The sequence below is a fragment of the Impatiens glandulifera genome, chromosome 2 (genome assembly GCF_907164915.1).
Source record: "Impatiens glandulifera chromosome 2, dImpGla2.1, whole genome shotgun sequence".
NCBI classification, from domain to species: domain Eukaryota; kingdom Viridiplantae; phylum Streptophyta; class Magnoliopsida; order Ericales; family Balsaminaceae; genus Impatiens; species Impatiens glandulifera.
Window position 1 is genome coordinate 53,596,342 of NC_061863.1, and position 144,179 is coordinate 53,740,520.

Sequence of the window (144,179 nt, forward strand, 5' to 3'; positions counted from 1 at the left end):
AACTGAAGAGATTGATGAATACTATCTATTCTCATTTTAATTTCTTTCAACCCCTTAATTTTATTTAAAAAGAAAGAAATAATAAAAAAACAAGAAAGGAGAAACAAATTCCAAACAATTAAAATATCTAAATGATTAAGTTGAGTCTCAGACTAGACTTAACTTCTTTGAAAAAGATGAGATGATGAAATAAATTTAGATCAATATAATAATTTAAATATAAATTACTAAAGATTTAAATGATCATATGGTCCGACTATATATCGGATACCCACGAGCATCAGGTACGGGTATTCATTGTCATCCTTAGCTGTGACGGTTAGGCTAGACTCGACTAATGAAATCTGAGGGCTTAAAAAAGTTTGAGGAGGATCGAGATTATGCTAGGAAATCATACGAGATCAGTGGTTGTGGTGATTTGTGTTGGAATTAAGCTAATTTCATTAATGAATGGAAATAAGATTGTGAATAAATAAAATTAAATAAAATTCACACAAATTCAACCGTTTTAATCCAAATTATAACTAAATATTAATTATTTAATTAATATTTAATGTCTAATTAGAAAAATTAAAATTTAATGTTAGGATAAACATTCAACTTTAATTAGCCAATTGAAACCCTAAACCCTTCCAATTTCTAAGGCACCTGGTTAGCACCCACGGAGTTGAAGGAGTTGAAAGATCAACTAGAAGACTATTTGAGCAAGGGTTTTATTCGCCCAAGTGTGTCTCCATGGGGAGCACCAGTGTCGTTTTTCTCGTGCAGTCGAGAAGTGTTTTCTTTATCTTTGGTCGTCGTGAACACTGTCATCGAGTTGTTCACACGAGAAATTTTTTATTTTAAGGATCAAGCTACTGCAATTCCTCAGGTGGATTGTAGTACGAGGTTCCTTCATTTGAAGAAACCCTACTCGATTTGCTCGTGTAGTCGAGAGACATTTTCTTTATCTTTGGTCATCGTGAACACCGTCATCGGATTGTTCACACGAGAAATTTGTTCTTTAAGGTTAAAGCTACTGCAATTCTTCAGGTGGATTGAAGTACGAGGTTCCTTCATTTAAAGAAACCTTGCTCGATTTGCTCGGGCAGTCGAGAGGCATTTTCTTTATCTTTGGTCGTCGTGAACACTATCATCGGGTTGTTCACACGTGAAATTTGTTCTTTTAGGTTCAAGCTATTGCAATTCCTCAGGTAGATTATAGTATGAGGTTCCTTCATTTGAAGAAACCATGCTCGATTTGCTCGTGCAGTCGAGAGGCATTTTCTTTATCTTTGGTCGTCGTGAACATCGTCATCGGGTTGTTCACACGATAAATTTATTCTTTAAGGTTCAAGCTACTGCAATTCAATCCTATGAAAGAAAAGGATTGTGTTGCTTCGTTGAAAAATACCCCTGGAAGGGTATATGGTTCTAGAAGGTTTCAACGTACGACTATTTTGTCGACCGATGAATATCAAATATTACACTCTGAGTCGTAGAGTTTCTTGATAAGGACATACGACGGAGGTTTGTTAACTGATGCTTAAACCGACGGCCTATAGGCATTATCATCGTGTTTCCCTTGTTTTGTAGGTTATTGCTCGTAAAATTACTTGACGATAATTCATACGAGATTGGCTATAAAAAAATTGGCTCAATGACCGTCTATTGTTAGAACTGATCATGACAAGATGCTTTCTTCCCATAATTCTTAGTTAAACTTTGATACGAAACTTGTTCTAATGTCTGATTCTCTCTTACAGGTGCCCCACGAGGATCGTTGCACTGTTCATGCCTCTGGTTGCTTCGAATGTGTAAAAGCTAGACAAAAAAATCTATGAAGGACATTCACTATCAGGTTGTATCTTTCTTTTTTCTTTCATTCATTTAGCTCGGGTTTAAAATGTGTTGCCTATTGTTCAGGCTTGGACACACGTTTTATGAAAACAAGAGATCTTTTTCCAAATTCTGTCCAAGAGGGGCATTCTGTAGACACCCCATTTTTACACCCTAGACGCTTGAAAAAAATAAAAAACGTGGCGACGGGTCCACTCGAGTCAACCCACTAGCCAACGAGTCAACCCGGGTCAATGAAGGGGTCAAACACATGTCAAGGATAAGAAAAAAAGGGGGTTGACTAGTCTTCTCTAGTGGAAAACCGGGATTATTTGAAAAAAAAGTGGGTTATTTGAAAAGAAAAATGATTATTTGAAAAAAAGAAAGAAAACCAAGAGTCTTAGGTGTGAAATCCCATTGAGTTTTCATTGGAATCTTAGACTTCATGAATTTATCCCAGCTTCAATACTGGATGAAATTCAATGATCTTGGATGTTATGAAAAGGAAAATGAAACCTCTTTCATATTGTGTAGCCCTATATCTCGTTGGTTCCCTCTACCTAGACGAAATCTGGTCATGAGTGGAAGGTGTTAATGAAAGGTTTAAATCAAACACCCTTTCACTTAAAAATCGTAACTTGAACTATGGTTGATGGTTTTGGGTGATTCAAGTTGGGTTGGAAAGCTGTCTCACGTGTCTTTCCAATGACACCGGCCCCTAACCATAACTTGAAATTTAAGGCCCTCTCCCGATCAGTACAAGAGAAGAAATGATACAAGTGCAAAGCCTAGGAGCTAACTGGAGCTATTCCACAATTCTAAAATTCATATCTTTTGAAACAATGATCCATATTAAGTTTATGAACTACCATTGGAAATCTCTTCAAATTTTCTTTCCAAAGACACCAAGTAGCTCTCCCAGTTCACCCTGTAGCTCAGTCCAGGTGTCTTATAGTGAAGGTGATGCATGAACTGACACGTTTCAGAGCAGGTATTCACTTGACCAACATGGAACGTAGTGAAAAAGGGATAACATGAGAATGTAGTTAAGAGCCCTACCTTTCCAATGGTACCAATCTCATTATGAGGGATGCCTTCTGCATAAAGTTATAGGCTAGCAAAGCTACGAATGTGGAAACTGTGGGATTAAAAAATGTGAAATGGAAGGGTGACTTTGAAAAATCTTAACGTTTTCTAATAAGGTCCATTTGGGTTGATTAAAAAGAAGACTCATGATCGAGATGTCAAGAATCTACCATAAAGGTTTCACGATTTTTGGAGCAGAAACGAGGTCTGGGGGATTTATTTGAGAAGATGGTGCAAGCTAATAAGGATATATATATATATATTTTCTGATCATTCCCTTGATTTTATTTCCTAATTCCAATTTAACCCCTGAAACAAAAATGAAAGGGATGGAGAGAGTTTTCAGTTTGAAGGCAATTCATTTCATTTGAAGGAGATCAGTTTTTTTTTTTCAGTTCTTCATTAAGACAAAAGAGGGGAGCGATTACTGAATCGAGGGAGAAGGGATATCAATTCTGGGGAGCTAGCTAGGGAGGAGCATCGTTCAATCGGAGAAGGAGACCGAAGAACCATCTATTGTCCAATCGGAGAAGAAGGCCGAAGAACCTGCTATTGTCCTGCAGTTGAAGACGATCATACGAGAAAGACAACGACAGTTCCAGAATCCGAGAGCTCGCCTTGAAAAAGACGTGAAGTGAAGGACAACAGAAGGTTTCGGTTGAAGCTTCTGCAACTCCGATTGATCTAGTTTCTTCTTCCCGTTTCGTTTTCTTGCTGTTCAGGTAACACTTCGAACCTATGTAGATGTTCTTTCTTTAATTGAGGCATTGGTTCTGTACACCGATGACATTCACGTATTAGATGTCCAACTGCATTTTCTTCCATTATTGATTTTTGGTTTAGTTTTACTTGTTCTTCGTATTTCTGCAGTTATGTTTTCATTTCTGCTGTTGGCTGGACATTTAGGTTGATATGTATTGGTTTAGGATTAGTTTAGGTTTGGATTAGAGCAGAATTTCTCTCTTGTTTTAGAAAAGAATGAGTTTGTTTTGTTGAACAGGGGTGGGACAGCGCGTAGAGATTCAGACTCAAACCTCGCCAGCCAACAGTTTTGTAAGGCAACTCCACAAGGGGCAACCGCAAATGGAACTGCATCGTACGTAAACTTGTACCCAATCCAGTCCTCCTGATCATGGTTACAGCGATCACAATCTTTTTCCTTGGCTTGGTCATCATTGTGGTTTATTTCCTATTCAGATCAATCTATCCGAATGATGAACAAGTAAACGGTGACAACGAAGAAGAAGACGACGGTCATCCTCCTCCTCCGGTCATCCTCCTCCTCCTCTTCCCGTTGCCGCCCTAGCGATTCCACCTCCTTAATTCATTTTCTCAATGGTTAGAAATCTTCTCTTGAAATAAATTACAGAAATATATATAAAATGTTGTACAAATAAATAAAACAAATAAAATATATGAAGAACGAAATCACCGATTGAGATGTTGATTCGAAGCATGTGTTAGACACATTTCACTTAAAACAGTTTCATCGTCTCCTGTTTGTGTTGGAGCTTATCGTAGATGGCTGTCTCTCAGGGTACAACGAATCCAGTAATGATTCTGCACTGAAATCACTACTTGTCGAGCTTGTTCATTGTACCTGAACTATCACCGGGTTTCAACGGAAATATCGAGGGAAAAACTCGAAGAACACTCACAAAACAAGAAAAGACTTTTGGAATTCTAGAGTGAGAAAGAATGAAATAATGAAGTGAATTTTAGATTAGAGATGAGAAATTTTATATTGTTGAAAAGTTAAACCATTAAATAAAATCACCATTTGATCCAACGGTTGACATTGTTTGCCTCTTCATTACCTTAAAGTTTTTCTCTTCATTATAGAGTAATTGTTTGTCAAAATAATTAAGTCATTTACAATTCAATACTAACGTTACATGGTTTTCCAATTTATTAATAATAATATTAATTATCATAACAAATAATAATAATAACAAACTCATGTAAGTTACACTACAAATTAACAAAATTTTGTTAATTGGTCATCAAGGTATTTTAGATCAATTAATTTAAATTAATTGATTTAAATTATACATTTGGATCAAATTTCACTCTTTAATTCACGTTTGAATTTCATGTGAATTTGATTTTATTTTATTACCCACATTCTAATTTTCATTCATTAATAGAATTTATAGAATTAGTTTAAAAATTCCAACAATCCCCCATATTAATAGAAATTGAAAGATTAACCCGGTGAAAGGTTCAACAATTGAATTTTACATAGGATAGGTAGGTGTAACCCTTTGAACCTTCCCTTGTGAAAATATATAACTTTACTAGTTGATTAGTAGACTCGATGTCCTTGAACTATTTTTTGCCTTTTGTGTAAACGATTACACAATTTCATATAGAATTATCCCTGATACATGTCAAGCTTTCATGGTTGTGTCCGTTTTGGCCATGGAACACGCGCCTGGTTCTGTGAGAGGGTCTAGAATTGAGTCGTGCAATTCTTTCGAAGCGGCCCCACTTCTCTCTCACATAGGTGATCTCTTTGTTTACAAAGAATCATTAAAAGCGATATGCTTATCCTCGTCAAAATATATATATATTTTCGTTATAGGATTAATCTTCAACACTAATTTTCCAAGTCAGTACAATTAGGTTGTCCCATTGAACCTAGTTCTTGGGATCTCCAGTCTGCATATGTTGTGTTTTTCTTCATACCAACTTATAGTAGGCTGATGTCTTAAAAGACTTTCAAACAAACTCTCTATTCAATAATTTTATTAGTGGATCCACAATGTTATCTTTGACTTACATAGTCAAATTTGATAACTCCATTAAAGAGTATAGTCTAATGACATTATATCTAAGACGTGTATGTCTAGACTTGTCACTAACTCTAAGCTTGTCCATTTTTTAATTACTATCACAATAATTAGAAATTTATGTTGGTACATTCTTAGTTAACCTTGGAACATCTTCTAATAAGAAGCATAGTCATTCGTACATGCTTATCATTTATTTTTTTTATAAAAATATTGTTTACTTGGCTAACTAGTAGACAAAATGTTTTTGAACTATTCTTCCTTCGTGTAAACGATTATATATTTTACATAAAAATATTTTATTTTTCGACATAAGTCAAAAATATAGATTATAACGTTTAATCTATCCATCATAAGTTTCTTAGAAGATTTCCATACGTAGATTGCACTTCTAAGTGTAAACATATTCACTTTAAGACGTAAAGTCTTTCATTTAATAATATTAATATATCATTTGATAATAACATGATATTTCATTTAGTGCAATTCATATCCTTTATGGATTTAATCATTTTTATCGTAATTTTCAACGATAAAAATATCGTACAAAAGACACGTAATGAAATAATTTTCATTGTCTTCATGATATATATAATTGTCACATCCACTTTTTAATAAAAGTATGATCAAATTTTCATATCATTATTATAAAATTTGTTATAAGTCATATCAAGACATTATAAACTTTCTTTTTCATTTATTTCATAAAATCCTTTTGAAGACATTGGTTCTTCAAAGTTTTATGAAAATAATGTCAAAATATGACACGTTTCTTGATTTCAAAATCCTCAAATCTTAAATATCGATTTGAACACCAACTCAGCAAATATAAACAAAACATTTTCTTGTTATTTTATTTCTTTTTATAAAGTTGCGCAACTTTATCTTTTATAAAAAACATATTTTTCTAACAACAAATTATTTTTACATTTATCATAATGTACACAATTATTTCTGTGTTATAATCAATAAAAATATTTTCCCTCACATTCGTGTTGGTATCCTTTTTAAATCACACACATTTGTATGATTTAAATCGATGATTTTCTAATCAAGAAATTGTCACACAGTTCTTTTACGGATTTCTTTTGTTATACTTATCCTACAATGAATAAGATAACTATATCATAAATATTTAATTGAATAAAATATAATTTCTAGACCAAAAAATTAGAATGTTTATTCATATATAAATCATTCTTCACATAATCTCTACATAAGAAATTAAAAATATTTAATCAATTAAAATATTTATTTCAACACTTAATTTCTATAAAAGAAATTAGAATATTTAATCAAATAAATATTCACCATATCACATTATTTCTACAAAAGAAATCATAATGTTTCAAGCATCTTTGACCGAAGTCGCTTAAACATTTATTTCCGGTTGCACGTTTGCATCCCATAATATCAGCACGTTTGCCACATTATTCTCAAATCAAACAAGACTTTGCATGTAATTATTTGATTTTAAAATTATCAAATTAAGTAAGTCTTAATGATGCAATTAATTGAACAATGTATATCAAATTAATATATTATATTAAACCAAAATTAATATATCCATATATATGATATTATATATTATTGCTTCTTTCATTTTAGTTACCATGATGACAAAACAACTATAATATATATAGTCAAAAACATAGAAACGTAATAATATGTCATATATATTATTAAACAAATATATACAACTTCATTTATCATTAAAAATACCGTTTAAAAAATACATTATAATTAATTAGAATATTAATTATTACACTTAATTAGAATGTTGATCAAACTAACTAATTATATAAATAAATATTCATATCATCAATTATTCGTTTCTTAATTAATTAGGTGACCTTTAACATTCTATAACAAATCTTTGTCAATCAAATAACACATGATTTTTGACAAATTTCAAAATTATCTATTAAAATAAAAATAGATAGAAAATATATCTTAATTTATATATATATATATATAAATTTCTAGATAATCATTATGAATAACATGAATCATCATATTATTAGCTAATATGCATGATTTATATTAATAATCAATTAGCACATAATCAAATTAAATATAACTACAAATATAATTCATATCTTAATCGAAGCACTTACATTGTCATATTTTGAACAATAATCGACGTTAAACGACTATGCATGCTCAAAATAAATCTGAGTAGATTGTTCTCATCAAGACAATTTTTGCGAAGACAATTTCAACTAACATAGTTGTGTCTCTTTAAATGCATGATTAGAATAAAATCTAAAACAAATAACTTATTTAATCTCATTATACACATGACCTTCATTTTCTGTCATTATGAATCACATAATTTATATAAAAAAAATCATTAGGATACTCAATTCATTTCATAATTTCTACATAATAAATTATAATGATTTCAACCTTCATGATTCATATTATATATTTATATATATATTTTATAAAAATCATTATGAACCCATTAATCTCATAATTTTTACACAATAAAATTATAATAATTTTCACATCAAAACTCAGGTCTGATTTCTACAAAGAAATCATTGACAATCTCATTCATTTCATAATTTCTACACAAGAAATTGGAATGGTTTTTAACATCAATGACCATAGTCATTTTAGTAAATCTGATTTCTACAAAAAGAAATCAAATCATCTCATCAGCTGGATTCGAACACGGGACGCACCATTGCGTTTGAACTTTGAACCACTGCACCAATACGCCATTTCATTGTTGTATCACTTTTATGACCTTTTGTCTTCTTTCTAGAGACAACTTATACTTCATATTTGACTAGACTCTGTCAACCAATGAATATATACACATTTAAAACGATAACTTATTACCAAAATAAAATGTAATATATAAAACAATGTATAAATAAAGATATCATCTCTTTATTTATTAAATCATCCTACCATATTCTTATTATTTATATTGCTTAATTAAAAAGAATGTATATATTATAATTAATTATTTTAAAACTGAAACCATATGTTTCAATTATAATTAATTTTAACACCGTAAATTTTATAAAAATTGAAAGCTAACATATTAGTTACTTTCTTATTTTCATTCATTATTATTAATAATTTTAATAACCAAACAAATCTTTAAATAAGACTAGAACAAAATAAATTATTGTGTTCTAATTTATTTTCTGTATAACATTTGTATAATGAATATACAAATTAATGCTTCTTGAGAAAATGTTCATATCAAAATATATTAGCTTATAAAACTAAGCTTTAACAACATAAGAACATATGTGTTAATAATCAAACATATTTATATGCAATAAAGACTTATCTTTATTTGTTGATTCCTTAAGATGAATCTTTTTCATTTTTTCGAAATGAACATCATCTCTTTTGCAACACCGCGACTCGTATTTCTGAAACATCAAAAACAAAAAAATATTCGTTGGCGCAAACTCTTAAATAACTTAGCACAAGGGAACTGTTTTAAGATTGTTAGAAATCTTGTCTTGAAATAAATTACAGAAATATATATAAAATGTTGTACAAATAAATGAAACAAATAAAATATATGAAGAACGAAATCACCGATTGAGATGTTGATTCGAAGCATGTGTTAGACACATTTCACTTAAAACAGTTCCATCATCTCCCGTTTGTGTTGGAGCTTATCGTAGATGGCTGTCTCCCAGGGTACAACGAATTCAGTAGTGATTCTGCACTGAAATCACTACTTGTCGAGCTTGATCAGTGTACCTGAACTATCACCGGGTTTCAACGAAAATATCGAGCAAAGAACTCGAAGAACACTCACAAAACAAGAAGAAGACTTTTGGAATTCTAGAGTGAGAAAGAATGAAATAATGAAGTGAATTTTAGATTAGAGATGAGAGATTTTATATTGTTGAAAAGTTAAACCATTAAATAAAATCACCATTTGATCCAACGGTTGGCATTGTTTGCCTCTTCATTACCTTAACGTTTTTCTCTTCATTATAGAGTAATTGTTTGTCAAAATAATTAAGGCATTTACAATTCAATACTAACGTTACATGGTTTTCCAATTTGTTAATAATAATATTAATAATCATAACAAATAATAATAATAACAAACTCATGTAAGTTACACTACAAATTAACAACATTTTGTTAATTGGTTATCAAGGCATTTTAGATCAATTAATTTAAATTAATTGATTTAAATTATACATTTTGATCAAATTTCACTCTTTAATTCACGTTTGAATTTCATGTGAATTTGATTTGATTTTATTACCCACATTCTAATTTTCATTCATTAATGAAATTTATAGAATTAGTTTAAAATTTTCAACAAATTTCTCGATAGTATGTATGTTTTCTCATATTTGTAACGGTGTTTAAAGGTTTAATTTCTCATTCTGTATTAAAAAAAGTATGAATAATACTTTTAGGGCTTTGTTTCATGCAACTTATTATCTAAGGGTTATAAAAAAAATATTATCACCAATTTTAATTTTTTAGATACATTTAATTTTATAACTAGTGATCTAGTTGGACATAGTCTCAAAAGTTAAATTTTTTACCATTTATATTCATTATTGGAATTCCTTTAGAAGGTTGTTACTCATCGATGATAATTTCATGAAAATAGTACCATATAAATGTGAGTGAAAAGTTGATCAGTTTAAAACCACCTGATTTTGTTTTAATTAAATGGTCATGTAATTGAGAAAAAAAATAAAAAAAAAAATTTCTTTATGAACCGGATCTTAGATACTAAAGATACTGATGTAATTTATATGTAGACTTGTTAGTTGTTTCTTATTGACCACTTTGAAATTTTAAACTAAGTTTTAATACATCTTAATTTGTTTAAGAGAGAATATTTTAAGATAAATTTAATTTATTATTTAATAAAGACCAAGTTTTGATTAATATGCATGTTTACGTTAATGAACAAGTTCATGGTTAAATTATACTAAGCAGTCAGCATCAGTTTTGATTAATATGTATGTTTACATTAATTAACAAGTTCATGGTTAAATTATACTAAGAAGTCAACATCATTATTTATTCTTTTATTTTTAATTTAGTATTTTTTTTTTACAAATATTGTTTCATCTTTAACTTATTTTAATAATATTGTGTTTCGTTTTTTAAGTTTTCCTTTTCAATCAAAAACAAGGTTTGTGATTAAAGTGAGTTTCAAAGGAACATTACGAATAAAATCGAGTGGATAAAGGTAGATTTTACCCCATTTTTTATGAATTAGATTAGGGCGGAAAATGAGTCGAGCCGAACTCAAACTAGCTCGAATTCGACTCGAACGAGTTTATAAATTTGAGCTCAAGCTCGACTATTTATCTAGCAAACTCGACTCGACTCGACTCGAAAAGTTTCAAACTCGAACTCAAACCAATTTTATTATCAAAATTAAATATCAAACTTTCTTACCTATTCAACATTTAAAACATTATATTTCAAAATGAAATTATGAAACAATATTAATGACTATTCAAAATTTCAAAACATTATAGTCCAAACATTAAAACACCGTTAATAGTAAAAATTTTAAAACATCAAATTTTAAAATTAAAGTTCAAAACTATATAAATTATTTATTAATCTTTTCAAAATAAAAATCTCATTTTCAATGTCATGACTCATGGCATGGGATAATTTGACTCAAATTTCTATATTTGTGAAAACAATTTTTTTGTGTGCATATTTTCAAGAAATTGTCATAGATGATTGAGAACCCCTCTTAAAGAATTTCAATAATGATGAATATAAACGGTAAAAAATTTAACTCTTGAGACTAGAGTTAGGCATCGTACATAAACGTTCGTTTTCGACTCGAGCAAGTCGTGTTAGACTCTCAATCGTGTCGTGTTGTGTCGTGTCTAAATTTTATGTGTGTCGTATCGTGTCTTGACCCACTCAAAATATTATGATTCACAGACTCTTTCGTGTCGTGTTATTCGTGTCCACGAGTTTATTCGTGTCGTACTAACTCATGTTTAAATTTGTGTTTCGTGTTATCCGACTAGATTTTGTTATCGTGTCAACACAATCGTGTCTTGACACTCATATTAATTATTTATTTATTTATATATTAAATTATATTGTTAGTAAAATTTATAAAATATTATTATATTATCAAAATTAAATTATTATCATATATTTTGTTTGAATGTTTTAATAATAATTAAAATTTTAAAAATAATATGTAAATTAATAAAAGTAATATGTGAGATAATTATTATTAGACTCAATTTTCTATGTATATAATTTATTTAATATTTATATTTTAATATTTTAGTATATTTAATTTTAATTATATATATTACATTTATAAAATTAAATAATTTATAAATTTAATGAAAATGTAAATATATTTAAAGAGATGTGACCATTTGATAATGTTAATGTAAAAGTGGGTAGTTTGAGAAAGAAAATGGGAAAGAAAATGGGAAAGGTAGGTAAAATTTATAAATATATATTATTATATTATTAAAATTAAAATTATTATCATATATTTATTATTTAATGTATTAATAATAATTAAAATTATAAATAATTAAAAAAAATAAATAATTAATAAAATGATATCGAAGAGAATTATTAATAGACTCACTTTTTTATTCATATAATTTATTTTTTATTTATATTTTATTTTAATTTATATTATTATTATTATTAATAGACTCACATTTTTATTCATATAATTTATTTTTTATTTTAATTTATATTATTTAAGTTAATATTATATTTTAGTGTGTTTAATTTTAATTATAAATATTACATTTATGAAATTAAATAATTTATTAATTGAATAAAAATGTAATAGGTTTAGAGAATGTTAATGTGGGTAGCTTAGGTCATTTGACTAATTGTGTTTATGTCGTTTCGTGTGTATACTCGTGCTCGTGTCGTGTCTATACTCGTGTTGTCTCCGTGTCGACTCGTAACTGTATTTCGATCGTATAAACTCATAATCGTGTCGTCTCGTGCTTGTATCGTGTCAACCCAAAACCTGAGTAAGATAATATTGTGTCATTCTGTGCAAATATTGTGTTGGTTCGTATTTAGCTAACTCATTGCCCAGCTCTAGTCATAGTCATGACTCATGGCATGGGATAATTTGACTCAATTTTCTATATTTGTGAAAACATTTTTTTTTCTTCATATTTTCAAAAAATTGCCTTAGATGAATGAGAACCCCTCTTAAAGAATTCCAGTAATGATGAATATAAATGGTAAAAAAAATTCAGTTTTTTTTAGATGAATATAAATGGTAAAATACCTTATATATATTCATCATTCAGTTTTTTTTAGTTCTGGATGGAGACAAAAGAGGGGAGCGATTACTGAATCGAGGGAGAAGGGATATCAATTCTGGGGAGCTAGCTAGGGAGGAGCATCGTTCAATCGGAGAAGAAGACCGAAGAACCTGCTATTGTCCAATCGGAGAAGAAGACCGAAGAACGTGCTATTGTCCTGCAGTTGAAGACGATCATACGAGAAAGACAAAGACAGTTCCAGAATCCGAGAGTTCGCCTTGAAAAAGACGTGAAGTGAAGAACAACAGAAGGTTTCGACTGAAGCTTCTGCAACTCCGATTGATCTAGTTTCTTCTTCCCGTTTTGTTTTCTTATTGTTCAGGTAACACTTTGAACCTATGTAGATGTTTGTTCTTTCTTTAATTCGTGTTAGATTTTCAATTGTGTCGTGTCGTGTTGAAACTCATTTTCGTCTATATCAACGAGCTTTTACGTGACGTGCTAACTTGTGTGTCGTGTTGTGCCGACTAAAGCTTCACATCGGTCATCGTGTCGTGTCGAAACCCGTTTTCATACGTGTCTAGCCGTGCTTTGATTTACTTGAAATATTATGGCTCACGGGTCCATTCGTACCTTGATCCACCCGTAGAAAGGTGCGGTTTCACTTTCCACTTTCAACGTTCGGTTGGACCTAGGATGAAACCATTTTGTCATCTAGATGTAAAGAAAGACCCAATGGGAGCCTGGGTTGGCTCCGTTCTCAACTGCCCATATCCCACGTCTCTTCTAGTCTAGAGATTCTTCTAAAATTAAAAATAAGAAGATATTTTATTTTTTAAAATAATTTTTCATAAAAAAAATACATATAATGACAATGGGCTTGTGCAAGTCTGAACTTAACCATTATTTAATTTCTATTCTAAACAGGCCTAAAGTGTTTCTTTTAATTTGTAAAATAAATAATAAAATAACACGTTAAATTGGGCTTTAGGCTATTCATAAGGCCTAGTTCGGTTTATGGATTCTATTTTATATTAAATCTTTTAAAAGAAAATGGGTCTCCCCAAGTCGAATTTATTAAAATTATATAAATAATGAGCTTTCGATTTGTATTTGGTTTTAAATAAATAAATTGAATTATGCCCTCTTCTTTTAAAAACACCAATAATAAATCTGAAGGTTGGACACGCATCTCCTTTTTAGTCTGGTCTGGCCCATTCTTAAAATAAAAACTCACATACAGGTATGGTTCGATCTTGCAATCTAAGAAAACAAATATAACTTTTTAACCAGGCTAATAACACTTTATATTTTTAATTCAACCCAAAATTTGATAAACGCGTGACATTTTAACTATATAAGTTCAACTTTTTAACTAACTAATCTCTCTCTATATATATATATAATGATGCTTAATTTTTAAAGTGTCCGAATTGTCGGGTCGAGAGTTGTGGTTAATTTGAATATATGTGAGAGTAAATGGATACTTGGGTCGGATTGTGGGTTGACTCGCCCATAAACTTAAAACGGCTAAAAATAAAATAAAAAATGTTATTGGTATGGTTCGATCTTGCAACCTAACAAAATAAGTACAACCTTTTAACCAACTATGCTAATAACACTTTATATTTTTAATTTAACCCAACATTTGATAAACGCGTGACATTTTAACAATATAAGTTCAACTTTTTAACTAACTAATCTTTATATATATAATGATGCTTAATTTTTAAAGTGTCCGGATTGCCGGGTCGAGAGCTGTGGTTAATTTGGATATATGTGAGAGTAAATTGATACTTGTGTCGGATTGTGGGTTGACCCGCCCATAAAAATTTTACCATAATATTTTTTTCACGATTTTTTATATTATTACTCGTACAAATGCACGGGATACATGCTAGTTGTTTTTTATTTTATTGTCGCAATTTATCGTTATCTTATTACTATTATTATAATTATAATTATTATTATTCTTATTTTGGAATTTGTGGTAAAAAAAAATAAAAGATATAAAAAAACAACATTACAAGAGAAAGAGGCAGACTTATCTCACCAAAGTGGGAAAGAAGCTGTGAGGCAGCCATGAATTCGTTATTTTTTTTTTTGTTTGGCTCGATTTTTTATCATAAATTATGTGGCATAGTTATAAATTATACCTAATATCTTTTCTTTAATTACTATTACTATTTTTGTATAAGAAAGAAATATATATATATATATATATATTAAAAATTAATAAATGCTTAAATAATTATTAAATTTAAGAAATTTTATATGAAAAGTCATTTTTCTTTTAATTAATTTTTTAAAGTTTATTAATAAAAAGAGAAATATTATTTTTGAATTTTATAAAAAAAAAAATTTAAAATTCTTTTAGTTTACAAAATATGTAACATCATACACAAAATTATAAATAAAACTCATCAATAACAAGTAATCTAATGATTAATTTGGTTATCTTACACACTCGAGACTATAATTTGAATCCTTACAAATACCAATTTAAGTGAATTATATGTGTAATAATAATAGACGTGATTAGGGTGTGGTTTGTTGTGGGATAAGAAGCCAATAAAAAATATCGTGAGGTCACGAGATTAAAGTTTGTTCCTACTTTTGAATCATTTTGTTACTAAAACTGAAGAAGGAAACACAGTACAAAATGCTTGGCAATCCTTGGTAGAGGTTTATTCATTCGTGCTAAATCTGGTAGATGAACAAATATGTGGTCTTGGAGGAAATCTTAAACAAAAGTTTTTCTCTCGCATCTTGGTCACTTTTATTTGGAACCTGGTGAAAAAGAAGTGAACACGAAAGGTCAATGTAATTGAGCTCGAACAAAGTGTTCAAAACCTTTTCTTTTGGGTGAAGAATGAAGCTTCGTCTTTGTTTTTCTTCGAACCCCCAATCCACTCTCACTTGCCGCTACTAATAGGGTCTCGGTTGATTTCCTTTCCTTTAGCTACTCAAATGTTTCGGTTCGCTATGTTTACAAAGTCCAAAATGAGCAGACTACCTACGGAGCTTGAATACTCATGAGATTAGAGTTCAAATGAGATTGGTAGTTTATTTTCTGAGGGATAATGGACGTGTGAAAATATGATTGGGGTGTGATTTTCCGAGGGATAAGAGGCTGATAGAAAAAGATCGCGAGGTCACGAGATTACAAGTCGATTGAAATTGGTGGTTGATTTATTGAGGGATAAGAGGCCAGTAGCAAAAGGTTGTGAGGTCACGAGATTAAAGATCGATTGAAATTAGTGGTTGGTTTGGCGATGAATACAAGGTTAGTAATATTATGAAAATTGTTAGTTTTCCTAGGTATTAAAGAGGCGTGTGAAAGTGTGATTGTGATTGGTGGTTGGTTTGACTAAAGATAGGCATGTGAAATTAATGAGGTCACAAGATGAGATGTCAATTGGAATTGGTGGTTGGTTTGTCGAGAAATAAAAGACCAATAATAAAGGATCGTAAGGTCACGAGATGAAAGGTCGATTGAGATGGGTGGTTGGTTTACCGAGGGATAAGAGAGGTGTTTGAAAGTGTGATTATGATTGGTGGTTGGTTTGGCAAGAGATAGAAATGTGAAAGTATTAAGGTCAAAAGATGAGATGTCAATTGGAATTGGTGGTTGGTTTGTTGAGGAATAAGAGACCAATAACAAAGGATCGTAAGATCACGAGATGAAATATCGATTGAGATGGGTGGTTGATTTACCGAGGGATAAGAGATGTGTGTAAAATTATGATTGTGATTGGTGATTGGTTTGGAAAGAGATAGGCATGTGAAAGTAAAGATGTCAATTGGAATGTGTAGGTTGTTTGTCGAAGGATAATAGTCTGGTAACAAATGGTCATAAGGTCGTGAGATAAAATATCGTTTGTGATTGGTGGTTGGTTTGCTAATAGGGATAAGAGTCCAGTAAAATTGAGATTGGTGGTTAGTTTACTGAGACGGATAAGAGACCGATAACAAATGATCGTAAGCTCACGAGATTAGAAGTCTCGATTGAGGTTGGTGGTTAAAAATATATGTAAATGAGAAGTTGATTTGACCGAAGTGTGATTACTTGTAGTAAAATAAATAATAAAAATATTATGTCATGACATATGTTATAGAACATAATTAGAAATATGTGTTGAATTTCTTACCAATTTTGATACTCATATTAATATTAATGTAACAATGAGCTTCAATGACAATTCATACAGATTAACTTGCTTGATTATACAAATGTTATACTTAATATTATAAAGATATATAATGTGGAGTGTCTTCTGAAAAAAAAATGTTCATCCTTTTATGGATTAGATTTGCTATTCACAATTCAAGATTTCATTAGTTCTTTTTTGGAGGTTAGTATCTTAGTCATTCCCAGCAAATTTGTAATATATTTGTAATTTTTTTTTATATATATAAACTTTCTCACTTAACCACTAGCATTCCAAAACTTGTGTAACATTGTGAATGTTTCTAAAACAGACACATCAAGTTATAGTTGGTTTTCCGAAACCAAACAATATGAGAAATATCATTATAAATGTTGTGTATTATATTTTGGTTAGAAAATTTTCATTCTTGTTTCATTTTATATCAAAATTAAGTTTCGGTCAGACAATAAACTATTTAAAGTACTCTCGTCTTAAACTCAAATTAATGTTACAAAATATTTTTATTATAAATAATATGAATTTGTTTTATATCATTTTCATGATTGTACACTATCATTTTAGATTGAAATTGTTGTGCACTATTCTTTTAAATAAAATTTTATAAACCAATATCAACTTTTTATTTAAAAGAATGTAACCAATTATATCTTAAACTTATATACAAGACCAAGCAAGTTTTTTTCTTAAAAAAAATATAAATTCAGAACTGGGATTTCTTAAACTTATTTTTTGTTTTCTTATAATAGGTGGGCCGAACTCAGTTCAAATCCGATCCTAGCTCAATCTTTTCAGACCAGGAGAGAGTTTGACGCCCAAATTGAAAGAAAAGAAAGTAATGGGTCAATTTAAATATTTTTGAAGAGCTTCATTTAAATCGAGAAACGATGCGATCAGGTAAGATCATTTAAATAGCATAAAAACCATATGATCATTTAAATCTTTAGTAATTTATATTTAAATTTTTATATTGATCTAAATTTATTTGATCATCTCATCTTTTGCAAAGAAGTTAAGTCTAGTCTGAGACTCAACTTAATCATTTAGATATTTAATTGTTTGGAATTTGTTTCTCCTTTCTTGTTTTTTTATTATTTCTTTCTTTTTAAATAAAATTAAGGGGTTGAAAGAAATTAAAATGAGAATAGACAGTATTCATCAATCTCTTCAGTTTATTCTCATTTTCATTGCAAGAGAAAAAAGAAGGACAAAAGGAAGAGGAAGACAACCGGTTGAAACATCAAGTTGGTATGAAAATAAAAATCATGATTGAAATAATTAGAATTTGATACCGTTTGTAATCTTTGAAATATGTTTGATGACTACTAATTAGGTTCTTTAGGGTCGTTTAATTGTCATCTTTTAATCATAGCTAAGATTTGTCTAGCTTTGATTCTTGACCTTCTCATTTTTTGAATTTTAATGAAATGATTTTAAATATTTTCCTAAAAACAAATTAAGGAGTTAGACTTAAAAAAACACTAAATAAAATAAAAACATTTTTTTAAACGACTCTTCATTCATTTCTTTCCTCGCGTAAAAACAAAATTTTATTTTATTTTAAAATGATAATTGACAAACAAATTTAAATTTAAGTCCACAACATATATAAAACAAATATATAATATTATTATAAAATCTTACCAAAATAAAAGTAAATAAAATATCTCTGTATATCTTTAGTGGCCATTTCAAAATTTATATACACAATCTCCTCAAACACATATATATATATATATATATATATATATATATATATATATATATATTCTCATGAAAAAAAAATATATATTCTGGTTATCAAAATTTACTTACATAATTTGTTTGCATTTTTATTTGAATTTTCAATTGTATTAATTATTTATTTTCACTTAGTTATTATATCTCTTAACATCTACAAAAACAGACAACTTTTAAAATTGATTCTCATAAAAAAAAAATATATAAATCTCATTTATCTACTAAAATGACCAACTTTTCAAATTTGATTACCTTCACTATTGAAAACAATTTTGATTCTTCTAACAATAACTTTTTTTTTCTATTATTTCCGCTAAAATGATCCGCCAATTTTGAACTAGTTCAAATGTTTTGAGTTAAATAGAAAATTTCACATCAAACAAGACCGAAATATTTTAGTTTAGAAGCTAAATATTTATTTAAATTTGCACACAAATATACAACAATCCCACAATCTCCTCAAATACATATAATTCACTCAAATTTATACTTACATGTATTCACTCAAATTCAAAAAACAATATTTTTTTTTTCATATTATTTTCACCATTATATATCTGATCTATAAAACAGGAAAAACTGGCAAGGCAATGGCCCTTCTCAGCTTAATTTTATTTTATCCCCGGGCCTGGTGACGTTGGGCCTTCCGATCCTCTGGGCTGATCAGAGCTGGGATTCTGGCTCAGCTGGACCTCCTTGACCAGACTGACTCGGTTAACCTTCGGGTTAACTCGGTTTAAAGCCTATTTAATTAATTTATTTTTTCTGCCAAATAAACACGTCATGTTAGTTTTATAACATATTTATTTTATTTGTTTTAAATTTTAAAACATATAGAGATCTCTTTTATTAGTCTGGTATTTTGGTTACTTTGATATCTTCCAAATTAATTCTTAATTAATTACAAGAATATTTACTTAATAAATATTTTTTATCATATAACTATTAATCTATTTAAATTATACAATAAATACTTTAAAATAAAAGGTAAAAGTTATAACAAAAACAATATTTTTAAAAGTCAAACTTTTATGCAAGTTTAGTTTTTAATTTTTAAAAGATGTATTTTAAAAATAAATAAATAGAAAATATTTTGATAGTCTTTCAAAGTTTTTATATATTTTTATTTGAATTTTTATTAAGTATAATACTATTATATTAATTTATTTTATTTTTATTATCTATGAAATGTTATAGTTCTTTTTTCTTTTACAGGTTGCCCAATGGGCTACAGATGGGTTGGGTCGGAACCGGCCCATTGGATCTTTCTTGAGCCTTGGAGGGTCTTAATTTTTTTATTTGATTGTCGCAATTTATAATTATTATCGTTATCTTATTATTATTATTATTATTATTATTATTATTATTTTGGAATATGTGGTAAAAAGTAAAATAAAGATTACTCCTAATTTAGAAAAGAACTTAGTATTAATTAATATGCGCGGTAATTAAATTAATATTTTGAAATCGAATCCAAATACTTTATTTCCTTTCTCATTCATTAGTAGGAAACTCAAGCATCCCCTTAATTACCAAATCAATTGACATACAAAGTATATAGCATGCATCCCTACAATGTATTTAACACGTCTCTCCAAACATTGTCTTCTCTTCCAACAAACAAAACACAAGTTTTATTCAATTAATAATACAAAAGATTAGTCTTAGAAAAAAATTAAATGATTGTATCTAAACAAAGTAATTAATCATTTTTTAATTAAGTGACATTTTTTTATGTATTATTCAAAACTTGGTTGAAAATCGTGTACTAATCATATTCAAAAACAAGTTTTATAATATTTGTTCGTCATTTTAATCGAAAGTATTCTATTTGTCATAATAGAATTGTTAAAATAATGAAACATACACAATTCAATTTGTGCATGAACAATCAAGGTTCCTCCATAATGATTTTTTTTTTTTTTTCAATTTGCAGTTTTACACTATAAAATTTAAGGAGGTGTGTTTGAAGGAATAGAGACAACAATCAGACACCCCCAATGGGCTAGACATCCCCAACATCTCCACGCACCATTTATAAGAACTACTTTTAGCTACATTCATCCCTTCTTTTATTTACTATTTTTTTTTTTCATTTGTATGATTTTCTTAAACAATTAAATTTTTTTATTTATTTTAAGACAAATTATAATGTTTGAAGTAAAAGGGTCAATTTAAATAAACAAGAAGAATTTCATGATCATTTAAATATTTAATTAGTAATTTATATTTAAATTTTTATATTGATCTAAATTTATTTTATCATCCCATCTTTTGCAAAGAAGTAAGTCTAGTCGGAGACTCGACTCATCTATTTAGAAATTTTAATTGTTTGGAATTTGTTTCTCCTTCCTTGTTTCTTTATTATTTAAATTATATTTTCTTTTTCAAATAAAATGAATGATTGACTTTAAACAAAATTAAATTAAGTTACCAAATTTAAAAAAAAAATTAAAAAATATTAAAAACGTTTTCTTTAAACGAATCGTCATTCATTTATTTTTTCACGTAAATTTTTTATATATTAAAAAACGTAAATATTAAAAAAAAATTATATATATATATATATATATATATATATAACTTTTCTGAAATATAAAATCCAATACATTTTTTTAAAACAATTTCCTAGTTTTCATCGACACATACTTATCATGTGGGAAAATGATCATTCTCTTACTTATTATTATATAAACAAATAAAAAAAGATTAGTTAAAGTTATATATTTTTTATCTAGTTTATTTATTTACAAAATTTGAGTTTTATTAAAAAAATAATTTAAAATTTAATTAACTTGAAATTCAATTAATACGACACCATTTCTAAATTAATTATTTATTTAATTCTGTCAACGAGCCCATATAAAAATGGGTAAAAAAATAAATTTGTTAACTTAAAATTATTTTAGAATTATAAAAAATGGATTTAAATGTTCAATTATGCTAAAATCTATGTGTTCTCTGGAACCAATTATCTCTTTTAGATTTTACCGTGCATATTAACATTTTATTTTATTTTTTATTTTATTATTTTTTTTTTTTTATAATCAGATTAGGTTGGGGAGATAATGACAGCCAAAGATCAGTCCAAAATTTTCGGCAAGACAAGTTAAAAGAAAGAAGACCAAGTCAGCCGCAGGTGTCTTTGTACAGGAAAAAAAACTTTTAGGACCTCATTTGGAAATCTGGAAAATAAAATTTCAAGCAGTTCCTCCTCCAAAAACTTTAGAGTCAAAATAAACGAATATAGCGCAACTCTTCTCAAACAGACGATGCATTGAGAAAATCAAGGAGGAGAAGCATGGAAGAATGTTATTTGAAATTTTCGCTTTGAGTAGATAGTGTGGCTCGGTTGAGTTCATCATGGCACTTCCACGAGCATTCTCGGGTTGTAGCGGTTGAGTGATGGCTTGAGGCCAGTATCAAAATATTCCTCGTTGAGTTAGGAACAATTTGGTAGCTCATGGGCCAATTTTGGTGGATCATACGTTCAAGAATCATCGTTAGAACCAATAATGCTCGAGTGAACCTCAATTGCACCACTTTTGGATTCAAGCGCGAACTGGAACCGTTTGGGACAATCATTTTAACTTTTGTTTAAGCAATTCAGGATTGTAGGTAAGCTCATAGTGGTCATTTTGGTAGATCATAGTTAAAATTTGGTGAAGCATAGCTCCAGTAATTTCCTTAGGAAAGTGTAGTGACCAGACAACTATTTTCTTTAAAACTGAAGAATAATACAATATTGTGATCATTTGAGAAAAAACAAAAATACTTAGCATAATTTAAATAAAAAAAAATGGGAGTGTTGCTATAAGGATTCAATACTACCCAATATGAAAGAAAAAATTGGAATTTTATTAAACTGCTTTATTAACTCTATTATATATATATGGGAAGAATATCAATTTTATTTATAAAGTTGGAAGGAGGTGTCAAATTTATTTACAAAGTTGTAAAATTCTATATATATATATACAAACTTGTCAAAATGTGTCAAAATTATTTGTTATAACGGAATATTTCAAACGGAGTTAATTTTTTATCCACGTGGATATTTATTTTATATTTTGTTAATGCAATTTTATATATATAGTTAATGCAACTTTCCCTGCATAATGGGTTTATCAAACACTGTACGTACACTTACACAAGAATGACATCTTCAACATTTGATGCAATTGGTCCTATAATCTCCACTGTTCCAGCATCACACAAGGACCTACCTAAAAGAACAACTTAATTAGAAGATAAATTATCTAGCACAGAGAATGCTATTATATATCATTATTAATTTGGTAAATTAACTAAATGTTATCAACTAAGTTAAGTTTTCTTGAATTGAATTTATGAAGTTAAACTATCATACATACATACAGATTCCATGATAATTTATTCAAGCTAATATTCAACCGGTAAGTGGAAAGATGTGTGCAGATTTTTGAGGATAAAAAATAATTATTGGCTGACTGCCCTTGCCGCACAAAAAAAAGAATAGTTAATTAACTGACATGATATCAAATCAATAGAATCACAGTTCTCATCAGATACATTAAACTGAATGCGCATACAAAATTTTTTAATATTATTAGTGTCATACGCGGACCATAAAAATTTGTTAGTTAATTGATGAGTTTGTTTTCCGGAATACATGATCGATCTTTTCACCTGGCAAATACTAGTATAATCACAATTTCAATATAAAGGTGTGTGGATATAAGTGAAAGGGTGTTGTTCTCTTTCACTATTTTGCTTCTTAGAGATTTTATATCATTTCTTAATGACAATATTATGTGCACATTCACAACACCAATATCTATCTTGGTACGTCTCACTTATTAAAAGTTGTATTTTTTAACTATATATTCTTTCCTTATCTAGGCAAGTCAAATTTCTGGGTTTCGAGAATTTGTACCGCACCCGAATTTGCTTCGAAAAAAACAAGTACTTAAATTATTTGAAATGTCGGTTCGGAACCATTGGATACACGGACCTGATTTTTTATTTTTTTATTTTTTTTACTTATTTAACTAATTTTAACCTATTAATATATTTTTAGTGTTTACATATGTTTTAAACATAATTTAGATTAAATTAAACAAAATTTTAATATTTTAAAATATTCGATGATACATTAAAAAAAATAATTCATGTATTAAACTTAAAAAAAATCATTTAATAAAAAATTATAAATTTTGATATTAAATAAAATAAAATATACAGTCATATATTATATAATATATAAACAAATAATATTTTAAAAAATATATATTAAAAAGGTCTTCTTCCTCATCTCTTCTCTAACGGACCAGCAGTAGCCGATAGGTAGGAACCGAATGACAAACCGTGAGAACTAATTATTATTTTTTAATTATCCAAATTGGTACTCTGAACCGAACTCAAAACCAATTGATTCCGACCTGAAATTATTCGAAACTGAAAATCAAACTAATTACCCGAACCTGAACTGAACCATTCGATTCCTTCGGGTAACATTGCCATGACTAAGGATTATGATACATTGGAACATAAATATGTCTAAAACGTCCAAACCAATTTTAACAAATTAGAACACGAAAACAATACTTAATTTCAAAAAATATGTCTAAAACGTCTTTAAATATCATTTCATTTAAAAACCGTGACAAATTAATTAAAAAAATGAAAATAATACTTTAAAATAAGACACACATTTTTGTTTGTTTGGAAAAAAACCTCAAATAACTAAAATTTTGATAGTTAAAGCCATTTATGATATAATTCAAAGTTTGAGCCTCGTTGAATGAAAACGAGCTAAATTCGAGTCTAATTGAGTCATTTTTTTTCTTTATATTATATTTTTAATGATTTCTCATAAGTTATTAATAATTTATTACATTAAGCAATTATTTTTATTACATTTAAATGGTCTAAAATAATTGTTTTTTTTTTACCGTGAAACCACAAGCTTCAATCTCGTTGCATTAGAAAGCCTACCTCCATATTCAAATATTATAAAAATGTAAATATGAGTTGCTTTAATCTACAAATAAAAGACATTAAATGGCAAATTAGAAGTCTAATTATTAGGAATACAATTTTGACCCCACAATAAGATCATGCTTAATGGAATACATCCTTCTTATTTTTGTCACAATTAATTAAAATATTGGTTATTAAAATAAATTATATTAATTGTTTTTATAGTTTAAATGATTGTGAATCTATAAGTACAAACACCTAATCTTTTTTTTATGGTGGCCGACTATAGTTTAGTTATCCAATATTTGTAATGAGAATGGTTATTTATAACATATTTGTAATGTAATAATTTATTACATTACAACTAATTCGAAATGTTTATTTAATTTAGGATTTTAATGTTAATTCTCAATTTTAACTAAATTGAGAAGCCTAATTAATGACACTCTTTTTTTTTTTCCACAACTTTTACAGTTTTAAGATTTTTCCGACCATTTTCAGTGATTGTTTCCATTTGGCTTCTCACTTTCAACAAATATCAGATAAAAATAATTAGGAAACTAAATATTTTTTTCTTATTTTAAGACCTCCACTTTTTGTGGACTGAGATATTCAACCTATAAAATTCTCAGGATCCTGTAAGGTAATCCAAATCCCCTGTTCTCCCTATAATCACAGTGTGTAAATTTGTGATCACCAATCTGTGTTGAGCTTAAATCTACTCTCGCCGTTTTGATTGAGGTGTTTGTCTAGGGTTTCATTTTATATATATTAAAGTTCCTGTTTTTTTCTTTTCTCGTTTATATGGGCAATGGAGATTTTGTATTGTCTGACAGTAGAATTACGGAAAGCTTGGAGGTTACTTAGGTATTCAGTGTCACCAAAACCCAAGAACAACCACTTCTTGTAAATCATTTCCTATTGTATTTAATCACTTCCTTCTGAATCTGCTATTTCAAATAACCTACTGTAATGAATATAATGATTCGTGTTTGTATTCATCTATTTCTTATAAAGTTTGGGTTGAGTTTGAATGCTTGCTAAGATCAAATACCCGAGTTTCATTTGTTGGAACAAACATTTCTGGGGAATATTATAATTAATTAATAAATGTAGATCTCAAGGTAATAATTGAACTTAATCAAATTGTTGTGTGACTCATTTCAATTTTAATGAAGGTGAACATCATGATGTTTGCTTCCCAAAGTGTCTTAAATTGCTTGGTATATATCAGGACAAATAGCGGAACATGAGTGTTATGGCACATGGCTGGCTGGGGTTCAAGAGACAAGGCTAGATTAGCCCTCAAAAGATTGCATCCAGCCTCTAAACAAGATGAGAACTCCTTGGTGCTGACTGTAGTAGGTCAAAATAATGAAGATATTCTTGATACTGAGCCTCTTCCAATTTCTAAGGAATATCCACAGATTAGTGGACCTAAAAGGTCATTTGCGAGGTGAATGTTGTTCTTTGCCTGTATTCTTACAGTACTAGTGTTTCTATTTGGTGTTCATAATATGCTTCCAATTTCTGACTTTTTGCATACTATATAAGAACATATGTTTGCTTTTAGCATATGCTTGGAAGAACAGTTCCTTACTAGCTATTAACTGTTGACAATTCTATGTCCTTGGTTGTTCATCTGTTATGTTTATTTTTTGGGTAAATTAGGATGATGTCAGTAAACTGAGGAGTTCCATTTTACTAACCTATGACAATTCTATTTCCTTGTTTCTTAATCTGTTAACTGTAATGGCTGTTGTACATTTTCTTTTTTGTGTTTTTAATAGCATCCATCTTGAGTCATGGTAAGTACGAAGGCTTGAACGCTTCCCGGTAGAGTTATCAGCTTTTGGAATCTGTGGCAAAACTAAACTTCTGAAGATTGATGTCTGTTTTGCGCTTTATACTTTTACATAGACTACCACCATACCATTCATAATGTCACATGTTTTATATCCTAGTCACTTTACCAGTTCTCAGTTTCCAGTTTCAGACATTAGTATTTTCTTCTTGCAGGCTTGACAACCGAATAATGAAGGCTATAAGAAGCTTGAAGGAGCAAGGTGGTTCTAATAAGACTACAATAGCAACTTTCATAGAGGTACAGTACATGAAGGTTTTATTATGAAGAATCAAGAATTTCTCTTTATTCTTATAATAGATGGACATGAGAAACACTTTTCTTTGGGGGGTTGGGTTTTCGAAGTAATGAGTTTGTCACAACACATTATTCATGACTTTATTTGATACATCACTGTTTCATGTGCAAGTACATGTATGATGCAGCAATATTGTTTGAAAAATTATTTGGACAGGTAGAATAATGTGTAAGTATTCACAAACTAATGTACATATGCAAACAGATACTAAGCATAGAAAGGCAGTAGTCTGAATACTTAAAAAAAGTGTATAATTGATTGGCTGACCTTCAGCTTATTCTCAATGACCCGATTCCCTAACAGGTAATATGTTTTTGACTCAATGCATATTGTGTATAGTCGACGGATAGGCTGCATTTAATATATTGACAGACAGGCCTTGAACCCCCCAGATTACTAGTTTCTTAAGTAAGAAATTCTCCACCATTTTGATGAACTCAACCACTGAAACTCTATGACATCCTCCTACATCCCTATTTCGTATTTTGTTTTATGCTTTATTATGTGCAAACGGGCAATGCTTTTTCCTTATTCTTGCTTCCAAAATCTTGAATTATAGTTCTTTGTTCATTCAAGTTGTTGGATAATATTCAGCAATTGTTTTGCCACTGATCTTGCAACCACCTTACATCAAGATTAGAGCTTGGTTGATGGAAAAGTGGATTAATTGAGTTAAATGGCCCAAATATCATTTGTATTTAATTTTTTTTAATTATATAATAAATAAATAAAGGGTGTTTTGGTTGACGAAGTGATTGCTGATGGGTAAGGTGTTATTTAGATTAAATCCGTGAACCCTTCATCAAACAAGTCCTAACCGTTTGATCTTTTTTTTCATTTGGTCTTCAAAGTGTGTGTCTTTTTGTTGGGAGAATATTTTTCCATTATTTTTTCTGTCTGTTTCATCAGGAGCAATATTGGTCACCTCCAAACTTTAAACGGTTGTTATCAGCAAAATTGAAGTATTTGACTGCAATTGGGAAACTGATAAAGGTAAGCCTCAAATGAAGAAGATAACATTGTTAGGATAAAATGGGAATTGCTAGTTGCTTTGATGATAATTGTCTTGCAGATGAAACGCAAGTACAGAATTGCGCCATCCTTTGACAGCAGCAGAAGAAGCTCATCACCACCACCATCACCACAAACCATGGTGGTCCATGAAGGATGTTCAAAATTGGACAAAGATGAAATGATCCTACTTGAACTCCCTAGGGATCAAGTAGAACTAAGTAAACTGTATGGTAATATACTATTGTGATTATGTATGTGGTATATCTTGTGAATTAACTTTATTCTCTTACTCAAAAAACTGCACATATCTTTCCCACTTACTGGTTCAATATCAGCTTGAATAATTATCATGGAGCCTGTATGACAGTTTAAAACCATAAATTTCAATTCAAGAAAACCTAACTAGTTGATAAATTTTAGTTACAAGTTGTCAAATTAGTGTTCCCTGTGCTAGATGATTTATCTTATAATTTGTTTTTCTAGGTCCATATTAGATGTCGGGACAGTGGAGATTATAGGACCAATTGCATCAAATGCTGAAGATGTCATTCTCGTGTAAGTGGTTTGGGCTTATAATATTAGATGACAGGGATTGACATGTATTACTTAAGACCGTTGATAAATCCATTTTTTTTTTTTTTAAGTTAGCTGGAATATGAGACTTTATCTCTTACTGATATATACGGATTATAGGGGAAACTAATGACTACTAAAAGGCATTTTCTTCTAAAAAGTTTCTTTATTTGATTTATAGTTTCCAAAACATATCCAAAACCGTATCGGGATTAGTCAACGATACTTATTTTGCTGTATGCGACACCCGTTTATCCGTATCGTATCCGATACTCCAAAAAAAATAGAAGTATCCGTGCTACATAGATTTTATATTATAATTTGATCTATATTACAGGTATTCAGCAATACTTAGTTCTTCACCTGCTAATAGAATCAGTTTGAAACCGGTAATGTTTTAACACATTGCATGTTCAATGCTTAGTTCCATATTGGTATATTTTGTTCCAAATCTCCCATTTCTTCTCGTAAATTGTCATATAGAACCTAGTTGCTAAGCTTTGTTTTATGAATCAGATAAAGTATGTAGCTGAATATGATTAAAATACCTAGAAATATTGGATGCATAAACAACATTTCAGAATCTCAAAGATATGTAGAAAAACACACCAATGATAAACTATCTAGAGAAGAAAATAAAAACATATTTTAATATTTATATCATAGATTACATCAATAGCTTGGGGTCCTTCATTAGCCGGAGTTTGGAGAACCACGCTTTGAAAGCTAAAGAAAGGTAAGTGGGATATGTTGCTCCCTTTGTAAGAGCTATAAATAAAGGGAATTGGGATGTCAGAATTTTTTTAATCTAAACATTACAGAAATGATTATAACCTAATAATCCTATTCCTTTACAATGTAAAGAAGTAATTAGCCATGTTTATAAAATCTAATGTTAACCACATTAAACATGAAAATTATTACAAGAAGAATATTTTAAATATAACAAGGAAAATACTTTTACCTATTCCAATAATTTCATACTAGTTAGTTATTTTTTTTTTTTTTTTTTGTGTCTTTCACTTGGTTAGATTTCATTATATAATATGCTTGTAAGATAAACAGAATGAGTCTCTAATAAAGCTTATAAACTGCTTTCAACTTCATTTGAAAATATTTATACTACTTCCATATTTCTAAATATCTCAGGAGCCTGCAAAATGTAATTTCTCCTGCTCTAAACTGTGATGCCTTATTTTCATGGAACCTTGGATGATAATTAATGAGCTTCAAACTTGCTTTGCAGTCCCCTCCATGTTTGCCCGATTTATCATCTAGTGAGAACATAGACGTTGTTCTGGCTTCAATAAAATTAGGGAAGTACACCAAGGTAATGCATTCTCTTGTGGAGCTAGATCCTTTGTTGTATTTTCAGAAACCAGACCACATAATAATCTTCCTTTTGCTGGAGTGGTTTCACGATCTATTTTCTCCCGAAATCTCTGAGAAATGTGACAGAATTCTTAATTAAGATGCTCATTGAGAAGTATGGTTGCAAAGTAAAGTGCATGACAAATATTTGTATGCAATGTACAGAATTGTTTTAATAGAATTATGATAAACATCAAGCAAGAGGAAAAAGAAATATTATAGTACTGATTCATCCTTCTATCTTCACGATAGTTAGATGATGAAAATCGTAGTACTTGAGCCGCCGAATGATCAGATGCGCGCTGCTCATATGGTGTCTATAGCAAAAGGAAAAAGAATTATGTTCATATGTTGGATGAGATGGGTGGAGACATTTTTATTGTTATTAATTATTGGACTATCAATGAAGATTTTAATTAAGTTCCTGTAATTATGTACTGTCTATTTTAAAATCAATTGCCGCTTTAATTAATTTATGGTACAGTTAAAAAAGTATACAAAAATAATTGAATTTTAAAAATATTAATAATATAAGAATGTGAGAAGGACAAATAAATAATACATGCATGCATCTTATAATTAAGGTTTTGAAAGCATGAATTTATTAAATATTATTATTATTATTTTTGAAAGTGGCCGAAGAACAAATAAAAAAAAAAAACTGACAAACAACATGCATGGGTACAGAATTTGTGTTTTTTTCTCAAATGATCCCAATATAAATTATTGATATTTGGTAGAAAATAAAAAATAATAATTAAAAAAATAAATAGTATTTTTGGTGAATAAATTAAGCGGTATAATAGAGAAGAGGGACAAAAAATAGAATGAAAAACAAACGAGACCTAACTTATAAAATTTTTCTATATATATATATATGTTGAAAGTGAGGAGAGAGAGAAAGAAAGAGAGAGAGTGAAATTGGATTTGTTTGAAAATGAATCCACAAGGTCTTTCTCACCACCAGCTTGTGATCTTCATATGTATTTTTTTGGGTATTGTCATGTTCCTGCTGATACTGATTCTACCAGCCGTGTACAGATTCTGCAGCAGTCGAGATGGTCAAGGTATCCCCTGATCTTCCGTCTTCACCGTCTCTGCACCCGGCGGCGTAGGGGCGTTTGTTAGTATTAATATTGTCCGTAGTAGTAGTACGGTAGTTGTGTGTGTTTGTTAATTTGTAGTAGACTTAACATTAATGAATTTCTTGAGCTAGCTAGCTAGCTAGGTTGATGAAGAAGAGGAATAATGTAATGAATGATTTATGGGTTGAATGAGAATGAATTTCTTGGTCTCGTTTCTTATAACAGGGTTAATTAATTAGGCGGCCGTTTTGACTGTCTAGCTAGCTAGGGTTTTAATTAATTATGAGAAATCTTCTGAGATCCTTAATTTGTTGAACTTCTGGTCTATCATCGATTGTGCTTGCCGCCGTTGTTGAGATCGAAGCTCGTATATATATATATATATATGATCACTTTTCTCCGCTTCTGGTCTGGTCTGGTCGATCTGGTATTAATTTGTTGAACTTGATCTTCAGCCGCCATCCATCGTCCCCCAACACCTCTCTCTCTCTCTCTCTCTCTCTCCAAAAGATATGGTATCGATCTGATCTGTTCATCTGTAATTCTGTAACACACAAGAGCGACATTCGATCGATCGATTACTCAATCTCACGCATTTGAGCGAATATTCTACGGTCAGCCCGAACCCCATCCTGCTAGCTATTTGGTAATTGGGGAATTAGAAAGATATCCTTATTTGCTGTGATCGATCAATACGATACATGTCTACTTACTTTTCAAGGTTTTCTTTATCAAATTTTATTTTTAATTAAGATTTTCAAGTAATTCATGTCCGTCCATATAAAATTAATTATATTTTCAAGATTTAATTTTATAAATGTTGTCTTATAAATTTTCGAGATTGAAGAAATGGGTCTCGTTTCAAAGGTGGAAGAATCGAGAGAAGAGATTCATTGATTGTTACCCGCAGGATGTTGCTCAAGAACCAAGGCAGGAATTGATGAACTAATTAATTAATTAATGGATCAAGTTCTTAAACTAATTAATTAGGAATGTTTCGGAGACCACCTGATTATTCTAATAATCTAATCAGAAGAAAGAAGAAGATCACGTCCCAATAGAGTTGACTCATGAATGATGTATGTACATGACTGAGGAGAGAGTGATGAATAAATAGCCAATTACTAATTAATTAAGATTTTTCATTTTAAATTCTACCCAATTAATTAGAGAATGTAAGTAATTGGATCACTAGCTAATTGTCCTTAATTTAATTAATAATTAGGCTCATATATCATAATCTCTTCTTTACAAATTCGAGTCTCAATCCAATTATATATGCCCTTCATTTCTTCACCTCTTTATTTCTTTGACATATTAAAATTGGTCAAATGTTAATTTGTTTGAAGTAGAACCTGTTTCTTTGTTTGATTGTGACCCGACACAGCTAGAGAATATATATATATATATATATGACATAAGCAAATGTTTTGGTGTCTTAATTAAGAATGTTGCATATATAAAAAATCATATAAAAAATATTTATTTAGCATTACTTATATTCCTTTTACATTTAGTGGTAAGTATATTTATTTTTTTTTAGCATTGGTCTGAGTAATGTTTCTTTTCAAAATCATATAAAAAATATTTTCAATATACATCTAACCATATTTTTATTATAGATAGATTTTTTTTAGGCCGACAAGGGTTTATTTGATGGAGGTATGTGTGTGCAAATTTGAGTGAATTATATGTGTTGAGAGGATAGTGTGATGATTGTATATTTTTTTACAAATGATAATTTTTTTTTAATTTTTTTTTAATTTTAAGTTAAAGTTTCGCTCGAAACAAATTCTTTTAATGATTAAACTTATAATAATTCGAATCATATTTAATACAATTCAAAATCTGAGCCCCAAATAAAAAACAATATAAATTAAAAAATTAAATAACAATTTAACTAATTTTATTTTTAAATAGTGAGAAAAACCAAAAAATACAAAATAATTTATAAAATTGTTTGTAAATCCGTCTTTTATTATATTGTTATGCAAAAAAAAGAAAAAGAAGGGGTTATATTGATTAAACTAATTTATAATTAACAAATAGCCTAATAAATTAAATATTTATTTTAATCTCAAGTATATTCTTTCAATATAAAAAAAAAATATGAAATATATATTCATAGCATTAATATCGTAAATTCCTAATAATCAATATATTTTCTATCAAATCAAATTTGTAAATCCTAATCCATTTTTATAAACCTAGATCAAACTAGCTTGCTTCAAAATAGACATTATTGAATTTAAAAATTATTAATAATAATATAAAAGAAAAAAAAAGATAAAGTTTCAGTTTCAAGCTAAAGAGCTCTTTGAGAAAATGACTAGCTAGAGGATACAAATAGAGAGAAAATTCCTAAAATAAAATTATTATTATTTTTTTCAAAGTGGATAGAATTTTATTAGGTCAGGAATTGTAAATGTAAACGTGAATATTTATTTAATAAAAATATACTGTTTTTTCAAAAGTTGATTATTTAAATAATTATGTGAAGAAATTAAAAAAAAATGTTAGATCTTAAAAAAGTTTGTTAGCATCTTAAAAATAATTAAGTTAATTAACTACTAAGTTTGTTTTAGAACTGTTTTATCAAATTTAACTCAATTAAGAGTTAAATAACCGAGTCTCTGACTTTGTTTTTCACAACTAATTCATCTTCATTTAGCTTGTTTTGAAAAACTCATCTAATTCCAATAACCGATTGAATCATCCGGTCTTAGAATTAGATGCCACACTTTACTTCTTTTAAATTGATTCAGCTCTTCTTGCTCTTCTTGCATAGCATTGATGGATGAAGCAATGTTTAATCTATTTTTCTAGGCTCAATTTGAGAAATAAAAGCAGAGTTTGCAAATTCATCCATTAAATGGTAAATGGTCTTACGATTTCGTAAAGTGTTTATTAATAATTGACCTGTTTTGAGTATAACATGATGTGTTAATGGTTTCTGTCCAAAGTATTTGAGAAATGCTGGAATTTGTTAGCATATATTTCATTGCTTCTTTCAGTGTTCTATTCCTCCTTTCAGCACCATCATTTTAATGTGGAGTTCTAGAATTATGTTGGTGAATTCAGTTCTTATATCACTTCTAATCTTTATTAATATATATAATTTTTCAAATTTTAAATATAAATTTAAGGAAGAGGAAATGAGGCCAATTGAAACGTTGAGTCAGCAATTGCATTTATTTATACACTTTTTTATTTTCCTTAATGAGAGACGTTTAATTATAAAAAATTAAGGCGTGACATAATTTGTTTAATGAAAAATAGAAACTTAAAATATATAAAAAATAATAGTAAAAAAGAAGAAAAAGAAAAGGAGAATCAAAACAAATAATTGAAACTAAACTTAACATTTTTCTTATCCTTTTAATTTTGTGACCTACTAAATATATGTTTTTGTGTGGATGGATAAATATAGATTATAACATAAACATGGTACGTAGCTTAATTGATAAAATGATCTTATATAAAAGATTAAAAGGTAATAATAATAATAATAATAATAATAACGTTATGATTTAAATGACAGTTTTGATTTAAACGAATGTCAGGTAAAAAAAATATCATTTTAATCATTCTAAAAATTTAAGAAAAATTAAAGAAAAGTAAATTTAAAAATAAAAATAACTTATCTCTCCCGGTCCCAATCAAAATGACAAAAGGTGGGGGTTAGAGTAGTAAAATTAAAAAGATGCTCTCTCCAATTTGTATTAAATTATTGAAGTCTATAAATGTAAAAAATAGTTCAAAATGTTATAAAAGAATATAATGTCCATTTAAAGATATGAAATAATAGAGGTCTAACTTATATATACACCCTTGTACTATATTAGTGTTTTGAATTTGCCTCATGTTTTTTTGCTATAGACCATTTCATGCTAATATTTTTGATTGAAAATGTGGATAACTAATTAAAAACACTACATATTTTAAGGGATATAAAAATATAATAGTTTAAGGGCCTATTTAAAAAAATATAATAGCTTAGAGATAGTTAAAGTAAAAGTCTTTCAATTACATAAAATTGCATAATTATCACAATTTTAGGTCATTAAATTAAGAGGAAATCAATAGAGATTACATTCTAACCCAATAATCATTCCCCTTCAATTCAATTTATGGTGTTCTAAGTGAGAATTGATTATGTAATTTTTATCGTTTAAGAACCTACTTAAATTACCTTAGTGTTAGCTCTTATATATATGAATTGAGAAAATTGATTTCAATACTTAAATATTTTTTTTTTCTAATTAAATCCAAAGTACTGTTCCGTTGGTCTCCCATGCAACCATGGAGAATGTTTTAATTAGGCCTTGTTTGATGCTTATCCATGTTATTTGGGTTTGTTTCAATGATAATATTGGATGAAAAACTATATTATTTGAGTTTTTAATGGTTTGAATTTTAATTTTAAATTTTATAAAAATAAAATAAGAAAATTTTAATATTTGTTTTGATAAATTAAACTATTTTCATTACAAAGTGTCTGTCTGTCTTGCATATTGTAGATTTCGAAGAATTTTAATTTTATTTTTGAGAGAGATTTTTAATTATGAATATAGATTAATTTGATTAAGAAAGAATTATAAAGAAGACTTTCATGTTAATTATCATCATTTCTTCTTCTTAAATATAAAGAATAAAATCATGTTAATTATCTTTTATTCATTCACATAATATTCTCATTTCTTTTGTAAATTTGACTAATCTCTGTTTCATTCAATGTAATTATTTTTATCATGCACTTTTAATGTTATTTATGTCCGAACAATATGGTTGATATTTTTTTTTGTTTAAGAGCGATGTAATTTTAATTATTTTTAAAACAATATAAAGATATTTAACATTAAAAAAAATAATAAATAACAACTTGTAATTGGTTACTTATACTCTTTCACATTTAGTGGTAAGTAAATTTATTTTTGTAGCGTTGGTCTGAGTACTGTTCCTTTTCATGAGTTTGATTTTGTGTTTTGCTCGTTACGTCATCGTACTTAATCGGCGGAATTAATCGGACTCTGAAATAAAACCAGAACTAAGCATTATAAAAAAAAAATAATAATAATGTATAGTAATAAATACACTTGATGAATATATATATGGCTTTAAGTAGGTCATTCTCAGAACAAAAAAGAAGAAGTTAAAGTTGCATTAATTACTATATATGATAGAGTTAATAAAAGCAATTTAATAAAATTCCAATTTTTTTTTTTTTTTTTTGAATTGGGGTAGTAATGAATCGATCCTTGTTAGCAACTGTACTCCCATTCTTTTTTCTGATAATATAACCATTCTAACTTATTTATATTGTTATTCAATTGACATTTATTAATTTATAAAAAATTATAAATAACTTGTTACTTATTTGTATTGTTATTCAATTGCAATTTAATTATTAGTTTAACGGGACAAATCTTGCCATAAGGACTTGTTTGTATTGTTATTTTAGACAGTGAATTCCCTACCTTCAAATTAGCTTCCCGCTTTGTAAAACAATTCCCACCTCACAATCTTTCCTTAGTTTAACTTGAACCTCTAAGGGTTGCATCTTGGGACAAGTTTTTTACAAAGTTGTTGGTGAGTTTTGTGGGATTCTCTGTAATTATATTATACATATTCTAAGTTAGTGAAGGTATAAAAATCAAATCTTAGCTAGCTATAGCTTAAAGAGTTACTTACCATTTTATCAAACTTTGTTTGGCCAGGTAGAAGAATGATGTTGAAGAAGCTGAAATGATCATCTCCGTTCTTCATTTTTCTTGTTATATATAGAGAGAAAGGGTGATGAATCAATTCCATTTTCTTATATATGTTAATTTTTTGTTTAAAAATTCATAGGTCAATCAATATTGGAATAAAGTGAATCCATTTTAATTTAATCATCTTAATTTCCAAACTAATAATGAGTGTTGGGCAATATTATCTATCATTCACAAAAAATCACAATACAATTAATTAATAAAAACAGAGCATCTTCTTTGTCTTCAAAAGCTTTTGTTTCTCTTTAACAAGAACATGGAAAATGAAGACCAATGAATGTAGCTGTTTTATTCACAAAATAGGCACTGCCTAATGCATATTTAGCCGCAGGGGAATCTGTCTTAATTTGGAAATTAAGTTAGTGGTGGGGGACCTTCTCTCTTAAATAAATAAAATTGAATATAGTGTCAATATAAATAACAATTTAAATTTCTTAACAAATACAATAAAAAGTACATTTTTTATTTATATTTTTTTTTTCATAATCAAAATAGTTAGCCTAGTTAGTGTGAAATAAAAATAAGAAAAGTTTTTTTTGTTAGAAAAATATATAATTTCTTTGTCCAGAAGTTATAATTTTTTAATAAATTTATTCTTTTAGGTGTGAAAGAAGAATTACTTAAACAATATAATTGTGGTATTTAAATGTCTTTTCCTATATTTTATATAATGGAATAAATATACTAAAAGTTATGACTATTTAATTTTTTATATTTTATAAATTATAAATTGTTTTAATTAAAATAATGAATTAATGATGGTAAACATGTCGCTATACCTGTCATTTTCTTCTTTATAGCTTTAACCTCTACCTACCTCTGTCAATAATTTAAATTTTTATCTCAATCACAAAATAATTAACCCGTACAAATATATATATATATATATATATATATATATATATATCCACTTGATCATCTTAATTAAAATAGTTAAAAAGAGAGGTTAAGATAATCCACTCGACATTATCATGGTTGTCATTTAAGACGTTAAAAGAGTTGGTTAGCATCTTAAAAAGAAGTTAATTAACTATTAAGTTTGTTTTAGAATTGTTTTTATCAAATTTAACTCAATTAAGAGTTAAATGACTTATTAGACTAAGATCTAAGATAATGACTTATAGAGAAGGGAGATGAATGAGGAGTTTGTATATATATATAGATAGAAATTCCTTGTTTTTATTATTTGTACCGTGAATGACCATACCTATGTAATCAATTTTATTAATATTCAAATTTATTGTACATATATACAAACAAATGAAAATTAAGGAATAGATGATAGTTTTGGAAATACCTATTTTAGGAATGTGGGAACATGGGTTCTCTTCTGAAAATTATCATTCTTAAAGAATTAGATACATGTATGGGAGGATATTTCAGTAAATCACCATCGACCATTATTTTCAAGAATCCATCAAGAAAAGTGATTATTTTCAATACCCTTGACCATGCACTAACCTAATAAGGATTAGTAGAATAGAGAAAAGTGAAGCATTCTATCAAAAAATATTCATTGACGGTTAATTTCATCACAAAAACTCGAATCATTCTACACTTATAAGTTATTTAAAACCTTAACTTTAAGTTCCCCTCAATAGAAGAAGTGATTTGATCCATGTAAGATTTACATATCATTGTTTTCATATGTGAGTTGGTTCATAATATAAATTAAGATGTCAATGGTAATAATTTCATATGTTTTCCACTATAATTATAAAATATTTTTGGTATTGAATTAATTTGTAAACACTGTTCTTCACTATCAGAGTTCTCATAAGGATTAAAATAAAGAAAGTATATATCTAGTTAATTATTATTTAGATCCTATAATTAATGTCATTTATTATCTCCATTTTAATACATTGCATCAAAACAACTACCATAGCTATATCTTCACATACTCATGATCAACTAAATTCACAACTTTCTCAATTAGATTAAACGATTATCATCAATTAGATTAAACAATGAATGATTCAAGATTGAAGCAATCATTTGGTATTGAATTATATATATATATATATGATCAATCATCAAGATGTTTTCAACATCATTCCTTTGTATACGCTTAACTGGGCAGCATCTAGTTGCATTATTATATATTTTTTTTTGGTTTCACTTGGTTAAATTTCATTATATAGCATCCTTGTAAGACAAACAGATTGATTCTCTAATAAAACTTCTAAACTATGCTTTCAACTTAATATGAAAATATTTATATTACTTTCATACTTTTAAATAGCTCAGGAGGCTTGAAAATGTGAATTCTTTTACTCTAAACTACGATGTCTTACTCATGGAGCCTTGGATGATAATTAATGTACTTTAAACTTGTTTGCAGTCCCCTCCATGTTTTCCCAATTTATCGTCAAGTGAGAACATAGATGTTTTGGCTTCAATAAAACTAGGGAAGTACAACAAGGTAATACATTCTCTTGTTCTTGTATTGTATTCGAGGTACATTCAAAACATATAAAGTAAACTGATAAAAAATAAACTTAAGACTGAAAAGTGATATTGCTTGATTAGAAAAATGAGAATCATATGTTATAATCTTCTTGTCACTTACTAATGCAATGCATAAATTATAATGAAACAACGTTAATACCTACAGGAACTCAATCTGGAGCCTAAGAAGAAACCTAAAAACTTTTATGACATTTTAAAGAGGAGCAGCTGATTTTTTATTGGAATGAAGAAACGAGTAGCTAGGGAGAGTAACCATGTTTTCTTAATAAAATAAAATAAAATAAAATAAAAGGTTTACTTACTTGTTTGTTTAAGGATCTCAAATTCATTTTATTGTTGTGTTATAAAATGGGTGTAACTTATGGTGTGTTATAAGCTTGCAATGAAATAAAATAGAAATGTGTAATTTATGGGGTGTTATAAATGAAGATTATTGTTGTTTGTGTTATAGTTTTATATGTTTCTCTTCTTATACAAACCTTATTATAAGGTTCCAATTTGTGTGAATCTATGGTAGTAGTTAATATTTTCTCTAGGATGAAAGTTCATCACACCAGTCTATAAAGAAGAAGATGTTCTCCCTCCGAATTCTCATTTTGATAGATCATATAATAGCTTGAGCGATTCTAGATCTCCTAGAACCAGAAAGGGAGGATAACTAAAATACTGATTTTATTTCACTTATCAAGAGGATCGGTGAACAAACATAACCATTCAATGTGTGTTAGCCTATTCAAAGAATTAAACACTACTTATAGAATCATATTGGGGCCACACATCTAATTAATAAATTGGCTTCTATTAAATATATCGAGTTGTTATTCATTATTACATAGAGAAACCTAATAATAAAACTTTTTTGGTTTATGTTATGGCTCAAATAGTGTACTTACCAAACAAAATTTGAATTAAGAGCTTAAAAGTTCATGATAGGCTATTTGATAGGACAAATGCCTAACATAATGTCCAAAAGGCCTTAACATATTTTGGGTTTTTATTTGTTTCCAAAAGATGAATTCTTTTTATTTGGGGGCAGTGGGTCACCCAGACTACACGCCCTTGGGGTTGTTAGTGTTAGGGACTTTAGAGAGTAGTCCATCATGTAGACATGAAGAACGTGGATCCGCCATTGATAAAGAGGCTCTACAAACCGACAAAGGAAGCACGGTCACGTGCATTTCGACGTACCATTGTTGAGTGGGTGTGTTATGTGATATTGAGCGATTTCAATATAAAGGTGTGTGGATATAAGTGAAAGAGTGTTGTTCTCTTTCATTATTTTGCTTCTTAGAGTTTTAATATCATTTCCTAATGACAATATTATGTGTACATTCACAACATCAATATCTATCTTGGTACATCTCAATGATTATAGAATTGTTCTTAAAAGTTGTATTTTTTAACTATATATTCTATCCTTATCTAGGCAAGTCAAATTTCTGGGTTTCGAGAATTTGTACCGCACCCGAATTTGTTTCGAAAAAAATAAGTACTTAAATTACTTGAAATGTCGGTTCGGAACCAATGGATACACGGACCTGATTTTTTATTTTTTTATTTTTTTTACTTATTTAACTAATTTTAACCTATTAATATATTTTTAGTGTTTACATATGTTTTAAACATAATTTAGATTAAATTAAACAAAATTTTAATATTTTAAAATATTCGATGATACATTAAAAAAAAAATTCATGTATTAAACTTTAAAAAAAATATTTAATAAAAAATTATAAATTTTGATATTTAATAAAATAAAATATACAGTCATATATTATATAATATATAAACAAATAATATTTTAAAAAATATATATTAAAAAGGTCTTCTTTCTCATCTCTTCTCTAACGGACCAGCAGTAGCCGATAGGTAGGAACCGAATGACAAACCGTGAGAACTAATTATTATTTTTTAATTATCCTAATTGGTACTCTGAACCGAACTCGAAACCGATTGGTTCCGGCCTGAAATTATTCGAAACTAAAAATCAAACTAATTGCCCGAACCTGAACTGAACCATTCGGTTCCTTCAGGTAACATTGCCATGACTAAGAATTATGATACATTGGTTGCCCAATTAAGTAAATTATAGTTTTTTTTTTCTTTTTCTGGTGGACTATATATTCGGTTCAAAAGAACCTACAACGTTTAATCATCATGGTCGATCAATGCGTTTATTGTACAACAACACAACGCTATTATTACTATGATACGAGAGATCTCTTTAGAAAATCGGTAGACACGGTCGGTGAACTCATTTAACTTCTTAAATATTTTGAGCTAATTAGGGTTAAATTTTATGTTAGGCAAGTTCGTTGGTAAATATTTTTTTGTTTATGTTTTTATTGTTGTTCTCAAATAATTAATCTTGTTGTGTTTTTTTAGTAATAAAATGAATACTCTGTGTTTGTTTTTTTTTTAGTCGTTATATTTAAATATATAATATTATATACGAAGTTATTTTAGCACAAAAATATATAACTCATAAAAATTAGTTTTGAATTTGCTTTTCAAGTCAAGATTAATTAGCACATTACAAATAAAAAAGAAATCTCCATATGCCCATGTATGGAAAATCAAGAGAGCAAATAACAAATTTTAATCTATTTTTAATAATAATAATAATAAATTTAAGGCTAAGTTTATCTATAGGGAGCAAAATATTTTGGCATAGTGGATAGTTTTCCGACAAAGACATTGTAAAAATTGTGAGAAGTGATTTTTCTTAATGATATTTATATTTAACTTGTATTTAAGAAAATAATGATGCACTTTGAAGCTCTAAATTCAAATTTTATTTATGGCAACATTATTTGAGGCACAACATATATAACTAATGTCCCCAAGTAGGTCGTTATATCTATTTTTTACTCTTGGGTTATTTTTAGTGCGACTAACATGATCTTCTTTTAAATCGGAGCATTTTAGTCAAATTGAATTTAAAGTATTTAACTTTTTAGGTGAGTTTAGTTTGAATAAAAAGTTTTCAGAGACCTTTGACAAATAATTATTCTCACAAGGATAAGAATTCCAAGTACAATATGCTCATTTTGCTTCGTGTCTATCCTTCTCATTTTAACTTTTTAGGTGAGTTTGGTGGATGAATGATTTAGTGAAACGTCACATTCAATATTCTCATATTTGTCTCTGAAGAGACATGCCCACATGCTACAATGTTCTTGTGTGAAACTCTAGAAGTACCATTTGGTTAAAGTTTTATTAAATTCGGAGATGTCTAGTATATATACCTATTCTTTTAAAGTGCATAAACTTGGACTCTAAAAAAACTCCAAATGACTTCACATCAATTTCTCCATTTTAGGACCACATTTATAGTAATCCTCAATATTGACGTCCAATGGATTTTGTCCTCAACTTTGGCCTTATAGTTTGTTTGTTTTTTTGCTTCAATCTATTTTATGTTCTTCCTTATTTTTGAATGGTGATTAATTAGGATGTTAGGCATTTCAATTGTTAAAATTGATTGATTATGATTGTTTATAATTATATATTTGCCCTTACAACCTTCTTTTTTTTTAAGTTAATATTTTTCAAATGGTTATCATCTGTCTAAATCTCATCTTAATTCATTCACCTTAATTTTATAATATTTTTTTTTACTATTAAATTCATTTTCTATTACTTTATTTTAAAAAAAGTTCAATAAATCAATAACATTATTGTTAATCTTATTACAAAAACAAATTAATGGAAAAAACCAAAAAAAAAGTAGAAGCTAAAAGAAAAAAAAATATTTATTTTATAAATATAAATATTATTAAAAAAATTAAAACAAAAATATTTTCAATACTTAAATAAATATTGATCATATTTAATGCAAACCGCGAAAACAAGCTGTCCTCCCATCCCTCCTCTGCTTATACAGCAATAATAATGGAAGTATCAGATTACCAGCAAAGCAGTCGGGAGAGAGAGGGAGAGATTATAGTAGTTTATGCCTTTGTTTGATTCGAGAACTGAACGAACGTTCATCTTCCTCAGCGGTTTGAAGATGGGAAAGAGCCGAGTGATGTTGCCGGTGACCGAAGTTGACTTGGCGGAAGTCAAGTATGAATCCGCAGGTTTTCAAGGTCCTTTCCCTTCTCCAGATCATCAAGTTTATTAATTAGATTTCATGTTTTAATGGCCGTCTATTAATTGCAGCTCCACATTTGACTGGAACCACTCTGAAGTTGTTCGTAAGGTTGATTGAAATGCCAGTTATTGGTCATCTAATCATATGGCATATGAAGAAGCAAAATAGAATTGATCAGGTGACTGATTATACTTATTTTAGGGGGTCCCCGTCTTCATGAAACAAGGAGAATTCTACATTTTTGTATCTATATATCTGAATAATACACTACTTTTTACATTTGACAGATATTGAACAAAAGTGTTGTACCGGAGACACCTATGTATAAACCTGAATTTCCTCCTCAAGGTTAGTTTATCTTATAAAAATATATCACTATTTGATAGCTGAAATACTAGTTCAAATTAAATGGAGACATAGAACTCATTATGTTATTCTTCGTGATTTGACTTCAGAACCAGAGCCTAGTGTTATTGCTCTAGAAGAAGATGGGAAGCCTGAAGACCGAGTTGGATTAGGCTTCAAGTGTCTCAAACATTATGATGCTGCTAGCTGTTGGGTGGATCAAACCAATACATCTTTCCGTTACTGGACTATACGCGACTATGCATATGCTTATAGGTCTAAGTTTACTACTCCATCTATGGTAATTCACCAACATGATAACAGTTTAATTCCAAGGTCATTTTTGCTAGAGGAATCTCATTATGGTAGTATATATAGGTTGCTGAGCGTATCATATCAGTAATGGAGGAGATTGCCAACAATATGCCTCCAATGCCCATGTTGATATCTTTTGATCCTGAAGATGTAAGGAAGCAAGCAGCTGCTTCTACACAAAGGTTTGAGGAAGGTATGTCAAATGCTTGCATTTAATTGCATTACAATATTCAGCTTGCTTTCATTTATTTTTGTCTAAATTTCATATTATTGTGTTCTTTTGTTATGAAAAATTTAAGATGTTTCTTAAATTAGATATTATCCTTGATCACTCTAGAGCATGGGTTCTTTGCTAGAAAAGAAAAAAAGTTAGATGTTTCCTAATATTGAGTAGTTAATATTATGCAGGAAATCCAATATCAATCTTGGATGGAATTTTCATGACCATTAAGGATGATATAGATTGTTTACCTCATCCATCAAAGGGTAATGCTTACATATTTGATTGCTCATTTGTATTGTGTTGTCATTAATATCTTCTTAACCATGTCCATTGTCATCAATTAGGTGGCACAACATGGTATCATGAAGTGCGTCCTGTTAAAAAGGATGCAGTTTCTGTTTCAAAATTGCGCAGCTGTGGTGTTGTTTTTGTGGGGAAAGGAAACATGCATGAACTAGGTTTAGGAACAACTGGGAATAATTCAAATCATGGGTAAGCCTATGTCACGTTAGCTATACATACGAGCACTTAACTAGGTTTAGGAACAATTAGGAGTATTTCAAATCAGGGGTAAGCCAATATCACATTAGCTATACATACAAGCGATGAATTGGTTGTCCCACATTCATGTTGAGTTATGCAACAAGGTATAATAAGCACAAAATGAATATCACTATGATCATTCATACTAACCCTTAACCTTCTGTCAAATGTCATTCTGATGCATGGGTTTTTGTTTGTGCATAACAGAATATAGAAGAGAGTTGAATTGATAATATGGAGAGAAGATATACACTAATACTGAATCATAATATACTGAATAGGGAGTCCATCTTCCTATATATGACCTAGACTACTGCTAGGTCACTAACAACTTCTCTACACAGTCTACTTGTTATCCTATAAGGTGGTTATTGTAGTTTATAGGTCATTTGGGTACATCTCGTGATCTGCTCATCATGACAGTTCCTTCTCTTTTTCTCGTTATATGTATTCTGATCAATTGTAAAGTTTAATTTACTATAATATGATAATGTGGTAATGACAGAACCGTTAGAAATCCGCATGCTCCAGAGAGGTATACAGGTGGATCGTCTTCAGGTCCTGCAGCAATTGTTGCTGCGGGCATTTGTTCAGCTGCACTAGGAACAGATGCAGGAGGTGAAATAAACACATATCATGTCTAATTATGGCCTTTATTTTTCTTTGAAATCATTGACTAACTCCCATTAATTAACGCAAAAGACAGGTTCTGTTCGTATACCTGCTTCTCTATGTGGTGTGGTGGGATTGAAGACTACTTATGGACGGACAGACATGACTGGGTAAATACTTTGAAATGTACAGTGATTTTACTATTTTCAGGTGAAACGGAAAGCAAACTCTTGTGAATTAACTTTATTCTCTTGCTAAAAAAACTGCACATATCTTTCCCACTTACTGGTTCAATATCAGCTTGAATAATTATCATGGAACCTGTATGACAGTTTAAAATTATAAATTTCAATTCAAGAAAACCTAACTAGTTGATAACTTTTAGTTACAAGTTGTCAAATAGTGTTCCCTGTGCTAGATGATTTATCTTATAATTTGTTCTTCTAGGTCCATATTAGATGTCGGGACAGTGGAGATTATAGGACCAATTGCATCAAATGTTGAAGATGTCATTCTCGTGTAAGTGGTTTGGGCTTATTATATTAGATGACAGGGATTGACATGTATTACTTAAGACTGTTGATAAATCCATTTTTTCTTAAGTTAGCTGGAATATGAGACTTTATCTCTTACTGATATATATTGATTATAGAAGAAACTGATGACTGTTGATAAAAGGCATTTTTTTCTAAAAAGTTTCTTTATTTGATTTATAGTTTCCAAAACCGTATCGAATTGGTCAACCCTACAAAAAGTCAACGATACTTATTTTGCTGGATCCGATACCCGTTTTGCCGTATCGTATCCGATACTCCAAAAATAAATTAGAAGTATCCGTGCTACATAGATTTTATATTATAAGTTGATCTATATTACAGGTATTCAGCAATACTTGGTTCTTCACCTGCTAATAGAATCAGTTTGAAACCGGTAATGTTTTAACACATTGCATGTTCAATGCTTAGTTCCATATTGGTATATTTTGTTCCAAATCTCCGATTTCTTCTCGTAAATTGTCATATAGAACCTACTTGCTAAGCTTTGTTATATGAATCAGATAAAGTATGTAGCTGAATATGATTAAAATACCTAGAAATATTGGATGCATAAACAACATTTCAGAATCTCAAAGATTTGTACAAAAACACACCAATGATAAACTATCTAGAGAAGAAGATAAAAACATATTTTAATATTTATATCATAGATTACATCAATAGCTTGGGGTCCTTCATTAGCCATAGTTTGGAGAACAACGCTTTGAAAACTAAAGAAAGGTAAGTGGGATATGTGCTCCCTTTGTAAGTGCTATAAATAAAGGGAATTGGGATATCAGAATTTTTTAATCTAAACATTACAGAAATGATTATAACCTAACAATCCTATTCCTTTACAAAAGAAGTAATTAGCCATGTTTATAAAATCTAATGTTAACCACAGAAAACATGAAAAATATTACAAGAAGAATATTTTAAATATAACAAGGAAAATACTTTTACCTATTCCAATAATTTCATACTAGTTATTTATTCTTTTTTGTGGCTTTCACTTGGTTAGATTTCATTATATAATATGCTTGTAAGATAAACAGAATGAGTCTCTAGTAAAGCTTATAAACTGCTTTCAACTTCATTTGAAAATATTTATACTACTTCCATATTTCTAAATATCTCAGGAGCCTGCAAAATGTAAATTCTCTTGCTCTAAACTGTGATGCCTTACTTTCATGGAACCTTGGATGATAATTAATGAGCTTCAAACTTGCTTTGCAGTCCCCTCCATGTTTGCCTGATTTATCATCTAGTGAGAACATAGACGTTCTAGCTTCAATAAAATTAGGGAAGTACACCAAGGTAATACATTCTCTTGTGGAGCTAGATCCTTTGTTGTATTTTCAGAAACCAGACCACATAATAATCTTCCTTTTGCTGCAGTGGTTTAACGATGTATTTTCTTCTGAAATCTCTGAGAAATGTGACAGAGTTCTTAAGGTGCTTATTGAGAAGTATGGTTGCAAAGTAAGTGCATGACAAATATTTGTATGCAATGTACAAATTCTTTGAATAAAATTATGATAAACATCTTTTGTTCTTACAATAAACATTTAGCCAAAAGAAAAAGAATTATTATAGTACTGACTCACCTTCTATCTTCATGGTTAGACGAGTGAAGTTGTAGTACCTGAGATGAAAGAGATGCTCATTGCCCATATGGTGTCTACTGGCTCTGAATATCTTGGTTCCCACATTCCCCATTGCAAGGATGGGTACACTTCTTTCCTTCCTATTGTCTCTGTATTATCTGATAGTTGCTGATTTTTTGTTATGTCTAAGGAGTTAAAAGACACAAATTTTATGACCTCCTTTTGATACTCTTCAATAAGATTCACAAAGCCACTCTTTCTTCTAAACTTATTTGTTGCACTTATATAAGTGCGTAACTAATTTCCTGAACCATACCATTTAGTATCAATTGTAAACTGTCCATAATTTCTTCTCGTGTAGGAATGGTGTGAAACTTAATTATGATAGTCGCACTAATATGGCCATTTTCCAGTCATTGACAGCTTCAGACTATGTTGTTGCCCAACGTATGAGGTGAGTAAGATAGTGTATAAGCATACTACATCTAAATTACTATGTAAATTGATGAGAGAACAAACAATACATCAAAACCTAATGTAAACTATGCTACATGACCAGTCAGTGCATACGTTAAAGATCAAATATAAACTTTAAAAGAGTAGTTTCTGGTCTGCAATATTATTGAATCTTGATGCCCTTGTCCTTGCTACTTTATTTTCATACATCTTTGTCCCAATTCTGGACATTCCTGATAAAGGTGGATGATGTGCTTGTTAGAAGTTTCCAGCTTCACTCTACATGGAAACAGAATAAAATTATACAGATATATGCATGTCTTTCAACAACAGAATAAAATTATACAGATATATGCATGTCTTTCAACAACAACAATGTATCAGCTTTGTTTACTTCTGTTTCCTGTAGAATTTTGGGGTGAAGATGATCTTTTTCATATATTTGGATTGATTTTTCTATTACAAAGGATGCTACAGCTTATAAGCAATATTAGAAGACTCAAAATAAATGATAAAACAACCAATTAGATAAACATAAATAAGCTTTGTTGGGAGGACACAAAGGATGCTGCAGTTTTTCTCGATTACTTCTCACTTCTGTTTCTGTTATGACAGGCGAAGGCTGATGTACTATTACACAGAGATATTCAACAAAGTGGATGTCATTGTGACCCCAACAACTGGGTATGAGAGAGTCACCTTCTTTTTGGATTTGCCAGTATGAGAATCTATACATTGGATTTTGATTTGTTTTTACATTTTCTAAATATCGATTCTATCTGGAAGTTTTAGTCACTTGAAAAATACCTTGATTTTTATGTTAACAGTATGCATGTGCACGTATTGGATGACCAATTTCCATATTTGGGGAAGAGATTATTTAATCTCATGATATCTTCTTTTTAAATGATCATGAGATCTTCACGAGGTCACAGGTAGATTGCAATTCATGATAACTTTTATTAAAAATTATCTGTCTTCTTAATTCAGTATGACGGCGCCAGTAATACCACCTGATGCTCTTAAATTTGGAGAGTCTGATTTGAAGGTCACAGGTAAATTGATGTAGCTTTTGACTTGCATTGCAATATGATTCTGTTATAATTATTTGTCCTCTGTAAGCATCTATTTAAAAGGTAAAATACCAAGTTTTAAAAAGGCTGGCTCAAAATTGAAATAGAGTATTTGTAATCTTTTCATTTTCTTTTATTTAGGACCTCACTCCTCCTCCTTTACTATTGCTTTAGATGAAAGCATATATTCAAGAGGTTATTTATTATTTTAATAATTCAAGAGCGTAATAATAATATTTATATAACAACCCTCATCACACGTTACTGTTTTATTTATTTGCATCCTTTATGCTTTCTGGCTTTTTCTTAATGTTTTCTCCAATTTTCAGGTAATCTTATGCGATATGTTATATCAGCAAATCTTCTTGGATTTCCAGCAATATCTGTCCCTGTAAGTTGCATTTTTTAAACTCCATCCTAGAATAAGAATGACATGTTTAGATTAACTCAGCATTTTCAATTCTTGTAGATGTTGAAAGTAAACATATACTAAAATCTTCTTCAACCAAATAATGTTGTTTTTCTCATATTTATGTTTTTGACCTAAAAACACCTTATCGTGTTTAAAGGTTGGATATGACAAGCAAGGACTGCCAATAGGTCTACAATTCATAGGTCGCCCTTGGGCCGAAGCTACAATTCTGCGTTTGGCTGCTGCAGTTGAGGTACTACTGTTCCTACATTTAACCAAATTCACAACCAATTCATCCAAAATTCTCCCCATAATCCAGTTATTCTTCAAATCACCAGTATCAAATAATATTATTTTAACAATGCTATGTTAATTAAACACTTGTTACTTTTAGGCTTGATTAGAAAAATGGGAATATATGCTATAATCTTCTTCTCTTACTAATGCAATGTATATATGCATAATGAAACGCCTTTAATATGTTTAGGAACTCAATCTGGAGCCTAAGAAGAAACCTAAAATCTTTTATGACATTTTAAAGAAGACCAGCTGATTTCTTAATGGAATGAAGAAATGGGTAAAAAGAGTAACCAATAATGCAATTTCTCTATATAATATATAAAGGCTTACAGTAATTTGTTGAAGGCCTCAAATTCATTTCATCAAATGCACAGCTAGACCAGGTAAAATCCTTGGTATTTTTATGTGTGTGTAATAAATGAAATAAAATACAAATGTGTGTAATTTATGGGTGTATTATAAATTAAATAAAATACAAATGAAGATTATTGTTGTGTTATTGTGTAAACATGAAACTTGATAAGTCTGTGTTAATGTTTTTTTTCTTTTGAAAATAATGAATTCTTTTTTATTATACAATAAGAATGAAACAATTGTTAAATGGGATGAAATTATTTATATTTTATATTGGGCAATAATATTCAATATTTATTAAGATCTATCCACCATCAAACATTTTTATGTGTCAAGGTCTCCTCTAGCTTAATTCTAGATTTTATTTACATTCTTGAATTTATGTGATCTAATTTTATTTATTGTTTCCGGTATGGACATTTTTCAAAAGAAATATATTTTATTTTTCTATTCATTTTCTTCTTAGTTCTTACTATGGATGATAATGGGTATAATATGTATATGTAATATATTGAAAATTTATATTATTATAAAAAAATTATTAATATTTAGAGTAAAAGCTAGGTAAAATAGAGAATACAAATATATCACTGCCTAATTGAAAGATTATAATTGACCTCCTTCTTACCCATAAACATCATTCTTTTTGTAGACAGTAAAAATTAATATATTATTTAATGTGAAAAAAGGTGTAGAACTAAATTATTTATAAAAATAAATTTTGATTTAAAAATAATAATAATAATAAATTTGATATTTAAACAAAATAAATAATTCACACGCAGAGTGAGAGAATGTAGGTCAAAACCTAGCCATGGCATGAGCAGTTGCGAAAGTGATGAGTATTCTCTCCATGGCTTTCAAACTCTCGTTGCAAACGCTTCACATGGCTGATACTACCCGCCTTCTTATGCTTTACCTCTTATACTTCACCAATTTTCATATCGAACCCTAATTCCCTCCAAACCTCTGTCTCTCTCCTTCCTCCTTGTGATCTCTTCACTGGCGCCATGGATCTTCGATCCGAATCGTCGATCCATCTACGATGATAGACCTGCCCCTTCCACCGAAACTCTTGGAACTGTCTTCGAAACCAAAGAGATGGTATGGATCGGATCAATTCGTGGAAATGGGTCCCCGATAACTGTGAATTGCATCGCCATCGATCCGTTCCGGTTCTTGAGCTTGATGAAGAACAGGAATATTGGATTTATTGGGGATTCGTTGAATGAGAATTTCTGGTCTCGTTTCACTGTATTCTTAGGGTTTGCTGATTCCGGTGCCAGAAATGGAAGAGAAAAGGGGCATGGAGAGGGGGTTATTTTCCTAAATATAATGTTACTGTGGCCTATCATCGTGGCAGTTTTGCTCGCAAAATACGAGTAAGGATTCATTCAAACGAGGTTCTTAGCGGCTATTGACATCAATATATGGCTTGATGTAATATATATCTTAGTTTCTGATATATTCTTCCATCTGATCTGACTAAGGGTGTCGTGACTGATGATATGAAGGTGGCAGCCGAAAAAGTCTACAGTTGATGATGAAGATGGTGGATTGAAGGGGATATATCGTGTAGATGTCGATATTCCGGCAAATGATTGGGCCAATGTAGCTGATTTCTATGATGTCCTAGTTTTCAATATGGCCTTGTAAATATATTACTCTAATCGATCTTGTGCTTTCAAGTAATAATATGAAGCTAATTGCATTTGTTTTTCCTTAACTTCAACACTTAGGGGCTTCATCAAGCCCCTTCTAATTACTGTCATATAGTGTTGTTCATCATGAGATTCTTAACTGGTGGAATAAACCTAGCCTAGCCCTGTGTTTTGCATATAGTTCAAAAAAATGAGAACTTATATTGATTGGAAATGGGTTTGGATAAACCTGGGTTGCATTGAAGCAATTCTTTGCATGACCTTTTGTTAGGCCTTGGTTTGATCTAAGTTTATTTGAAAATTCAAGTGGTTATTTCAAACTAACATTGTTTAATGTTATGGAAGTGGGGGATAAACCCTGGTTTTAAAGAAATAAAATACATTGTTTGATGTAGGTTATTTTGATAACAGCACATTGAGGTATAAATAGTTAAATACATAATGGGAAAATAAAAAGGTATTTGGCTGATGAGTAGATTGTTCATTTATAGTGGGTTACTTGAAATTAATCTCCAATAACCTATCATCAACAAGACCTTAGTCTGGATTTGGGCTAGATTAAATGTGATAAACCCGGATGCCAAATGGAGAATCCCATCCTGATCCAAGTGAGAACCAAACCTGAATAGGTGTTTCCAAACCGAGGGTTTAGGCAAAAGTCTGTTCATACTTGATATTTCTTTCATTCATATGTATAAAGTAACAAAAAAAATGGTTAATTTTCTAAATAGGTGGAACCATGATAAATTCCCAAAAGAGACTCCTCTTGTCTTCTACAGCAGAGGAAGACCATGAATCCGCCATTGCAGATGTAGATGGGGTGAAAGTTGTACTAGAAAATATGGTTTCTTATGTGGAAAATAATTTTCAAAGGAAGAAGGTAATCAAATTATGGCGATTGCAATCACCTAGACATTTCCATGGTGGCAATTGGAACGAAAATGGTAGCTGCCTGTTCAGTAAACCTCTAGAGGAACCACAGGTTATTAGCTTCTGTTGTGCTTATTTCATAAGTAAATGATGAACTAGAAGGTTGATTTTGGTTTTGAAGCCTAGACAGCTTGATTTGTGGTTGATTCCAGAAACAGTGATGGAGTGAACAAAGAAGCAAGAGAAATGAATAGGTTAATTGAGGTGGCTCTACACAAGAGCGACATTCGATTACTCAATCTCACGCATTTGAGCGAATATAGAGCAGATGCCCATCCTGCTATTTGTTGGGGAAGAAAGATGCGGTTGCAGAATGGGGACAAGATTGCATGCATTGGTGTTTACCCGGTTTTGCCCGATACATGGGTCGATATCCTTGCACAGATCATTCAATATGAGTTGGGGAACCCAATGATTTTTATTTTATTTTTTCGAGAAGGAACAATTGTCGAATGGATGTAACATTTTATTTTCTATTGTAGCTGGATGCAATTTTCTTAGCGTTCCATTGTTATACTTATAATTAATATATATCTCTAAACTTGCCATACTTTGTTATTTCAATAAGTTTTGAACAAATTTCTCTTAGCATTTTCCTATTGACTTTCTTGAATATAGACACTAGCCTGCATTCAGATTTTTGTAAGGATGGGATATTATTGAGTTGACCAAAACCTTGTTAATCAATCCTTCAACTTATGTTAGATATTCAAATCAACCCATCTACTTAATTTAATGGATGTCAGCTTGCGTGGCATGTTGGATAAGGAAAAGTGTTTTCACAACTACTTGAGTATGATTAGAGATAAAAGCTTAAATTTCTATAGACATCAATTCTTTGACTGCATTTCATAATAAATGTTGTGAATATTTAGATGTTTTATTTTGTTCTATTTATCAAAATGTGGTTGAATTGCTATTCTCGTGCATCATTTGGAATCGAGTTAAACACATTTGGAATCGAGTTAACGAACTTAATGTGATTGGGGGAATGAGAATGAATGGATTGTAAAATAGATTAAGGTTAAGTGTTTCTTCTAAGATATCGATAATAAAGAAATATTCAATGTTCTCTAGTACCTACAAATAAAAAAAATACGGGAATACAACTTGAAAGGATATAACCAATGTGTCATGAAACCAAGGAACATCTAGGGAAAGGAGTTCCAAAAACGTTTTAAAACATGTAGAGAATGTAGTAAAAAGAACAAACGAGTGTTTGTTTGATTGATGGTTCAAAAGATTGATGCTTTGAAATAACATTTCATTTTTATACTTCATCGTTTAACCTCTGACTTCGCTATTTTCTTAAAATAAATAAAAAAATACTTGCACTGTATGTTGAGCCCTCTCTTCAACTTGAATATATTTTGTCAATTGGACCCTTTATGTTTATCATAATCCCAAATATTACAATTTCTGAATAAAATATTTATACCAATACAACAAAATATTACACTATAAATCCACAAAATAATCTAAAAATATCAATTTCAAAGCTTTGACCATTTTTAAATGGGATAATAATGCTGGAAAAAGAACAGTTTTAATTTAAACTAGGCTCAAATAATGTATTTTTCTTGCCTATTGAGAATGGTAACATAGCTAGAAAAGGGTCTCATGTATACTACTAGTAACTAGTAATATAGACAGCCAAACTATTATATAATTTCAAACAGCAAGTAAGCAAGCCAGCTAAACACTTTGTCAATCTCACTTACTTAAACTTTAAACAATGCAATTTTATAGTGAATTCCAGCAGCCAATAGACAAATAGTTGGAAAGAAAACTTGCTGTTTAACAGCAGTTCTAAATGAATACTCACATGTAACAAAGCAACTAGTACAGAAATTCCCCACTTCTATACCAATAAATCGTTTTATGCAAGCGACAACTCTCCAGCTGGAATAGATCTCTTGACAAGTTTAGCCCATGATTCATTTGTCTCGGCTATAACCTTGAGCGCATAAGCCTGACATCATACAAATCAAATAGATTCATCTCGTTGTGCTATTAATTGTTCAAAGTGGAATCTGAAGCAAAGTAGCAAACTCGTTCCAAAATGAGCATATTATGCTACAATTAGGGTATTGATCCTTCAAGAAGGTACGTTGTAGATGTAACTAGAAGTAACAGTTTTCTATCTTAAGTATTTAGACACCGGTCATAAGTGCCAATTTTAATCAAAATCGATAATCTTCGCTAAAATCAATTAATTGTCTCCTACAATTCATTATGGATGTTGAGGATATGATTTCATAATCAAATTTTACCATAACAAAATATTGCACATAATCGATTACCTTGTTGGCTTGCCTGTTGTCAAGACCAAATCTGTTAGCAGGCTTTCCATCTGGGATCTTGTAGTCTCTAAACCAATCCCTTATTGCAGTAAGAGTGCCCTATCATGTTAAAAAAAACAAACATAAGCCTGTTTAGAAAAAGTAAAAACACAATGAGACAAGAAAAATGTATCCCTTTTAAGAACATACCGGGAATGTTCTCAACATCATCAATGTCATTAACAAGTGAAGCCCAGAGGGCATCCACAGAAATAGCAACAATTTTCCAATCGAGTTCTCCTTCATCAATCATGGCCAAAGCAGCTAAAGGTTTCACTTTCATTATCTGACCAATCTTTCCACGCCATCCCCAATCGCAACAACCATCAACTTCAAGAATCAAAGTAAAAATTTCAATGATCATAATAATAACAATACTTTTTTTTAAGGAAAAAGGTGATCTTCATTCTTCATTTGAAAAACCTGGATCATTATCGCCAAATGCCCCTTCAATTTCATGGTTTGCAAGAGAAGGGTCTTCCCATGTTTGTGGAAGCAATCCATAGTTCCAATTAATATTATATCTAATCAATAATCAATCAGTATAATACTATGTTTAGACTCAAAATTATCGAAAACAAAAGTGGCATAATTGAAGAATTGTGAATTGTTCTCACTCACGGGTAGTATCGAAGCTTCCCCTTCTTCGTATCCTGCTTAATGGGAGTGAAGACCTCATCTGTAGCAACTTCCATCTTGGCACTAGACTCCTTTGGAATCTCAACTATAAAGTTATAAACACCATCGCCTAAATGCAATGGTATATCATGCCAAGGGGATATCTGTATATTAACAATTTACAATCCAATAAATAAAATTTCAAGAAATCTAAATCTAACAGACATTTCATCGCATGCATAGCCCAAGTCATGTAGGCAATTGGATAGGCTATATAAGATCCCAATTGAAAATTCCAATTACTAAATTAATCTTGTAAAATGGAGATTGAAAAGTTACATTTTTGCCAGACTGGTCTTGGAAGAACACTCGGTAATCAAGGGTTTCGGGTTGACCGTCTTCTTTGATCTGAAGAACCTCAGGATTGTATATGGCACGGCAAGTGAGCAGATTTCTTCTAGCCTCGTACTTGTTCTTTTTAGAATTGTTGATGCTGAGATTAGCTGCTCCGTGAGATCTCAGAAATGGGCTTCTGAAGAGGAAGGAAGAGGACAGAGCGGAATTGCCCGTTGCCGCCGCCGTCGTTAGAACTCTAGCCGCCGCCGCCATTGGAGATGATACGATGATACGAGATTACGAAGGAGTATGAGAGAGAGAGAGAGAGAAAAACTAAGCCACAGACTGAGACAAGAAGTGGTAATGTCTATTTTGTTCTTTCACTCACTAATTTTTTTTTTACTATTTGCATCCCTAACTTTTTATTTATTTATATCGACTCTTCAATTTTGAAGAGATATTCAAGTTAAGATATAATATTTAGTTTCACATAAAATAAAAATTCAAGTTTATTAAATAATTTTTTTAGAAATTTTGTTCCTTCACAATTTTAGATGCGGAATTATCAAATTGGGAATATTTAGTGTAAATGGGAATTTCAGAACCCGGTAATTTATTATTTACATGACATGTATAAATAAATAATAAAAATTCCCAGAAATTTAACTATCGAGTTTTAGAAGATTTAGAATTTTGACTACCAATTTTTAAAATTGGGTAGTCAAACACTTTTTTTTTACTTAAATTTTGTAGTTAAATTAGTGACATAATATAATTTAATAATAAATTTTAATTGTAAAGTTTAAAAAGAATATATTAAATTATTCTTAAATATGGAGGTCTAATTTAAAAATGCTGTTCAATATTCTAACATGGCTTAGTTACTTATTGTTGTATAAATCTTGAATTTTGAATGGCCTATCTTAAAGCTTATACTTCAAATATAGTTGTAATTTTAAAGTTTCAAAGTAAACTTGTTTTACGTACACTTTTTCAAACTAACTTAATTTGTTCGTTTATTCTCAAACTAACTTAATTTGTTCGTTCATTCTCAAACTAACCTAGTTTTAATATTCAAATTCTTTTTTTTTACATTTAAAATTCATTATATATAAACTAAATTATTTAAATTTTGATATATATTTTAAATTATTATTTATATAAATTAAATTATTTATATTTTGATATATATTTTAAATTATTATTTTTATAAATTTGATTATTTATATTTTGATATATAATTTAAATTATTATTTATATAAATTTGATTATTTACATTTTGATATATATTTTAAATTATTATTTTTATAAATTTGATTATTCATATTTTGATATATAATTTAAATTTAATTATTTTTTATAAATTTAATTTTTTATATTTTATTATATACATATATATATATATATATTTTAATTATTATTTATATAGTGTAATAAATATTCTCTTTAGCATTCTAATAAATAATTAATAAATACTAATAAATTTAAAATATTTTAACCATAACAATATAATAATTAAATATTCATAAAAAAAAATTGATTGTCAATTATTTATTAAATATAATAACATTTTAATTAAATATAATTAGAAGATTATCATATTTTAACTATATAAATATTATATAGAAATATTAGAAATATAGTAATCTTGTTATTATGTTTAATAAATAATTGATAAATTTAAAAATATTTTTATGTATATTTAATTATTATATTGTTATGGTTAAAATATTTTAAATTTATTAGTATATATTAATTATTTATTAGAATGTGGAATATTTATTACATTATATAAATAATAATTAAAAAATATATATATATATATATATATATTAAAATATAAATAATTAAATTTATAAAAAAAATAATTAAATTTAAATTATATATTAAAATATAAATAATTAAATTTATAAAAAATAATAATTTAAAATATATATCAAAATATAAACAATTTAATTTATATAAATAATAATTTAAAATATATATCAAAATATAAATAATTTAGTTTATATATAATAAATTTGAAATGTAAAAAAAAAAAAATTAAAAAAAAATAACTGAGTTTGAATGGTAAATTAGGTTAGTTTAGGAACGAAGAAACAAACTAGGTTAGTTTAAGTGAACGTCAAACCAAATTATTTTGAAAACATCTTGACTCAGGGATACTTTATGTTAGATTTTTTATTATTATTATTTTTAACTACTCAATTATTTAATCAAATATTAAAATATTTTTTATTTTAATAAAATTTAAAACTTAAATAATATCCAATATTATAATAATTTAATTAATTAAAAAATTAAAATAACTTATTATTTTTTTTTCTATCAAATAATATATGTTTTTTAAATCTAATAAAATTTCAAATAACCAACATCACACCAGCTATAATAAACTTAAATTTTCTTTTCTAAGCGCAAAATATAATAAAATGCTCTTATTAATAAGCAAGAGGTGACGAATAATTACTGTTTTTTTAGCTTAAAAATGTAATACAACTTCATTTCAATATAAAATATTCTTACCGTGAATTCAATTCGAATTTTTAGTTTTTCAAACAATATTTTTTAACACATTATAATTTTTATTTTTATTTTGTCAATTTTTTTAGTTAAATCATTTTTAACAATATTTATGGCTCTTTATTCGCTTTCGAAAGTGCATAAGAATTTATTTAATGAAAATGACAAAAATATATAATTTGAGACATTTTTATAAGTCATAAGAAAGAAAAAAGAGAAAGAAAAAAAAAACTTGAAGCAAATTATGAAAACTATATGCTTTTAATGCAATTTCACCAGCCAAAATGATTTATTTTTCTTATTACAATTGAAATTTACTTGGATATTAGTTTATTATAGCAATGCCCAACTCTCATTGCAATTTGCAAACACAACTGTTACATGATTCTCAATGAGAATAAATTGTTACAGCTACTATACTTTCAATTATTGATGTCAATTAGATTATAGTTTATTAATTTTAGCAAGAAAAGAAAAATAAAGAATTACATTTATTTAGGCAACACCATCAATGGAGTGGTCCTAAATCCTAATAGAAAGAAGACACTTTAATTACTCTTACATATTCTCAAGGATATATAGGCCCATGTGTTGATCCTTTGAAAAATAAACTTTATTCTTTACAAATTTTAATAACCTTGTAACAGAAAGAACATGTTATAAAGGGACAAGAGTACCTAGGAATAAAAAATAATAAAACATCAGACACAAGAAACTGCATATTCATAGCACATATATATATATATATATAAAGGTACTATTAAAGATTGAACCCGATCAAATTGTAAATGGCCTACTTGCTTTTAAAATTTATAAAATTTTGTTAGAACAAAATATTCCACGCCATAAATATAACAACTATTACAAATTCTTTTAAATGGGTCAAATCAACTGAATTTGAGTGATATTTCAAACTATAGCCTTGTTCATCAATGGAGATGACAATAGTAACTGAGAAGATGATATTCGCGTGTATTCTCCGAACGGGTTGGGGATGAGTAACTCAAAATTGGGGTTGGGATTTTCGATCGGCCCTGAGGTAAGCCCAACAAGCCCTCGGGCTACGGCAGCGCATTTATTAAAACGTAAGATATCTAGTTAAATTTATTGTAATTTTAAATATAAAATAATGTAACTTAATGGTTCAAGATGAAAATTAAAATTTTATTTAATTATGGTTAAAATCTCACCAAAAATTATATTTTTTATTAATTTTTTAAACTAGACCTGCGGCAACAAAAAATATATCGATATTTTTTTTTCTACCAGGATTGGGAAAGCCCAAAACTCGGTGCCGACTCTGTTCAGGATAAAGAACAAACATTAAATACCAGTCGGTAGAACCTATACCCGATTAATTAATAAAAAACAACTGTTTAGATATATAATATATATAGATATAGATATAAATATATATATATATATATATAATATATATTAAAACTATCTTATTCCATATTTAAAAACTTTCAGGTCCTCCTAATCTCGTCTCTCTAATACTAATTAAGTTTAACATATTTTCAGTCTTTTTTCTTGTTCTTGACAAATACAAAATTGAGGAGAGAAATATCGTAATATCAGGTCTTTGAGGGCTCGTACGAGGATTAGGTATTCGGATTATCGGGTATGAGGATTGAATATGAGTACAGTTCGGGAACTAGATTGGAGATGGGTAATGTAAATATTGAAATAGGTTATATTGCCATCATGGGCTTAACTAGATTTAATTGTGATTTATAACACTCAGATTATCCAATATTCTCTAAGCTTAGGTTTAGATGTGTATAATTAAAATAAAAGTTTCAATAGAATAGAATTGAGTTACAATTCTTTGTTTGAAGAAATGATAAAATTGTAATTTCAAAGTGAAAATAGTGGAGTTGAAATTTTAAAAAATATATATACATTTCAATTTTATTTTAAGTAATCAAATAATTGATTTTGAATTTCCTATCCCAACACTATACAGGTAAAATAACTAATAATAAATAAAATTAGTGAATTGAATAGGCAATTGTTTTAGACCATCATATGCATTTTTGGATATATACTTGAGCTATGACATTAATCTTATGACACACATACATCATTGTATCTACCTAACAACATATGAGGCCTGTTTGAAAAAATGGTTCAATGGTTAATTACCGAATTGGTCCACTAAGATTCCAACATAAAGAAATCACCGGGCAATCAAGGGTATTTGGGCAAAAGGATTAATAATTAGTTCTAATTTGATACAATATTATATTGATTGGAATATGTTCTCACTATTAATAAATAGAGTTTGTGTTTCCACGGTAAAGTCTAAATATGAGTTTAAATTTTTTTTATTAAATTTATTAATATATATCTAAACAAAATATATTTTTTAAAACATTATTTTATTTAAATTAATATTCAAATAAATATTTAAAAAAATTAAATATTTTTTTTTCCAAACTCAGATCCAACCCTGGATTTAGCGTTTCCAAATTGAGTCATGTTATTCCTACTTAATGATCCTACGACACGTACTTCAATTTAATGCATTTTAACTGAAATCGAACTCTTGATTCTAATCTCGTAAAAAACTACTATTTCACGAAATTATTTTAGTGAGTTAAACTCGTGATAAGTCTTCTTACAAACCAACAATGCAAATTTTGATGCAATAACAATATTATCCCAACTCCCCCCTTTGTTAGTTTCTTGATTCAACTGAGACCTTTGGCATTGAAAAATGACTATTGAATTTTGTGTTTCTTTAATGGATCGAGCTCCTTGCATCATTTTTACTGACTGACTTAATCTGGTAGCATATAGATCTGCACACCAAACTCACACCTTTATATCAACATGTTTTGTTTTTTCTCATGTATGTTATGTTGGTCTTTTGTTCCAACTAGCTCATAGACTCTATAAATGGGCTTGGTCTTCAAGTTTTTTTAGTGATGTTTCACATTACTGCAAGGTCCATCTCATATTGTGTCTTTGTGTAAAATTCGATGAAATGAAAATAAAAATTGTACTAAATTACATTTACAAAGTTATAAATTAACATCTAAAAAAACTAGATAAGTTATATAGATAGGTAATACAGATATTCAAAACCACTTTATAGAGATGCAAAAAAGTCAATTTTTTAAGCTAGGCCGGTTTTCCTACTACCATCTCTTCCTTATAATCTTTTTAGTACCTGTCAAATGATTTGATTCCTTATTTATCGGAGTTTACATCAATTAGGTCATGAATGAGACAAAAATGAATTTATATTATATATTATGGGTAGTTGTATTTATTTCTTTCTAGAGGGAGTTGACAATCTTTATCCGTGTTTTTATTCAAAGATGTATCCCACCATATACAACCCACTTTTGACAGCACAAACTCACACGAGTGGGTCATTAGAATATGTTTCAATCACTTGTTGGAATTTGTTTGATTGATATTTTCTTAAATAAGTGGTTTTTCTTAATTTAGAAACCAAAAAAAAACAATTGTTATTGATAACATGATTAGAAGTTATTTTATTTTAATTTAATTCAAATAACTCATATCAAACCAGACCTTAATAATTTTAAAAAATATATACATTCAATAGGATAAAAGTTCAAGTCCTTTTAAGTTTAATGGATTAAAACAAAGATCTTAATAGTTTATGTTTTAACTTATTTGTTTTTTTCTACGTTCTGTCGATTATTCAGAGTGAATCGGTTCCTAAGGAAACCCCGAAAGGGCTGCCGTCCGATGAGTACACGAAAGTGACAAGTTGTTTTGACTACATAACCATGTTCGTCTTTTGGAGCGAATAAGGGTTGAAAACATAAAAAAAAAAGTATTTAATTGTTATTGATAACATGATCAAATGTTATTTTATTTAATTTAATTCAAAACTCATATCAAAACAAGACCTTAATAAGTTTAAAAAATAATACATCCAATATCGAATAGATACAAGTTCAAGTCCATAAGTTTAATGGATTAAATTGATCAAAGACCTTACTAGTTATGTTTTAATTTATTGTTTTTCTGTGTTCAATCAGTCGATCTTTTCAGAGTGAATCGGTTCCTAAGGAGACCCTGAAAAGGATGCGTCCGATTAGTACACGAAGAACAATTATTTTGACTACATAACCATGTCAGTCTGTTGGAGCGAATTGAATAATTAGGCATGTCTCCAATTAATACTAACATTGACAAGGGTTTAAAACATGAAAAAAAAAAATGTGAAGTTGTTAATATATATAAATAAATTTATTTTATTTAAATCAATATTAAAAGTAGAAGATAAAAATAAATTTATAATTTTTTCTTTTGTTCACACCCAAATCCTCAAAATTTGTGTCATTACAAAAGGTCAAACAATATTGGTTGGAACTTTGAAAGGTTGTTTGGGTTTACATCAAAATTCCATGTTTGATTTTAGAGCAACAAATAATTATGAATAATACACACTAAAACACTGTGATTTATAAAATCTAAATTATACTTTGGAAAAAAATAGTATCAATTACCCTTCAACTATTGATTTCATTATCAAATAGCCCCTCAACTTTTGATTTATTTTGAAGAAAACGAAACAGTGTTCATTTTACATAAAACATAACTATTTTTTTTTTTGGTTAACTTGGTTAGTAGTTCAAGACTTCAAGGGAGTATCAATCTATAGGTTAAAGTTAGAGGGCCAATATGAATTTTTCCATTTATAGAAAGTCTTACGTGTGGCCAGTTCACATCAACCACCCCGTGTACAGGTTCTTCAAGGCTATAAATTACAGACATTGTAATAACTTTACAGGAGAATTCAGCTAAAGGAGGAATCAAATTAGTTGAAGGGTAAGTTTCGATTTTGAAGAATCCAATCTTTATGAAATACCCATCTCATTTCTTCATTTGATCTTTCTTAATTTCAGGTAGGAAATAATGGAGATATCAGATTATAACAGGGACATGGCCGTTGAATTGGGGATGGAAGAATCTCAATTCATGATGAACCAATGGCCATTTATGGATTCTCTTGATGAACTAAGCCCATATTCATTTGAAGGGAATCTTTTCAATACTTTTTCTCATCAACAACAAAGAGGATTTGAGCCTAAACGACCTGCTGACATGCTTCATTTCGGGCCTGTAAAGCCCACGAAATTGATGAAATCTGAAAGCAGTTTGAATTCATCATCCACTTTTGGTATATTAATGCCAAAACAAGTGGCTGTGGCTCAATCTCCTAATAGTGTGACTAATTTCCCTTCTGAATTCTCTCTTTCTCAACAATATCCCCAAGCTAAGACGGTTGTTAGTTCAGGCACTAAAACGTCACAAGCTCAGGATCACATCTTAGCTGAAAGGAATAGGAGAGAAAAGATGAGCCAGAGATTCATTGCACTTTCTGCCATAATCCCTGGCCTCAAAAAGGTGTAGATCATGTTCAATGAAATGATCATTCCTCCAAAATTTGGATTCATTTTTCATGATCTATGAATTCCACTTTATGTGTTTTGTTTATTTTCTATGATCAGATGGATAAGGCTTCTGTTCTTGGAGATGCTATCAAGTACATGAAGCATTTACAAGAAAAAGTGAAGACACTTGAGGAAAATGTTGAGAAGAAGTCAATGGAATCTGTAGTGTTGGTGAAGAAGAAGTATCAAGCAACTGAGGAAGACGATAATGGGGTTTCAGAAACACTTCCTGAGATTGAAGTTAGCTTTGCAGTGAAAACGTGCTTATAAGAATCCATTGTGAGAAGAAGAAGAAAGGAATTATGGAGAAAGTGATGGCTGAAATTCAAAAGTTTCATCTTTCTATTGTCAATAGCAATGTCCTCACTTTTGGTGGTTCTACCTTGGACATTACAATTCTTACCAAGGTAAATAAAAATATATCAATTTCATTTTTTGAAAATGATCATATAACTAATTTGATTACTGTTTTACATAACTTTTGCAGATAGATAAAGAATTCAGCATGACCTTGGAGGATCTTGTGACAAGTATAAGCACATCCATCAAACATATTATGTGAAAAAAAACTCATCCGAAGTTTAGATTCAGTCAATTTCTCCATTCATGATAGTTATAGATGCTATAAGTAGTTCAATTTCGAGTCAAAGTTTTCCAAAAATTCCTCACGAGGTCTATTTTCCGATCATCCAATGTTCCCACGCGAACTCATTTGTCATGAAGATATCATTTTTTGCTTGATGGGTATATTTTTTTGGGTGCATTTTTTTCATGGTTGATTTGTTTCACCATGTTACAATACCCTTTAATTATACCCTCCACCATAGAATGATATTTATTAATTTTTTTAGATTTTCGCAGGTAAATTTCTTTTTATTAAGTTTTGAGATTGACATATGTGAATGTTTTATGTCAAAATCAAAATTTAAAAGCAGTAAAAGAAAGCTATTTTTTTTTTACGGAAAATCGGGTCTTGAAATTAGGGAATATTTGGTTGGTGTTTTAGAGACTTTTGTGTTCACTTTGTAAGTCTCTTTTTCCTTTGTAATGTCACGTGTGAAATAATAAAGTGTTTGAACATCTTTTCTTTATATAGACTTTGCTCAATATTTTTAATTTTATTTTTGGTTAGCAATATTGTTTTAAAGTGTGACCATTCATATGTATTATATTTAACTAGGAACGTAAATTTTGAATATAAAACATATAAGTTCGTCTTTCAATTATGAAATAAAAAATTCAGCTTAATATGACATATCATACTAAATTTTCAGATATATTAATGTTGTTTTATTTATAGTGTTTTCTAGCAAATCAAATAGTTCAACCGATATCTTGTTTAGTTTGCACAATAATTTCACATGTGTATTATAACTAATATATTATTAAGTATACATGAGTTATATTACATTATTTCAGAAAATAAATTTTGATTTAAAAATAATAATATGAGAATAGATATTTAACTTACTAATTATTTAAAATGATTAAGAAACATTAATCCAAAATACATCATATTAATTCTTTTTTTTTTTTCATTTTACTAACAACCATGCATCGGATAAAACAAAATATAATCATCGAAATTTTCTTTTTTAAATTTATAAAATTAATACGATTCTCAATTTAGCTTAGACCAATTTCAATAAGAATTAATTCTGAAACATTTTATTAAACAACTCTTTTTTCACTTAAGTTACCTAATAAATTATTAACATAAAATATGACAAAATTAACTGTATTAACTAGTTGGAAGTTTAGGTGTTGATAAAATTCAGCAACTTTATATATAAACAAGAAACAATTAAATAAAAAAAGTCTTAAAAATCACATTTTTTAATCAGTAGATGAACAATATCAATCAAAAAGTTATAATTATTCAAAATTCTATCAATAATTTGTTCAAATAAGATACCAAAATATCTGCATCTATATTGAAGAAGATCTGTATGGAAATATTAGGTACACGTTTATATAATTTCTATTATATATATAATCTATACAACTGTTGTACTATCTTCATTTAAATTAAAATAAATTGATAATCGAGCTATTAAACCATTTATAGTTGGAACACTCATTACAAATTTGACTCTAAAATGTAGTCATTTTGAAATTTAATAATATTATAATTAAAACAAACAACTTTCAAAAAAAGATAAATTCATTAAAAAGATCAATTTAAGATTTTTCTAATGAAAGAAAAAGTCCAATATGAATAATTTTTGGATTTATTAGAAAATGAATGCTTTCGTGTGTGAAAGTGATGGTTTGAGTTATGGACTTATGGGTATTATTATTTATTAATTTAGCTAATTATTGGGTATTGCTGCCGTTTATATTAAAAGGTTATGTATATATGTCACGATTATTAATTTTATACATCATTACCATGTGTGCAAATGTCAATATTACTTTTGACAATTTATTGTTATTTTTTCTTAGTAGGAGTTTAATTTAAATTTAAAAAATTACATATAAAATATAATTTACAAATAATACAAAATAGATTTTAAAAGATTTGAACCACCAAATCAAAATATAAATGTTAATAGTAATATTAATTTTGAAAACAAAATTATAAAAACTAAAATTTTAATAAAAAAAAAGTATTCAATAACTAGTCTATTAATTAGTATCACTACTTAAGTTTCATAATAACCAAGATGAAATAAAACAAAACCAATCAAACATCTAAATTTATATACAACTAATATTTTTGTCGGAGAGTAAGTAAATAATGTAGAGAAAAGTTCGGTCAAATAAAAATTTGTCATCTGTATTTATAATCAAATAGGACATATAAAAAAAAAATCAACTCACACTTTATCTCGTTAATGTTCAGAAGGGATTCGAGCATGTATGAAATACATATTAACCTAATTAAATGTAAGATATGATTGATAACAAAGGACTCAACAAATAATTAATTAGAGTGTTATTCATATTAAAAAAAAATCTTTGAAAATAAAAAGAAACACTCTTCTTTTGGTTTATTCCTCTCTTGAGTGCTATATATATTTAGTTTTATTATAATAAAATCTTGTACTAGCCAACATTTGCAAAATTGACAACAAAAATTATTAATAATTAAAGTGGTCAAAATACCACAACAAATACAAACCACCCACAAATATAATAAAGTCAAAAATTGTGTACTAAATAAATTGTAAATAACATTTATCATTAGAAGTGGTAAAATGCAGAACTCATATTTTTATAAAAGATGAGTTCGAGTTTTCACACGAACCATTTATAAAAAAGTTAAAAATAACATCATTAAAGGTGTTATACATTTTGATTTTAACAACAATATTTAATTATCATCTATATAAATATAGCTAAATGTTCATTTTTACTAGCTAGTATCAAGAATGAATTTGCATTCAGATATTGGTCTAACTTTATCTTCAAAACTCAGTATATTCATTTTCAATCAAATAAGACAGGATCAAATGTTTATATAATCTCAACATTTTCACTACTTCATGTCTTCCATAATCCCACCATAATTATTCTTTCTATAACCCAATAAATGCCAACTTTTATTCTATCAAAAGATGCAAAGTTGAATATATATATATATATATATATATATATATATATATATATATATATATATATATATATATATATATATATATATATATATATATATTGTGTTGCTAAAAATTGCAATTCTCTCTTGTTATCTCACAATCTATATGTAGTATTATTATATAGTGGGATCTAAGATACTAAGTTTTAATGTTTTACTAACAATAACACCTCTATATGATTTAAGTGAACAATATAGTTCTTGATTGATGTATTAGCATTTTTTATTGAATAAATTATGGTCTTAATTTATTACTATTGTTAAGATTAATAAAAGTTGATTTTTTAAAATAAAATATATGTTGTTCAAAATAAATTTATTATAATTAATATTAATATATGTAATATGTGATCAGCTGCAAAAGCATAATCATAAATTCATAATAAATGGTGAATATGAAAATGTGATCTCAAGTTTAAGGAGAGGTTTAAAATTAGACATCATATATATACATATGCATTTGGGAGAAGAGTAATTTAAGAAGAAATTATTTAAACTATTTTAGTGAGTGATTGATTGGTTATTTGGATAAAAAAAAATTTAAATGAAATGTTTTTTCATTGTTCTTTGATTAATGTAGTGAAAATTGCACACAAGGTACAATTCAAAAACTAAATAAGTACAAATTTATATATTCGTCAATTTTTTCATATAAAATCAAAATAATGAAAAACTAAGAATAGATTTATAATTAGATGATTATAAAAATAAAATAAAAATCAAACTTGTTTATGTTTAAATAATTAGACATAAACAAAAATTGCATGCAAGCAAAAATAGATGGATTTATAAAATTCTCTATATGAGTTATATTTAAAAGTTTAAGCTTCATTTTGTAAATATAAGATGTTTATGTATAGTTTTGAATAAAGCGTGATATTAAGTACAATCTTGTCATTTCACCAAATAAGAGATATTAATAATAGTTTTTGATTATCTTTTATATTATTAGTGAGTTGGTCTTTGGTTGGGATTTTAGGTTATGAAATATTTTAGTTTATTTGATGTCACACATGATGATTGAGTTGTCCAATTGAGTTCATTGACAAGTTCAAGATAATGTATTATGAAATTGATTTCCCTACATTTCCATTTAATACTGATTTTAAGGTTTCAAAAGTAACAATTAATTAAGGATTTTTTAAAACTTTATGTTATTTGGAGAATCGCATCTAATCTCAAATCCTAAAATATTTAATATAACACTAAAGTCCAAATATATCTCAATATTCCAAACAAATCAATAATTGAAACATAGCTGTCTGTCTTGTCAAATATTTGATGAGAAAAAAAAAATTAGCAAATAGGTTGGGGAGATAAGTTTTATAATTAGATTTATAATCATAATACCATTGATTATTCCTTAAAATAAAAAAAATTGTTAACCTTATTAAACTATTGAAATAAATCTCAGACCAGATTCTAATTACTTTTAAAATAAAATAATATAATTAGCATCATTACTTAGTGAAAAAAAAATTCAAATTCAAATATAATTATAATTTCTATATTAAATATAGCATCATTAACTAAGACAAAAGCATGTTGCTTACAAATTTATTTTGAAAAATCAAACAGTTAATAAACTCACTAGCTATTAATTCAGATGGAGATGCATATTTTACTTGGAGCTTCTATATTTAATGATAGTTAATCTGTCTATGAAGTTGTCCAATTAACATATTTTATATGATTTTTTTTTTTCACTTTTCCGTGCATGGCATTTATTTATTTTTAGTTTTTAATAAAATAAATTTTGTTTAAAAATGAAAATAAATAATTGATATTTATCTTTTTTTTATTATCTTTTATGTATGGGAGCATTTGATTCAACGTTTAACGTTTGCGTTATAATCTACTACAACAATTTTGTGTAATATAATTTAATATAATAAGTTGAAACGAATAAACTGAGACAATATTTCGTGTGTTGATAACTTAAGTTATCACTTAATTGAATATATTAAAATTTTATTTAAAATAAATATATTTGATAATACATCACTTATTGCTAGACTTAAAAGTGAAAAATATTTAAAATATGAAAGTTTATTTTAAGTGAAAAAAAAATTAAACACACTAATCTATTTTTTTTTTTTATCAAAATATTACTTTATCTTTTTAAATTTAATAAAATTACTACTATATATAAAATCATATTATTTTTTTTATTTTTTCTTTTTCTTTTTTAATTTATCTAATTATTTTTACGAGAATATTTTTAAATATAATGAAATAAAAATATGATTATATATAAACTAATTATAAAATAAAAAACAAGATATATAAATATATATTTTATATCTCATATTTAATGCGGTGTTTTTTGTTTTCATATTATAAGTATAAAAAACTATTTTTTTTTATTTTGATCATAATTAATTTAATAAATTTTTATGAGATTATTTTCAAATATTATTCAATAAAAATATAATTATATAAAAATTAATTATAAAATAAAAATAAGAAAAATGCATATTCGTTAGTATATTTTATTTATATATCTATTAATTTTAGATACAATGAAATATTGAATACTTAAATTTTGATATTTCTTTGGTTAATTTATTTTTTATCTCTAGATATTTTAAGTAATTAAATACTTAAAATTTAATATTAATATTTAAATATTAATTTTTAGTTTTATTAAAACAAAAATACTAATTCAAACATACATACGTACCTACGGTTTCGATTCATCTTAAAGCGATTTGAGTTTAAACAAAGTCACGATGACAGAGTGTTATGCTAGTTTCCTCCTTTTAATTAAAATAAAAATAAAAATTACTCACATGTATCCTCTAATATCATAAACGATAATCTCTTATTGTACATCCTCATATTTAAACTTCCCTCCTAATATAAAAACAAAATAAAACAATAATCAAACTTAACATTTTAACTAGTCAATCATAATAACTAATAATAATTTGATCCAAATTACAATTCAATATTTAAATATTAAATAAACAAGAATTTATTAAGGCTGTATTGTTATTTCAAATAAAAATTATATAAATATATAGTAAAAATAATTAGTTATGAAATAAAATTTATTTTAATAATTAATTTAAATAATATAACCAATAAGAAAACTTATAATTGGATCTCAAATAACTAGGCTATAAAAGAATATTTGTTGAACTTAAAATTTTATCTAACTTAAAGCATTGTTTTTTTAGATTTTTTAAAAAAACACAATCAAAATTAAAATTTTAATTAATCACTTCTTAACAATTATATCACTCATTTTGATCATTAACCAAAATACTAAAATACCCTCTATTTTAAATTATTATTGTTTATTTTATTCATATATATAAATACACTTTAAGTCTTTTTACCAAAAATAATTATAACTTCTTTAAAATCATCACCCATCATTATTTTTTTCATCTCTAATATTTAAAAAAAACATTCCTAACAAGGCTTAAGACAATGATAAGTTTGAGTTATTTCAATAATTAAAATTAAAAAAATATCATTTCACCTCCTTTCTCTTCCCTTTCCTTCCCTTCCCTTCCCTTCCCTTCCCTTCCCTTCCCTTTTCTCTAATCACATCATTCAATTTATTAATCTAAAAATACTAAAATACTTTATATTTTAAATTATTATTTTTTATTTTATCGTTTAAATTAATATTTTTTACGTATTTTTATCAAAAAAAAATAAAAAAAAATACCACAACATCAGCAAGATCACTACAAATAATTATTTTTTAAATAATTCAATTTTTTTTTTGAAAATTCCTTAACTCGAACGGGTCCTAAGTGAGTTTTGTTTGTTTGGTTATATGATTTGAAATCTATGTTCGTTAGAAAGTCATTACACCATACGACTTGTGATTTATTTGGATTTAGTTTTTATTAAATAATTTGTGGTTATATTAAATCTATGTTCCATTGATGATAATTTTTAAAAATTATGATTTTTTTATAACAAATTTAAAAGGTTAATATATAATAATAAAATAAAAACAAAAATTTTAAATAAAAGATATTTTAATATTTTAATTAATTAATTAATTTAAATAATGAAAAAAATAAAAAAATAATATTTAATTATGTTAAATTATTTAAATAACTAATAAGGACCGAACTGACCATTGCTAAAATTTATTAGTGAATCTTTTAATTTTTTTTTGCATTAAACTGTATTGCTGAACCGAAATTATCCATTTGACACTAATTGAATTAAGTGAAATCTCCAACTTATCAATTAAGAAGATTGGAGAACCTCAATTAATCAATTTAATCATATTAATGAAAGAGTTTGTCAATATGTGACTCATGCTTACATCTTCTCAAAGTGTGTCTCTAAGTCTACTTATGCATGAGGTTTAAGATCATCTTATTTAACTTATTTTTCCTCTTGAATGAATGCTAACCGAAAATTATTGTGATTTTTTTAGAGCATCATAGGTAGTTATCATGTCGTTCTATAGATGATAAACAAATTGTGGGGTTGGACAAATCTTTACTAATAGTCGTGCTTTACGTACTTAGTAAATGTTCGATGAACATACTTAAACTTTAAAAAGTATTTTCTCGAGTCTCGAGTTAATTATTAACCAGATTGTTACGAAAAACTAAAAAAATAATATAAATTTGTGTCAATTAAATTATTTAATTTTGAATTTAATTATCTTTGATCTTCATTTAACATTTTGATTTTTTATTGCATTTAAACAAAAATTTTACTATCTCAACAAAAATGGATTAATGAGATGATTTTATTATTTAATCCATTTAATTAATTAAGCATGACAAAACTGTAATCTTGAATGGGGAGAATGGATAGGATCCCTGAATTATGGAGGTACCGTTTCCACCGACACAAATGAGTATAGGATTAGGGTTTAGACCTTCAAAACACCTTTCTCCTTTTGGGTTTCGTTTCTCTCCCTTTCACTTCCACCTTCAACCTTCATCTCTTCCTGACATTCCGGGTTTCACAGGTCTCTTTCTCTTTCTCTGTATGATGAAGATTTAATGTAATCATTCTTCATTTTATGATCTGAGTATCCACATCCTCTATGCATTTCTGTATACGTTTTTTTTCATCATATTAGGCAGTAAAGCTTGTTCATACTGATATTTGGAATGGAAAATTCACCACAGGTAGAAGAAGAAAAGCCAACAACTTGACATTGCGAGCTCAGAAAGTTGATTCCAAGAGTGAGAAACATCTGAATTTGGTATCTATGGAGTCAAGTATCTTAAGTAAGACTCTGTATCCAGATATAGAACCATATAGTACTGGAGTTTTGAAAGTCTCTGATGTTCATACCATCTATTGGGAACAGTCTGGGAATCCAGATGGTCATGTGAGTACCTCTAACAATGTTTGAACCAACACCCACTTGCTTCTTTCGCCAATGTCTATTGAGAAGTTTATGTATGCTTGATTTCCACTTTAGTAAATATATATGATTGATGGAGATTCTCATCGTTTCATCCTTGTGGATACTAGATAGGTCCATCATTTAGTACTATCAGCTGATTTCTCTTTCGATGGTACATTAATACATATCTTTTGAAATTGTACCTGATTTCCATTAATTAAGAGTTAGTGGATGTTCTCAGACAGCTCTCATGAGTTTAAATAACATATTATCATATGAGGATTCTTCACACTTGTTTGATAGGGAAATAGACCGATCACTATGCTTATGCACCACTTTCTCCTTTGTTTTAACTGTTCTAACCATTTCACGGAAATGTATAAAATCTGCAACTAGTGATCCCATTTGAAAACACATTTTGTATATGTTCATGTAACATTAATAAAAAGTGCTACCAAAATGGCCCAATATCTTTGAAGATTCTTTTTGCTAATTACATGGAAATATTGCAGCCAGTTGTTTTCCTGCATGGTGGTCCAGGGGGTGGAACATCACCAAAGAACCGAAAATTCTTTGATCCTGACTTTTATAGGATCGTTCTCTTCGATCAGGTGAATTTATAAGTAATTCTATTGTGGTAACTTGTTGCACTTCGATCAGGTGGATTTATAAGTAACTGATTCCTAGCTTGTATTGTCTCACAGCGAGGATCAGGTAAGAGTACACCACATGCTTGCTTGGTAGAGAATACGACTTGGGATCTTGTTGAAGATATAGAAAAGCTAAGAGAACACTTGGATATTCCATCATGGCAGGTTTAAATATCTACTGCGGTGATTACTCAGTAATATTTGGTAGTTTTCTACCTACTGTTCTCAGTAATTTCTATTCTGCAGGTTTTTGGTGGGTCATGGGGGAGCACACTTGCACTTGCATACAGCCAAACACACCCTGATAAGGTATAATGACTGCATGACCTTTGAACTAAACAAATTTCTTTGCAGCCATTGTCTGGTCAGAATTATATTTCAAATTGCTTAGAATTATATGCTGCCTTCTTCCTATTGGCAGGTGACAGGAATAGTTCTTAGAGGAATATTTCTGTTACGAAAGAAAGAACTTGATTGGTTTTATGAGGGTGGAGCTGCTGCTATATTTCCTGATGGTGTGTTCTCATCCCCATTTCACTTTTACTCATCTCTCCTACCTGTTGGCTTGTTATGGTAGCTACATATTTGATTTCATTTTTCATAGCTAGTCAGTCAACTAAGAAGCAAAATCAATTTAAGTCATTGCTAGCTTATTTAAATAGTTTTCTATGTTAACTGAAATAGTAATATTCGCCCATCAAATTTGAAATTTATATAGTTATCCTCACTAGCCCTGAATAACAGCATCTTCTATGCATAAGCTAGCTGCAGCGCCTAAGTAGTATACTTTTTGTTTTTTGTATTTCACTTGTATAGTTTGCGTACTAAAAAATACTGCTACGTTGATGTTATGAATGGTGCAAAAAATCGTAAATGGAATGAAGAAAAGGAAATCTGAGTAAATGAAACAAAACCCATGTTAGAGTTGTGTGAAATATTAGTATCTCAAATGTCCCTGGGAAAATTCTAGTGAATGATCTTTCTCTATCTCGATGCAGCTTGGGAGCCCTTTAGAGACCACATCCCAGAAAATGAAAGGGGGAGTTTCATTAATGCCTACTGGAAAAGATTAAACTCTGATAACAAGGAAACACAAGTAAGAATTTCTTATTAAGTTCATATGGTAAATTCCTTACTCCATTTCGTTTTTCCTCGTTGACCATTTCCTAAGTTCATTAGAGACGATAGAGCTTTATTTATCTACGAAGATATGTGCACTAATTGAGATTCCCAAGATTCCATGGCATGAATATATTTGGGTTTGTCACCAACTAATACATTATATTAGTTTTGGTTTAAACTCTAAAGATGTTAGTGTATTGGGAGAGTTGGAATATTATATATATGTAATTATCTGGCTATATGGAATCTGATATTATATTAGTAATTAATCAGTTACATGGATTTTAGTTAATAAGGAAGTTCTTAATTCTGTTGGTCTTGCTCTGTCCAATGTTGACTGATGGTAATGTTGTGTTGCAAATTCAAGTTGTATGAGGTATTTACTGACTTGAATTTCAAGTGAATATTAGAATAATAGGAATAAACCAAAGTTGTATGAGATCTTTACTTATTTTAAGCAGTTAACAAGCATACCTAGTGAATTCATAATAATAAAAAAAATACAGGTTCACATTTAACTATATTTCCTTTTCAGTATGGAGCTGCCAGAGAATGGACAAAGTGGGAGATGATGACTGCTCATCTCCTTCCCAATGAAGAGACTATTAAGAGAGGAGATGATGATGAATTTTCCCTGGTCAGTTGTATTTGATATGCAGTCTCTAAGTCACCCCCCTTTACTTTTAATCGACCCGAACTTTTCATGCAATCTTTGCAGGCATTTGCAAGAATTGAAAACCATTACTTTGTGAACAAGGGATTCTTTCCTTGTGAGTCACATCTGCTGGACAATATTGATAAGATAAGACATATTCATACAATAATTGTACAGGTATTTATGTTTGTATATATGCACCTTTTTCTTTTTTCAAAATTTGTGTAGTTTACCCAAGAAATCTAGCTGACCTGATTAATGAATGATCTCGTTTCTTTTTTTTTTTAGGGAAGGTACGATGTGTGTTGTCCCATGATGTCAGCATGGGATCTTCACAAGGCTTGGCCAGAGTCTGAACTTAGGGTAAGTTTTTTGATTAACCGCATTACTACTAATTCTTCTATATTTTTATACCCTACAAGTTTGACCGATCATTTCATACGTAGATGACAGTGGCTTTCTTTTTTTCCACAATGCAACAGGTTGTTCCAGATGCTGGACATTCGGCTAACGAACCAGGAGTATCTGCAGAACTTGTGGCTGCGAATGAGAAGCTGAAAAGCATCATAAAGGGAATTGCATTCTAAGGTGAAGTTGTTTTCTAGTCGTTGGCAAATCTTTTTATGGTCTTGTTCTAAAAGAGTGAACATGGAATAAAATAGTGATATTCTGATGGTTTGTTTGTTCATTCATAAAATTGAAATATTCAAAATGGGCTTACAAATAATCATGAATTTGTGAACCATAAGTTATTGTTAATGAGCCTATTTGAAAACTGTTACTTTGATTTATTTATCTCTAGTTAGTTAGTTATTAATATAAATGTATGTTTGGGAGGATTTAAGTTGTTTATAGACATTGCAAATTTCTGGGTTTGGGCCCAGTAGGTACTGCCATGCATAGTTGTTGATTCTAAGATATTGAATGACGAACTAAAGAACAAAAAGTGATGAGAGTAGTAAACAAACAAGTTGATATTATATATATGGAAATGGAAATACTAATAAGAATATTCAACTTTTACATTAGTTTATGATTACTAAGAATATTTTCTAAGTGTTACATTAAGTGGAATTAGTTTTATGATTCTTCTCTCTTTTGGCGGCGGCGATTCTTCTTCTTCTAGACCGGCCATGCAGGAAGAGCGTGTGGAGGTGCTTTGTGGAGGACACCAAAGCAGAGTCTGCGATTGTGTTGGTCAAAATAGAGCCCAATCTCATCACGATGAAGCAATCCCCTGCGCTTGACAAAATCCTTGCGCCAGTTGCTGGTGAAAACGAAGCTTCCCGTCTTCCACTTCTTCAAAGTGAGGGTAAAGCCTTGCTGTTTTTGCACATCAAGTATTCCGATCCTTATCCCCTCAGGAGACCCGAACATTAATGACTTTACCTCTTCTTCTTTCAAGTAGGGGATAACGTGACTTTCGATCTCTTTCTTCTTAAGAAGCAGGCGAGACGAACTGTCCACATCGCTCTTGAAAAGCTTCTTGGTAATTGTCCATGGATGATGATGATTACCATCTACATTCTCTTCTTCTTTGGTAATTGTGTCGCTACTGAAGCTAGTTGATAACTTGAGCAATGTCGAGACTTCTTCCTCCTCCTCCAGATGAGGGTCTTGTTGTTGTTGTTCATGAAGAATCCCCATGGCCATGGTTTGTGACATCTTGTCTAACAGGGGAAGTAACTGAATTGATGATTTGATAGTAGATGTTTGCTCCTCCCAACAGACAAGACTGAGTATTTTCGGCTTTTTCATTGGCCTTTGATCATTACTGTCGTCTCTGGGCATGTTCAAGTCGTCGTCGTCTTCTCCGATCAAACGTTTCTTCTTCTTCATGACATCTCCGGCTTCTTCGGGAAAGAGAGACAGCGTGGAAAGTTGGAAGAGATGAGAAGACATCATCATTCACCTGAGTGAGTAATTGATTGAGGGAACTTGGAATTCAAGAATACTGTGTTTAATTGTTAATTATTAGAAATTACCATATATTATTATATATATAGCGACGAATAGGAATATCAATTGTTTTACATATTCCTAAAATATAATCATCATATATATATATATATATATATATATATATATATATATATATATATATATATATATATATATATATATATATATATATATAATATTCTACTTAAGCGTTCATTCAAAAAAATAAATGTTATTAAAAAATTATATTATATTTATTTTAAAAAACACAATTATATAATTTTTTTTAATAAATATAAATATATTAACAATGTGATTTTAATAAAAAGAAAATCAAAATTTATATTTAATAGATATAAATTATAAACTGATTTTGAACATGTTAATTAAATATTTTTTAATTTTAATTTTTTTGTGTTAATATGAATAAATATTTTTTAAAATTTTATATATTTAATTTTATATTTAATTATAAAATAAATATTTTTTGTATTATATATAATAAATAAGTTTATATTTATTTATAGTTTAATTATATCTTTTTTTCACATTATTTTTCTTAATTCACGAATAAATAAATTTAATTTATATTTTTAATATTATGAATTTATTTAAATAAATTAAAAAAAGATGAACAGACTAAAATTATTAATATAAGTGATTATCGATAACGAAAAGATATATTGATGATTAAAATATATGAATGAGATTGTTGATTTAACCGAAGTGAAAGTGAGATCACGAAATAAGAGATTAATTGGATCGGTGAAAAAATATGATAAAATCGCTGGTTAACCAAATTTAAATTAGAAAATTAGTAATAAGAAGTCCATTGGAGAACAAAAGATATTGATAGTTAAAAATATATGAATTAAATTGTTGATAGACCGGAGTGAGCGTTAGATGTTATTTTATGACAATGAAATTGTTGGTTTTCAAAGTGAGAGTAAAAGAGATTGATATTGTTGAGAGATAATTGATTGTAAAAATGTTCGAAATGGAATGAAGTTACGAAATTAATAATATAAAAATCGTGAAAAAAAATATTACGGTAAAATTTTTATGGGCAGGTCAACCTACAATCCGACCTAAGTATCCATTTACTCTCACATATATCCAAATTAACTACAGCTTTCGACCCGACAATCCGAACACTTTAAAAATTAAGCATCATATATATATATATAGAGAGAGAGAGAGATAGAGGTGAGAAAAAAAATATTGTTTTGGTTAAATTTTATTAATGATATGAGTTTGTTTGAAAATAATTTCCATAGATGAGAGGTCAGTTGAAATAAGGGTAGGAATGTCGCCTAAAAAATGTTATAAATTATTTTTAAATGTTTTTTTTGACAAAAGGTTCAATATTAATATTTAAAAAAATAATATTAATATTTTTAAAATATAACTTTGATTTTTTCAAACAAAATTATTATAATTTTTTTATAATAAAAAATTATCAAGTAAAATCATATTTTTATATTAGTTATTTAATAAATATTTAAATAAAATACTAATATATTTAACCTTTTTTCATTTAGTACTAATATTCTTAAACTATTACTATTATTATTATAAATCTAAAAAATATAAAAATAGGTAATATATATATATATATATATATATATATATATATATATATATATATATATATATATATATATTCAAATAATAAAAAAATGCATTTAAAATTTCTAAAATTTCAAAACCTTAAAAAAACTTTAATGTTGAATAGTCAGAGTTGTGATCCTTGCATTTGTTTCGTCTTCGGAGGGCTATTTATAGACGAACAATGCGGTTAGATGATCAAGGGATATTTATATTCGATCGTTCTCATTCAATTAGGGCATCATTGCACCTATGATCGTAGGTGAAATGATCACCCTCTAGATTTGGTTGAGTGTCGATCGAGTTTCACTTTTGAAAATCAAAAGTTTCGGCCGATGTTCATCTTGTTTTTCGTGAGTAAGACGACAATCTGAGCTTGAAACGTTGTCATTTTGAGACAAAGTGTGAACGCACATCTGGGCGCAGACTTCTGTTGCATTTGGGAGTTTCGTCCGCTTTCGGGCTAACGAAATTGATGCACGCTTTAGTTGATCTTGTGTTTCACGGAAGCGCCTTCCTTTTGTTGTAGTGGACGACGCGACTTGTTGTTGTGCGTTGAATGAAACTTAGGTGCTCATACGGTGACAATGTGGTTTGTTGCAGCCGTTTCTCTTATTTTTCGCTGCTGGATCACGGCAATTTTCTAGCTTTAGAGCTTGTTTGAAATTAATTTTTTTTACTAACTTTATTTTCAACCTACAAAATAGACATACATATTTATTTTAATATATATATATATATATATTCATATTTTTAGGGCTTTACAAATAATTAATTTGAGATTTAAATGGATACTCATACAACATTTATTTTAAAATTTATTTAACTTATTTAAGCTTTAAAATTATTTTGGAATAAAATGAATACAATATTTATCTTAAATTATTTTATGTTATTTTTCTTGGCCTTATTTAAATTAATTATAATTGATTTAATACAATAATTAATCCAATTAATTTATAAATCGTTGTTTGACCTTAATTTTGAATTTATTTATTTAAAATAATTATTTTAATATTCATAAATTGATGAAATTTTATTTATTACAAAATGTCTCTCTCTAATCGAGTTTGATTATAACAAACTGGTTTTTGAAAATGTGGGTTAGAGAGTCTGACATATGAACACTATATTTTCCTATTCAATCTATAGTTTTGTATAGGGGTATAAACGAGTCGAGTTGAGCCGTGTACCATATTACTAGAATTCGACTCAAATTGCATTGTAAATAATCGAACTCTCGACATAATTATAACTCAAGCTCAAACTCGAAAATTAAATTTTACCACTTAATAATATCTCAAACATAATATAATGTATATTTCACAAACTACACGTATATAATCACAACATTATTTAAGAATAAAAAATAAATATCATCACATAATTTAAAGATAATCATTCAATCACAAACATATCATTTAGAAATTATAAACAAAATTAAATATTTAAAATATATTCATCACAAATATTACAAGTTTGACAATATGATTCACTAATCATATAGTGATTTTTAAATTCTACAAAATTCGAAATATAAAATAGTGAAAGTAATGAACAAGCTGCTCATTTAATAGTAGAATAAAAAAAATAGATGTTTCAAAATCTTTTGATGAAGAAAGAATCTGAAAGAGCGAAAAAAAAAAGAAAAGAAAGAGAGGGATTTAATCATTTAAAATAGAAAAAAGGGAGAGAGATGAGTTTTACTATTTAGAAATGGTATTTAGAAATGGGATGAGGAGAAAACGGGAATGAAAGGAGAAGAAAAATATGAATTTGACTATTTGGGAGGAAGGAGGAGAGAGAGTGAAGATTTGAGAATAGAAGTCGTTGGTTTTTTTGTTTTATATATATATAACGAGTTACTCGAACAATCAATATAAAGTTCGAGCTCGATTTTATAATCGAGCTACTCAAAATCGACTCAATCTTGGTCAAACCGAGTTTGAGTCAAGCTTTGACCGAGCTACTCATAAACAGTTTGACTTGTTTACACCCTTAACATCTACGTATATCTATGTATGAGAGAATATTTATATAATATATGGATTTATCATAAAGTTAATTATATTATGAAAAATATATGCACATTGATGTATGAGCATAGACGGATCTAGGATTGAGAGTTGGCGTGGACTTAAATTTGAATAAAAATTCTATATATAAAGACGTTACATTATAATGTTCAAATAAGTTTTAAAAGTAAAAATAATCTATAATAAAATATATTTCTACAATTTTAGTTAAATCTCGTTCAATGTAGAGTGTCAAACAGTGATTAGAAAAATCATTATACATTTTATTGTGAAGTTCCGTCTCTACTTTCTATACTATTTAAAATGTTCGTTCAATAATAATGGTAGATATAAGTAACGTTAAAATTGATCAATTGTTGGCACAACTCAACAAGTATAAAATTTCAAATTCTGCATCACATTAATTTTATAATGTATCAATTCATACTTTAAAATAATGATGTCTCATCTATGGAATTTTCAGGATAAACTTTGTTGCAATTTTGCAAATATCGTTACTATTAAATGAGTTGAATGATTTTTTTAGTCTAAAAATTATTAAGTGATGCTAAAATAATACATAGTCATGGTTGTACATTTAATAAAACATACATTTTTTTAGGAAAAATGATTAATACCATTTTATTAAAAATCTTAAAAGTGGGAGAGTCAAAAATCAAAATTAGAAAAACCCTAACATTGATTTAAGAATGATAATCAAAAGACTCTAAAGAAACTGATTAGTAGCATTCACAGAAACAAACAGCATAGATTACAAACGAAAATAATACAATAAAAAACAAATCCTAACTACCACAATCAAGGTATATCTAACTTTTTAAGAATGAGAAAAATAAATATTTAAAACTTAAAATAAAAAGTAATTAAAGAATAGGAAATCAATGCAATAATTTTTTTTTAAAATAATTATTTATAAATTAGTTGAAGAAAAAATAATTAAGAGGGAAACATGATTGCAGGAGAAAGGAACGTAAAAATGTCAAATTTAAATTTAAGCTTTTTATTATATATATATATATATATATATAAAATAGGGGTGGCTTAAGCTCAACTCATTCTTCCATTCGTCCTTGTGTGCATGAGGCCTTATAAAGACGATTTATTAACTAATATAATGATTTATTAACTAATACACCTTTTATGTGGACTATAATAGATGATTACTGAATATATACATGAACATTTCTCCTAAAATACAAAATAAATGTCTTTTATGAACTTAATTTTTTTTCTCACTTTAGTTAGGATTTTTTTTGAATTAAGGAGAGCTAGCGTAACACCCATAGTCATAGCCCCCACTTCAACACAAGGCACTTCCAAATAGAATCGAACTCGTGATATTTTAGTCTCTTAAACCGACTCTTATCACTGAGCTACCTTGATGAATTTCTCACTTTAATTAAGAATAATATAAAAGAAATACTAAAAATGATAATTAGACAAAATTTGTTAATTCTAAGTATAAACATATTTTTAATGAATTAATAAATATTATTAATAAAGAACATGTGTTTACGCCCCACAACAACACGGGGTTCTGAAGAGAAAATACGAAAGGTAAATGTTTGTTAATTCGAATTTACCAATAAAATTGTGGTCATTATCACTTCTTGCTACAACATTTTTAATAAAGATATTAAGTTTTAAACTAGAAAAGTCCATATTATATATTGAACCAGTAAGAAGTTAATTATAAAATTCTTAATTTTTTTTTAATATTTATGTTACATGGCTAAACATAATTCTCAAAAAGAGAAATTTGAACATTGAGAAATCAAATGCCCAATTTATAAAAAAATATATATATATTTGTAAGAACTTAAAATTTACTTATCCAATTTATAAAATTTAAAATAATTATTTTAATTATTTTGAATAAATAAAATAAAAATAATTAACCCAAAGGCCAAAATCTAATTAAACAATTAATTAGATTAATTATTGAGATAATTGAATATTAATTAATTAAGGATAATTGCCGAATAAAATAATTTGGAAAAAATATTGTAGTACCTATTTTATCTCAAATTAATTTTAGAAAATCAAAGGTATTAAAATAAAATGTTTTATTCATTTTATTCCAAATAAATTATTTATTAAATCTAAAAATCTAAAAAATAAAATAAATAATCAATGACATATTTATTTTAAATATTTTGTTTATTTTAATGATTTAAAATTAAATTCAAAAGGGTGAAATGGAAATAAATTTAAAATAAATCCTTAAGGTTTTAAATAAAAAAAATAAATCTGTAATCGGGTGTAGCCGAAATTCGGGAAAATAACTATAGTTGAAACTCAGACCTTCAGATAGGCACTGTATTTTTATCCAACGCCCAAGAACACGCTGCATCGCCCGCTGCAATGGAAAAGACGCACGCTTGAAGCACCAAAGCAGTAAACGACTACTCCAACTTCGTCTCCTCCAACGTGGACAAAATGCCCGCGCTCTGACGGAACGCTCCATGTCCGTGTTTTTCGCCTGAAACGATGTCGTTTTTCATGGGATCTTAGTCTTCACCACGACGCTGGGAGGATAAGAACAACTTCCATATTTAATTTCTCAAAGATGGAACTCTGTCATTTCTTGACCATTTGAACTAACTCAAAAAGTGAAATAATCACCCTACTCCGGTGATCATTTCTCCCACATATAAGATCGTAATTAAGACCTACATCGGTAAAAGAATAACCGGAAGAACAATAAAAAGACCATTGATAACTTTTGACTAATTGAGATCAACTTGATTCTCAAACCGACTTCGATGATTCCGAAGGTAAGAGATCAATTATTAAGCCCTCAATTCGAATTTTTAGAAAATTCGCCATTGAAGCCCAAGCTTTCTGGATTTTTTGAAATTCTATATAAGATATTAAAGTTTGGATCAAGGCATTCCCAAAAGCTTCCCTAAGACATAAGGAGAGTTCTACAATCTTTAGTATGATTTCAATCATCCTTTAATTCAATCTTCTAATTTGAAATTGAAATTTTTATATTTCAAATTTCATAAGTTTGTATACTGCCTGTTTGTTGAATTTCTTGATTGGAAAATGATCTAAGGATCATTTGTGACCTTTCTGTTGAAGTTGAAGTCGAACACGATTAATCGATCTAAATTAAAAAACCCCAGATTTGAATTTGGAAAAAAATTGAGTTTTCTGTTATTGAGTTAATCCTCAAGAACAACAACCCATAAAACTTCCCAACATGTTTCTAATGATGTTGGAAACCTATTTGGATCATGTTTGATCAAAATTAAAATTTTCAAATAAATGAAAAATTTAAGTTCTTGAATTGGTCTAAATGGACAGTCAATATTCATGTTTTGATATCAATCAATCATAAGTATAAAGAATTTATTGCCAAGCTCCTTACACTTCATTAAACTCTAAAACCAAAAACTCGATCTTTGGCCTTCAAACTCTTTTGAACAAACCGAACATCATCCATGTCGAGTCGGACCTTGAGATAATGGTCATAATGTTCTTGGGGATTTATGAAGCTATACCCAGACCTTTAGATCAAATAATTCAAGCCTCAATCAAAATTGCAAAACATAAAATTTTGATGTTTTTGAGGACCGAGAGATCCGACCACGGATCTTCGGTCAGGATCGAGAATGTCTGACCGAGAAATTTTGACCAAGACCGAGAGGTCTGATCGAGGCTTTTCAGCCACGACTGAGAGGTTCGATCAAGGCCTTTTAGCCAGGACCAAAGATTTTATCCTCAAGACCAGGTGACTTTAGCACCCGACCGAGACTCTTGACCCAAGACTGAGGACTTTTAGCCCCGACCAATAAAAATGCACCCAGGACCGAGAATACCGTTCCTAAGACCATTTTGTTTTTGTAATTTTGTTTGGTTGTAATTTACAATTTTGTTTTTGTAATTTTAATTGGAGTTCAAACCATTTTCTAAAAATCTTTACATAAAATAGAAATTGATTTCAATTTTTTTTTTGAATATTTACAGAAAAAAATATTTTGATAAAGGCTCGTTTGAGATTTATTTTTAATCCTTAATGCCTTTTAAATTTTTGTTCTTCAGGTATTATCCTCCTTAGTGAGCATCGTCAACAACAAGTACTAACATTTAAATATTGTTGTTACAATTTTAAATATATAAAAACATGTGCATGTCTAAGACCAGAAGAATAATTGATTAAAATAAAACGTTATAACCCCCATGAATTGCTCCCTCCGTAGCTTAGCACGCGTCGTGTGACATGTGGCGATAAGGTTCGATGTGTTTCAACCTTGGTTTACGTACTAGACATCTTTTAAAATGAAACATTTAGTTTTTAAAAGATTTTGATAAGTACTTGGAGCTTTAAAGATTAATTATATAAAAATAATCAAATTTTATTCAAATTTTAATAATTTGGGAGCTAAATAACAATTTAACCAAAACTCGGTTTAAATTAATCAAACAAAATTTTAAAGATTATTTATTTAAAATTAGAGTCCCCAAATGATTTTTTTAAAAATCAATAAAAAAGGTACGTGCATAAATGTATTTTGTACCAGAGTTTCTATAAATGGTTCGTATTTTGGTTATGCTCAGGAAAGGGCTTTCGCGCTATGTTCTCTGCGCCCGTCAAAAGATGATTTTAAAATTTTAAAATAAACAAAAGATCTGGCTATCATAAGATTTATTTAGAACATTTATTTCCTTTAATTAGTAGTTCGAAGTCCTAAACAAAGATATGTTTAGATTTCGTAAATAATTGTACAAAATTATTTTAAAAACGTACATGCGATGATATTGATATTAAACTGAGTAAAACCCTTGAAAAAATGAGAAAAGTGTTAAAATTTAAAAATGAATGCAAAACGGGGCCTAAATTTTAAAACTCACTTGATTGGCTTGGGGTATTTGAATATTTTTTTACCCGATTCGTATCTGATTCGAAAATCTAGTAAAAATATCAGATCGATATCCAAATCCGATCCATCGAATTCGAATTTTTTCGGATCGAATCGGCCGAATCAACAGGTCGAATCTTTCTGATTGGATTATTTGGCCAAACACTACTATAACATATTAAAAAATATATAAAATTATAAACCTATATGGTTTATAATTTATATTATATTTTAAATAAAAAATTAATACTTTAGTTATCTCATTTTTTGTTTGGAGGATCTCTTTCCACATTAATTTTATTATCATTTTGTTTTTGGATTTTCTCATGCATGCATGTTTAAATTAATGTGCTTAAACAACTTTCTTTATATTGCACGATCATTTAAAAATAACTAAACTTTATGATACTTAAACAATTTAGACCTTTTTTTAAACTCAATTTAAATTTATAAAATAATTTGAATAATATTAATTAATTGTATAATTTAAAAAAAATATTATAGTTGGATTATTCAATCATAGGTCACCCCTTGAAAAATTACATCTAATGACGAGGGGAGGTTCAAATTATATTATAGTTTTCTTCAAGAATATTAGAGCTGGTTAATGTTCGTAATTGTTTATTTGAACTTAATCTAGAATATAATCTTGATTGGTGTTTGTATATCATGTTCATTAATGTTTGTATATACATATATTTGGATTATCTTTGGTCGTATTTGTGATATATGCCTATATTTGGATAATCTTTTGTCATAACTATATTATATGCGTATATTAGGATTTTTTTGTTGTATTTGTGTTATATGTTTATATTTGGATAATTGTTTTTATCGTATCGGTGCTATAAGCATATATTGGAATCATCTCTTGTCGTATTGTGTTGCACTTTTGTCGCATCTGTGATTTTCCCTTTTCATTTCTTTTCCCTTCTCATTCTTCTATGTCTATATTTTCTTTTAGTTGGATTAGTAACTCCAATTACTTTTGAATATTGAATTCTATAACTTAATTAAAGTAAAAACTATAAAAAAATATATATATGCAATTGTTGTACTTTGTATACATGCAATAAACTTTTTAGATAATATCATTTAAATAATAATAAAATAATTAAAGTGATGAGAAGTAATAATTTATATATATATAAATTAAAATTTTCAATTTAATATATATATATATATATATATATATATATATATATATATTAAATTGAAATTATTTTTATTACTTTTTTTTATAATCAATTAAAAATAATTACATTACATTCACCTTTTAATTGAAATATAATTTTATCAATTTATTTTACTAAATCAAAATCTCCTTAATTATTTTAAATATTTTAATTAAGAATACTATAAATAATAATACAAAGATGTTATATAGTAATGAATAAAAATTAAAAATGATATAAAAAATTAAATAACAAAATGAGAATAATAAATAAATAAATAGTTTAGAGTTTGTATTATCATTTTAATTAAAATGACAAAATAATATTTATCATTATATTATATTGTTATTACATACAAAATTATAATATAAATATAGTTCATTATTTATCTTATATGTTAAACCAAATTACAAATTAATCTATGTAATTTCAATTGACCATTCTCTCCTCATAATTTAGATCTTTTACACAACATAAGTTAGATAATTTGAGCACTAAACACATTCTAAATCTTATAATGTAATACACTTATTAAATTAATTGCATAACTCTAAAAAACATCTTGTAGGTATGGTTTTAAAAAATATCTAGTAATTCATAATAATTAACATGATAATGATAAATATTTATCTCATTTAAATTTTAAATGCGGAGGTATAATAGATAGAATTATTACATTATTGTCGTTTTACAATTTCTCCAATTTAAAACTGAGTAAAAGTAAAAATATAATACATATTCATCAAATTATACACTAAATGAAAATAATCTTTTTAAGTAACATCTTTAATATTTAGTTAATCTTAAACAAGTGATGGAAAGAAAATATTATTAAGATTTTCGTAATAAAAATAGACAATATAGGTAAAAAGTTTTGCAATATAAGAAAAAAATATGCAAAAGAAAGTAAAAAATTTAATACATGGATTTGGTAAGAAAAAAGATTTTAAAAAATAGCTGGTCCATGTGGAGCATTTTACATCCACTAGATTAGATATTTTTGATTGGCATAGGAGCGCGCCAATCTTTAATTTAATTGTATAAATAGGCCCTCTCTAATCCATGCATACACACATCTCCTCTTTTCATATTTCATCTAAACTCGAGATTTAATTTGTAATTAACTTAGCTCTAGCTATGGTGAGGATTAGCAAGGGACGTCAAAGAATCACCATGGCTAAAATGCAGAACGAAAGTAACCTTCAAGTGACTTTCTCAAAGAGAAGGACCGGATTGTTTAAGAAATCCAGCGAACTTACCACACTATGTGGTGCTGAGATGTTGATGATTGTCTTCTCTCCGGGGAAGAAGGTATTCTCTTTTGGTCACCCGAGCGTCGAGGAATTGGTTGCTCGATTTATGGGGACTCATGGTCCATCCTCCTCCTCGATGGGACTTTCCCACGAGACTCAACAGCTTGTGGAGGCTCACAGGCAGACTAACATCCGGGACCTGAATGCTCGACTAATGGAGGTTCAGGAACAGCTGGAGGCAGAGAAAAGGCGTGGGGAGGCCATTACCCAAGCCTTGCGTGCTGGAAGGGAGCAAAGATGGTGGGAACGTTCCATTGAGGAGATGAGCTATGCTCAACTCGAGCAGCTCAAGGGTTCTCTCGAGAATGTGAAGGCCATAGTTGCCCAACACATGTCCGAGGCTTCCAACCCGCTACACTTGCTAGCGGCAACTAGCTCCATTAATAATAATGGTGGCGAAGGTAGCTCCAATGGGGGCTTCAATTTCAACCGTGGTCCTCAGCCACCTAATTTTGGTGGTCCTCATCCCGCTATGGGGAGGAACTTTGGTTATTTCCGTGGTGGCCCTAGTGGGTATTTTTGAAAAGACAGTTTATGGGTTGATCGGGTCAAGAATCATATTTCATGTCATTTTTTTGTGTTTTTTTTTTTGTTTGTGTGTGTGTGTTGTGTTTTAATTTAGGGTTGGTTCTATTGGTAGTTTGGAACCATTTACTTTTATGTTTGCTTGTTTTTCTTTTGTTGTTTTTTATTTTTGTATTGACCGATGAAAGTTTTTAATATAATTTTAAGGATTTTGAATTGTGTTTTAGTTAGATGTATTGTCATACTAATTTCTATGTTTTGAATTGTTTTGTATTTTTAAACTTGAATCTAAATATAAATTCACAAATGATAAATAAAAAAATCTTAATTAATTTTAGAAAATATGAACAATGCATAAAGAAGTGATATTTCTCTTATAAGTTTATTAAAATATAATATTATTTCAATATAGAGAAATGGAAAAAAAATATTAAGTTGTTTTTATTATAATTTTTTAAGTTACTTACATATTTTTTTAAAGATTATTTAGGAAATTGGGTTATATAATAGTTGGTGATATTTGAACATTGTTTTCATGATATTTGAGAAATTTGTGTAGAATTGAATTTTTGGTTATTTAATAATTAGATTTATTTTTGGTTTGGAATTAATTAAAGAATTTCAAATTATATCAATTGAATCAATCTCAATTATTTTCAATAAATAAAAGAAATAAACTTAATTTTTAATTTCAAGTTATAGAAACAAATTGAAATTCGGGCAATAACATTAGATTTCTTTGTCTTGAATTTAGTTACTTAATTAAGAGATTTTTAAAATGTTTTGTTCTAAATATTCAAAGATTTTGAGAATATAAATGTAAATATATATATAAATGTTGAATAATTATAGTGTCTAGATTAAGTATTTAAATCTAATTCTAAATATGTGTTAAATTTCAAAAGAAATTAATTAGGATTGGAAAGTAAAAAATCTTTATTATATATTATACCATTCCCAGTAATTTTTCTGCTTTCAAATTCTTAATTATTTACATTTTTACCATTTTTATTATTTTAGGAATGACAAAAATAGTAAACAAATTATTGCCATTAATTAAAATAATTTCTTTAAAATTATAATATAAGTGAAATAATCAAGTATTATAAAACCAAGTGTGTAAAGGATAATTTAATTTCAAGAATGTGTGGCCAATGTTTGATGTGTTTATTTTAATTTACTTGATGTTGTACAAGATCATTTTTACAAAGGTTGTCGTGACTTGATTGCTTATAAAAAATGATTGTATTTTTAACAAAAGTTGATGTAAAGAATAATTTGAGTAAATTATGATAAATTAAATCATAGAGAAAAAGAATACAAAACAATTATTAAATAAAAAAGAAGCTGCAAAATCCTTACCATGACTCTATATTGATATCTTGAGATGTTTGGAGACAATCAATTTGAAAAATCGCTTCATTTCAGAGCATGAATTACTTTATAACATGACCTCGCTGAGAGGTCTTCCAAAAAGTGCACACATCTTCTAAATGTGAGCTAACACATTGGTTTCTTGATATCCAATCAAATGATGTTTTAAAATCATTTTGATTCCTCGGATTAATATGAGAATCGGTCAACAAAAGATGAAGACGATAAAAAACCCGATATGTGGAGGCAGTCTAGGATTTAATTTTGGGGTTCTTACTGTGACTCAGAACGCGTTTTACATTCCGAAGGTGACCTATTTATACGAATCATTTTACGCGTATACACGAATTAATAACATCGCTAACTAATATGACGTGTTTAAATATACCCTTAACAAATGAACATATAAATGCATCTTCCAACTTAATTTCTAGACAAAATTATGTACAAACTTTACATCACTTATGAAGATGAAAATTTCTCAAAGTTCATCTTGACAAAATTAGATTTTGAAACTAAATGTATTCAAGTGTCATTTTAATATATATTTGCTTGTTGAATTTTTTTAATAGACATGTATGAATTTGTATGCTTGTGAAAGACTATTTTATAAATAATTTAAATTGCAATTTTATTGTCTCATCATAATTAAATCTGAAAACTTAGTTTAACTCTTAAATCTTTGAGTAATATACAATTCATCTAACTCTTAAACTTAGCCTAAATGATGTTAGTTTCATTTTGTCTTATAATATATAAAGGGTTATTCCATTTTGATGCAATAATAAGAAAGCAATCTTCTAGACTTCATAATTTTTATTTTCTTTTCCTCGTTCCTTTTGTAATGTTTGAATGTATTTTGTATTTTTTTTTTTAATAAAATGTTTATGTTTTAAATTTTAACAAAATTAATAATTTTAATTTTTATATATAATATATTTATAATTATAATTTTGTATACGTTTTTTTTCATCATATAAATATTAGACAGTAAGCTTGTTCATACTGATATTTGGAATGGAAAATTCACCACAGGTAGAAGAAGAAAGGCCAACAACTTGACATTGTGGGCTCAGAAAATTGATTCCAAGAGTGAGAAACATCTGAATTTGGTATCTATGGAGTAGTCAAGTATCCAGATATAGAACCATATAGTACTGGAGTTTTGAAGGTCTCTGATGTTCATACCATCTATTGGGAACAGTCTGGGAATCCAGATGGTCATGTGAGTAGAACCAACACCCACTTGCTTCTTTCGCCAATGTCTATTGAGAAGTTTATGTATGCTTGATTTCCCCTTTAGTAAATATGATTGTGTTACAACTTGTTTTTGCAAATTAGTTTTTTGAGTTCTTGAATTTCAAGAATCGAGTTCTTAATTGTTGGGACAGAGTAAGGAATCTATATTCAAATTGCAGAGGATGTATTAGGAGAAGAGAATTCAAGATTAAAGGAAATGAAGAAACAAAGGTGAGAAGACTGCTAGAATGTACCTAACAGTCCAAGATAGGGGATCAAGATAGAAAATATAATTGAGACTAAGAACTTTCAAAAACTTTTTCATTCATGCCCATAAAGGAGGTGGAAACCAACATATATAACGACTGAGTTACCCAAGAGTAGAGTTGGTTATAATTATGTTACAACAACTTTTTAGAGAATTAACAACAAATCAGTTTTGTGGGAAACAGAAAACAGAATTAAAATATTGTTATGATACAAAAACAGAATTCCCGCCCGAGTCTCTAGCACAAGTGTTCCATAGGATTGTGGAAGATGCTGTTTTTTATTCATGGATCGTAACATCATCTCCCCCATCAGAAGTTCGTCGACCCCGACGAAGAGACTTTTATCTTGTTTGCCTCCTTGTTGCCAGCATCTCCGGGCATTGAATGCTTATCACTTCATCATCTTCCCAAGTTTGGTCTTCTGTTTGGGCCCATCCCAATTGATCAGCGACTGTCTTTTCATTTTCCCATGCACCATGATGTCTTGTTCACCCACAAATTTTCCGGTCCTATTTGGTGTGTACTAAGTTGGGGAGTATTTTCAATAGCAGCAGAGGTCCCTTGGAATGATTTTATTTGCGAGACATGGAATACATTATGTATTTTGTTATCGGTCCCGAGTTCCAACTTGTAAGCAACTTCCCCAGTCCTTTACAGCACTTGAAAGGGACCAAAATACTTTGGCGAAAGCTTATGGAATAACTTTTGGACCGGGCGTTGTCTGTATGGCTGTAGCTTCACCAATGCACAACTTCCTATTTCCAAAGTGATTTTTTTTCTTTTTTTTGTCCTACAGCTGCTTCATACGATTCTGGGCTCTTTTCAAATGAAATTTTATGAGTTGAAGTGTGGCTTCCCTGGCTGTTAATGACACATCCACCTCTTCTACTCTAGAGTCTCCTATTACATACTACATACGGTGTGTGGATAGGGGAGAGCATACATATTGTTTCGAAATGTGTTGTTTGTATTGCTCTATGGAAATTAGTGTTATACCACCATTCAGCCAAGGACAACCAGTGCATCCAATCTTTCAGAGTTTGGCTGGCCATGCAGCGTAGATAAGTGACCAAACATTTGTTGATTATCTCGATCTGGCCATCCGTCTAGGGTGATAGGCTGTGGAAAAAGTTTGCTTTACTCCTTGCATCCTCAAGAATTCCCTCCAGAAGGTGATCAAGAACACTTTGTCCCAATTGTTGATGATGGTTGTTGGCATTCCGTGGAGTTTGGAAACGTTGTCCACAAATAATCCAGCTATGGTCTGGGCAGTAAAAGTATGTTGCAGACTCATAAAGTGGGTCATTTTTTATAATATGTCAACTACCAAATATAACACTTTTACCTTTTGACTTAGTTAAGATTTCAATGAAATCCATAGAGACCAATTCCCAAAATCGACTAAGAATTGCTAAGGGCTTAAGCAGACCCTTATATGCTGAGTTATCAGATTTATTCTTTTGGTAAACTTATAGGTTCGAACAAATTCTCTAATATCTTTAAGCATCCCTGATCAGGCGTAAACTAGCTGCATTTTTTTTTGGGTGACCCGCGCCTCGAATGTCCCCCTTCTGCTCCCAAATGCATGGCTGCAATTAAGGTATTTCTGAGATTGTTGTTCTTTCCCACCACCACCCGGTCCCTTTTTCTTAACATCCCTTGGTCATATGAGTATTCAGGGTGAGAATCAACATTAGTACAAATTTCACAAATGACTTTGGCTAAGTTGAGATCTTCTTCATAGATTTCCTGAATTTGTTTTTTATGACAGTGTGATAGACAGAAATCTCTGCACATGGGACCCCTTTTGTTCATTTCTTGCACGACCGCATAATCTTTTGAAATTGTACCTGATTTCCATTATGTAAGAGTTAGTAGAAGTTCTCAGACAGCTCTGATGAGTTTAAATAACATATTATCACGTGAGGATTCTTCACACTTGTTTAATAGGGAAATAGACCGATCACTATGCTTATGCACCACTTTCTCCTCTGTTTTAACTGTTCTAACCATTTCATGGAAAGATATAAAATGTGCAACTAGTGTTCCCATTTGAAAACACGTTTTGTATATGTTCATGTAACATTAATAATAAGTGCTACCAAATTGGGCCTCTTTGAAGATTCTTTTGCTAATTACTTGGAAATATTGCAGCCAGTTGTTTTCCTGCATGGTGGTCCAGGAGGTGAAACATCACCAAAGAACCGGAAATTCTTTGATCCTGACATTTATAGGATCGTTCTCATCGATCAGGTGGATTTATAAGTAATTCTATTGTGGTAACTTGTTGCACTTCGATCAGGTGGATTTATAAGTAACTGATGCCTAGCTAGTATTGTCTCACAGCGAGGATCAGGTAAGAGTACACCACATGCTTGCTTGGTAGAGAATACGACTTGGGATCTTGTTGAAGATATAGAAAATCTAAGAGAACACTTGGATATTCCATCATGGCAGGTTTAAATATCTACTGCGGTGATTACTCAGTAATATTTGGTAGTTTTCTACCTACTGTTCTCAGTAATTTCTATTCTGCAGGTTTTTGGTAGGTCATGGGGGAGCACACTTGCACTTGCATACAGCCAAAAACACCCTGATAAGGTATAATGACTGCATGGCCTTTGAACTAAACAAATTTCTTTACAGCCATTGTCTGGTCAGAATTATATTTCAAATTGCTTAGAATTATATGCTACCTTCTTCCTATTGGCAGGTGACAGGAATAGTTCTTAGAGGAATAGTTCTGTTACGGAAGAAAGAACTTGATTGGTTTTATGAGGGTGGAGCTGCTGCTATATTTCCTGATGGTGTGTTCTCATCTCCATTTCACTTTTACTCATCTCTCCTACCTGTTGGCTTGTTAGAGTATCTACATATTTGATTTCATTTTTCATTGCTTGTCAACTAAGAAGCAAAATCAATTTAAGTCAATGCTAGCGTATTTAAATAGTAATCCTCATTAACCCTGAACAACAGCATCTTTTATGCATAAGCTAGCTGCAGTGCCTAAGTAGTATACATTTTGTTTTTTTTTTATTTCACTTGTATAGTTTGCGTACTAAAAAATATACTGCTACGTTGATGTTATGAATAGTGCAAAAAATCGTAAATGGAATGAAGAAAAGGAAATCAACCCATGTTAGAGTTGTGTGAAATATTAGTATCTCAAATGTCCATGAGAAAATTCTAGTGAATCATCTTTCTCTATCTCGATGCAGCTTGGGAGCCCTTTAGAGACCACATCCCAGAAAATGAAAGGGGGAGTTCATTAATACCTACTGGAAAAGATTAAACTCTGAAAACAAGGAAACACAAGTAAGAATTTCTTAAATTTTGTTGTTCTTGCTCTGTCAAATGCTGACCGATGGTAATGCTGTGTTGCAAATTCAAGTTGTATGAGGTATTTACTAATGTGCACTTGTTCTTAGAATAATATGAATAAACCAAAGTTGTATGAGATTTTTACTTATTTTATGTAATTAACGAGTATACCTAGTGAATTCATAATAAAAAAAATTGCAGGTTTCTATTCCATATTAATTCACATTTAACTATATTTTCTTTTTCAGAATGGAGCGGTCAGAGAATGGACAAAGTGGGAGACGATGATTGCTCATCTCCTTCCCAATGAAGAGACTATTAAGAGAGGAGATGATGATGATTTTTTCCTGGTTAGTTGTATTTGATATGCAGTCTCTCAGTCATACCCTTTACTTTTAATCGACCCGAACTTTTCGTGTAATCTTTGCAGGCATTTGCAAGAATTGAAAACCATTACTTTGTGAACAAGAATTGATAAGATAAGATATATTCATACAATAATTGTACAGGTTTGTATGTATGTATATATATGCACCTTTCTTTTTTCGAAATTTGTATAGTTTACCCAAGAAATCTAGCTAACCTGATTAATGAATGATCTCATTTCATTTTCTTTTTATTTTCTAGGGAAGGTACGATGTGTATTGTCCCATGATGTCAGCATGGGATCTTCACAAGTCTTGGCCAGAGTCTGAACTTAGGGTAAGTTTTTTGATTAACCGTATTACTACTAATTCTTCTACATTTTTATACTGGACAAGTTTGAGCAATCAATTCATATGTAGATGACAAAATAACAAGGTTTTGAAAACCGTTCCGGTTATCGACCCGGTTTTCTGGGCGAACTCCGGTTTAACCGGTCCAACCGGTTCAACCACTGGTTGAACCGAATTTTAAATTCATTAAATTTAAGTTCTCCTCTCTCCGCCTTCTTCCATCTCTATTGATTAGAATATATAATATAGCAGTTGGATGTAATGTAGATCAACGAAAATCCCAGGTTCTATTCAACCATTACCAGTGCAAGATTTGAGGACTTGAAAATGGATTTATTCAGAAAGTGTATGGAGCCAGATGAGAAGTGTTTGAAAGATGCTAAGATGGACAAGAACACCATCCACGATGTTGTCCTTATCGGTGGGTCTCCTTCAAGATTTCATCTAATGTTGCAGATGTCTTCAATGACCTGCTACTTTATTGGTGGTGCTACATCTCCGACTTCAACCAGGACTTACGGTCGTTGCTCAACAATCTGATGGTTAAGGCGGCGGCTGGCGGCTCGCATCGGACATTTGCGGCGGGGAATAAGGAAGGACCAGATTTGATGCAGTGCACTCCAGATTTGACAGAGCAGGAATGTAGTAATTGCTTAAGTGAAAGAATCCCTCAGATCTACGATTGTTGTAATGGGAAAATAGGGGTAGAGTTGTTATTTGAGATTTGAGATGGCTGTTCAAGTTTTATCACCACCACTTCCAGTTAACTCACCGCCAGACTCCCACTGATGTCTTCTTCTTGAAGGCCCGATGATCCAGTATTCCAGTCTTGAGAGAGAGGAGAAGAGGTAGATGTCTTGAGAGAGAGGAGAAGATACATCAGTAGAGAGAGAAGAAGTCCAGAGTTTTACTTTTAAAATAATGACCTTTCGGACCGGATATTTCCGGTTCGTTTTTTCGGTTGAACCGTCCGGTCGGACCGGATTTTGACCGGTTCGAAAGGTGACCGCATTAAAGCCAAAAACCGGATCGTCCCTTCAACCGGTTCGCGGTCGGACCGGTTGAACCGGCGGTCCAACCGCGTATTTTAAAACCTTGCAAAATAATATTTATTATATATTATATTCTTATTACATACAAAATTATAATATAAATATAGTTTCATTATTTATCTTATATGTTAAACTAAATTATAAATTAATCTATCTATATAATTTCAATTGACTATTCTCTCCTCACAATTTAGATCTTTTACACAACATAAGTTAAAAAATTTGAGCACTAAACACAATCTAAATCTTATAATATAATTAATACACCTATTAAATTAATTGCATAACTCTAAAAAAATATCTTGTAATTATGGTTTTAAAAAATATCTAATAATTCTTAATATTTAACATGATAATGATAAATATTTATTTCATTTAAATATTAAATGCGGAGGTAAAATAGATAAAACTATTACATTATTATAGTTTTACCAATTCTCTAATTTAAAACTGAGTAAAAATAAAAATATAATACATATTCATCAAGTTATTCACTAAATGAAAATGATCTTTTTTAAGTAACATCTTTAATATTTATTTAATATTAAACAAGTGATGGAAAGAAAATATTATTAAGATTTTCGTAATAAAAATAGACAATATAAGTAAAAACTTTTGCAATATAGACAATATAAGTAAAAACTTTTGCAATATAAGAAAAAAATATGTAAAAGAAAGTAAAATATTTAATACATAGATTTTGTAAAATAAAAAGATTTAAAAAAATAGCTGGTCCATGTGGAGCATTTTACATCCACTAGATTAGATATTTTTGATTGGCATAGGAGCGCGCCAATCTTTAATTTAATTGTATAAATAGGCCCTCTCTAATCCATGCATACACACATCTACACTTTTCATATTTCATCTAAACTCTCGAGATTAATTTGTAATTAACTAGCTCTAGCTATGGTGAGGACTAGCAAGGGACGCCAAAGAATCACCATGGCTAAAATGCAGAACGAGAGTAACCTTCAAGTGACCTTCTCCAAGAGAAGGACTGGATTGTTTAAGAAATCCAGCGAACTTACCACACTATGTGGTGCTGAGATGTTGGTTATTGTCTTCTCTCCGGGGAAGAAGGTATTCTCGTTTGGTCACCCGAGCGTCGAGGAATTGGCTGCTCGATTTATGGGGACTCATGGTCCATCCTCCTCCTCGATGGGACTTTCTCACGAGACTCAACAACTCGTGGAGGCTCATAGGCAGACTAACATTCGGGACCTGAATGCTCGATTAATGGAGGCTCAGGAACAGTTGGAGGCTGAGAAAAGGCGTGGGGAGGCCATTACCCAAGCCTTGCATGCTGGAAGGGAGCAAAGATGGTGGGAACGTTCCATTGAGGAGATGAGCTATGCTCAACTCGAGCAGCTCAAGGGTTCTCTCGAGAATGTGAAGGCCATTGTTGCCCAACACATGTCCGAGGCTTCCAACCCGCTACACTTGCTAGCGGCAACTAGCTCCATTAATAATAATGGTGGAGAAGGTAGCTCCAATGGGGGATTCAATTTCAACCGTGGTCCTCAGCCACCTACTTTTGGTGGTCCGAATCCTGATATGGGGAGGAACTCTGGTTACTTCCGTGGTGGCCCTAGTGGGTATTTTTGAAGACAAAGTTTATGGGTTGATCGGGTCAAGAATCATATTTCATGTGTAAAAAATTATTACCGTTTTATTATTACTGTTTTTATCATTCTCATTTTGTATTTACCTCATAACTTGAGGAACTTGTTTGTTTATTTTGTTTGTATTTATAATGAGAAAGTTCTCAAATAGCAAGCGTGTGTTTTCTAATCTCTCAAAACCTAATTTCTAAAGCTCTCAACTATTCTTCTAATCTCTCAAAATATAATCTTTAAAGATCTCAATTATTCTTCATTTATGTTGATTGCTTAACATGGTATCAGAGCACGTTAGTGAAAGATTTTAATTGACAACTAAATTCACCATGGCTGGAAGAGAAGCTGTAGGAGAATGCACAATTGGAAGAAGAATAGTAGGAGCAAACCAGAAAAGGAAGTACAATATTGATAATTTGATGCTCCATAGTGCCGATAATCCGAACACCATTCTCTGCTCAAAACTTCTAACAAGATTCTAGTACTTCAGTTGGTGCAAATCAATTAGGTTAGTCCTGAAAGCTAAAATTAAATTAGGGTTTTGGATGGTTCATGTCCTAGGACAAAAAATGAAGCTAATGTAGAACAATGGGAGATAGTTGATGCAATGGTCCGTTTTGGATCATTAATTCAATATCAAGTGAGATACAAGAAAATTTCCAAGAAACTGAAACAACTCAAGAACTATGGACTGAGATCAAAGGGCGTTATGAAAAGAACAACGGTCCCAGAAGATTTGGAATAAAAAAGAAAATCAAAAATATGAAATAGGGTTCTCTAACTCTATAAGGGTATTACTCCAACATCAAACTTTTATGGAATGAATCAAAATGGTTAAAATCAACATTCTACTGTGAAGATGAAAAATCAAAGAGCATGCTGCTCAAAATGATGAAGATGACAAATTGCTTTAATTTCTGATGAGCTTCAATGATCGTTATGAGCACATCATTGATCAAAATTTTGTTGTTGATCCATCTCCTACAGTTTATAAAACGTATACTATGCTTTTGAATGTTGAGATGAAACGAGAAATTGATGCAAATAAAATAGAGAGTTTCAGTGCTCTCCACATCAAAAATGAAGAGAATAAAAGGCTTGATTTTGATAAAAGTGTGAATCTTATTGTTGAAAAAATAATGACTATTGGTTAAGTAATAAACAATAAGGTTGGAGTAGACAAAGGAAAAACTTTTCAAAATCTTTACAAAATACAGTTTGCAAACATTGTGGATTGAAAGGGCATATTTAAGAAGGTTGTTTCAAACTTATTGGCTATCTAGAATGGTTTAAGCAATCAAAAGAGCAAAGGAAAGAAAACATTTGTGAATGCTGTCAACACTCCGTATGATGTCAACAACAACCCCGATAGTGTAACTTCTGATGATTTTAAGTTGTTCCGAGCTTTCATGAAAAATATGAAAGAAAATGAGAAAAACAACTTGAAATTTCAAGCAGATAAACATTCTAACATTACATTAAATTTTAGTATGAATCTTAATCATGTTGATAATTTTAGTATAACTTGGATTATTGATTCTGGAGCTAGTGCTCATATTTGCAAAAATATAAAACTTATAATAATATTCATAAAATTGTTAAACCATTAGAATTATTTCCAGTAAAAAAGAAATTACAAAAATAGGTACAGTTATTTTAAATAAACATTTGTACCTCAAAAATTTTATGTTTTCTTTAGATTTTAAATACAACCTTATATCTGTTGCACAATTACTAGAATTAGAACGTTAAATGTTGTTTTTCTTCAACATCTTGTGTTTTGCAGGACCTTGAGAAATATTTAATATTAGGAAAGGGGATTAGGGTGAACAACTTATACTATTTTAAAAATAATCTATATGATTTCAGTGGTGATCATTTTGTTAAAAGAAAAACCAAATATTCCTTTTGTAAGTAATGTAGTATGACAACTTCTATTAATGCAAATGAAAAACTTTCATTTTATAAACTTTGTAATGAGGAGTATATGACTACTATTAATGAAAATTTTTCATTTTCAGTTCAAATTGATTGTAATACATTGCATCAAAGACTTGGTCATCCTTTTCATAAGATTTTACAAAAATAATTTCCAAATATAATACATGAACTTAAACATTGTGAAGTTTGTCCTCTTTCTAAAATGATTAGATCACCCTTTTATACTAGTCAATTCAAAACTAATTCAATTTTTGAATTAATTCACATTGATTTATGGGGACCATACAAAGAGTCTTCAATTATTAATACTCCATATATGTTAACCATGGTAGACGGTTATAGTATAACTACATGGACTTTTATGCATTATGATAAAACAATGGTTTTTAGTACAATAAAATCATTTTTTTAATAAGGTTAAAACTCAATATGAAAAATCTGTTAAGGTTATTCGTAGTGATAATGGATCTGAATTTATTAATTCAAAATATTTTGAACTTTTTTTTAATCTTGGCATTCAACATCAAACCTCATGTGCTTACACTCCACAACAAAATGGAGTTGTGGAGCGTAAACATAGACACCTTACTCAAATGGGAAGATCCATAATGCTTCAATCAAAATTACCTATTAAATTTTGGCCATTTTCTCTATTAATGGCTACCCATCTCATTAATAAGTTACTTAGTAGTGTTCTCAATTGGCAAACACCATTTTCCTTACTTACCAACAAAAATGTTGACTATAGCTATATGCGAACATTTGATTGTCTTTGTTACATAGCAAATATTAAACATTATAAAAGTAAATTTGAACTTAGAGGTAAAAAATGTATTTTTTTTTGGGATATTCTCTTGATAAAAAAAGTTATATAGTTTATGAAATGAATTCAAAAAAAAATTGTAAATGTTCATTTTTTTGAGAATATATTTCCATTTGATAATCTGGAGTTTTAAAATCACAAGATAACTTGGATTCTCCAAGGCATTTCTTTATTTAATAATAATAATGAGAATTCACCTTGTTTTGATTCTGACGAGTTTGATATTTCTGACAAGTTTGATACTTCTAATGAAATTCAACTTGATGCCTCTATGGAAAATCAAGTTAATGATCCTAATATTAATATGCCTAATCAAGAACAGGTTCAACCAACTAGTTTTGTTCCTAGAAAAGGAACAAGAAGTCGAATAAGCCTCACTGGTTTGATGACTATATGATTAATCAAACTATGGCTACACAAAACACAAATCATATACTTCCACCTATCTTTCCTTTTATTTCTAATTGCACATATATTATTTATAAATGTTTTCTATCTAACATTTCAAATGTGAACCACAAACATACAAAGAAGCATCTTTTAATTCTAATTGGATCAAAGCTATGAATGATGAAATTCGAGCCTTGAAAGCCAATAAAATTTAGGAAATTACCACTCTTCCACATGGTAAAAAGACTATTGGTAGCAAGTGGATTTATAAAACCAAATTAAATCTGAATGGTACAATCGACAAATTTAAAGCTCGATTAGTTGCCAAAGGATATAATCAAATAAATGGCATTGATTTTCATCAAAGTTTTGCTCTAGTAACAAAACTTGTGACCGTAAAACTTTTAATTGCATTAAATGCTGCTAAAAATTGATTTCTTCATCAAATTGATGTGCATAATGCTTTTCTCAATGGTCATTTAGAGGAAGACATGTATATGCAACAACTAGATGGTTATATTGAAGGTAATTCAAATCAGGTTTGCGAATTAAAAAGAAGTTTGTATGGCCTCAAGCAAACTTCTAGACAATGGAATACCAAATTTTCAAATAATCTTACTAGTTTTGGTTTTGTTCAATCATCTCATGATTACTGTTTGTTCATCAAACAAATGAACTCTACTATTAATGTGGTATTGATTTATGTTGATGATGCTTTAGTGGCTAGTAACAGTCATAAAGACTTGAAACAAAGTACTTCATTGGTCTTAAAATTGGCAAAACCTCCAAAGGTTTGTTTTTCGATAAAAAAAAATACATTCTTGACATCAGCAATGATGTTGGACTCATTGAAGCTAAGCCGGACAAATCTCCAATGATGTTGGATTACTCATTTTTTTTTTGGAGGATCTCTTTGTACAATAATTCTATTATCATTTTGTTTTTGGATTTTCTCATTCATGTTTAAATGTGCTTAAACAACTTTCTTTATATTGCATGATCATTTAAAAATAAATAAAATTTATGATACTCAAACAATTTAGACCTTTTTTTTAACTCAATTTAAATTTATAAAATAATTTGAGTAATATTAATTAATTTTATAATTTTTAAGAAAACATATTATAATATTATAATGGATTATTATATTATAGTTCTCTTGTTCAGTTGTTCTTCAAGAAGAATATTTGAGATGGTTAATGTTCATATTTGTTTATTTGAACTTAGTCTAGAATATCATGTTCATTAATGTTTGTATATGCCTATATTTGGATTATCTTTTGTCGTATTTGTGATATAAGCCTATATTTGGATAATCGTTTATCGTAACTATATTATATGCGTATATTAGGATATTTTTTTGTCGTATTTGTATTATATGCTTATATTTGGATAATTGTTTTTGTCGTATCGGTGCTTGTATATCTTTTGTCGTATTTGTGTTGCATGTATATATAGATCATCTTTTATCGTATTTGTGTTGCACGTATATATGGATCATCTTTTATCGCATCTTTGTTTTTTACTTTTTCATTCTCATGCTTCTTTGTCTATATTTTCTTATAGTTAGATTGATAACTCCAATTACTTGAATATTGCAATTCTCTAACTTAATTAATGTAAAAACTATTAAAAAAATATATGCAAATATTGTTTTACTTTGCATACATGCAATAAACTTTTTAGATAATATCATTTAAATAATAATAAAATAATGAAAGTGATGAGAAGTAATAATATATATATATATATAAATTAAAATTAAAATTTTCAATTTAATATATATATATATATATATATATATTAAATTGAAATTATTTATACTTTTTTTTATAATTAATTAAAAAGTTAAATACATTCACCTTTTAATTATTGAAATATATTTAATCAATTTATTTGACTAAATCAAAATCTCCTTAATTATTTTAAATATTCTAATTAAGAATACTAAAAATAATAATACTAAAATGATATATAGTAATGATTTTTTTTTTTTTAAAATGATATAAAAAATTAAATAACAAAATGAGAATAATAAATAAATAAATAGTTTAAGAGTTTGTATAATCATTTTAATTAAAATGACAAAATTATATTTATCATATATTATATTCTTATTACATACAAAATTATAATATAAATATAGTTCATTATTTATCTTATATGTTAAATCAAATTACAAATTAATGTATATAATTTCAATTGACTATTCTCTCCTCACAATTTAGATCTTTACACAACATAAGTTAGAAAATTTGAGCACTAAACACAATCTAAATCTTATAATATAATTAATACACCTATTAAATTAATTGCATCTCCAAAAAAACATCTTGTAGTTCTGGTTTTAAAAAATATCTAGTAATTCTTAATATTTAACATGATAATGATAAATATTTCTCATTTAAATATTAAATGCGGAGGTAAAATAGATAGAACCATTACATTATTATCGTTTAACAATTCTCCAATTTAAAACTGAGTAAAAGTAAAAATATAATACATATTCATCAAATTATACACTAAATAAAAATGAACTTTTTTAAGTAACATATTTAATATTTATTTAATCTTAAACAAGTTAGGGAAAGAAAATATTATTAAGATTTTCGTAATAAAAATAGACAATATAGGTAAAAACTTTTGCAATATAAGAAAAAAATATGCAAAAGAAAGTAAAAAATTTAATACATAGATTTGGTAAAAAAAAAAGATTTTAAAAAATAGCTGGTCCATGTGGAGCATTTTACATCCACTAGATTAAATAATTTTGATTACACACAAATGGCATAGGAGCGCGCCAATCTTTAATTTAATGGTATAAATAGGCCCTCTCTAATCCATGCATACACACATCTCCTCTTTTCATATTTCATCTAAACTCTCGTGATTAATTTGTAATTAACTAATTCTAGCTATGGTGAGGATTAGCAAGGGACGTCAAAGAATCACCATGGCTAAAATGCAGAACGAAAGTAACCTTCAAGTGACTTTCTCAAAGAGAAGGACCGGATTGTTTAAGAAATCCAGCGAACTTACCACACTATGTGGTGCTGAGATGTTGATGATTGTCTTCTCTCCGGGGAAGAAGGTATTCTCTTTTGGTCACCCGAGCGTCGAGGAATTGGTTGCTCGATTTATGGGGACTCATGGTCCATCCTCCTCCTCGATGGGACTTTCCCACGAGACTCAACAGCTTGTGGAGGCTCACAGGCAGACTAACATCCGGGACCTGAATGCTCGACTAATGGAGGTTCAGGAACAGCTGGAGGCAGAGAAAAGGCGTGGGGAGGCCATTACCCAAGCCTTGCGTGCTGGAAGGGAGCAAAGATGGTGGGAACGTTCTATAGAGGAGATGAGCTATGCTCAACTCGAGCAGCTCAAGGGTTCTCTTGAGAACGTGAAGGCCATGGTTGCCCAACACATGTCTGAGGCTTCCAACCCTCTTCACTTGCTAGCGGCAACTAGCTCCGTTAATAATAATGGTGGCGAAGGTAGCTCCAATGGGGGCTTCAATTTCAACCGTGGTCCTCAGCCACCTACTTTTGGTGGTCCTCATCCTGCTATGGGGAGGAACTCCGGTTACTTCCGTGGTGGCCCTAGTGGGTATTTTTGAAGACAGTTTCGGGTAGAATCATATATCAAGTCATGTTTTTATATTTTTTTTTTGTTTTTTTTTTATTGATTGATGAATGTTTTTTAATATAATTTTAAGGATTTTGAATTGTGTTTTAGTTACAGTATTGTCTTACTAATTTCTATGTTTTGAATTGTTTTGTATTTTGAACTTGAATCTAAATACAAATTCACAAATGATAAATATGTTTTTTTTAATTAATTTTAGAAAATATGAACAATGGATAAAGACTAAGAAGTTGATAATAATTCTTGGTTTTAATTAAACATGTTCATACAAATAAATTTTGTTTGAAGAAGTGATATTTCTCTTATAAGTTTATTCAAATATAATATTATTTCAATATTATTATATTTTTATTTTTTAAGTTACTTACATATTTTTTTAAACATTATTTAGGAAATTGGGTTATATAATAGTTGGTGGTATTTGAACATTGTTTTCATGATATTTGAGAAATTTGTGTAGAATTGAATTTTGGGTTATTTAATAATTATATTTATTTTTGGTTTGTAATTAGTTAAAGAATTTGAAATTATATCAATTGAATCAATCTCAATTATTTTCAATAAATAAAAGAAATAGACTTAATTTTTAAATCAAGTTATAGAAACAAATTAAAATTCAGGCAATAGCAGTAGGTTTCTTTGTCTTGAATTTAGTTACTTAATTAAGAGATTTTAAAAATGTTTTGTTCTAAATATTCAAAGATTTTGACAATATAAATGTGAATATATATAAATGTTTAATAATTATAGTGTATAGATTAAGTATTTAAATCTAATTCTAAATATGTGTTGAATTTTCAAAAGAAAATTAATTAGGACTGGAAAGTAAAAAAATCTTTATAATATATTATACCATTCCCAGTAATTTTTCTGCTTTCAAATTCTTAATTATTTACATTTTTACCATTTTTATTATTTTTTAAGGAATGACAAAAATAGTAAGCAAATTATTGTTATTAATTAAAATAATTTCTTTATAAAATTATAATCTAAGTGAAATAATAAAGTATTATAAAACCAAGTATGTAAAGGGTAATTTAATTTCAAGAATGTGTGGCCAATGTTTAATGTGTTTATTTTAATTTATTTGATGTTGTACAAGATCATTTTTACAAAGGTTGTCGTGACTTGACTGCTTATAAAAAATTATAAATAATCTAAAATGAATGTATTTTTTTTTTAAAAAAAAAGTTTATGTAAAGGATAGTTTGTGTAAATTATGATAAAATCATAGAAAAAAATAATACAAAACAATTAAAAATAAAAAGGAGAGGCAAAATCCTTATCAAGACTCCATATTGATACCTTGAGGTGTTTGGAGAATAATCAATGTGAAAAATTACTTCAATTTTGAGCATGAATTACCTTATAACATGACCTCGCTGATCACTTCCAAAATGTACTATCTTCTGAATGCGAGCTAATCAAACACTTGGTTTCTTGATATCCATTCAAACGATGTTTTAAAATCATTTTGATTCCTCGGGTTAATATGAGAATCGAACAACAAAAGATGAAGATGATGAAAAACCCGATATGCGGAGGTGGTCTAGGGTTTAATTTTGGGGTTCTCACTATGACTCGGAACGCGTTTTACATTTCGAAGGTGACCTATTTATACAGCTCATTTTACGCGTATACACGAATTAATAACATCGCTAACTAATATGACGTGTTTAAATACGCCCTTAACAAATGGACATACAAATGCATCTTCCAACTTAATTTCTAGACAAAATTATGTACAAACTTTCACAAGATGAAAATTTCTCAAGTTCACTTTGACAAGTAGATTTTGAAACTAAATGTATTCATGTGCCATTTTGAATATATTTGCTTGTTAATAATTTTTAATAGACATGTATGAATTTGTATTGGACACTGTAACAATCTATATTCAAATATTTTGTTTGCTAAGTAATTAAATTGTAATTTTACATAATGAAATTTGAAAACTTAGTTTTAATTCTTAAATCTTGAGTAGATATACAATTCATCTAAACTCCACACAATCAATGCCAAGATTTTATATTTTGTAGTGTTAAAAGATATTGTTTGTTTGAACGTATCTTGTATATTTTTAATAAATTCAGTGTCCAAATCCTACTTTTCTTCTTTATTAAAATAATTTTATTATATTGTGAAGAGTTGTAATTACTTAATTAAAGTCAGTGTCCAAATCCTCTATGCATTTCTTTAACCATATTAGTCGGTAAGCTTGTTCATACTTGTATGAAGTCTCACGAACTGATATTTGAAATGGAAAATTCACCAAAGGTAGAAGAAGAAAGGCCAATTACAGCTTGACATTGCGGGCTCAGAAAGTTGATTCCAAGAGTGAGAAACATCTGAATTTGGTATCTATGGAGTAGTCAAGTATATATCTTAAGTAAGACTCTGTATGTATCCAGATATAGAACCATATAGTACTGGAGTTCTGAAGGTCTCTGATGTACATTCATACTATCTATTGGGAACAGTCTGGGAATCCAGATCTGGTCATGTGAGTAGCTCTAACAATGTTTGAACCAACACCCACTTCGCCAATGTCTATTGAGAAGTTTATGTATGCATGCTTGATTTCCACTTTAGTAAATACATATGATTGATGGAGATTCTCAAAGGTCTAGCTGCACAATTCCTCAATTTCATCCATGTGGATACTATAAATAGGTCCATCATTTAGTACTATCAGCTGATTTCTCTTTCGATGGCAGATTAATACGCATTTTTTGATCACTTCTTGCACGGTCGCATAATCTTTTGAAATTGTACCTGATTTCCATTAATTAAGACAGCTCTCATGATTGGTTTTATGAGGGTGGAGCTGCTTGCTATATTTCCTGATGGTGTGTTCAGTGTTCTCATTTCTCCTACCTGTTGGCATAACAGTTATGGTAGCTACATATTTGATTTCATTTTTCATAGCTAGTCAGTCAACTAAGAAGCAAAATCAATTTGAATCATTGCTAGCTTATTTAAATAGTTTTCTATGTTAATTGAAATAGTAATCCTCATTAGCCCTGAACAACAGCATCTTTTATGCATAAGCTAGCTGCAGCGCCTAAGTAGTATACATTTTGGTTTTTGGTTTTTGTATTTCACTTGTATAGTTTGCGTGTTAAAAAATACTGCTGCGTTGATGTTATGAATGGTGCAAAAAATTGTAAATGGAATGAAGAAAAGGAAATCTGAGTAAATGAAACAAAACCCATGTTAGAGTTGTGTGAAATATTAGTATCTCAAATGTCTCTGGGAAAATTTCTAGTGAATGATCTTTCTCTATATCAATGCAGCTTGGGAGCCCCTTTAAGGACCACATCCCAGAAAATGAAAAGGGGAGTTTCATTAATGCCTACTGGAAAAGATTAAACTCTGAGAACAAGGAAACACAAGTAAGAATTTCTTATTAAGTTCATTAGAGTCTATAGAGTTTTTATTTATCTATGAAGATATGTGCACTAATTGAGATTCCCAAGAATCCATGGCATGAATATATTTGGGTTTGTCATCAACTAATACATTATATTACTTTTGGTTTAAACTCTAAAGATGTTAGGGTATTGGGAGAGATGGAATATTATATATATGTAATTAATCAGTTACATGGATTTTAGTTAATAAGGAAGTTCTTAAATTCTGTTGTTATTGCTCAATGTCCAATGCTGACTGATGTTGAGGCTGTGTTGCAAATTCAAGTGAATATTAGAATAATAGGAATAAACCAAAGTTGTATGAGATCTTTACTTATTTTAAGCAGTTAACCAGCATACCTAGTGAATTCATAATAAAAAAATGCAGGTTTTGATTCTATATTAATTCACATTTAACTATATTACCTTTTTCAGTATGGAGCTGCCAGAGAATGGACAAAGTGGGAGATGATGACTGCTCATCTCCTTCCCAGTGAAGAGACTATTAAGAGAGGAGATGATGATGAATTTTCCCTCGTCAGTTTTATTTGATATGCAGTCTCTCAGTCACCCCCTTTACTTTTAATCGACCCGAACTTTTCATGCAATCTTTGCAGGCATTTGCAAGAATTGAAAACCATTACTTTGTGAACAAGGGATTCTTTCCTTGTGATTCACATCTGCTGGACAATATTGATAAGATAAGATAAGATATACAATAATTGTACAGGTATTTATGCACCTTTTTCTTTTTTCAAAATTTGTGTAGTTTACCCAAGAAATCTAGCTGACCTGATTAATGAACGATCTCATTTCATTTTTTTTTTCTAGGGAAGGTACGATGTGTGTTGTCCCATGATGTCAGCATGGGATCTTCACAAGTCTTGGCCAGAGTCTGAACTTATTGTAAGATTTTTGATTAACCGCATTACTGTTGGGTATTGGTTGGCCCAACATTGTGGCCCAATCTCTAGTAACCCGCTTATTGGGCTTGACCTAATAATATAAATATATATTACTCTCTTGGTGGGAGGTAGTGGTCAAATTCCTTTGTGGTGTTTGGATGCTAGTGAGAGGGTTGCCTCCTTTGTGTGAGATAGTGGTGCAACGGAATCGATAAACAAGAGGACTGAGCCAAACTTCAATCGCATTCACACCCAACAATTACTACTAATTCTTCTATATTTGTATACCCTACAAGTTTGACCGATCATTTCATACGTAGATGACAGTGGCTTTCTTTTTTTCCACAATGCAACAGGTTGTTCCAGATGCTGGACATTCGGCTAACGAACCAGGAGTATCTGCAGAACTTGTGGCTGCGAATGAGAAGCTGAAAAGCATCGTAAAGGGAATTGCATTCTAAGGTGAATATCTGTTTTCTAGTGGTTGGCAAATCTTCTTATATATGGTCTTGTTCTAAAAGAGTGAACATGGAATAAAATAGTGATATTCTGATGGTTTGTTTGTTCATTCATAAAATTGAGGCTTACAAATAATCATGTAATAAAGTGAATTTATGAACCATAAGTAAGTTATTGTTAATGAGCCTATTTGAAAACTGTTACTTTGATTTATTTATCTCTAGTTAGTTAGTTATTAATAAATGTATGTTTGGGAGGATTTTGAGTTGTTTATAGACATTGCAAATTTCTGGGTTTGGGCCCAGTAGGTACTGCCATGCATAGTTGTTGATTCTAAGATATTGAATGACGAACTAAAGAACAAAAAGTGATGAGAGTAGTAAACAAACAAGTTGATATTATATATATATATGGAAATGGAAATACTAATAAGAATATTTCAACTGTTACATTAGTTTATGATTACTAAGAATATTCTAAGTGTTACATTAAGTGGAATTAGTTTTATGATTCTTCTCTCTTTTGGCGGCGGCGATTCTTCTTCTTCTCGATCGGCCATGCAGGAAGAGTGCGTGGAGGTGCTTTGTGGAGGACACCAAAGCAGAGTCTGCGATTGTGTTGGTCAAAATAGAGCCCAATCTCATCACGATGAAGCAATCCCCTGCGCTTGACAAAATCCTTGCGCCAGTTGCTGGTGAAAACGAAGCTTCCCGTCTTCCACTTCTTCAAAGTGAGGGTAAAGCCTTGCTGTTTTTGCACATCGAGTATTCCGATCCTTATCCCCTCAGGAGACCCGAACATTAAAGACTTTACCTCTTCTTCTTTCAAGTAGGGGATAACGTGACTTTCGATCTCTTTCTTCTTAAGAAGAAGGCGAGACGAACTGTCCACATCGCTCTTGTAAAGCTTCTTGGTAATTGTCCATGGATATTGATTACCCCCATCTACATTCTGCTCTTCTTCTTCTTCTTCGCTAGTTGATGATAACTTGAGCAATGTGGAGACTTCCTTCTCCAGATGAAGATGATGAGGGTCTTCTTCTTTTTCATCATGAAGAATCCCCATGGCCATGGTTTGTGACAGCTTGTCTAACAGGGGAAGTAACTGAATTGATGATTTGATAGTAGATGTTTGCTCCTCCCAACAGACAAGACTGAGTATTTTCGCCTTTTTCTTTGGCCTTTGATCATTAGTACTGTCGTCTCTGGGCATGTTCAAGTCGTCGTCGTCTTCTCCGATCAAACGTTTCTTCTTCTTCATGACATCTCCGGCTTCTTCGGGAAAGAGAGACAGCGTGGAAAGTTGGAAGAGATGAGAAGACATCATCATTCACCTGAGTAAGTAATTTTTGATTGATCGAGGGAACTTGGAATTCAAGAATACTGTGTTTAATTGTTAATTATTAGAAATTACCATAGATATATATAGCGACGAATAGGAATATCTATTGTTTTATATATTCCTAAAATATAATCATATATATATAATATTCTACTTGAGCGTTCATTCAAAAAAATAAATGTTATTAAAAAATTATATTATATTTATTTTAAAAAACACAATTATATAAAGTTTTTTTTTAATAAATATGAAATATTAACAAAGTGATTTTAATAAAAAGAAAATCAAAATTTATATTTAATAGATATAAATTATAAACTGATTTTGAACATTGTTAATTAAATAATTTTTAATTTTTTTTTTGTGTTAATATGAATAAATTATATTTTATTATATAATGAAAAATATATTTTTTTTAAATATATTTTATATAATTAATTTTATATTTAATTATAAAATAAATATTTTTTGTATGATGTATTTTAATATATATATAATAAATAAGTTTATATTTATTTATAGTTTATTTTTTTCATACTTATTTTTCACATTCTTTTTCTTAATTAATAGGATAAATAAATTTAATTTATATTTTTTAAATTAAGAATTTATTTAAATAAATAAGAAAAAATTAACCGACTAAAATTATTAATATAAGAGATCCATTAAAAAAAAAATATATATTGATGATTAAAATATATGAATGAGATGGTTGATTTGACCGAAGTGAAAGTGATATTACGAAATAAGAGATCAACTGAATTGGTGACAAAATATGATAAAACTGTTGGTTAAAATCGTTGGTTGACCGAACTTAGGCCACAAAATTAATAATAAGAAGTCCATTGGAGAACAAAAGATATTAGTAATTGAAAATATATGAATTAAATTGTTGATTGATCAAAGTGAGATAAGAGTTCATTTTCAAAGTGTGAGTAAAAGAGGTTACTAAGGTTGAGAGATGGTTGGTTGCAAAAATGTTTCGAAATGAGGTTAAAGAATTAATATTTACCAAAAATGAACAACCGATTCATAGCATAAACCAACAAATCTGTCCTCATTGCGTAGGGTCCCATCGCGAAGAGACATTCTATCGTAAACATGAATCTTCCCTGAACATCAATATGCAAATATCAATATTATCAATATGAAGAATAAATTTGATCAACCAATATGAATAAGATGAACAAAATATCAACAAGATAAACATTAAAAACATCATGGTTTAAGGTTTGAAGATGAACGAAATAAGAACATAAATCGATTAGTAGGATGAACAATAAGATGAACAAATGATATTAGAACATATTTTGGTCGTCGATATGTATGATGTGTTCGTTTAAAATTCCGTCGTCGCCGTGACCGGTGACCGTCGTGAGAGAGAGAACGCGGAATAGAGAGAAAGAAAAATAACGAAATGAAAAAAATTAGAGTATTTATATAAAACTCTATTCCTTTCGCGAAATGCGAAAGGCTATCGCGTACGCGATAAGGGTATTTTCGTTCAAAAAATAAAATGGTTACCAGAGTAATAAAAATTATCAGGTGACCACGAATGCAAATAAATGAATCACGGGGTCATTTCGTCAAATGACCTGTAGTAAACTACTTACTAAAACAGATATAGACGGTTATTAGAAAATTAATTAATTAATATATATATATATATAAATATATATATGCTAAATTTATAATATATTATTAAAATAAAAATATATTTTTAAATATTATGAATTTATTTAAATAAATAAGAAAAAAATAACAGACTAAAATAATATAAAATTATTAATATATATTTTTAAAATCTTAATATTTAAAATTTTATTATATATTTTAATAATATATTATAAATAAATTTTATAAATATTAATCATTTTTTAGGATATTTTATTTTAAATTATTATTATTGACATAATTTGATTGGTATTTATTTAGTAAATATTTAAATAATTATTTAAATAAATGTATTATAAATAAATAATATATATATATATATATATATATTTTTACTTTTATTAAAAGTTAAAATAAAATTATTATTTAAAATATTGACCAGATGGTTTGTTTGTCAAAATGAGAATGAAAAATGTTGGTAATGTTGATATGATTGTGTGCAAAATTCTCAGGTGAGGTAATGAGATTAGTAAAAATATTGGCGGGTCCATTCATTAGTTGATTGAAGTGAGGGTAATATTGAGAATTGAGATTGTTTAGTGTAAAATTTCGAAATGAGGTCACCTGATTAGTAATATGAGAAATTCATTGAGAACAAAAATATATATATAAATATATATATTGGTGATTAAAATATATGAATGAGATGATTGGTTTGACTGAAGTGAAAGTGAGATTACGAGATGAGAAGTTGATGGAATGGAAAAAAATATGTTGAAAAAATGGTTGGTTGACCAAACTTAGGTCATAAAATTAGTAATAAGAAGTCCATTGGAGAATAAAATTTATTAGTGGTTTATTTATACAACTAATAATTTATTTAGAAGATGAAAATGCACCAATGAAGATAACTAAAGGAGAATATAAAATCATTCAAATGTTGTTCCAAATAATAATGGATAAGGGAGACAAAATCCGTGTAATTTCATCTCGATTATGGAAGTTCAAAGGGAAAACATCAACTTCGAATCATATATTTTTTTAAAGCTCTCCAATCCAAACTTTTTTTTAAAAATATTTATCTTGAGAGAGGATATTGAGACATAATTTATTTAGAAAATATTTTATTTAAAATTTTATCACCTATTTGAACAATTATATAGAATATTGGGACAGTTTTATATATTACTTCCTTTTGAAAAGAGTCCATATATATTATAAATGGAAAAAATCGTTTAAGCACAACGAAAAAAAATGACATTAAATAAAAAATAAGAACAACAATCCTTAATAAGTTATCGAGCTTGTAAATTCTCGAGAAGAACGATTAATTTCCCGACAGACTCTACTGGCTTTCTTTCCTAAACAAATCTCAGAAAGTATCATAATAATAGTATTATAAATGATACACATTGTACGACTACGATCATTGAAAGTTCGACGATTTCTTTTTAACTAGATAGTCCACCAAAGAATAATTGGGATGGTAACCCAAATATGTAGGTATCTCATATCAGTCACATCAATCTAAACTTTTCAACAACTACCTAATGACTCGAGCATCACCAAATGAATCCAAGTAATACTTCACAAAAGACTTCAAATACTAGTCACCCTTTAACAATGCAAAAGTAAGTAAATTGCCAATTCAACCTCTTCTTGACACATATGACAAACGACTAACCATAAAACAATTTTTTTTCATGTACATATCATATGTCAGAATTCCATCATAAATAATACTCCATCTAAAATCGAGATCTTAGATTGAATCTTTGAATCTTAAAATTTTTTTCATTAAAAATTGAAATAATATTATATTTGAATAAACTTATAAAAGGAATATCACTTTTTTTAAAACAAAATTTATTTGTATGAACGGGTTTAATTAAAACAAGAAGTAGTACTTATGCATTATTCTTATTTTCTAAAATGAATTAAGATTTTTTTTATTCATAATTTGTGAATTTGTATTTCGATCCAAATTAATAATATAAAATAATTCAAAATATAGAAATTAGTAAGCTATATATCTATTAAAAACACAGTTCAAAATCCAATAAATTATATTAAAAAAAGTTCATGATCCAATACAAATAAAAAACAATAAAAGATATATAATTATGGATATATCCCTTTTGTTGTTTTATATTTGTATTGTCTCATCAAAGTTTTTAATATAATTTAATGGATTTTTAATGGATTTTGAATTGTGGTTTTAATAAATATATAGTCTTACTAATTTTTATGTTTTTAATTGTCTTGTATTTTAAACTTGGATCTAAATACAAATTCACAAATTATAAATACAAAAATCTTAATTCATTTTAAAAAATATGAACAATGCATAAGGAGTCAACAATAATTCACTAGTAGAAAATAGGTCTTCTGTAACGACTCCTAGTAACGGCGTTCGAACACTCTTACTAATGTTTTTCATCAGTAACGCTTAAATTAAGCCGTTACAATTATCAGTCCATCAATAACGGTTATATAAACCGTTACAGATATAGAGAGATATTTGTAACGGTTTTATACCAAAACCGTTACAGATAGAGTAACTGTAACGGTTACAAAGAAAACCGTTACAGAAAGCAAGCCGTCTTTTCATACAAATAAATTTTGTTTTTAAAAAATAATATTCCTTTTATAAGTTTATTTAAATATAATATTATTTAAATATAAAGAAATGGAAAGAGAATATTAAGTTTTTTATTTTATTTTTTAAGTTACTTAGATATATTTTAAAAATGATTTAGGAAATTGGGTTACATAATATGTGGTGATATATATTTGTACATTGTTTTCATCATATTTGAGAAATTTGTGAAGAATTGAAATTTTGGGTTGTTTAATAATTAGATTTATTTTTGGTTTGGAATTAATTACAAAATCTCAAATTATCTCAATTTTTTCAATAAATAAAGAAGGAATCAACTTTACTTTTTAATTTCAAGTTAAAGAAATAAAATAAAATTCGGGCAATATTTGTAAAAAAAATTCTTGAATTTAGTTAATTAATTAAGATGGATTTGAATTTTGAAAATATTATGTTATAAGATTAAGTAATTGAATCTAATTCTAAATATGTGTTGAATTTTCAATGTAAAGTAAAAAATCTTTATAATATATTATATCATCCCTATAATTTTATTCTTTCAAATTCTTAATTATATACAATTTTAGCTATTTTATGACTTTTAAGGAATGACAAAAATAGTAAACAAATTATTGTCATTAATTAAATTAATTATTTTATTTATAAAATTATAATCTAAGTGAAATAATCAAGTATATAAAATCAAGTGTGTAAAGGATAATTTAATTTCAAAATGTGTGGCCTAAGTTTGATTAGTTTATTTTAATTTATTTAATGTAGTACAAGATAATTCTTACTAAGGTTAAGGTTAATGTTACAGTGACTTAATATGCTTATAAAAATTGACAAATAATCTAAATTAATGTATTTTTTAACAAAAAATTTATTTAAATAGTAGTTTGAATAAATAATGATAAAATTGGATGAAAAAAATACTAAATAATTATAAAAAAAAAAATAAAAAAAAGAAGAGAAGAGACAAAATCATTACCAAAACTCATATATCTATTTTGAGGTGTTTGACTAATAATCCGTATGAAAAATAACTTTAATTAAGAGAATGAATCACCTTCAAACATGAACTCGGTTAGAGCTCTTTCAAGTAAAATGATGCTTCAAAATCTTTTTATTCCTTGAAGTAATATGAGAATCGATCGACAAAAGATGAAGAGGATGAAGAACCCGATATTAGGAGGCGATCTAGGGTATAATTTTGGGGACAAAAGATGAAGAGGATGAAGAACCCGATATTAGGAGGCGATCTAGTGTATAATTTTGGGGCTCTTACTATGACTAAAAATGCGCTTTATATTCTAAATTTTACGTGTAAACACGTATTAACTTTTGAAACTAAATGTATTCCAGTGTCATTTTGAATATATTTGTTTGTTGATTTTGTTGATTTTTTTAATAGACATGTAGGTGTTTGACGAATAATTCGTGTGAGAAATAACTTTAATTAAGAGTATGTTACCTTAGAACATGACCAACCAAGAAGTGCACAAGTACCTTATGCATGAGAGCTAATTCAGCACTTGGTTTCTTGATATCCAATAAAATGATACTTCAAAATCTTTTTGATTCCTCGAAGTAATATGAGAATCGATCGACAAAAGATAAAGAGGATGAAGAACAGGATATATGGAGGCGGTCTAGGGTTTAATTTGGGGCTCTTACTATGACTCAAATCGCGCTTTACATTCCGAATGTGACCTATTTATATGACTATCGTTTTACACGTATACACATATTAACCATTAAATAATATGCGTGTTTAAATATGCCCTTAACAAATAAACATACAAATACATTGATTTTCCAACTAATTTTTTAGACAAAATTATTTACAAACTTTACTACCTTACAAAGATGAAAATTTCTCAAGTTCACCTCAGAGTAATTTTGAAACTAAATGTGCCATTTTGAATATATTTACTTGTTGATTTTTTTAGTAGACACATATGAGAATAATGATCATTCCATTAATTTGTATAGGACACTTTTATAATCAATATCCAAAGACAAAGATTTTGTTTGTTCGTGAAAATCTATTTTATGAGTAATTTAAATCACAATTTTATTGTTTCATCGTAATGAAATTTTGAGACTTAATTTATCAAAATGGATTTATCTATGTTTTTTGCAATTTTGTCTATATTAAGGATGATTCTATTTTGATTCAATATTCAGTTAGCAATCTTCTCAACTTCATTTTTTTTTTTCTATTTCTTGTTTTTCCTTCATCTTTGTAATTGAGTTTAAAAGAATTTTAGGGTAGATTTAAAAAATAATGGAAAAAAATTAAATAAATATTCTATCATAAATTATATTGAAAAAATTAGAAAATTTGAGAACAATTTGACTTTATTTTATTAAAAAAGAACAATTTTTTTAGTGGGCTTGAGATAACTACAATCCTAACATAATTTCATCTCTATTTGTAATGTTACATGTTACGTATTTTACATATTTTAATAAAATGTTAATATTTTTTAAAAATAATTTTGTAGAGTTCTACTATTTGCTCAATTTGCATAATTCGATTAACTTAAAACTATATGTTCCGATGTTCTAATCACTTTAATCCAAAAATTACATCAGCCAATACAATCTCTTTAATGTCAAATTTTGAATTTAACATATATCTTCAATGAATTTAATCATTTTATCATTAATTTTAATGATAAGGATGACATCTACATAAAAACATAAAATGACAGCAACAATTTTTTTTATCTTTAATATAAAAATATATTTGTAAATTATTAATATTGAATTCCCCTTATATTATAAGATCATCAAATTTCTCATTCCATTCTTTTTTATAACTAGCATGTATCTCGTGCATTTGCACGAGTAATAATATAAAAAACCGTGAAAAAAATATTACGGTAAAAAATTTATGGGCGGGTCAACCCACAATCCGACTCAAGTATCCATTTACTCTCACATATATCCAAATTAACTACCGTTCTCGACCCGACAATCCGGACACTTTAAAAATTAAGCATCATTATATATATATATATATATTAGTTAGTTAAAAACTTGAACTTATATTGTTAAAATGTCACGCGTTTATCAAATTTTGGGTTGAATTTAAAATATAAAGTGTTATTAGTCTAGTTGGTTAAAAGGTTGTATATGTTTTGTTAGGTTGCAAGTTCGAACCATACCTATAGCATTTTTATTTTTAACTGTTTTAAGTTTATGGGCGGGTCAACCAACAATCCGACCCAAGTATCAATTTACTCTCACATATATCCAAATTAACCACAGTTCTCGACCCGGCAATCCGGACACTTTAAAAATTAAGCATTATTATATATATATAGATTAGTTAGTTAAAAAGTTGAACTTATATTGTTAAAATGTCACGCGTTTATCAAATTTTGGGTTGAATTTAAAATATAAAGTGTTATTAGCCTAGTTGGTTAAAAGGTTGTACTTGTTTTGTTAGGTTGCAAGTTCGAACCATCAACCCACAATTCGACCCAAGTATCCATTATAATCCGAACACTTTAAAAATTAAGCATCAAACCACAAATAATATAATATATTTTATTTATATGAAAGTAAATAAAAAATTATTTAATTATAACTTATTTAAAATGATAAATTTTAATTTTTCTATAGTGATAAATTTAAATTTTATTTATTTTTTTAATAAATTTGAATTTTATATTAGTAAAAATTAATTTTTTTTATTATCTCAAATAAATTAATTTTTAAAAGCGTTCACATAGTGAGAGTCGGCTTAGTAATAACTGTAACTCCTCATCCTTCTTCTCCGTTCTCTTCTCTGATGTGTGAATGAGGGGAATAGATCTAGATAGATAGATAGAGTAGATCCAGGATCAAGTTCCTTTTCGCCGCGCATCTCTCCTGATCTTTCTCTTCTCAGGTTTCTCTCTCTCTCTCCCCTCAATTTACCATCGTTTTTAGTTAATTGTCTCTTTTGGATGTTTTGACGGCTGGAATTAGTATTTGGGTCAGGGCATGTCTTCTCTGAATTCTCAGAAAGAAAGCAAGAAAGAAGAATAAGTACATTGTTTGCTTCAAGTTATCGAATTTATTTGGTTATAGTGGTTACCATTATGCCATAGATCTGAAATTAGAATGGTGACATATGCATAGCTGAAAGATTTGTGATTTATTTATTTTCGTCTTTTTTTTTTCTTTGATACTCAATTTCTATTGCTAGTACTAACATGGCTGATTTCTAAACAAGTGAAATGCCTTGCGTTCAAGCAAGAGTGAAGGTCTTAGCTAAGGTTGCTATGATTCTATCCATTGTGCTATTTAAGCTCTTCACATGGAAAAACCCTTTTCTTTTGTTACGGTTATGATGATTGATTTTTCTAATGTTTTCAATTTTCACGTCTAATGTTATGACCATGAACACTATTTCCGTTTTCTTTGTATAAAGTTTGGTCATAAGGATTGCTTATGTGTTTTTTTAGTCATGAGTGGGAACAAAATGATATTTTTAGGTAAAAAAGTGAAAAAGGTCCATTTGTTGAATGTGCTTTGCTTGAATGAATTTAGTGTTGATAATTGTTATTTTTGATCTTGAACCTTGTGTACCCGAGAATCATATTTGGTGGTATATACTTCATGCGAACTTAATAGTTTCTGTGATAATAGTAGGTCTTGTCAAGTAGATACTGCTGGTATAATCATGTCCAGGAGGCCATCCCGTCGCATTGGGGATGGTGGAAGTATTCCCTTTGTTGGTTCATTGCACGCTAAAGGACGCGCATCTCCGTTGCTGTCTGTTGGAATCATAGTCGTGGTAGACATCCGATTCATTCTCATTACTATTCATTCTTTCTAACTTTATAGTTGTGTTGTTACGAGTATTTTAAGAACAAAATATTTCATTTTTTATGGTGTGAAATCATATCTAAACTGCTACATGTAATTATTGAAATTGTATGTTCCATGGCTAAAGCTTTTTCTTCATTTGGAAATATTGCAGGGTGCAATTCTAATAATTGGATACGTGTTCTCAGGTCTGAATCTGATCCCATTTGAATTAGTCATTCATAAAAAGATTAAGCAATTCTTTCTTTTTATCATACTTAGCCATTATCCATAGCAAGATGAAGTCTATCTCTGTACCTTTTTTTTTTCTGTTAGAAAAGGTTGTATTTGTTTCATATGTTTTGACCATTTCTGTATACAGGTGGATCTGGCAGTGATGCAGACGCCATCAGTAAACTTGAGAGTAAGTAGTGCATAAAGAATCAATTGATCTAATGATTTCAGCTGTGTTAGTTCCATTAAGTAACTTGAATGTGTGTTTAATTTTCATGTATGTTGTTTCTGAAGATGCAGGTGGTGGTTTATGTACATTTGAAATTCAAAGAGCATTACCGTTTCTAAAGAAAGCATATGGTGATAGCATGCACAAAGTATTGCATGTTGGTCCTGACACCTGCACGGTTGTTTCTACATTACTGAAAGAAGAGGAAACTGAAGCTTGGGGTGTAGAACCATATGACCTAGATGAGGTAGATGATAACTGCAAGACCCTTGTTCGTAAAGGTGTTGTCCGGGTAGCTGATATTAAGTTTCCCCTTCCATACCGACCAAAATCATTTTCCCTTGTTATAGTATCAGATGCATTAGATTATCTATCGCCTAAGTATCTGAACAGGACTCTGCCAGAATTGGCAAGGGTGTCAGCAGATGGTTTTGTTGTTTTTGCTGGTAAGAACCTTAAAAAATATGTTCTTCTAAGAGCTTGGTTTGATCTTGGGTTATTTAAAAAAAATACACCACCTATCTTTTCAACCATCAAATCACTTCATTCATATAACAAAATACCAAAATCTCCTTAGTATTTTTTAATGAATTTTATAGTTTTAAATATAAGAGAATATTTTATTAATTTAACCCAAAAAACCCACTTTTTCATCAAACAAGATTTTAATTTCATAACCTTCAAATAACTTTCCTTCTAGTAACAATTAATAATTATGTTATATCGTCTATTGCACAGGTTACCCAGCACAGCAAAGAAGGAAAGTGGCAGAGCCATCAAAATTGGGTCGACCAGTAAGTTCTTTCATTGCATTTTGGGTTTCTGAGACGAACCCCACAGCTTTTAACTCAGGAAACTAACTGTGTTTATTTTTGTTTGATTTATTTTTTGTTATCAAGGCCAAATTACGTAGCTCATCGTGGTGGATAAGGTACTTTGTACAAACAAGCTTAGAAGAGAATGAAGCTGCCACAAAGAAGTTTGAACAAGCAGCAACGGCGAGATCATATAAGCCAGCCTGCCAGATCTTCCACCTCAGATCATTTAACTGATGACTGAACGTTTTGGGGAGAAAAATAGTAGTAAAGTTTCAAATAGCTTTATGGGAGTAGTTGTATACTACTAGCAAAGAGAATCAACATGCCACAACCAGATTTACACATGTGTGACCCTCGTCAAATATCACGGTTTGACTTATCTTCCTCCTATTTCACATGCTCCCTTCTTTTGAGTTGTTGTACTGCAACAGTCTATATACAAGTATTATTATGTGATTTACTTTATTTAACCTATAAGGTAATGTGTAATGTCTATTAGTTTGTTCTTGGAGTTACATTAAGGATGGGTATCTAAAAATAGGGAAAAAGGACTCAATGTGCAAGAACAACTTTAGTATACGAGTCTTGAACTAGATGTTAAGTTCTCATGTTCGAATCAACACCTTGATTTAAGTGAGGTTCATGGCGGTGGGATGTCTAGGAGAAAACCACGGGCTTAAAAAAACTCTAGTATGAGCGAATATATAATTTGCAGAAAGATTTGCCTCATATTTACTTATGTGATTGTTTTAATCTAGGGTATACAATAGAAGCACCCCCTTTCCTTATGCGGTATATATAGAAAACTAAAGCAGATACAGGTGGTCAAACAAACGAAAAGAAAATTGACCAGAAGCTACCAACTGCTCTGCTTCCAAGGAGGATAAAGGTACATCTTCCCCCCAAAATAGACCAAAATGTGTTTGCAAACAGCTAACTAATTGCAAATAGAAAACATGTTTATACAAATAAAATGAATATTCTCTCAGTAGTTAGGAAGAGAGCATTCCTTGGGCATGTTGTTTAGGAATCTGTTATTATCTTGGCAATAATCATAATTGAGATGATATTTTCTCACCCATTTGAAGAGTCTCCTCTGTGTCCACGTTAGGGAATTGAACCTATCCTTATTCCACCAATTTGTAGGACTCTCTCCCCTGCATGACCTTACATTATTGCCTCTCCATACACATGCATCAATCTTGTGGTCTCTGAATGAGGCAATGAAAGGGCCCTTTGACCAATCGACCTTATCCTTCCCGCCCCGTGTCGCCCAGCTTTCACCGTTCCATATGCTGACCTTCATCCCCATTGGCTGCCACCTTGGAAATGCCACCCCTTTGTCTTCATGGTTTCTGTATGTCCTTATGGGTACCCAATCTACCATGAACCTGACTCAGTTGAAAGAAATCTCAATTATGTCGATATTGGTACGCATAGAGCTCGTTTGATTTAATATTTAAAACTGTTATAAAAAATAAAAGATATTTTAGCATTTTGGTTGATGGAGTGCTTAATGATTTTATAAGCCTTACACAATTTGGTAAACATTCCAGAGAATTGAGTATGTATGGAAATCCTCAGTTGGATCAAACCATAGCCGGATTCGTTCTTCTTTGTCGTCAAACCCCTCAACAAAGATATTTGTCTGAAGAGTGTATGGTTGCCCAATCACGTTCCCAAGAAACTCGAAGTCTAGTTCATCGCGATTAGGTTGATCAGAGGATGTTAGCTGCATTACCAATTTCTAGCTTCATTTTCAATATATAATCTTAATATTTAAATCTGAAAAGGCAAATATTGGAGAGTTGTTTCTTTACATAAAAGGCAACAACAGTGCCGGCAGAATAGCCAGGTATCAGTTTGATTTTCATGTCAAATTGGCCAAACATGAACAAGTCATTTGAAGCAAACCCAGACCCTAAAAAATGAAAAAGATGCATAATAAATCCCATTTCATTTTAATAATACAGTGAAAAGAATATATGGTAGTTTATAGCCTACCCGAATCTTGATCAAGAGTCAATGTCCTTGACCTTCCATCAGAAGAGGTATTGACATGGTCGGGAGACCATGTAACAAAGAAATCCTTATCGAAATTCCCAAGTGAAATTCGGGCTATCGATAGAAGAAGAAAACCAAAGATCATCGCAAAATTACACCGAAATGATCTCGCCATTCTCTTTTGATTGCCTAAGTAACTACTAGCCAAAAGGTAGTACTATTAGTAGTCTGATATGGTTAGAAGGTTTGAAAGTTGTTTTTGTGAGTGAGTATATAATATAATATATGTGTAAACAATCACTTGAAGGGGGATGGTCATATATACTAAACAATGTGAAGAGAACAAAAGGGAGGGCAGGTTGCTTTGTGTAAAGCAGGGATATCTTTGGGGAGAGGCAAAGGAATGTTAGTCTAGCTGTTTAGAATCTTTATATCATACTCTTTGTATACAAATTTGTGTGTTCTTGTGCTTGAATTCACCCCTCTTTTGATTCATCAGTTCTCTACTAATGAGATGTTGATTTCCTTAATTTTGACCCTTTTCATGAGATAAAGTTTGATTCTTGAAAGAGAAGGTGTATCCTTATCATAAATATAATTCAAAATCAGCTATAATTTTATAGGAATCCATTGTGAAATAAAAACAAAACAGATTGAATAAATTATATATGTCTCCTCATTATTGATATATGTAAATGTTTAATTGATTGATTGATTTGTTTATTTTTAAAAACTGAGGTGAATTAGGCTTGTAATTAAGTTTGAAGGTAATTATTTAGAACAATTTCTTCCAATAAAGATCATTATGGGCACATAAGGTTTATTATTCATTTGAAACATTTAAGAATGACATCTAAAATACATGATTCTGAAACACATGATTCTGAGTGTCCGTAAAAGAAACTCATTACAATGCAGCCAATTGTTGTATGTTGATGGGGTATGCATAAGATTTAGAATTGGAAGAGAAAGCTTGTTTCGCGTAGATGATGTTGGCATTCTCCGTGGGATGAAAAGCATCCCAAAACAAGTATTTGGTGCGGTCATCGCACGGTTCTTCGAGAGGAAGACATGTTATCTGTCCGTTATTCTTTCCCACGCCACAACATCCTTTGTCTATAACCTCAAATCCTACACATAAAACACATAGTTGTCATAATCAAAAGTTGTCAAATAACTGATCTTGTTAAATCCTATTTAGTAGCAATATTGCTTAATAATAGAGAACACCCTTATGATTATTTGATCTGGGTTATTTTATATTTATTGTAAGTATCACATCATTCAATTTACAATCTACATTATACTAATTTAATTATTAACAAAATACTTAGTTGCATGGTTATATATTATTTGAAATCAATGAATTAACATAAATATGCTAAAAATTCCCAAAAGAAATACCATAGGATGCAGCATTTGCGACTAGGTCATTCGAGCTCTTATACGAATCAAGATATACGAACTTAGCGCCAGGAAGCTGGCCACCATTGAAATTGTCAACCATTTTCCTCACCCCCGAGTTAAAGAGACTAATTGCATTGTTGATATCCTCATTACACTTGGTGTTATTTCCAGTGTATCTAGCCAACTGATATGGTATGCATCCGATTTGTCCCACTGAAGCCACAATAACTTTGCGAGCACCCAAGTTATAAAGAGTCTAAAACAGACAAAAACAAAAGAGAACGAATACATCATCGTTACGAACCACTGATAACATTGAGCTAGAAAATAATAATAAGATATATATTTAAATAGAAACCGTTAGTTGACGTGAATAATCCTGAAGTAGGGCGTTAGCATAAGCTGTAGTAGTGAATTGCTTAGAAGTGGAGTAAAAATTGGTCATGTAATAGTTGTTGAGATAGTCATTGCTTCCCATTCCAGAGTAGAATATACATTTGCTCAAGTAAGCACTTAGAGCACCATTGTCTCCCCTAAAAGCCCTCCTTAGCTCTTCCACTGTTCTTCCATAATTGCTAACTTGCCTATTCATTGAAGAATGAGCACCCTATATATATATACATATATCAATTGCGGATCAGTTAAAAATTGTGTTGCCCGTGAAAAATGAAACGAAATAGTGGTTATATACATAATGTATGTACCAGATTGTTGCCGGTTTCATCTCGAATACCAGAAGCACCTGATGCGAAATTTGCTCCTCTTAGGAGTTCATTTCCTCGGATTCGAGCATAAGGAGGAATGTAGTTTGGGAAGCCTAAGAGTTGAGCTGCAAAGATTCCAAACAAAGTGTTACTTCAAACCAAATTAAAGAAATGTCAAAAATATTGTAAAATGATATTTTGTCACACTTTCGGATATAATCACATCCTATTTGAAAATGCATAGTTTCGGGGTTCAATTGTTATATATGAATGATGATTAAAATTATTGTATGATTTTTGGCTTCATTATAAAACTATTATTTTTATCTCATAATCCTATTTATGTTATGAACTATTAACTATATATCCATAAAATTAATCTTTAATTGAAGAAACTTGAGTTTAGGAGCATAGATAAATAATAGGTAAGTACCGAGAGCATCAACAAAAGTGCGACCATTGGTGAATCGGCCGGTGGTGCCTTGAGGGAAATCAATGCCGTAGGGCCTGTAATTGGCCCTTGCGAGCGTGAGAATTCCATTGTTGTTTCCATTGTCGACCAATGAGTCCCCAAAGATGAAGAAACACGGTGCTAGTTGCGACGTTTGTGCCTCACAACGACAAATGAACAAGAAGATGAACCCTACAACACCCAAAATATTATTAATCTTCTTATCTTTTATTAAACAGCTCATGTTGAGTACTGAGTACATTGTTGGAAATATTCAAATCCGACCAATTCAAATGATACTTAATTTGTCATCCCTTATATATACATATCATAGTGAATCGTGATCGATCGAAATTAATTGTTAATGGTATCACGTGATACTTAGAAATAAGGGGGTGGGGGGACCTTAATTTAAAGTTGTGGCTATAGAGATATAGCAAGTGATTCGCATTAATGGATTTGCTAGCTAGCGGTGAACAAGGTTCAAATCCTGTGAGTTAATGTATAATATAGTCACTATTTGTTATTATTTTTCTTTTGTAAAATAACATTTTTAATTATCCTCACACACACATCTAAAAAGAATTAGGATGAGCATTACACTAATTAATTTGAAATTCAATCCGATCTAATCTGAAATATTAATTCGGATTGGATTGAGTTCGGATTAGATTGGATTAAATTCGGATTTGATTAAATACGGATTGAATTAGATTGGATTGGATTTAATCCGGATTTGATTAAATACATATTGGATTGGAATAGGAATATCTAATTTTTTTTTTTTTTTTAATTTTACTTACTTCACCACAATATATTATTTTATTTTTTATTTTCAAAATATTTAAGCCATTTTTTTTGCTACAGTAATCAATTTTATGTTTCTTTTTATTTTCTTCAGATAAAATATAATAATATATTATTAAAAAAGTTAATTAAAAATTTTGTTAAGTGATTTAAAAATATAAAAAATACATAAAAAAAAGTAAAATAAAAAAAATTAGTATACAATCATATAAAAATATATTAAATTGGATTATTCAAACCATACCCAATCCAATACAAATTTAATTTGTATTAATTAATATTACAAATTGGATTAATATAATTTAAATTTAATATGAATCGAACCGAATTTGGCAATGTGGCAAATCAAGATGCGGGCTTTGCTGAAATAACACGGTTTATGGGGACCGCTGAAGTTGTCAACAAGAGCAGAAATAACCATTGAGATTGTCATTTCGGAGGAGAAGATAATGTGTCAGATCAATATACGGGCTCTACTAAAATGACAAGACTTATTGTGTTACTGAAGTTATCGGTAGATGTAGGACAACCGTTGAGATTGTCATTCTAGAGGAGAAGATAATGTGGCACATGAAGATGCGGGCTCTACTAAAATGACAGAGCTTATGGGGTTGCTGAAGTTATTGGTAGGAACAGAACAACCGTAGAAATTATCATTCTGGAGGAGAAGATAATGTGACACATCAAGATGCAGGCTCTACTAAAACAATGGGGCTTTTTCCCAAAAAAACGATGGGGCTTATGGGGTTGCCGAAGTTATCAATAAGAGTAGAACAACAACTAAGATTGTCATATTGGAGGAGAAGATAATGTAGTAGATCAAGTTGCGGGCTCTACTAAAATGACAGGGCTTATGGGGTTGTTGAAGTTATCGGTAGGAGCAGAACAACATTGAGATTGTCATTCTGGAGGAGAAAATAATGTGGCAGATCAAGATACGGGCTCTACTAAAATGACAGGGCTTATGGGTTGCTGAAGTTATTGGTAGGAGAAGAAAAACCGTTGAGATTGACATTCTGAAGGAGGTGACTACGTCAGAACCATTCACCTACGAAGAAACTATATTCAGTTCTGAAGTTGCACAATGGTTTGCAGCAATGGGAGTATTCAAGTCAAGGTGGAGATTTATTGAGTCGACTTGAATATTTGAGTTAACAAAGAAGTTGTTAAGTTGTCTTGGAGACAACTCTAGATCTAGAAGAGAGAGACAATAGATCATCTGGGCCACATCTGACATTGACTAATGTATTTGAGTTATCTCTAGTATTGACAAATACATTTGAGCCACCTCTATCATTGATTAATGCGTCTATACTAGAATGGTTTGCAACAATGGGAGTATTCAAGTCAAGATGGAGATTTGTTGAGTAAACTTGAATATTTGGGTTAGCTAAGAAGTTGTTAAGCTATCTTGGAGACAACTCTAGATCTAGAAGAGAAAGACGGTATATCATCTAGGTCATCCATGGAATTGACTAATGCATCTGGGTCACCTCTAGCATTGACTAACGCATCCGAGTCATCCTTGACATTGACTAATGCATCTGGGTCACCTCTTGTCATTGACTAATGCATCTGAGCCATCTCTAGCATTGACTTATGCGTTTGGTCCATCCTTGACATTGACAAATGCATCTGGGCCACCTCTAGCATTAACTAATGCGTTTAGTCATCCTGGGCATTGACTAATGCATCTGGGCCACCTCTTAAAATTGACTAATGCATTTGGGCCACCTCTAGCATTGACTAATGCGTCTGGACCATCATTGACATTGATTAATGCATCTGGGTCATCTCTTAACATTAACTAATGCATCTAAGCCACCTCTAGCATTTAATAATGTGTCTGACCATCTTTGGCATTGACTAATATATTTGGGTCACCTCTTGGCATTTACTAATGCATCTGGACCACCTTTAGCATTGATTAATGTGTCTGGGTCATCCTTGGTATTGAGTAATGCATCTGGGCACCTTTAGCATTGACTAATGCACATGGGTCATCCTTAGCATTGACAAATGCGTCTAGGACCACATCTGGCATTGACTAATGCATCTGGGCCATCCGGTACCAGCGAGTGCATCTAGGCCATCTGGAACCGGCGAGTGCATTCGAGTCATCTGGCACCGACGAGTGCATATGGGTCATTCGACACCGACGAGTGCATTTGGGTCATCCGCACCGGCGAGTGCATCTGGACCATCGATACTGGCGAGTGCATATAGGCCATCCAACACTAACAAGTGCTTCTGGGTCATTTGGCACTAGCGAGTGCATCTGGGCCATCCGACACCGGCAAGTGCTTTCTGGGTCATCTAGCACCGACGAGTGCATCTGAGCCATCCAGCATCGACGAGTGCATCTAGGCCATCCGACACCGTCGAGTGCATCTGGGCCATCTAATATTGACGAATGCATCTGGGCCATCCGACACCAGCGAGTGCTTCTGGGTCATCCGACACTGGGAGTGCATCTGAGCTATCCTGCACTAGCGAGTGCATTTGGGTCATCTGACACCGGTGAGTGCATCTGGGCCATTTGACATTGATGAATGCATCTGTTAAGTTGACTTTTGACAACTCTGGATCAAAGAGATGAGATAAAATATTTGGGCATTGTTTAATGTATTTGGAGCATTTAAGGGAATTCAAGTCAAGGTGGAGATTTGTTGAGATGTCTTGAATTGATGATGCAATGAAAGGGAATATTGAAAAAAAGGAAAGTATATATATATTTTTTGTGTGTACTCTTGATTTAAGAAATAAGATTAACACAAAAGGAAATGTGATTTTTTTGTTAGGGTAATATAACTAGAAAAGTATTGTGATAATATTTTCGAGATTATTTGTCAAAATATTAGTATTGACCATGTTGAAGCTTATTTAAAGGTGCAGTCGGCACTTTAGAAAACTGAAGTCTTTGCCTTGAGAGCATCATTTCTGTCCCAGTAATGTATCTGTTAGGGTTTCGAGGGACCGAGTGTTATATAAACTCGTGTCATAACCCTAGTATGTACTGTTGTAATCTTTTTTCTGATCTCATAATAAAATTCTCTCTTTCTGGTGGACGTAGTCAAGTTTTATCTTGGTGAACCACGTTTAAATTTGTGTCGTTCTTTATTGCTTACAACATCTCAGGCATTCTGTTACAACACTTCAATCGTTCAACCAGATCACTTAAACTGGTTAGAACTAGCCGGTTATGTCACCGAATTACAGAAGGATGTGAATACTCCGCTTCTTTGTCTGGCTTCCAAATCACGGGAATGCTTATTTGCGATGCATGAAGTGCTTGAAATGCATAAAAGACCAAATGAGTATATGGAAAGGACGACAGATGACCAGCAAAACAAACAATGTAAAGACTCAAAGCAGTTGGGATTCCATCTGCCTTTAACATTACTGATGATGACCCTTGAGCGTTGAAGCCAACACCATCAACCAAATCAACACAAACCACGGAAAAGTGAGTAATGAGGCAAGAAAATACCCTAGTGGCAGCTACATAAGAAAGAATACTCAAGTGATCAGTCAAAAGCATGGATGGAAGAGAGATTAAACCAGTCATTACTACAAATAATTGCATTCCTCCTCCTTCTATAAGTATAAGTGTTCCAATCTTGATAGTGAAGTTGGGGAATAGCTTGTGTAAATTGTCCCCTTCCAATATCAACAGCCCTATAGCCAACATGTAGAGCTTCGAATTCATGACAATGGAAACAAAGGTTATACCTTTTGTACATGGAAAATTATTAAACAAGTTTTAACTCTAGTATCCTAATATAGCTACGTATTTATAAAACAAAATTAATTTTATCCAAAAACACTAATTGAGAAGAAGGGCAGTGTAAAGGGTCATTCCACCCACAGCCAGAAACAGGAATAGGCTTAGCCATCCTCCACTTGACAGAGCATATGGAACTGTCAGGAGACCAATTCCTGATCAATTATATATACTTTAGTAAAATGATGATAAGTACTAGAGAGAAATAAAAGATGGAAATTAAATACCCAAAAGGGCATGAGTAGCATTGAAGCAGGCTTTGAGGAAGCTTGAGGATCCAGTAGTTTGATCAGTTGGAATGAGTGGAGTTCTCATGAGCTCCTCATGTTGATCATGGTTTTCCATTGTTTGATTGAAAGAATTGCAATTGGCTGCATAAAAAGATGACTTTTTTTTTTTCATCATAAAAGAAGTAAATTATTAAGGGCCTTACTATTCCAAATTATTGAATTTGACAAACACAAAGAGACAATAGATAGGATAGAGACAGGAGCTCAACAAGCAATCCTCAACTAGCTGCTTAGTGTTATTTTGAACAATGATTCCCATCTTTACAAGAGGCCGACAAATTAATTTGTTCAGTCAGATCTGCTTTATGTTGGTGCTGAAAATTAAGCTTCTATAGTGCAATTATTAAATAATAATTATGAGGATCTTGCTTTTATGATTATTTTTAAGTCTTGTGCTGGTCTAAGCTATTTTAATTTATTTTCCTTACAAGTGTATATTAGGGATGGCAATGGGGCGGTTCGGTTCGGTGAATGACACACTACAACAAAACATGCATTTAGTGGCACATAACTGCCCACGCTTATTAAGCGTCAGCAAAAGTTCAGAAAATAATTTTTTTTACCTACCTATGACAACCTTTATAATTTTTTATTTATTTATATTTTAAAAAATTCTTATAAGCAAATGATTATTAAACATTTCGTTTTAATATTTTTTTATGTTTTATTTTTAATTTTTTAAATACTTTTTACAATATAGTCGGTTAATCATTAAATTAAATATGAATTTATTACTAATATAAAATAATTAAATAAAATTAAAATTAGATAAAATAAAATAAATTAAAATTGTAGATAAATAATATAATAAATTAGCTAAGTAATTTATTTGTAATTTACATGTCAGAATCAAACAAGACCATTATTTTAATTATTGTTGGTTATCTCATTATTGGATAAATTTTTTTTTACTTTGTTTTAATTTTATTTGATTAAAGGTCACTACCATTCTCATATAAAGAAGGCCCTTAATTTAATTTTTGTTGCCAGATTGAAAAATGAAACTAGAGGGGTCCAACATTAATGACTATCCAATGTTTTGACTAATAATGTATATCATATATTTCATTAGGTTAACTTTTAATATTTAATAAATAAATAAATAAAAATATGAATACATAATAATTACAATATTAAAAAAAAATTTAAACAGTTTTTATTTTCACTCTCATCCTTAACTAATTAGTCTTAAAACATATTGTAAAATTATAAAATTTTTAAATATTTGATCAGTTATAATTTTATTACAAACTAGTCAAATTATTTAATATCTAAAATAAAATAAATACATTTTTCATCGTCAACTTTTTAATGTGTGAAATATAAAGAAAACTAAAAATAGGACATCCACACGATGTGATAGATGAAGTTAAGTAGAGAGAGGGTGATAAAGTTCAAATCCAGATGGCAACTCTCTTAATCTCCACATAAACTCAACTTCTCACCTTCTAGGTTTTCCTTCAACTTCTGATCTTCCGCCGATGACTCCGACGACGCCGAAACTAAATCCACTGCTGCTGATGCATCATCATCAGATCCAGACAGTTTCGACAACAAACTCTCTCAAATCAGGTTGCGTTACCGCAGCGGATCTGGAAAGAAGGCTGAGATTCGCAAGAGCCGAAAAGGACATAAATCATCTCTTCTACAAGGTCATTGCAATCAACGGATGTTGTTCGAAAGGAGATGATCTCGAAAGCTCTTAGTTGACCTAATTTAGATTTGAGAAGCCACAGGTATCTTCCAACCCTCCTCCTCTGCGTTTTCCTCTCATAATTTGACTTAGGGGATGACAAATGTTTTGAACAACAGGAAGGGGAAGGTAACTCAGTAGTAAACAAACGTCTCTACCTAGTTTGGTTACTCAACTTTCAAATACCAGTTGCAGGCAATGGCTGAGGAAGAAGTCAAACATAACAGGTTAATAATTCCAGTTCATTCCTCTTCTTTGCTTTGATAGAACATTTGCGAATGTCCTCAGATCTCAGAAACGTAGTACATCCTTTTCTCAAAATTTAAAATTAAAAACTCGCGATTCACCATCAACATCAAACCTCACACATTTGACATTCCTTTTCTTTTTCCCATCCCTGCATTTTATTCATAAGTAAGACAACGGAACATATGAATTATCAGATCAAATCTTAAAACAGTTTACTTACAGTGTATGATTATTGATGCCATTGATAAAACGGGCAATGTTGCTTCTGTTATCAGCTGATAACGAGACTTCTTGAGACTTCTTGATGGATCAGAAGCATAAAGCAATGTCATTATGCTATCTCCATCATCATTTTCGCGCTTCTTCAAATAATCAACATCTCCAACATATTCCGATATTATAGTCACATCCTTTATCTGTCTATCCACTTCAACAGTATATCTATCCAAAACAACAAGGAAGAAAATCTTGAAACCAATTTTTCTGTACATGTGTATTCTATTCTTTATAGAAAAGGCATAAACTACAATTAACTCACCCTTCAATTGGGTCATAAACAACCATTAGGGGGAGGCATTCCCCTCTTTCCATCATGCTTTTGCACAAATTTAAGGCTTCACAATCCTATTTTGACAGAACCTGCACAATTTCAAATATATATATGAATTTTTACTATCCAATCGATTGAATTATGGAAGCCTCGATCTTTGTTAAGACATTTTACCTGCACTCCGCTATGCTCCAAAGCAGCAGAATTTGCGAATCTAGGAGCCATTCCGGGCATGTAAGTGAGCTCGTTTCTGTAATCAGCTCCGGTTGATGTAAGAGTTGTTGCCAGCGAGGCCATTTGTTCTAATCTCCTAATGGGATCTTCAGTTGGAATGTAGGGCAGCAACCTTCTTCTCTTCTTTAATGATGAAAAATTGACTGTTCTTTTTCTCTTCTTTTTGTTTTCTGCAAGTATTATAGAGATAAGAGAAATCTTCAGTTCATCAATGGCATCCTTTTTAATTGCGAAAAATATTTTAATTTTTGTTTATAGAGGTGTGTTAAAGAAACAAATTGATTATTCTATTTTTGTTGTGTTAATAACTTGATAGCAGCATGATTAATTGATATTCTGTTTTTGTTGTATTAATAATTTGTGACAGGCACTTATCATTTGTGAACAGGAACAAGAACTTCAATTTGATTTTCAGCTTTATGGGTAAGAACTTACAGTGGTGGTCTCTCTTTTTAGCCATTCCAGATCATCCCTCTTATTTTGTTTGATAGAACATTTGTGAATGTCTCTAGATCCCAAGAAACGTAGTTCATCCTTTTTATGACCTAATAATGTATCCATTCCCAGGATTTATATAGTATTACAGTAATTACATATAGATAGTACCTTCTAGATATTAATGTTTGTCTTCTTGTATTCTAGATTCTGAGGATTAGTTTCAATGAGATTGTCAAGATTGATATGTTTGTCTATGCTTTTGGAGATGAGGTAAATTTTTTAATGTTTTCCTTCATTATGAACCATATATTGTATTAACACTTCTATAAACAGAATGTAAGACTTGTCAAGGTTGCTCTTAGGATTGGTGTTGGTAACATGGTAAATACTATTCTATGAAAGTTTCACATAAGGTACTTCTTTTAAGAAGAAGAAAAACTTATTTTATTCCTTGCGAGGAATATGCATGATCAATATAACTTAGTATAGTAAGTGATTCTGCAGGAAAGGAACTCACTTCCATTGCCAAATATACAAGGAGATGTGCGTCGTGTGTGCTCTTGCAACAATTTATTCACATCTAGTTGTATGCTCATAACCATCACTACACTCATTTATAATATTATTCATTCAAATGATTTTTTTCCTCTTGTTTATATTTGTTTTTTTGTAGTGGATGGTGAGGCGATGGATACAGTATCTTGGACGCGATAAAATAGTGAAGTAATGGTGTGGAACAATAATCACTAATGGTGTGGAACAATAATAACCCAGCTTCAGCTTGAGGTTCATATGCGAACAATTATTATTTTACTACAAAAATACATTTAGTTCTTATTTTTTTGAAATCTCTATCTTAGGGGCAAACAACATAAACAGGGTTTCACAAGAGCTGATCTATTGAAGTGTCTTGAAATGATAAAGGTATTTTTGTTGTTAACTTCAATGTATATCAATTTTGTTTGGTTGTTACATTTGATTCCATTTGAATCTTTCTCTTAACTTTCTTTTTTCTATTATTACTCTTCTTCAGGTTGAACATGAACTTTCTCCGCATATGTCGAATTTTGCTCGAATAAGAAATTGGAAACAGGTAAAAGAAAATAAAATAGAGTTGTTTTTAGTTTTATCTACATTTCTTTATTGGAAAATTTTATAATTATTAAGATCTAATCATCTAAGTTTTTTAAATTTGGAGCATTTTAAAAGTGCATTACAGGTAAAGATTTTATTATGAATCCACAAACTGATGATAGCATTGATGATGGTGCATTGATGATGGTTGGGCTGAAATCTATTATTATGAAATTTGTATTATTATGAAATTTGTAATATGATAGATTATTTTGAAATTTGTAATATGATAGATTATTTTGAAATTTGTAATATGATTTTGTTAAATAATACTATTGGAGAAAATTTACCTTTCTTTTTTTATTGTTTAAAATGTCAATAATGAGAATAAATAATTCTATAAATGTCATTTTTAATAATTATTTACCTTTTTTTTAAAATATAAAATAAAAATATAGAGAAAATTGATAATATAAATTTAAAAAGCAAAAATAAAAAATAAAATAAAATTGTTAAAAATTAAATGGGTTTTTAGCGACGCTTAAATCACTTTTACCGACGCTTAATTACTTTTACCGACGCTTAAATTACTTTTACCGACGCTTAAATAAGCGTTGTTATAACTTGCGCCGACCCTACTTATGGCGACGCAAGAATAAGGGTCGGTGATATTTTTGACGACGCTTTTAAGGGTTGGCAGAAGTCTTTTTAAGGGTCGCCAGAGGTCTTTTTTGTTGTAGTGACAATACCATCCCCGCCCCGAATTTACCCACCTCGCCCCGATCCCCGCCCCGATTCCCAACTTGGTTTTTAAATATAAACCATCCCCGCCCCGATCGGGTACGGGGTTTCCCCGCGGTGCACCGAAACCGAATAGAAATTTAAATTTAAAATATAAATAATAAAATAAAATAAAATAATTCATATATTTAGAGTTATAAATTATCAAAATATTAAATACCAAACAAAAACAACATTCAATAATAATAATTTTAAAGTATTAAATCCAAAACAAATAAACTTCCAATAATAATAATGTTTCAAAATATAACAAAAACTCTAATGGGACTAAATCTCCATTCTTCATCTTCATTCTTCAATGGTTAGAATCGACCGGGCCTGACCGGCCTGGGTTTGAACATCATCATCACTTCTCCAAACTTTTGCAATAAATTCAATTCTTATTAATAAAAATATATATTAATAAATAAAATAAAGTATAAAAATTTAAATAAACTCACATTTCTCAAACTATACTAAATAAAAACATTTCAACTTATTTAAAAAACAATAAATTACTAATTTTTTTAAAAGAAAATAACATGTAATACCATTTTTTATTTGAAAAACAATAAAAGTGTAAATAAACTAATGAAATATCATACTTCTCAAACTATACTAAATAAAATAATTTTACCTTCTTTTAAAAATATTAGATTACTAACATACTCTTTTCTCAAACTATTAAATAACTAATGAAGTATCATATTATACATGAATATAATAGCAAAAGAAAATTATCGGACACAAATATTATACAAATTAAATAATAGCGATCTAAACTAATTGTTTATAATGAAAATAAAATAACTAAACTCACCTGAAATCGAAAATATCGTCGTCAAGTCAAGAGAAAATGTAACAAAGATTGTGAAAGACAAAGACGAATATAGAAAACACCCTATAAAAAAGACGTGATGCCATTTTGTTTATATTAATTAGTAAAAAACAGTAAAATAATATTAGCAAAGAGTTCAACTAACCTTCAAATTGAAAACACCTTTAAGATTCAAGAGAGAATCATGGATCATGTATGTAGAATAAAGAAGATGTAACTAAAATTAAAATAAATTCTAGAGAGAGAAATAGTAATGAAGATTGAGGAAGATGAAGAGATAAAAAATAAAAGATATTTAGAGATATCGTGTATTAAAGATAGAGATATCGTGTATTAAAGATAGCGTCTAGAGGAATGGAAGATAAAAAGGTTTTCAATGAAAAAGAGAAAATTAATGATGACATTAATTAATGATTTCATTAATTAATATATTTTTATTAAATAAATATAATTATATTGTATCGGTTCGGTTCGGGGATCGGTTCGGTGCATATAAATACCATCCCCGCCCCGAACCCCGGTCAACATATTTCGGGTTTTCCCCGATCCGCCCCGATCCCCAGTCAAAGCGGGGAAAAACCATACCAATCGGTTCGGTTCGGCTCGGTTTTAGCGGGGCGGTTTCAAATTGCCACTCCTAGTGTATATATTTGACAAATCTCAAATTGAATATTATAATTGTCACAAGTTTGAACATTTTCTCGGAAATATAAAAAACAAATCCCACTAATATGGAAGATGGGAGTGAAGTGCTTGGAGTTGAAGATTCAAGTGGAAAGAAAATATTTCCACCCTTATTCTAATGGAGAGATGAAGAGATTGCGGCGTCTACTCAAGATTTAACTCTAACATTAACGAAGTCAATCAGGACCTCGATGATCGAACCGTGAAAAATATATTAGAAAGTGAATAGAAACTCTAGATAATGAAACAAACTGGAATGAGATTTTGTCTATTGAACTTGTTAGAATAAGAACACGATTACAAAACTTAAATAAAGTAAAGCATAACTAAGAGACATGAAAAGTCTCATTTACTAGATAAGACCAAGAGACTTGGACAATCCAAGAGGCTCTTGAATAACAAAAAAAACACTTTAATTATTATTATTACTTTAATTTCTAACACTCCTCCTTAAAGTGATGTCCGATTAACTAGTTCTAACTTAGATCGTAGATCTTCGAAAGGACCTTTAGGAAGTGCTTTTGTGAAGATATCAGCAACATTGTCTTTGGGGTCTCAGGACAGGAGAGTTCTCTTTTTATGTCATTTACCTACAAAACAATTCAAACTCTTTTGAGCAAAATTCCCCACCATTATCTCTCCGCAATACTCGAATTTTCCTTTCTTGTTCTCGTTTTACCGTCTCCTTGAACTCGAGAAATTTAAAGAACACTTCAGACTTCTCTTTCACAAAGTACACCCAAGTGAACCGGGAAAAATCATCCACGAACAACAGCATATATTTACTTCCCGAGTATGAGGCAGTTCGAGTTGGTCCCATCAAGTCACTATGAACTCGAACCAAAGGACCCTTACTTCTCGATACAGAGTTGTCGAATGGAAGTCGATGAGCCTTCCCATATTGACATCCTTCACACACATTTTTCTCCTTAATTCTAAGATCTTTAGGTAGACCTTCGACAAGTTTCTTTCGAGACATAACACTGAGCTTAGTCATACTGATATGTCCAAGTCTTGCATGCCATAGAAAATATGTGCTTTTGTCGTTCACCTTTTCTATGTACAAATTTGAAGCTGAAAAGACAAAGAGATCATTTACCCGAGTTCCAGTATGAACCACATCCGCCTTGATTTCTTTCACGTTCCTTAAGAACTTCACATCATGTGGACCGAACAATACCAGATTTCCAGCGTCTACAACATTTGCAACCGAAAAGAGATTCTTTCGGATTCCTAGAACATGGTAGACATTCTTCAAAGTAATAGATTCTTCTTTGTCGTTATCAATGAAAACCGATCCTTCCTTTTTAACTTTGTGAACCGAGTTATCTGCCGTGACAATGTCACCGCCCCCATTATGAACTCGACTCGACTCGAACACGGAATCATCTCCAGTAACGTGATGTCCGCACCCTGAATCAACGATTCACCTTTGATCGATTTCCTGTTTACCATGAGACGCCTCTGTTTTCTTTTCCTTCGAAGTCTTCACATCAACATGAAAAACCTTGTCCCAGTCCTCCTCAACACGTTGGTTAGACTTTTCTCCGAGATTTGAACTAACAAAATTTCCATTCAAATTTACTCGACAATCTCTCTTGAAGTGTCCAGTCTTGTCGCACCTAAAACACTTAAGGGGCTTTTTAGGAATATTTGAAGAATCCTGGCCTATTTCTTCCTTCTTCGACTTTCCCTTTTTCCAGCTTGATTTCTTCACGAACAACGCATTGTTCGACTCCTCCTTTATACTTATTACAGCCATTTGTGCGGCCAACGACTGTTGAGATAACAAGAGATTTTCAAACTCCTCGAGTGAAGGTTGTTGAGCCCAAACTTGAATCGAGGTGATGAATGGTGTATATTCAGGTCGAAGTCCTCGAACAATATGCCTCTTTGTTCGAGTCTTTGAGATTTTCTCATCTAGGTTCAATAAAGAAATTTATGAGCATATATTCTTTACCTTAAGAAAGAACTCCGAGACATATCCGATTTGATTTGCGGCTGCCAACTCGTTTTCAAGCATCTGGAGATGAGCCTCGTTCTTTTTGTTGAAAAGACAATCAAGCGTTTCCAAGATCTCACGAGCAGATCCACAGTCGATGATGTGTTTGAGCAGATTGTGGGAGATTGACCTCTTCAACACAAATTTTGCCTTTGCATTGAGTCTCTTCCACTTTTTCGATGTTTCCGCATTTTTAGCAACATCCTCAGGAGCTACATCATCATCGTCTACGACGATGTCCCACAAATCTTCCCCAACCAGGTACGATTTCATACATGTTTTCCATATCCGGTAGTTTGACTGGTTTAACAACTCCAAACCGAGTCCAGCTACACGACCACCACTTTCCATATCGAATAACAACAATATCTTCTTCAACAATATTACCAAAGCTCTGATACCATGTAACGAAGTCAATCAGGACCTCGATGATCGAACTGTGAAGAAATATATTAGAAAGTGAATAGAAACTCTAGATAATGAAACAAACTGGAATGAGATTTTGTCTATTGAACTTGTTAAATAAGAACACGATTACAAAACTTAAATAAAGTAAAGCATAACTAAGAGACATGAAAAGTCTCATTTACTAGATAAGACCAAGAGACTTGAACAATCCAAGAGGCTCTTAAATAACAAAAAAAAACACTTTAATTATTATTATTACTTTAATTTCTAACATCTCCGCCTCCTCAGTCATCCTCCTCTAATGGAGATGATTCATGTGAAGACAATAAAAGATATTCACAAGTTACTTTTGATATTAATGAACCATGGAGGAGGAGACTGAGGAATTAGCTAGTTTCACTCTCCAATAACCATATAGTTATTGAAGTCAAATTTGTGTGTACGATGGAAATAAATATGAAGGTGGAAGTAACAAGCTACAAGATAAAAGTTTGTGAACATATGTTATAACCAAGAATATGAGAGAGATTTTGACGAAGACTAAGCAGATGTACGTGGCTCACATGAAGATTATTCGGTTTCTCATATTATTATTGATGGCTCATAGTCTTAGGAAGTGAAAGAGTTGTGAACTTGTTAATGTTGAACTCGATGAAATTTGAAATTTTTGAAAAGAGGAGATCAATTGAAGTAACATAAAATTTATAAATTATGGGGAGTGTTGAAATAGACATTTGATCGAAAATACTATAAAGTTGGATATAGAAATGTGTTATTTTAATATTATGTAAATTATGGGAGTGTTATATAATATGAATGTATTTAATAAAAAAAAGAATTATTTATATTTTAAATAACAATATATTATACATAAAATTTTAATTATTAATACGTAATGATGATAATATGAGAACTAAATCACAGTCTTCACAATATTATAAAATTATTTTATTAAATAAGAAAAATCAAATTCTATATATTTTTAAATAAAATTATATGTAACAATTAAAATTATTAATCTTATTAAAAAATTAAAATACTTTATTCTAAAATATTATTACTTTTTTTTCTTATTTAATAGTTATTTTGAATCAAATGTATTAATATATATTAGAATGTTTAATTTCACAAAAATAAAAAGTAAAATCTTTATTTAAAAATATTTCTAATTCAAAATTGAGTTTTCTATTCTTAAGATAATCCTCAAGATCAGAAAATCCAAAAACTTTCCAACATGTTTCTAATAATGTTGAGAATCTATTTGGATTATGTTTAATCCATCCCGATCATATTTGATCAAAATAAAAATTTTTAAAATAAATGAAAATTTCAAATTCTTAATTTGGTCAAAATGAAAAGTCAATATTCATGTTTTGGTACCAATAAATCATATGAAGTATAAGAAAGCTATTGTCAAACTCTTTACACTTCATTAAACTCTAAAAACCAAAAACCTGATTTGACCTTCAAACTGTTTTGAACAAATTGAACATCTTTCAGGTTGAATGGTACATTGGGATGATGTTCATAATGTTCTTGGTAGATTTATAAAGCTACCCAGATCCCTAGATCAAAGAATCCAAGCATCCATCAAAATTATAAAACCTGTAATTTTGATGTTCTTGAGGACCGGGAAGCTCGACCAAGACCAAGGATCTTCGGTCAGGACCGATAACGCCCGACCGAGAATTTCGACCAGGACCGAGGCTTTTTTAGCTAGGACCGAGAGGGTCCAACCGAGAAATTTCGACTAGGACTGAGCGTCTTATCGAGAGGTCCGACCGAGATTTTTCAAACCTAGGACCGAGAGGTGCGGCAGAAAATTCGGGCAACTGATCGAGAATTCTAGCCAAGGACCAAGATGCCTTAACACCCCGACCGAGAATCCTAATTAAGTTAGGACTGATGAATATTTGACCTAGGTTCGAGGGATTTAACCCCGACTGATAAAAATGAACTTAGGACAAATGACACCGGTCCTAAGGCCTGTTTGGTTGTACTTTTCATTTTTCAAAATTATTTTTGTAATTGGTACTTCAAACCATTTTCTAAAAATCTTTAAAAAAATAAAAAAATAATTTCAAAATATTTTTGGAATATTTTCCAAAAAAAATATTTTGACCAAGACTTGTTTGGGATTTATTTTTAAACACTAATGTCTTTTAAACTGATGTTCTTCAGGTATATATTACTCCATAGTCGTCATCATCAGCAACAGGTACACCAATATTTAAATATTGTTGTTACAATTTTAAATATGCAAAATTATGTGCATGTCTAGGACCGGAAAAATAATTGGTTAAAATAAAACGTTATACATCCAATTTTCAAAAGCCAATGATTTATAAAGTAGAGACCGTTTTAAACGGGTACAGAGGATGAAGCACGAAATCTCTTTCCCGAGTATTATCAAACTTTGAACTAAACGAAACTTAGTGAAAAATACGTTTGTACACGTACACTTTTTATTGATTTTAAAAATTAATTGACGACTCTGTTTCAAATAAATAATAACTCAGATTCCATAAAATCAATTTTAATTTAATTATGGCAAATCTAATGATTATTTAAATTTGAACTCAAATTAGTTATTTTCATAATTAATTTCCTACTTTTAGGATTTATTTAAAATCTTTTAAAATAATGTTTTATTTTAAAAAAGATTTTTGACACGCAAACTGAGGTTGAAACTTCTCAAACATTGAGTTTTTACTAGACAAGGGGTTTTCGGAGGTTACAAACCTAAATAATTCTTAGTTAGGCCCAAGTCCAAGCCCAAACTCAAACATAAACTCAATAAACTTTAACTAACTATTGTAAAATTTATTATAAGTGTAGACTCCACAGCTCAACATAATTTATAAAGGACATTAAAATTTTTAGAACAGATAATGGTTCATAATTTATAAATTTAAATTGTGACGGTTTTTTAAATCCATAAGAATTATTCATCAAAAAAAGTTGTGTCTATACACCCCAATAAAATGGGATGGTTGAAAGAAAACATGGACATCTTTTAAATGTGCCAATAGCCCTAATGTTTCAAGCACACTTGTCACTTAAATTTTGGAGTTTTTATTTATTTATTTATTGGCCACTCATTTGATCAACATATTACCATCATAAAATCTCAATTGGAAAACTACTTTGAGATCCTTAAACAAAGAAAACCAAACTACGAGGATTTGAAAACATTTGGTGGTTTATATTATGCTTCAAATAATCGACCAACAAAACTAAGTTTGACCCGAGAGGAACAAATGCATAATCCTTAGTTATCCTAATGAACAAAAGATTTTAAAGTACATGATATTGAGAATCATAAAGTTATCATTTTTAGGGATGTCATATTTTTTGAACAATTTTTTACTTATCAAATGAAAAATGAAGAAATTCCATATCTTTATAATCCAAAATTATTTGATATAGGAATAGAAATATTTTCTATAAAAAATATAATTGATGAATCAACTGAAGATAAAAAGTGTGATACTTTACATAATAATGAAAATATAATAAACACATGAGAATTCTTGAATTTATCACAACTTAATCCAAAAAATCATTAGAAAGTTTAGAATTAACCAATTCAAAACTAACAACATGACTATTTTAGAAAGTCAAGCTGGAAATATTTCAAATCATCATGAAACAAAATAGTTCAAATCGAGGATGAAAACAAATATTGAAATCAAATTAGAAAGAGTGATAGAATTAGGGAGAAACCTTTATGGAATAAATATAACATAATGAGTATTTCTAAATCACATTTTGTACCACAAAATTTTCCTTTTGTGTCAAATATTCTTGATACAAAAGAATCAAATTTTCTCTTTGACCAAAGAATATTTAAAGAAGCTTGTTGTTATCCTGGTTGGAAAGAGACAATAAATTTAGAACGTGAAGTTTTAAAATATAATGGAACTTGGGTTATTGTTGACTTAAAAAAAGGAAAAAACCAATTGGAACCAAATGAATTTAAAAAAAATGTGACTATTAATAAACTCAAGGCAAGACTTGTTGCTAAGGGATATCATCAAAGAAAAAGTATTGGTTTATTGAAAGTTTTGCTCTTGTTTTAACTCTTGTTGCTACTAATTGCTGACATCTACACAAAATAGATGTCAATAATGCTTTTTAATTTGCATGGTTT

At 29.5% G+C, this 144,179-nt stretch overlaps 12 protein-coding genes and 2 pseudogenes across 16 annotated transcripts; 9 read left to right on the forward strand and 5 right to left on the reverse strand.

The window, feature by feature from the left end:
• Positions 1-26,047: 26,047 nt before the first annotated feature.
• Positions 26,048-29,893, forward strand: LOC124926666 (annotated as a pseudogene).
• Positions 29,894-43,131: 13,238 nt separating this feature from the next.
• Positions 43,132-50,354, forward strand: LOC124926665 (fatty acid amide hydrolase-like). 3 transcript variants are annotated; one of them, XM_047466941.1, is made up of 20 exons: positions 43,139-43,343; positions 43,426-43,535; positions 43,645-43,705; positions 43,813-44,003; positions 44,081-44,210; positions 44,426-44,503; positions 44,585-44,732; positions 45,289-45,401; positions 45,490-45,565; positions 45,843-45,914; positions 46,274-46,325; positions 47,168-47,248; positions 47,330-47,413; positions 47,558-47,661; positions 47,900-47,992; positions 48,610-48,678; positions 48,985-49,049; positions 49,397-49,458; positions 49,637-49,732; positions 49,967-50,354. In XM_047466941.1, the coding sequence occupies exons 1-20, from the start codon at positions 43,217-43,219 to the stop codon at positions 50,030-50,032; spliced, it is 1,878 nt and encodes a 625-aa protein (XP_047322897.1). In that variant the 5' UTR covers positions 43,139-43,216; the 3' UTR covers positions 50,033-50,354. The 3 variants fall into 3 exon arrangements, with proteins under 3 accessions (XP_047322898.1, XP_047322897.1, XP_047322896.1); XM_047466940.1 differs by having other exon boundaries at positions 43,142-43,352; XM_047466942.1 differs by lacking the exons at positions 48,985-49,049; positions 49,397-49,458; positions 49,637-49,732; positions 49,967-50,354 and adding an exon at positions 48,822-48,919 and having other exon boundaries at positions 43,132-43,352; positions 48,610-48,712.
• Positions 50,045-53,265, forward strand: LOC124924943 (protein trichome birefringence-like 12). The gene is given in 12 exon segments (XM_047464924.1): positions 50,045-50,056; positions 51,186-51,293; positions 51,295-51,370; positions 51,373-51,491; positions 51,493-51,515; positions 51,648-51,787; positions 52,525-52,585; positions 52,587-52,776; positions 52,855-52,875; positions 52,878-53,007; positions 53,010-53,074; positions 53,076-53,265. Coding segments are annotated over 12 exon segments (1,056 nt in total). The 3' UTR covers positions 53,187-53,265.
• A 1,152-nt stretch (positions 53,266-54,417) lies between these two features.
• Positions 54,418-56,380, reverse strand: LOC124928088 (soluble inorganic pyrophosphatase 6, chloroplastic-like). Its single transcript, XM_047468620.1, has 4 exons — positions 56,024-56,380; positions 55,688-55,848; positions 55,028-55,590; positions 54,418-54,696 (listed from the first exon to the last, which is right to left on the reverse strand). The coding sequence occupies exons 1-3, from the start codon at positions 56,291-56,293 to the stop codon at positions 55,470-55,472; spliced, it is 552 nt and encodes a 183-aa protein (XP_047324576.1). The 5' UTR covers positions 56,294-56,380; the 3' UTR covers positions 54,418-54,696; positions 55,028-55,469.
• LOC124924944 (soluble inorganic pyrophosphatase 6, chloroplastic-like) lies at positions 54,604-55,430 on the reverse strand. The gene is made up of 3 exons (XM_047464925.1): positions 55,233-55,430; positions 55,028-55,126; positions 54,604-54,696 (listed from the first exon to the last, which is right to left on the reverse strand). The coding sequence occupies exons 1-3, from the start codon at positions 55,428-55,430 to the stop codon at positions 54,604-54,606; spliced, it is 390 nt and encodes a 129-aa protein (XP_047320881.1).
• A 6,998-nt stretch (positions 56,381-63,378) lies between the features above and the next one.
• LOC124926979 lies at positions 63,379-65,080 on the forward strand (annotated as a pseudogene).
• A 7,278-nt stretch (positions 65,081-72,358) lies between these two features.
• On the forward strand, positions 72,359-76,147 carry LOC124926166 (proline iminopeptidase). The gene is made up of 11 exons (XM_047466346.1): positions 72,359-72,542; positions 72,706-72,911; positions 73,442-73,540; positions 73,634-73,744; positions 73,826-73,888; positions 74,001-74,094; positions 74,578-74,675; positions 75,237-75,338; positions 75,420-75,533; positions 75,645-75,719; positions 75,839-76,147. The coding sequence occupies exons 1-11, from the start codon at positions 72,398-72,400 to the stop codon at positions 75,941-75,943; spliced, it is 1,212 nt and encodes a 403-aa protein (XP_047322302.1). The 5' UTR covers positions 72,359-72,397; the 3' UTR covers positions 75,944-76,147.
• Positions 76,148-76,478: 331 nt separating this feature from the next.
• Positions 76,479-77,258, reverse strand: LOC124924945. The gene has a single exon (XM_047464926.1). It carries the CDS (start codon positions 77,256-77,258, stop codon positions 76,479-76,481), a length of 780 nt encoding a protein of 259 aa, XP_047320882.1.
• A 20,444-nt stretch (positions 77,259-97,702) lies between these two features.
• On the forward strand, positions 97,703-98,401 carry LOC124924946 (agamous-like MADS-box protein AGL62). Its single transcript, XM_047464927.1, has one exon. It carries the CDS (start codon positions 97,703-97,705, stop codon positions 98,399-98,401), a length of 699 nt encoding a protein of 232 aa, XP_047320883.1.
• A 6,020-nt stretch (positions 98,402-104,421) lies between these two features.
• LOC124924947 (agamous-like MADS-box protein AGL62) lies at positions 104,422-105,182 on the forward strand. Its single transcript, XM_047464928.1, has one exon. It carries the CDS (start codon positions 104,484-104,486, stop codon positions 105,180-105,182), a length of 699 nt encoding a protein of 232 aa, XP_047320884.1. The 5' UTR covers positions 104,422-104,483.
• A 2,430-nt stretch (positions 105,183-107,612) lies between these two features.
• LOC124924948 (proline iminopeptidase-like) lies at positions 107,613-109,990 on the forward strand. The gene is made up of 5 exons (XM_047464929.1): positions 107,613-107,714; positions 108,508-108,606; positions 109,060-109,161; positions 109,456-109,530; positions 109,886-109,990. The coding sequence occupies exons 1-5, from the start codon at positions 107,613-107,615 to the stop codon at positions 109,988-109,990; spliced, it is 483 nt and encodes a 160-aa protein (XP_047320885.1).
• Positions 109,991-119,314: 9,324 nt separating this feature from the next.
• LOC124925896 (probable pectin methylesterase CGR3) lies at positions 119,315-122,103 on the forward strand. 3 transcript variants are annotated; one of them, XM_047466018.1, is made up of 7 exons: positions 119,315-119,446; positions 120,190-120,337; positions 120,524-120,557; positions 120,731-120,772; positions 120,877-121,257; positions 121,550-121,605; positions 121,711-122,103. In XM_047466018.1, exons 2-7 carry the CDS (start codon positions 120,224-120,226, stop codon positions 121,861-121,863), a joined length of 780 nt encoding a protein of 259 aa, XP_047321974.1. In that variant the 5' UTR covers positions 119,315-119,446; positions 120,190-120,223; the 3' UTR covers positions 121,864-122,103. The 3 variants fall into 3 exon arrangements, with proteins under 3 accessions (XP_047321974.1, XP_047321976.1, XP_047321975.1); XM_047466020.1 differs by having other exon boundaries at positions 120,883-121,257; XM_047466019.1 differs by having other exon boundaries at positions 120,193-120,337.
• Positions 122,104-122,387: 284 nt separating this feature from the next.
• Positions 122,388-124,149, reverse strand: LOC124925894 (probable xyloglucan endotransglucosylase/hydrolase protein 10). The gene is made up of 4 exons (XM_047466017.1): positions 123,634-124,149; positions 123,450-123,550; positions 123,165-123,361; positions 122,388-123,020 (listed from the first exon to the last, which is right to left on the reverse strand). The coding sequence occupies exons 1-4, from the start codon at positions 123,806-123,808 to the stop codon at positions 122,615-122,617; spliced, it is 879 nt and encodes a 292-aa protein (XP_047321973.1). The 5' UTR covers positions 123,809-124,149; the 3' UTR covers positions 122,388-122,614.
• Positions 124,150-124,411: 262 nt separating this feature from the next.
• LOC124925685 (GDSL esterase/lipase At1g33811-like) lies at positions 124,412-126,471 on the reverse strand. Its single transcript, XM_047465757.1, has 5 exons — positions 126,178-126,471; positions 125,745-125,869; positions 125,399-125,647; positions 125,038-125,296; positions 124,412-124,764 (listed from the first exon to the last, which is right to left on the reverse strand). Exons 1-5 carry the CDS (start codon positions 126,455-126,457, stop codon positions 124,541-124,543), a joined length of 1,137 nt encoding a protein of 378 aa, XP_047321713.1. The 5' UTR covers positions 126,458-126,471; the 3' UTR covers positions 124,412-124,540.
• Positions 126,472-144,179: the final 17,708 nt, after the last annotated feature.

Excerpts from the sequence above, each read along its gene's own strand:
- LOC124926665 (XM_047466940.1), top strand. The coding sequence starts at position 43,217 with ATGCCTTTGTTTGATTCGAGAACTGAACGAACGTTCATCTTCCTCAGC. Across the intron at positions 44,211-44,425 it reads TACACAAAGGTTTGAGGAAG|GAAATCCAATATCAATCTTG; the intron begins GTATGTCAAATG and ends AATATTATGCAG. Across the intron at positions 47,249-47,329 it reads AATTAGGGAAGTACACCAAG|TGGTTTAACGATGTATTTTC; the intron begins GTAATACATTCT and ends CTTTTGCTGCAG.
- LOC124924944 (XM_047464925.1), bottom strand. The coding sequence starts at position 55,430 with ATGATCATTGAAATTTTTACTTTGATTCTTGAAGTTGATGGTTGTTGC. Across the intron at positions 55,127-55,232 it reads TTGTTAATGACATTGATGAT|GGCACTCTTACTGCAATAAG; the intron begins GTTGAGAACATT and ends TTAACATGATAG. Across the intron at positions 54,697-55,027 it reads ACAACAGGCAAGCCAACAAG|GCTTATGCGCTCAAGGTTAT; the intron begins GTAATCGATTAT and ends GTATGATGTCAG.
- LOC124928088 (XM_047468620.1), bottom strand. The coding sequence starts at position 56,293 with ATGGCGGCGGCGGCTAGAGTTCTAACGACGGCGGCGGCAACGGGCAAT. Across the intron at positions 55,849-56,023 it reads AAGACCAGTCTGGCAAAAAT|ATATCCCCTTGGCATGATAT; the intron begins GTAACTTTTCAA and ends GTTAATATACAG. Across the intron at positions 55,591-55,687 it reads GGGAAGCTTCGATACTACCC|ATATAATATTAATTGGAACT; the intron begins GTGAGTGAGAAC and ends ATTATTGATTAG.
- LOC124926166 (XM_047466346.1), top strand. The coding sequence starts at position 72,398 with ATGGAGGTACCGTTTCCACCGACACAAATGAGTATAGGATTAGGGTTT. Across the intron at positions 72,543-72,705 it reads TGACATTCCGGGTTTCACAG|GTAGAAGAAGAAAAGCCAAC; the intron begins GTCTCTTTCTCT and ends AATTCACCACAG. Across the intron at positions 73,889-74,000 it reads GCCAAACACACCCTGATAAG|GTGACAGGAATAGTTCTTAG; the intron begins GTATAATGACTG and ends TCCTATTGGCAG.
- LOC124924945 (XM_047464926.1), bottom strand. The coding sequence starts at position 77,258 with ATGTCTTCTCATCTCTTCCAACTTTCCACGCTGTCTCTCTTTCCCGAA.
- LOC124924946 (XM_047464927.1), top strand. The coding sequence starts at position 97,703 with ATGGTGAGGACTAGCAAGGGACGCCAAAGAATCACCATGGCTAAAATG.
- LOC124924947 (XM_047464928.1), top strand. The coding sequence starts at position 104,484 with ATGGTGAGGATTAGCAAGGGACGTCAAAGAATCACCATGGCTAAAATG.
- LOC124924948 (XM_047464929.1), top strand. The coding sequence starts at position 107,613 with ATGTATCCAGATATAGAACCATATAGTACTGGAGTTCTGAAGGTCTCT. Across the intron at positions 108,607-109,059 it reads CTGAGAACAAGGAAACACAA|TATGGAGCTGCCAGAGAATG; the intron begins GTAAGAATTTCT and ends TACCTTTTTCAG. Across the intron at positions 109,162-109,455 it reads ATGATGATGAATTTTCCCTC|GGAAGGTACGATGTGTGTTG; the intron begins GTCAGTTTTATT and ends TTTTTTTTCTAG.
- LOC124925896 (XM_047466018.1), top strand. The coding sequence starts at position 120,224 with ATGTCCAGGAGGCCATCCCGTCGCATTGGGGATGGTGGAAGTATTCCC. Across the intron at positions 120,338-120,523 it reads CTGTTGGAATCATAGTCGTG|GGTGCAATTCTAATAATTGG; the intron begins GTAGACATCCGA and ends GAAATATTGCAG. Across the intron at positions 120,773-120,876 it reads CGCCATCAGTAAACTTGAGA|ATGCAGGTGGTGGTTTATGT; the intron begins GTAAGTAGTGCA and ends TTGTTTCTGAAG.
- LOC124925894 (XM_047466017.1), bottom strand. The coding sequence starts at position 123,808 with ATGGCGAGATCATTTCGGTGTAATTTTGCGATGATCTTTGGTTTTCTT. Across the intron at positions 123,362-123,449 it reads GCACTGTTGTTGCCTTTTAT|CTAACATCCTCTGATCAACC; the intron begins GTAAAGAAACAA and ends TTGGTAATGCAG. Across the intron at positions 123,021-123,164 it reads TGGAATGTTTACCAAATTGT|GTTCATGGTAGATTGGGTAC; the intron begins GTAAGGCTTATA and ends CAACTGAGTCAG.
- LOC124925685 (XM_047465757.1), bottom strand. The coding sequence starts at position 126,457 with ATGTACTCAGTACTCAACATGAGCTGTTTAATAAAAGATAAGAAGATT. Across the intron at positions 125,297-125,398 it reads ATTATTCACGTCAACTAACG|ACTCTTTATAACTTGGGTGC; the intron begins GTTTCTATTTAA and ends TGTCTGTTTTAG. Across the intron at positions 124,765-125,037 it reads CGCAAATGCTGCATCCTATG|GATTTGAGGTTATAGACAAA; the intron begins GTATTTCTTTTG and ends TTTTATGTGTAG.